The 128,402-nt window shown below is 51.0% G+C and overlaps 2 protein-coding genes across 2 annotated transcripts in view; both read left to right on the top strand.

The window, feature by feature from the left end:
* Nucleotides 1–7,081: 7,081 nt before the first annotated feature.
* Nucleotides 7,082–84,143, top strand: LOC135519876 (centrosomal protein of 192 kDa-like). The gene is given in 44 exon segments (XM_064945077.1): nt 7,082–7,138; nt 8,498–8,639; nt 10,439–10,554; nt 11,484–11,573; nt 17,023–17,175; nt 17,416–17,557; nt 18,525–18,817; nt 19,071–19,220; nt 20,628–20,883; nt 22,754–22,897; nt 28,423–28,712; nt 28,988–29,129; nt 31,274–31,638; nt 31,671–31,851; nt 31,975–33,072; nt 34,740–34,866; nt 34,983–35,157; nt 39,934–40,834; nt 41,003–41,151; nt 41,622–41,852; nt 42,834–42,959; nt 45,361–45,501; nt 45,586–45,649; nt 46,087–46,226; nt 46,407–46,499; nt 48,951–49,069; nt 49,745–49,930; nt 50,246–50,336; nt 50,607–50,786; nt 55,816–56,076; nt 56,192–56,313; nt 56,536–56,645; nt 59,119–59,284; nt 60,260–60,441; nt 60,611–60,737; nt 63,658–63,763; nt 65,011–65,230; nt 66,739–66,911; nt 69,420–69,539; nt 75,063–75,178; nt 76,488–76,915; nt 77,080–77,204; nt 77,313–77,371; nt 82,682–84,143. Coding segments are annotated over 44 exon segments (8,745 nt in total). The 5' UTR covers nt 7,082–7,126; the 3' UTR covers nt 82,815–84,143.
* Nucleotides 84,144–124,732: 40,589 nt separating this feature from the next.
* The window catches only part of LOC135519875 (uncharacterized), a 17,873-nt gene continuing 14,203 nt past the window's right edge, over nt 124,733–128,402 (top strand). Inside the window, exon 1 of the mRNA XM_064945076.1 lies at nt 124,733–125,339. Coding sequence (XP_064801148.1) covers nt 124,733–125,339 — 607 coding nt within the window. The remainder of the gene's footprint in view (nt 125,340–128,402) is intronic.

Raw genomic sequence — 128,402 nt, 5'->3', positions numbered from 1 at the left:
ATTATTAGTAGTGGTAGTAGTATTATTAGTGGTGGTGGTAGTAGTATTATTAGTGGTGGTGGTAGTAGTATTATTGGTGGTGGTAGTAGTATTATTATTAGTAGTGGTAGTAGTGGTAGTAGTATTATTAGTAGTGGCGGTGGTATTAGTAGTAGTGGCGGTGGTATTAGTAGTAGTGGCGGTAGTATTAGTAGTAGTGGCGGTAGTATTAGTAGTAGTGGCGGTGGTGGTGGTAGTAGTATTATTAGTAGCAGTGGTGGGCTGTCAGGGCCAGGATGGCCTAAACATCATCAGAATATATATATATTTTTTTAAATATATTTTCCCACAAATAGGTATTAAATGATTCCCCAGAGTAAGAGTTATACTCTTCATTTCATAGCTTTCCTCTTGGTTGCACTGCTTCCAGCCCCAGGTTAAGATTTGGAGGGCTGGTCTTTATGTTAGATCTTTTATCCAATCATATTCAGCCATCATGTGTTGCCAGGGGTCTAAAATCTGCCCTCAGGCCTTCAGAATCAACAGTGAGGGCGCTTGTAGCTTAAAGTGAATGGAAATTAAACTTTAGTGTCAACCAATCAGCTTTCGAGTTGGCTATTGTACGTCTGCTGGCTGGCTCCAGTGTTACACAGGAGCCAGCTAGCAGGCGTAGTGCCTGCACGTCTTTTGATTGGATTACCAATATTGAGAGGCAGGTCCTATGGGCAGGTATATGCAGAACCTCAGAACTAGGAAACTGAATTTGATAAACAAATTAATTTGCGTACTACTAAGCTGTTTTTTCAACCCACAATGGCGGATGGAGGAGAAGATATCGATTTGGTCGAGGATATAATTATAACGCCATTCTCAAGACGAACTTTTCAAGAAAAGTTAGACATTTTAAGGAGAGGTCGCCCGACGCTACAAAGCCAGTCACAGGTGGGAAAGGGGTTCGTTCGCCACTTTCAAAGTTCCAACTACGGGCGCTATCAATGGCTCACAGGCTCCGAGAAGCACTGCAAACTGTACTGCTGGGAATGCCTATTATTTGCAAGTGATCGATTTGGTGTTTGGAACCACACTGGCTTTGCAAACTTGAGTTGTCTAACCAAGGCAGTAACGAGACACCAAAGTACGTCTGGGCACTTACAAGCATTGGTGCTTTTGAAAACTTTTGGGGACACCCGAGTGGATCTACAGCTCAACGAACAAGCGCGCAGGGCAACGGAGCTGCACAATGAAAAGGTTAAGGGAAATATTGAAAAGACTCATTGATTGTGTCATGTTTTTGGGTAAACAGGAACTTTCATTTAGGGGACACGATGAAAGTCCTGACTCCACAAAGGGAGTGGAGTTTCTTTCTGAAAGCAACACAGATTTACAATACCACCTGTCCACTAACAGTGTTCATTGGGACGTCAGGCAAAATACAAAATGACCTAATTTATGCTATTGCTGAAGTGATGGGAGAAGAGCTCAAAATGGAGATTATAAAAGCTCCCTTTGTTGCTGTTATGGTGGACGAGACAACAGATGTGGGAAATGCAGCACAGCTCTCACTCGTCCTGCGTTATGTGACGGACACAGGAGTCAAGGTGCGATTTATCCGATTTGAAGATGTGGCATGCGAGCTGATGACATTGCCGCTCTTATTGTCCGTTTCTTGGAGGAAAATGAATGTTTTTATTTATTTATTTCACCTTTATTTAACCAGGTAGGCAAGTTGAGAACAAGTTCTCATTTACAATTGCGACCTGGCCAGGATAAAGCAAAGTAGTTCGACACATACAACGACACAGAGTTACACATGGAGCAAAACCAACATACAGTCAATAATACAGTATAAACAAGTCTATATACGATGTGAGCAAATGAGGTGAGATAAGGGAGGTAAAGGCAAAAAAGGCCTAATCATTCACTGTTATGCACATCGACTAAATGTAGTACTGACTCAAGGAGCCTCAAAGCTTAAAGAATGCAAGGTCTTCTTTGCCAACCTCAATGGCCTTGCAGCATTTTTCTCACAATCCCCTAAGCGCACGCAACTGCTGGATGACATCTGCAAGCGTCGTCTTCCTAAGGTTGCACCAACGAGGTGGCAATATACATCTGGATTGGTCAATGCAGTATTTTGAAAAGAGAGTTGCCCTAAAGGAGCTGTTTTACCACTTACTGGAACATCATGATGACCATGACGGGGATACTGTGCTTATGGCTGATGGATTTAATGCACGTTTGGAGGGTTTTGAGTTTTGTTTTTTGTTTGAAACATTCAGTGGGATTTTTAATTATTCAGATGTGCTTTTTGGAATTCTACAGAAACATACTTTGGATGTACAATTCTGCCTGACAAGGGTGAACGAGTTTGGTGACACAATTGAGCGAGAGAGGTGCAGGTTCAGTCAAATCTACGATGACACAGCGCGCATCTCAAGTTCACCCAGAGGCCCGGCACAAGGAGACCCTCGCACATACTACCAACAACTCTACAGCAATATTCTGGACAACATTCTTTGCCAGATACGAAACAGGTTTCAAGAAGGCGAAAAATTAATGTTTCTCTCCCTCCTGGACCCCCAGCACTTTCAGACCTAACGGAAAAAATTTCCGCAAACAGCCTTCTGCAGCTTAACAGAGAGTCACGGAACACTGTTCGACCTTTCCAAGCTAAAAACAGAACTAACTAATGTATGCTATGATGTATGCTTTTGAAGGGAAACGTCCCTCTGATCTCCTTGATTTCCTTAAGCAGAAAAATGTGAATGAGGACATGGAGCAGCTTTACACATTGGCATGTGTGACAGTGACCATCCCTGTGTCCACGGCTTCTGTCGAGCGGTCATTCTCGGCCTTAAAGTGAATCAAAACGTATTCCAGAAATGCTACTGGACAGACTCGGCTTTCAGCATTAGCCTCCATGTCGATAGAAAAGGACTTATTGGTGGAACTAAAATGCACAGATCGACTACAACAGAGTTATTGAAGTCTTCTTGAGGAAAGAAAGGAGGAAGGATTTTGTGTATGCCTACTCTTTGGTGAGTAGGCATACAATGCATTTTATTTTTTTTATTAAATGTGTATATATGTTTCGCATTTTATTTAGTTAATATTAAATAGGCTATTTGCCATTTTATTTTGTTAATATATAGGCTATGTTGCAAATTATTTATTTTCTTTCTTTTTATTTTCAGTGAATAGTTATGTCTTTATCATCACGGTGAAACTGCTTTGGGTGCGACAATGCGCTGTTTAGTGAACACATTGTATTTTTTTTGGGGGGAGGGGGACTTAGAGCTCAGAGTTTGTGGACCAGAAATGGATAGAAGAAGAATATTAATATAACTCTGTTGCACTCGACTATGTTCTTGCCTATTAGTTGAACTGTACTGTATTGTACTCTTCCCCTGCAATTCTCGGAATAAAAATGTCAATTTCAAGGTGACGCAACACCTGGTTATACTGCGTTTCTGTCTAAATGTATAGTGTCTAGAGCCATGGCATCATAATGATGGTAATAAGAGGTGGATTAATTCGGGTGGGACTGTGTAGGACCTCACTGAAGGCCCACGGCACGCTACTGATTAGTAGTAGGAGTAGAAGTGATAGTATTATTAGTATCATTAGTTTTATTAATTTATTTTATTTTACCTTTTATTTAACGAGGCAAGTCAGTTAAGAACAAATTCTAATTTCAATGACGGCCTAGGAACAGTGGGTTAACTGCCTGTTCAGGGGCAGAACAATAGATTTGTACCTTGTCAGCTCGGGGGTTTGAATTTGCAACCTTCCCAATGCTCTAACCACTAGGCTTCCCTGCCGCCCCATAGTGGTGGTGGTGGTGGTGGTATTATTAGTATTAGTGGTGGTAGTAGTATTATTAGTAGTGGTGGTAGTAGTGGTGGTAGTATTATTATTATTATTATTATTAGTAGTGGTAGTAGTATTAATAGTGGTAGTGGTGGTAGTATTATTAGTAGTGGTGGTAGTATTATTAGTAGTGGTGGTAGTAGTATTAGTAGTAGTATTATTGGTGGTGGTAGTAGTATTATTAGTAGTGGTGGTAGTAGTATTATTATTATTAGTAGTGGTAGTAGTATTAGTAGTAGTAGTAGTGGTGGTGGTGGTATTAGTAGTGGTGGTGGTAGTATTAGTGGTGGTGGTAGTAGTATTATTAGTGGTGGTGGTGGTAGTAGTATTATTAGTGGTGGTGGTGGTAGTAGTATTATTAGTAGTAGTAGTAGTGGTAGTAGTATTATTAGTAGTGGCGGTATTAGTAGTAGTAGTGGTAGTGGTAGTAGTGGTATTAGTATTGATGGTAGTATTATTGGTGATGGTGGTAGTATTATTGGTGGTAGTATTGGTGGTGGTGGTAGTAGTATTATTAGTGGTAGTAGTATTATTATTAGTAGTAGTGGTTGTAGTATTATTAGTAGTGGTGGTAGTATTATTAGTGGTGGTAGTAGTATTATTAGTGGTGGTAGTAGTATTATTAGTAGTAGTGGTAGTATTATTAGTGGTAGTAGTATTATTAGTGGTGGTAGTATTATTAGTGGTGGTGGTAGTATTATTGGTGGTGGTAGTATTATTGGTGGTGGTAGTATTATTGGTGGTGGTAGTATTATTGGTGGTGGTAGTATTATTGGTGGTGGTAGTATTATTGGTGGTGGTGGTAGTATTATTAGTGGTGGTAGTATTATTAGTAGTGGTGGTAGTAGTATTATTATTAGTAGTAGTAGTATTATTAGTAGTAGTGGTAGTAGTATTAGTAGTAGTAGTATTATTATTATTAGTAGTAGTAGTAGTGGTAGTAGTAGTATTATTATTAGTGGTGGTGGTGGTAGTAGTAGTGGTAGTAGTATTATTATTAGTAGTGGTGGTAGTATTAGTGGTGGTGGTAGTATTATTGGTGGTGGTAGTAGTAGTGGTGGTGGTAGTAGTGGTGGTGGTATTATTAGTAGTGGTGGTGGTATTATTAGTAGTGGTAGTAGTATTATTAGTAGTGGTAGTAGTATTATTAGTAGTGGTGGTGGTATTATTAGTAGTAGTGGTGGTAGTATTAGTAGTAGTGGTGGTAGTAGTATTATTAGTGGTGGGGGTAGTAGTATTATTGGTGGTGGTGGTAGTATTATTATTAGTGGTGGTGGTAGTATTATTATTAGTGGTGGTGGTAGTATTATTATTAGTGGTGGTGGTAGTATTATTAGTAGTGGTGGTGGTAGTATTATTAGTAGTGGTGGTGGTAGTAGTATTAGTGGTGGTGGTGGTAGTAGTATTAGTGGTGGTGGTGGTGGTAGTATTATTAGTGGTGGTGGTGGTAGTATTATTGGTGGTGGTGGTAGTATTATTGGTGGTGGTGATAGTATTATTAGTGGTGGTGGTGATAGTATTATTAGTGGTGGTGGTAGTATTGGTGGTAGTGGTAGTATTATTAGTGGTGGTGGTGGTAGTATTATTAGTGGTGGTGGTGGTAGTATTATTAGTGGTGGTGGTGGTAGTATTATTCGTGGTGGTAGTATTATTAGTGGTGGTGGTGGTAGTATTATTAGTGGTGGTGGTGGTAGTATTATTGGTGGTGGTGGTGGTAGTATTATTGGTGGTGGTGGTGGTAGTATTATTGGTGGTGGTAGTATTATTAGTGGTGGTAGTATTATTAGTGGTGGTAGTATTATTAGTGGTGGTGGTGGTGGTAGTATTATTAGTGGTGGTGGTGGTGGTGGTGGTAGTATTATTAGTGGTGGTGGTGGTGGTGGTAGTATTATTAGTGGTGGTGGTGGTGGTGGTAGTATTATTAGTGGTGGTGGTGGTGGTGGTAGTATTATTAGTGGTGGTGGTGGTGGTAGTAGTATTATTGGTGGTAGTAGTATTATTGGTGGTGGTAGTATTATTGGTGGTGGTGGTGGTGGTATTATGAGTGGTGGGGGTAGTATTATTATGAGTGGTGGGGGTAGTAGTATTATGAGTGGTGGGGGTAGTAGTATTAGTAGTAGTGGCGGTAGTATTATTGGTGGTGGTGGTAGTATTAGTAGTGGTGGTAGTAGTAGTAGTGGTGGTAGTAGTATTATTGGTAGTGGTATTAGTAGTGGTATTATTAGTAGTATTATTGGTGGTGGTGGTGGTAGTATTATTGGTGGTGGTAGTATTATTAGTGGTGGTGGTAGTATTATTGGTGGTGGTGGTAGTATTATTGGTGGTGGTGGTGGTATTATTAGTAGTGGTAGTGGTGGTATTATTATTGGTGGTGGTATTATTATTATTAGTAGTAGTAGTAGTAGTAGTAGTGGTGGTAGTATTAGTAGTAGTAGTGGTGGTAGTATTATTGGTGGTGGTATTATTATTAGTAGTAGTAGTAATGGTAGTATTGAGAGGTGAACCTGATGTACCAAGTGGTCTTGATTAACTCTGTCCTTCACTAGTTGATAGATCAGTGATGTCCGTCAGGCTGGTCTCTGTCCTTCACTAGTTGATAGATCAGTGATGTCCGTCAGGCTGGTCTCTGTCCTTCACTAGTTGATAGATCAGTGATGTCCGTCAGGCTGGTCTCTGTCCTTCACTAGTTGATAGATCAGTGATGTCCATCAGGCTGGTCTCTGTCCTTCACTAGTTGATAGATCAGTGATGTCCGTCAGGCTGGTCTCTGTCCTTCACTAGTTGATAGATCAGTGATGTCCGTCAGGCTGGTCTCTGTCCTTCACTAGTTGATAGATCAGTGATGTCCGTCAGGCTGGTCTCTGTCCTTCACTAGTTGATAGATCAGTGATGTCCATCAGGCTGGTCTCTGTCCTTCACTAGTTGATAGATCAGTGATGTCCATCAGGCTGGTCTCTGTCCTTCACTAGTTGATAGATCAGTGATGTCCATCAGGCTGGTCTCTGTCCTTCACTAGTTGATAGATCAGTGATGTCCGTCAGGCTGGTCTCTGTCCTTCACTAGTTGATAGATCAGTGATGTCCATCAGGCTGGTCTCTGTCCTTCACTAGTTGATAGATCAGTGGTGTCCATCAGGCTGGTCTCTGTCCTTCACTAGTTGATAGATCAGGCTGGTGTGCTATGTTAGCTAACAAACCAACTAACTGAATTTCTCATCTTCCTATCAGATCTCTCTACGGGGCGGCTGGCCTTCACCAACCTGGTTAATAGGGACTTTATGGATCTAAAGGTATCACACTCTCTATGTTGTCTCATGTGCTTTTAGAGTGGTCTCCTTGCCCCTGTCCAGACCTTTAGGGTCCAGTATGGGTGGTAGCCTCCCCCTGTCCAGGCCTTTATGGTCCAGTATGGGTGGTAGCCTCCCCTTTAGGGTCCAGTATGGGTGGTGGCCTCCCCTTTAGGGTCCAGTATGGGTGGTAGCCTCCCCTTTAGGGTCCAGTATGGGTGGTAGCCTCCCCCTGTTCAGTCCTTTCGGGTCCAGTATGGGTGGTAGCCTCCCCTTTAGGGTCCAGTATGGGTGGTAGCCTCCCCTTTAGGGTCCAGTATGGGTGGTAGCCTCCCCCTGTTCAGTCCTTTCGGGTCCAGTATGGGTGGTAGCCTCCCCCTGTTCAGTCCTTTAGGGTCCAGTATGGGTGGTAGCCTCCCCCTGTTCAGTCCTTTAGGGTCCAGTATGGGTGGTAGCCTCCCCTTTAGGGTCCAGTATGGGTGGTAGCCTCTCCTTTAGGGTCCAGTATGGGTGGTAGCCTCCCCCTGTTCAGTCCTTTCGGGTCCAGTATGGGTGGTAGCCTCCCCTTTAGGGTCCAGTATGGGTGGTAGCCTCCCCCTGTCCAGACCTTTAGGGTCCAGTATGGGTGGTGGCCTCCCCTTTAGGGTCCAGTATGGGTGGTAGCCTCCCCTTTAGGGTCCAGTATGGGTGGTAGCCTCCCCTTGTCCAGACCTTTAGGGTCCAGTATGGGCTGTAGCCTCCCCCTGTCCAGGCCTTTAGGGTCCAGTATGGGTGGTAGCCTCCCCTTTAGGGTCCAGTATGGGTGGTAGCCTCCCCCTGTCCAGGCCTTTAGGGTCCAGTATGGGTGGTAGCCTCCCCTTTAGGGTCCAGTATGGGTGGTAGCCTCCCCTTGTCCAGACCTTTAGGGTCCAGTATGGGTGGTGGCCTCCCCTTTAGGGTCCAGTATGGGTGGTAGCCTCCCCCTGTCCAGGCCTTTAGGGTCCAGTATGGGTGGTATCCTCCCCTTTAGGGTCCAGTATGGGTGGTAGCCTCCCCTTGTCCAGACCTTTAGGGTCCAGTATGGGTGGTGGCCTCCCCTTTAGGGTCCAGTATGGGTGGTAGCCTCACCCCGTCCAGACCTTTAGGGTCCAGTATGGGTGGTGGCCTCCCCTTTAGGGTCCAGTATGGGTGGTGGCCTCCCCTTTAGGGTCCACTATGGGTGGTGGCCTCCCCTTTAGGGTCCACTATGGGTGGTGGCCAGACCTTTGGGGTCCAGTATGGGTGGTAGCCTCCCCTTTGGGGTCCAGTATGGGTGGTAGCCTCCCCTTTGGGGTCCAGTACATGATACCAGAATGTAGTTGTAATTCTGTCTCTGTGATCCAGGTCCGATCCCTCCCAGGCACCGTGGACGACCAGAGTCTGGCCAGTGACGGAGCCGACAGCGACCGCTTCAGTGGGAGTGTCTCCAGCTTCCTGGCCAATGAGAAGCTCATGTCTGTGGACAGCATGAACAGTGATGTCACAGGTGAGGCCCCACCCCTTTCATAGCACAGCATGAGGCTTATTCAGGAAGATGCAGCGTTACTGACCATTCACATAGAAATGGATAGTGTAGAACAGACATGGGGGGTTTTGTTGTCAAAAGGAATAGGAAATTGGGCCAGCTCTATGCATTTCATTTCTATCTACAACGCTGTGAACGTTCACCTTTCTGAACACCTCTCTGGTGGGGGTTATAGCTGTGTATTGTGTCTGAACACCTCTCTGGTGGGGGTTATAGCTGTGTATTGTGTCTGAACACCTCTCTGGTGGGGGTTATAGCTGTGTATTGTGTCTGAACACCTCTCTGGTGGGGGTTATAGCTGTGTATTGTGTCTGAACACCTCTCTGGTGGGGGTTATAGCTGTGTATTGTGTCTGAACACCTCTCTGGTGGGGGTTATAGCTGTGTATTGTGTCTGAACACCTCTCTGGTGGGGGTTATAGCTGTGTATTGTGTCTGAACACCTCTCTGGTGGGGTTATAGCTGTGTATTGTGTCTGAACACCTCTCTGGTGGGGGTTAGAGCTGTGTATTGTGTCTGAACACCTCTCTGGTGGGGTTAGAGCTGTGTATTGTGTCTGAACACCTCTCTGGTGGGGGTTAGAGCTGTGTATTGTGTCTGAACACCTCTCTGGTGGGGGTTAGAGCTGTGTATTGTCTGAACACCTCTCTGGTGGGGGTTATAGCTGTGTATTGTCTGAACACCTCTCTGGTGGGGGTTATAGCTGTGTATTGTCTGAACACTTCTCTGGTGGGGGTTATAGCTGTGTATTGTGTCTGAACACCTCTCTGGTGGGGGTTATAGCTGTGTATTGTGTCTGAACACCTCTCTGGTGGGGGTTAGAGCTGTGTATTGTGTCTGAACACCTTTCTGGTGGGGGTTAGAGCTGTGTATTGTGTCTGAACACCTCTCTGGTGGGGGTTAGAGCTGTGTATTGTGTCTGAACACCTCTCTGGTGGGGGTTAGAGCTGTGTATTGTGTCTGAACACCTCTCTGGTGGGGGTTAGAGCTGTGTATTGTGTCTGAACACCTCTCTGGTGGGGGTTAGAGCTGTGTATTGTGTCTGAACACCTCTCTGGTGGGGGTTAGAGCTGTGTATTGTGTCTGAACACCTCTCTGGTGGGGTTAGAGCTGTGTGTTGTGTCTGAACACCTCTCTGGTGGGGGTTAGAGCTGTGTATTGTGTCTGAACACCTCTCTGGTGGGGGTTAGAGCTGTGTGTTGTGTCTGAACACCTCTCTGGTGGGGGTTAGAGCTGTGTGTTGTGTCTGAACACCTCTCTGGTGGGGGTTATAGCTGTGTATTGTCTGAACACCTCTCTGGTAGGGGTTATAGCTGTGTATTGTGTCTGAACACATCTCTGGTGGGGGTTAGAGCTGTGTGTTGTGTCTGAACACCTCTCTGGTGGGGGTTAGAGCTGTGTGTTGTCTGAACACCTCTCTGGTGGGGGTTATAGCTGTGTATTGTCTGAACACCTCTCTGGTGGGGGTTATAGCTGTGTATTGTGTCTGAACACCTCTCTGGTGGGGGTTATAGCTGTGTATTGTGTCTGAACACCTCTGGTGGGGGTTAGAGCTGTGTATTGTGTCTGAACACCTTTCTGGTGGGGGTTAGAGCTGTGTGTTGTGTCTGAACACCTCTCTGGTGGGGGTTATAGCTGTGTATTGTGTCTGAACACCTCTCTGGTGGGGGTTAGAGCTGTGTATTGTGTCTGAACACCTCTCTGGTGGGGGTTAGAGCTGTGTTTGTCGTTTTAATGATTATTGATCTGTTTGATCCCCAGATGACGATGTCGACGTGAACGACCTGCAGGATGAAGATCTGGACCTGTACTTAAACCATCTGGTGAACCCTGCCATGCAGAGAGGACGGGTGGAGGGACAAGAGATACCTGATGCTGTAAGGCAACCTCTCTCTCTTCCTGCTTTCTTCCCCTCTCCTCTCTCTCTTCCTGCTTTCTTCTCCTCTCTCTCTTCCTGCTTTCTTCCCCTCTCCTCTCTCTCTTCCTGCTTTCTTCCCCTCTCCTCTCTCTCTTCCTGCTTTCTTCCCCTCTCTCTCTTCCTGCTTTCTTCCCCTCTCTCTCTTCCTGCTTTCTTCTCCTCTCTCTCTTCCTGCTGTCTCTCCTCTCCTCTCTCTCTTCCTGCTTTCTTCTCCTCTCCTCTCTCTCTTCCTGCTTTCTCTCCTCTCTCTCTTCCTGCTTTCTTCTCCTCTCCTCTCTCTCTTCCTGCTTTCTTCCCCTCTCCTCTCTCTCTTCCTTCTTTCTTCTCCTCTCTCTCTTCCTGCTTTCTTCTCCTCTCTCTCTTCCTGCTTTCTTCTCCTCTCTCTCTTCCTGCTTTCTTCTCCTCTCTCTCTTCCTGCTTTCTTCTCCTCTCTCTCTTCCTGCTTTCTTCTCCTCTCTCTCTTCCTGCTTTCTTCTCCTCTCTCTCTTCCTGCTTTCTTCTCCTCTCTCTCTTCCTGCTTTCTTCTCCTCTCTCTCTTCCTGCTTTCTTCTCCTCTCTCTCTTCCTGCTTTCTTCTCCTCTCTCTCTTCCTGCTTTCTTCTCCTCTCTCTCTTCCTGCTTTCTTCTCCTCTCTCTCTTCCTGCTTTCTTCTCCTCTCTCTCTTCCTGCTTTCTTCTCCTCTCTCTCTTCCTGCTTTCTTCTCCTCTCTCTCTTCCTGCTTTCTTCGTCTCTCTCTCTTCCTGCTTTCTTCGTCTCTCCTCTCTCTCTCCCTGCTTTCTTCGTCTCTCCTCTCTCTCTCTTTCTGCTTTCTCCCCCTCTCGTCTCGACACATCTGTTATTTATATTTTATATTATATTTCATTAATAATAATATTGTATTGCTTTTCAGGACCAGCCAGCCAACCAAGACTATTCATCTCAGCCCGGTTCTACAGAACCACAGAAGAACAGATACCAGTTCCTGGATGACTATGATCAGGTGGATACAACTCCGGACGGGCGGGCAGTCGGGTGGGTAGTCAGTCGGGCGGGTAGTCGGGCGGGTAGTCGGACGGGCGGGCAGTCGGGCGGGCAGTCGGACGGGGCGGGTAGTCGGGCGGGCGGGCAGTCGGGCGGGCAGTCGGGCGGGTAGTCGGACGGGCGGGCAGTCGGGCGGGTAGTCGGGCGGGCGGGCAGTCGGGCGGACGGGCGGGTAGTCGGGCGGGCAGTCGGGCGGGCAGTCGGACGGGCGGGCGGGGCGGGTAGTCGGGCGGGCGGGTGGGCGGGCGGGTAGTCGGGCGGGCGGGCAGTCGGACGGGCGGGCAGTCGGGCGGGTAGTCGGACGGGCGGGCAGTCGGGAGGGTAGTCGGACGGGCGGGCAGTCGGACGGGCGGGCAGTCGGGCGGACGGTCGGGCGGGCAGGCGGGCGGGCGGGCAGGCAGTCGGGCGGGTGGGTGGGCAGGTAGTCGGGAGGGCGGGCGGGCAGTCGGGCATGCAGGCGGGCAGGTAGTCGGACGGGCAGGTAGTCGGACGGGTAGTCGGGCAGTCAGGCAGTCGGACGGACGGGCAGTCAGGCAGTCGGACGGGCGGGCAGTCGGGCAGACTGTGTCTCCCATTTAGCATTGACTAATCAGCCGGTTACAGACTTATTTTCAGCTGGTAATGTTTTCCACCTCATATTAACTGAGATACTTTTTTATAAAAGTTCGCTTGTCCGTCAAGCCCTCCCCCGTTAGAATGAACAATAAGAATCTCCTAGAGATCTGTCGCTAGGACAGGCGCCTGACCCATTGTCCCTCGTCCAGTTTGTGTGCGCCGTCGTCGTTTGCGGTCTCATTTCTTTCCACGTCATTTCCACGTCTCATGTCATGTGGTAACGATGAGTTGGAACCTCTTGGCGTCATTATAGGTTTTATTGGCACATTTATTTTATTTTCTCGAGTTTCTCGCAGCCAGCCATGCGGAGTAGTGGAGTATAGTAGGCTATTTACTGTGCTGTGATTGACAGTTGAGCAGCCAGTGTTGACTAGGTGTGCTGTGATTGACAGTTGAGCAGCCAGTGTTGACTAGGTGTGCTGTGATTGACAGTTGAGCAGCCAGTGTTGACTAGGTGTGCTGTGATTGACAGTTGAGCAGCCAGTGTTGACTAGGGGTGCTGTGATTGACAGCTGAACAGCCAGTGTTGACTAGGTGTGCTGTGATTGACAGTTGAGCAGCCAGTGTTGACTAGGTGTGCTGTGATTGACAGTTGAGCAGCCAGTGTTGACTAGGTGTGCTGTGATTGACAGGTGAGCAGCCAGTGTTGACTAGGTGTGCTGTGATTGACAGGTGAGCAGCCAGTGTTGACTAGGTGTGCTGTGATTGACAGTTGAGCAGCCAGTGTTGACTAGGTGTGCTGTGATTGACAGCTGGTTAAATGTCCACTGTGCCACATCTGGACAAGTAAACCAAAGGATTGTCTAGGGTTATTTTCCTGGGATGTCGGGGCTTGTCAGACAAGACCAAAGTCACTCACTTTATCCTCACTGTCAGTCTGTCTGGCTTCCCGAAATCACATCGCTGACAGGGCCGTTCATTTGGCTTCTCTAAAGTAAAACAGGGTGGTGTACCACAGGGCAGCTCTCTAGGTCCTCTACTCTTGTCCAAAGTCACTCACTTTATCCTCACTGTCAGTCAGTCTAGCTTCCCGCATCGCTGACAGCTGTTCATTTGGCTTTTTTTTGCTATTATCTGCAGATAAATGATAACATTTGATGTAGATTGTGAATCATCACTGCAGGACAGTAGGTAGTGGAGAGCCTTATTCTGGTCCCTGTATGGAGAGCCTTATTCTGGTCCCTGTATGGAGAGCCTTATTCTGGTCCCTGTATGGAGAGCCTTATTCTGGTCCCTGTGTGGAGAGCCTTATTCTGGTCCCTGTGTGGAGGGCCTTATTCTGGTCCCTGTATGGAGAGCCTTATTCTGGTCCCTGTATGGAGAGCCTTATTCTGGTCCCTGTATGGAGAGCCTTATTCTGGTCCCTGTATGGAGAGCCTTATTCTGGTCCCTGTATGGAGAGCCTTATTCTGGTCCCTGTATGGAGAGCCTTATTCTGGTCCCTGTGTGGAGAGCCTTATTCTGGTCCCTGTATGGAGAGCCTTATTCTGGTCCCTGTATGGAGAGCCTTATTCTGGTCCCTGTATGGAGAGCCTTATTCTGGTCCCTGTATGGAGAGCCTTATTCTGGTCCCTGTGTGGAGAGCCTTATTCTGGTCCCTGTATGGAGAGCCTTATTCTGGTCCCTGTGTGGAGAGCTTTATTCTGGTCCCTGTGTGGAGAGCCTTATTCTGGTCCCTGTGTGGAGAGCCTTATTCTGGTCCCTGTATGGAGAGCCTTATTCTGGTCCCTGTGTGGAGAGCCTTATTCTGGTCCCTGTGTGGAGAGCCTTATTCTGGTCCCTGTATGGAGAGCCTTATTCTGGTCCCTGTGTGGAGAGCCTTATTCTGGTCCCTGTGTGGAGAGCCTTATTCTGGTCCCTGTGTGGAGAGCCTTATTCTGGTCCCTGTATGGAGAGCCTTATTCTGGTCCCTGTATGGAGAGCCTTATTCTGGTCCCTGTGTGGAGAGCCTTATTCTGGTCCCTGTGTGGAGAGCCTTATTCTGGTCCCTGTATGGAGAGCCTTATTCTGGTCCCTGTATGGAGAGCCTTATTCTGGTCCCTGTATGGAGAGCCTTATTCTGGTCCCTGTATGGAGAGCCTTATTCTGGTCCCTGTATGGAGAGCCTTATTCTGGTCCCTGTGTGGAGAGCCTTATTCTGGTCCCTGTGTGGAGAGCCTTATTCTGGTCCCTGTATGGAGAGCCTTATTCTGGTCCCTGTGTGGAGAGCCTTATTCTGGTCCCTGTGTGGAGAGCCTTATTCTGGTCCCTGTATGGAGAGCCTTATTCTGGTCCCTGTATGGAGAGCCTTATTCTGGTCCCTGTATGGAGAGCCTTATTCTGGTCCCTGTGTGGAGAGCCTTATTCTGGTCCCTGTATGGAGAGCCTTATTCTGGTCCCTGTATGGAGAGCCTTATTCTGGTCCCTGTGTGGAGAGCCTTATTCTGGTCCCTGTGTGGAGAGCCTTATTCTGGTCCCTGTATGGAGAGCCTTATTCTGGTCCCTGTATGGAGAGCCTTATTCTGGTCCCTGTATGGAGAGCCTTATTCTGGTCCCTGTATGGAGAGCCTTATTCTGGTCCCTGTATGGAGAGCCTTATTCTGGTCCCTGTGTGGAGAGCCTTATTCTGGTCCCTGTGTGGAGAGCCTTATTCTGGTCCCTGTATGGAGAGCCTTATTCTGGTCCCTGTATGATCATTAGGGCCCTCACGGAATCCAGGCATTAAAACAGAATTCAACCATGAGTTGACCTTTAGTATGGAATTAACTACATGTATTGAAAATGTTTTAATTAGCCCACGTATAATTTTTTGATTTATTGAGATCCCCCGTTAGCCGACAAAGACACTAGCTAGTCTTACAGAGGTCTGACACACAACGACAGACGTGACAGACAAAATAATTTACTATTTACATACATGTAAAAACCTTAACATGTAGTGTGTTTATCCATCAGGTACATGTCAGTACATACAACATGTATTTCACATGGAGGAGAGGCGTCGCGTCATTTGTTTTGTGAAACCAGGTTTGCTGTTCACTTGCGATATAAGATGGGAGTTCCATGCACTCATGGCTCTGTATAATACTGTATGTTTCCTTGAATTTGTTCTGGACCTGGGGGCTGTGAAAAGACCCCTGGTGGCATGTCTGCTGGGGGGTATGTGTGTTTGTCAGATCTGTGTGTAAGTTGACTATGCTAACAATTTGGAATTTTCAACACATTAATGTTTATTATAAATACAAGAAGTGAATGTCACTTTCCTCAACTCTTAGCCAAGAGTACCAGTTTATTACTGGCCACCCATTCCAAAACAGATTAGCTTTTTGTTAAGGGTTTCAGTGACTTCATTAGCTGCATTGATGGTTGAATCATCAGCATGCTTTGTTTAATGCCAGTGGCAGGTCACTGGTAAAAATAGACAAGAGTAGAGGGCCTTGAGAGCTGCCCTGCGGTACACCACACTGTTTTACTTTAGAGAAGCTTCCATTAAAGAATGCCATATTGTGGATTCAGAGCTGGGGTTGAAAAGCGAAAACACAAGTTTCCCCCACCAACAGGTTATGGTCAATATCAAAGAAGATCGATTAAATGTTAGTTTTATTGTTCTTAATCCTGATCATATTTTCAAACTAACAATACACTGAATTCATGTTCAGTAATTTAAATTGTAAAGTCATGTCTTTCTGCACAATAGCATAAATGCTTCCAATCTGGGGGGTGAACTTGAAGTATTGAATAATTTAGTGTTTTGGATGGAATCAAGGCAGGAGGATTTCCCAGATTCCACAAATTACGACCACCTCTGGCTGGGCGGGGCCTGGTTGGCTACGCCTCTGGCTGGGCGGGGCCTTGTTGGCTACGCCTCTGGCTGGGCGGGGCCTGGTTGGCTACGCCTCTGGCTGGGCGGGGCCTGGTTGGCTACGCCTCTGGCTGGGCGGGGCCTGGTTGGCTGCGCCTCTGGCTGGGCGGGGCCTGGTTGGCTGCGCCTCTGGCTGGGCGGGGCCTGGTTGGCTGCGCCTCTGGCTCTGGCGGGGCCTGGTTGGCTGCGCCTCTGGCTCTGGCGGGGCCTGGTTGGCTGCGCCTCTGGCTCTGGCGGGGCCTGGTTGGCTGCGCCTCTGGCTCTGGCGGGGCCTGGTTGGCTGCGCCTCTGGCTCTGGCGGGGCCTGGTTGGCTGCGCCTCTGGCTCTGGCGGGGCCTGGTTGGCTGCGCCTCTGGCTCTGGCGGGGCCTGGTTGGCTGCGCCTCTGGCTCTGGCGGGGCCTGGTTGGCTGCGCCTCTGGCTCTGGCGGGGCCTGGTTGGCTGCGCCTCTGGCTCTGGCGGGGCCTGGTTGGCTGCGCCTCTGGCTCTGGCGGGGCCTGGTTGGCTGCGCTCTGGCTCTGGCGGGGCCTGGTTGGCTGCGCCTCTGGCTCTGGCGGGGCCGGGTTGGCTGCGCCTCTGGCTCTGGCGGGGCCTGGTTGGCTGCGCCTCTGGCTCTGGCGGGGCCTGGTTGGCTGCGCCTCTGGCTGGGCGGGGCCTGGTTGGCTGCGCCTCTGGCTCGGGGGCTCGGGGGGGGCTGGTTGGCTACGTCTCTGGCTCGGGGGTGAGGGGGGCCCTGGTTGGCTACGTCTTCTATTTGGTTGGCTATTCCTATGTAGTGGAAAACACTGGTATATTGAAACCTTATTAATGAAGACTAAGAGCAGCTCTGTCAGCCTATGGATCTTGTTCACAACTAGTATTCTTTATTCATCTTCCTGTACAAACTAAACAGTATATTAGTATTGTATTTCAGCCTGGTTTCACTAAGATTGGATTGTTTGTCCTGTCCTGAGGCTTTCCAGATGCCTGACGTACGGCTGGCTGCTACAGGGATGGACTCGTGTCCCGGCAGTGATGAGGAGGACACTGAGGAGGAGCTGGAGGCAGCTCGGAGACACACTTCTACCAGACACAGACTCCTGCTGTCCAGCACCTCCCGACAGCTGGTATGATAATGTCCCTGTCTGTTTCTCCATCTCACTGCTTCTGGTTGACCTTGGTGGTTTTCAGTAGAAAACACAAAGCACGAACAACGTTACTAAACACAATGTACGAATCATTTTCAATCGATCAGTATTTGATAAGTTGATGTTGGGTTTTCAAAATGTTTTCTCCCAAATAGTCCTACTGAACACAGCCCTGTTTTAGCCTGTCAGACCAGAGGTCATGATGTCTGTCTGGGTTAGGTGGGGGAGAGCTACCGTTCCAGCTTCAGACCTGGGCTGGAGGGAGGCAGCTCTGACGAAGAAGTTTTCTCTGGGCGTAACCCTCTACCTGGGCTAGAACACCGATACTCTGCGGAGGGCCAAGTCATCAACACTGTAACAGGTAACATGCACTGAACAAAAATAGAACGTGTTTCATGAGCTGAAATAAAAGATCCCAGGAATGTTCCATACTCACAAGAATACTATTTATCTCACAATAAGCTTATTTCACTCTAATTCTGTGCACAAATTTGTTTACAGCCCTGTTAGTGAGCATGTCTCCTTTGCCAAGATAATCCATCCAACTGACAGGTGTGACATATCAACAAAAATAACCATTATGTGACAATATTGAAACCTTAGCGGGTTTGTCAAAAAAAAAATTAAAGCATACACGTTTGTTTTATTAACAAGAAATAATGAGTATAAAGCAGAGGTCACAGACTATTTCCAAACTCAATCATTCAGGCTCGCTACAAAGAACTCGTTACAGGCCACAGTCAGCGCAGCAACCAAGATGACAAACTCATGAAAGTACAGTTGACGTGCAATTGAGCCTTATTTGCAACTATTTCTCGAATTGCACGCAGTCGCTTGTAATATTTACTGTTTCTAAGTCTAGTTTATCCCCTTAACGCTAATGCATGCTACTATTACTTATTATTATTATTATTAATGCAGTGGCCAAATGTAGCTAAGCAGTTGGTCTGTAGAATGATGTTTTCTTCCGTTTGTTTTGCGTGAGTTATTTGCTACAGGCGGGCGGGCGGGAGGGTAGCCCGGGCGGGCGGGCAGGAGGGCAGCCCGGGCAGGAGGGCAGCCCGGGCGGGCGGGCGGGCGGGCAGCCCGGTCAACTCTATGTGAAGGAGATGTCTCGCTGAATGAAGGGGGTCACACCAGATACTGACTGGTTTCCTGGTCCACGCCCCTACCTTTTATATTTTAAGGTGTCTGTGACCAACTGATTCATATCCGAGTGAAATCATTAGATTAGCGCCTAATGAATTGATTTAAACTGACTGATTTCCTTATATGAACGTGCTGACCTCTGAGTGGATGTTGGTGACCAGTCATCTGTCCTTCGCCAGGAGGAGGAGGAGACGGGAGCAGTGGGAGTGAGGAGGGAGGGAACGATGGCGTGTCCACTCTACCCCTGTCCTCCTCGGCCCAGACCACCTACGATGTGCTGCGGGGCCTGGGGATCCTGGGGGCCAGCGTGCCGGGAGAGAATGCCCAGGACCCTCACTCTCTACTGGGGCTGAGCCGGGGCAGCCTGATGGGTGACCGCGTGGGGCCGGTGGGGACTGGAGGGACCAGCGCTGGGCCCCAGAGGATGTCCCCTGTCAACTGGAGTATGGCCTTAGACCGACAGGAGGCGCTGGTGAGTCTTCTGTTGGCCCTTCTCCATTACAACAGACTGTACGTGGCAGGAGTTGTACCTAAGAGGCCAGGAGTTCCTCCAGGTCAGGTCACACTGTCAGGAAAAACTCCTGGCCGCCCACTACCCCGTGTCCTGTTCTATTTACCGGACTTAATACGGTCACCTGGACTGATCTTGTTACATACAACAGACACTTGGATAATCTTGTCACCTCCATTAATGTGTGTGTGTGGGGGGGGGTTTGGTTCTGCAGGATGCCATGGACAGTACAGAGTCTACGGTGGCAGGGGAGGGTCAGGGTTTCTTGGATTCTATATATCTGAGGACTGGTGCTGGACACTGGAGACCCCAGGACATGACCTCTCACCTCCAGACCACACAGAGCAGCTTCCACCTCTCTCAGGTAAACTGACAAACCAATACATTTAGGACATGCTGCCCCTCGGGGTTAAAGGACATGCTGCCCCTAGTGGTTAACCAATACATTTAGGACATGCTGCCCCTCTGGGTTAAAGGACATGCTGCCCCTAGTGGTTAACCAATACATTTAGGACATGCTGCCCCTCGGGGTTAAAGGACATGCTGCCCCTAGTGGTTAACCAATACATTTAGGACATGCTGCCCCTCCGGGTTAACCAGTACATTTAGGACATGCTGCCCCTCGGGGTTAACCAGTACATTTAGGACATGCTGCCCCTCGAGGTTAAAGGACATGCTGCCCCTCGGGGTTAACCAATACATTTAGGACATGCTGCCCCTCGGGGTTAACCAGTACATTTAGGACATGCTGCCCCTCGGGGTTAAAGGACATGCTGCCCCTCGGGGTTAACCAATACATTTAGGACATGCTGCCCCTCGGGTTTAACCAGTACATTTAGGACATGCTGCCCCTCGGGGTTAAAGGACATGCTGCCCCTAGTGGTTAACCAGTACATTTAGGACATGCTGCCCCTCGGGGTTAAAGGACATGCTGCCCCTCGGGGTTAAAGGACATGCTGCCCCTCGGGGTTAAAGGACATGCTGCCCCTAGTGGTTAACCAGTACATTTAGGACATGCTGCCCCTCGGGGTTAACCAATACATTTAGGACATGCTGCCCCTCGGGGTTAAAGGACATGCTGCCCCTCGGGGTTAACCAATACATTTAGGACATGCTGCCCCTTGGGGTTAAAGGACATGCTGCCCCTCGGGGTTAACCAATACATTTAGGACATGCTGCCCCTGGGGTTAAAGGACATGCTGCCCCTCGGGGTTAACCAGTACATTTAGGACATGCTGCCCCTTGGGGTTAAAGGACATGCTGCCCCTCGGGGTTAAAGGACATGCTGCCCCTCGGGGTTAACCAGTACATTTAGGACATGCTGCCCCTCGGGTTTAACCAATACATTTAGGACATGCTGCCCCTCGGGGTTAACCAATACATTTAGGACATGCTGCCCCTCGGGGTTAAAGGACATGCTGTCCCTCGGGGTTAAAGGACATGCTGCCCCTCGGGGTTAAAGGACATGCTGCCCCTTGGGGTTAACCAATACATTTAGGACATGCTAACCCTCGGGGTTAAAGGACATGCTGCCCCTCGGGGTTAAAGGACATGCTGCCCCTCGGGGTTAAAGGACATGCTGCCCCTCGGGGTTAAAGGACATGCTGCCCCTCGGGGTTAACCAATACATTTAGGACATGCTGCCCCTCGGGGTTAAAGGACATGCGGCCCCTCGGGGTTAAACATTTCAAGAATCCCAACATCTCCTAGTTAAATTAAGGTAAAGCTACACAATTGTACGATGTTAGTGAGTTTTCTCCTTCTGTACCAGGTGCTTCCTTCGCTTAGTGATGAAGAGGAGGATGGGAGAGGGAGGCCTGCTGCCCTGGGGCCAAGAGGAGGTCCATGTGGGGACTCCTCTGCAGCTCCTGGTCCTCCTGGCCTGTCAGACATGAGTCAGGGTGAGAAGGATCTCCTCTACATCTCTCTGGAAGCGAAGTACCTCTCTCAGAGCTTCCAGCAGGAGGACTCCTCTCACTCTGACAGCGACTGGAACCACTGCCCCGATAACCTGGACTTCCAACCGGGTAAGTCCCAAACGGCTCCCTGTGTAGTGGGGAGAGGCGGGCGGCCTGGTGGTTAGTGTGTTGTGCCTTTAACTAAAAGTTGCTGAATCTAATCCCAGAGCTGACAAGGTAAAAATCTGTTGTTCTGCCCCTGTACAAGGCAGTTAACCCACTGTTCCCCGGTAGGCCGTCATATGTAGGAATTTGTTCTTAACTGACTTGCCTAGTTAAATAAAAAATAGTCTGTCATTTTTTTCCATTCAGAGTATTGATCAGGTGTAGTGTTGGGTATTGCGCAATAGGTCTATCCTGCGCAATTTCCCACGGTAGCCTCAGTGTCCAATCAGAGGCAACGAAAACATGACCTCAATGCTTTCTCTGTTAAATGTAATGAGACACTGCTGGAAATCAGACCACTGATGATCACCGTCAGTTTCCCCCGGGTGGACCCCGTCAGTTTCCCCGGGTGGACCCCGTCAGTTTCCCCCCGGGTGGACCCCGTCAGTTTCCCCCCGGGTGGACCCCGTCAGTTTCCCCCGGGTGGACCCCGTCAGTTTCCCCCCCGGGTGGACCCCGTCAGTTTTTTTTCTGACCCTTGGGCTGTTGCTGCGTCACATGATCACAACAGCTGTTCGTCACTCCACTGTCATCCAGTTCCTTCCTGGATCAGATGATGTGAATATCAGTGTAAATAAACAGCTTAACACCAGGTTAGCATCCATCAGGCATTATGCATCATCATTGAAGAACCATGTTAACGACAGTGTAGATTTAGGTTTATCATATCAACGTGACTCTTTCGGCTGGAAGCACTTTATTTTGCGATCGTTTACATGTTGTGGATTTGTGTGCCCAGGAGAACTGTTTTCACCCTGTAACATAAGGAGACACTAAATGATACACTGCATTTCTGAGCTCTCTATTCAACAACTGTCTAACAACTGGACCCAGGATCCTTCCAGGGGTCATGTTTAATATCTGATTTAACTGATTAATATATGATGTAACTGGACCCAGGATCCTTCCAGGGGTCATGTTTAATATCTAAATTAACTGATTAATGCTTAATATTGATGTAACAACTTACACTGCTATAAATTCATGGACAGAAAAGGAATGTTTTGTGACCCAATTTTGGACCCATCCGTCAAGACACCAACCACGATAAAGGGTTAAACGGGTTTTAAATCAACGGGTGAATTTGATTGAATATTGCTATGATCCACCCTCATCTTAATGACTTGAAAACAATAGTCTGATTGTATTGTTAATGACTTAACAGCTGTACCAAGTTGTCCAGCTGTAGTAAATCCTCACTGGTACCCTGGTTTATAGAACAGGGTCTCCATCAGGTCTGTGTGGTTCATTGTCCTCCCTGTGTTTCTGTGTTCCAGCCTCTCACAGTGTGGTCTACCAGAACGAGGTCTGTGTGGTTCATTGTCCTCCCTGTGTTTCTGTGTTCCAGCCTCTCACAGTGTGGTCTACCAGAACGAGGTCTGTGTGGTTCATTGTCCTCCCTGTGTTTCTGTGTTCCAGCCTCTCACAGTGTGGTCTACCAGAACGAGGTCTGTGTGGTTCATTGTCCTCCCTGTGTTTCTGTGTTCCAGCCTCTCACAGTGTGGTCTACCAGAACGAGGTCTGTGTGGTTCATTGTCCTCCCTGTGTTTCTGTGTTCCAGCCTCTCACAGTGTGGTCTACCAGAACGAGGTCTGTGTGGTTCATTGTCCTCCCTGTGTTTCTGTGTTCCAGCCTCTCACAGTGTGGTCTACCAGAACGAGGTCTGTGTGGTTCATTGTCCTCCCTGTGTTTCTGTGTTCCAGCCTCTCACAGTGTGGTCTACCAGAACGAGGTCTGTGTGGTTCATTCTCCTCCCTGTGTTTCTGTGTTCCAGCCTCTCACAGTGTGGTCTACCAGAACGAGGAGGGGAAGTGGGTGACTGATCTGGCTTACTACTCGTCCTTTGAGAAGGAGGTGGATGGAAACCAGCTGCCGGAGGTAGCAGACCAGTTCCAGGCTGAGGACTTTGTTCCAGGCAGTAAGTAGAGGGGCTATTGTCAAACTGTCCTTTTAGCTGTACGTGGAAATAGGGATTTGTGTATTGTTATTTTGGTTCTAACTAGGGGTTGGTGTTCCACACCGTAACGTTGGTACCAAAGATCCATTATTAAAACAGCTTGTTTGTATCCTGAATGCTGATTGAACGAACAGCGTTCCAAACCGTGCTCTATTGGCCGTTAAGTTCCATCTGAAAATGATCACCGGGCCTCGTCAGAATATCATGGTGCTGTCCCAAATGATCACTGGGCCTCGTCAGAATATCATGTTGCTGTCCCAAATGATCTCTGGGCCTCGTCAGAATATCGTGTTGCTGTCCCAAATGATCACTGGGCCTCGTCAGAATATCATGTTGCTGTCCCAAATGATCTCTGGGCCTCGTCAGAATATCATGATGCTGGGCCTCGTCAGAATATCATGTTGCTGTCCCAAATGATCACTGGGCCTCGTCAGAATATCATGTTGCTGTCCCAAATGATCACTGGGCCTCGTCAGAATATCATGGTGCTGTCCCAAATGATCACTGGGCCTCGTCAGAATATCATGTTGCTGTCCCAAATGATCACTGGGCCTCGTCAGAATATCATGTTGCTGTCCCAAATGATCACTGGGCCTCGTCAGAATATCATGTTGCTGTCCCAATCATCTCAACTTGCACATTATTTCCTCTCTTCCAGCGTTTAGTTTGGTACAGCTGGGGTTTAATATCAGTTTAGCGTTTGGTTTGCTATTGCCGGGGGTCAGTATCAGCCAAGCATCTGCCTTTCTGACCTCGGAAACAATGTTTCACTTTGGAATTTAGCTCTCTTTAGTACCAGACATGAACGGTGCCCAGAATAACTTTTTTCTGAGTCAGGCGAAATCACGCATCAATGTCATCATCATGGACTTACCCAGTAAATGCCAATAGAAAACAAGCTCAGACGAATGCAGCTACTGTCCTGTCATTCCAGGTTCAATGTTTGACGTGACTGAGTCAGCTGAAAAATGTCTGGCTAGCAAGCGACCAGAACCTCATCCAGCCTGAACGAATGAACAGTCCTTTTTCATAGAAACTATGCTGAAATAATTAACGGCTGGGTTGGGTCTGTAGCAACGTGACCCAAATCACTAACAACCAGATTTTCTCTTCCTGTGAAATAATCCAAATAACATTTCAATGAAAAGATGTAATCGTTGTTTAATATGTTGGTAACAGTCTTATAGAAAGCGATGAGTCACCCGAGGCGGTGCTGTCTGGTAAATACAGTCCCTGGTAAATGGGTGGACTGGCGGTGCTGTCTGGTAAATATAGTCCCAGGTAAATGGGTTGACTGGCGGTGCTGTATGGTAAATACAGTCCCAGGTAAATGGGTTGACTGGCGGTGCTGTATGGTAAATACAGTCCCAGGTAAATGGGTGGACTGGCGGTGCTGTATGGTAAATACAGTCCCAGGTAAATGGGTTGACTGGCGGTGCTGTATGGTAAATACAGTCCCAGGTAAATGGGTTGACTGGCGGTGCTGTCTGGTAAATGCAGTCCCAGGTAAATGGGTTGACTGGCAGTGCTGTATGGTAAATACAGTCCCAGGTAAATGGGTTGACTGGCGGTGCTGTATGGTAAATACAGTCCCAGGTAAATGGGTTGACTGGCGGTGCTGTCTGGTAAATACAGTCCCAGGTAAATGGGTTGACTGGCGGTGCTGTATGGTAAATACAGTCCCAGGTAAATGGGTTGACTGGCGGTGCTGTCTGGTAAATACAGTCCCAGGTAAATGGGTTGACTGGCGGTGCTGTCTGGTAAATACAGTCCCAGGTAAATGGGTTGACTGGCGGTGCTGTCTGGTAAATATAGTCCCAGGTAAATGGGTTGACTGGCGGTGCTGTATGGTAAATACAGTCCCAGGTAAATGGGTTGACTGGCGGTGCTGTCTGGTAAATACAGTCCCAGGTAAATGGGTTGACTGGCGGTGCTGTCTGGTAAATACAGTCCCAGGTAAATGGGTTGACTGGCGGTGCTGTATGGTAAATGCAGTCCCAGGTAAATGGGTTGACTGGCGGTGCTGTCTGGCAAATACAGTCCCAGGTAAATGGGTGGACTGGCGGTGCTGTATGGTAAATGCAGTCCCAGGTAAATGGGTTGACTGGCGGTGCTGTCTGGTAAATACAGTCCCAGGTAAATGGGTTGACTGGCGGTGCTGTATGGTAAATACAGTCCCAGGTAAATGGGTTGACTGGCGGTGCTGTCTGGTAAATGCAGTCCCAGGTAAATGGGTGGACTGGCGGTGCTGTATGGTAAATGGGTGGACTGGCAGTGCTGTCTGGTAAATACAGTCCCAGGTAAATGGGTTGACTGGCGGTGCTGTATGGTAAATACAGTCCCAGGTAAATGGGTTGACTGGCGGTGCTGTATGGTAAATACAGTCCCAGGTAAATGGGTGGACTGGCAGTGCTGTATGGTAAATACAGTCCCAGGTAAATGGGTTGACTGGCGGTGCTGTCTGGTAAATACAGTCCCAGGTAAATGGGTGGACTGGCGGTGCTGTATGGTAAATGCAGTCCCAGGTAAATGGGTTGACTGGCGGTGCTGTCTGGTAAATACAGTCCCAGGTAAATGGGTTGACTGGCGGTGCTGTATGGTAAATACAGTCCCAGGTAAATGGGTTGACTGGCGGTGCTGTCTGGTAAATACAGTCCCAGGTAAATGGGTTGACTGGCGGTGCTGTATGGTAAATACAGTCCCAGGTAAATGGGTTGACTGGCGGTGCTGTCTGGTAAATACAGTCCCAGGTAAATGGGTTGACTGGCGGTGCTGTCTGGTAAATACAGTCCCAGGTAAATGGGTTGACTGGCGGTGCTGTCTGGTAAATACAGTCCCAGGTAAATGGGTTGACTGGCGGTGCTGTATGGTAAATACAGTCCCAGGTAAATGGGTTGACTGGCGGTGCTGTCTGGTAAATACAGTCCCAGGTAAATGGGTTGACTGGCGGTGCTGTATGGTAAATGCAGTCCCAGGTAAATGGGTTGACTGGCGGTGCTGTCTGGCAAATACAGTCCCAGGTAAATGGGTGGACTGGCGGTGCTGTATGGTAAATGCAGTCCCAGGTAAATGGGTTGACTGGCGGTGCTGTCTGGTAAATGCAGTCCCAGGTAAATGGGTTGACTGGCGGTGCTGTATGGTAAATACAGTCCCAGGTAAATGGGTTGACTGGCGGTGCTGTATGGTAAATGCAGTCCCAGGTAAATGGGTGGACTGGCAGTGCTGTATGGTAAATGCAGTCCCAGGTAAATGGGTGGACTGGCGGTGCTGTATGGTAAATGGGTGGACTGGCAGTGCTGTCTGGTAAATACAGTCCCAGGTAAATGGGTTGACTGGCGGTGCTGTATGGTAAATACAGTCCCAGGTAAATGGGTTGACTGGCGGTGCTGTATGGTAAATACAGTCCCAGGTAAATGGGTTGACTGGCGGTGCTGTATGGTAAATACAGTCCCAGGTAAATGGGTGGACTGGCAGTGCTGTATGGTAAATACAGTCCCAGGTAAATGGGTTGACTGGCGGTGCTGTCTGGTAAATACAGTCCCAGGTAAATGGGTGGACTGGCGGTGCTGTATGGTAAATGCAGTCCCAGGTAAATGGGTTGACTGGTGGTGCTGTATGGTAAATACAGTCCCAGGTAAATGGGTTGACTGGCGGTGCTGTATGGTAAATGCAGTCCCAGGTAAATGGGTTGACTGGCGGTGCTGTCTGGTAAATGCAGTCCCAGGTAAATGGGTTGACTGGTGGTGCTGTATGGTAAATACAGTCCCAGGTAAATGGGTTGACTGGCGGTGCTGTCTGGTAAATACAGTCCCAGGTAAATGGGTTGACTGGCGGTGCTGTATGGCAAATACAGTCCCAGGTAAATGGGTGGACTGGCAGTGCTGTCTGGTAAATACAGTCCCAGGTAAATGGGTTGACTGGCGGTGCTGTATGGTAAATGGGTTGACTGGCGGTGCTGTATGGTAAATGGGTTGACTGGCGGTGCTGTATGGTAAATGCAGTCCCTGGTAAATGGGTTGACTGGCGGTGCTGTCTGGTAAATGCAGTCCCAGGTAAATGGGTTGACTGGCAGTGCTGTCTGGTAAATACAGTCCCAGGTAAATGGGTGGACTGGCAGTGCTGTATGATAAATACAGTCCCAGGTAAATGGGTGGACTGGCAGTGCTGTATGGTAAATGCAGTCCCAGGTAAATGGGTGGACTGGCGGTGCTGTATGGTAAATGCAGTCCCTGGTAAATGGGTTGACTGGCGGTGCTGTATGGTAAATGCAGTCCCAGGTAAATGGGTTGACTGGCGGTGCTGTCTGGTAAATACAGTCCCAGGTAAATGGATGACTGGCGTTGCTGTATGGTAAATGCAGTCCCTGGTAAATGGGTTGACTGGCGGTGCTGTATGGTAAATGCAGTCCCAGGTAAATGGGTTGACTGGCGGTGCTGTATGGTAAATGCAGTCCCAGGTAAATGGGTTGACTGGCGGTGCTGTCTGGTAAATACAGTCCCAGGTAAATGGGTGGACTGGCGGTGCTGTATGGTAAATGCAGTCCCAGGTAAATGGGTTGACTGGCGGTGCTGTATGGTAAATACAGTCCCAGGTAAATGGGTGGACTGGCGGTGCTGTATGGTAAATACAGTCCCAGGTAAATGGGTGGACTGGCGGTGCTGTCTGGTAAATACAGTCCCAGGTAAATGGGTTGACTGGCGGTGCTGTCTGGTAAATGCAGTCCCAGGTAAATGGGTTGACTGGCGGTGCTGTCTGGTAAATACAGTCCCAGGTAAATGGGTTGACTGGCGGTGCTGAATGGTAAATACAGTCCCAGGTAAATGGGTGGACTGGCGGTGCTGTATGGTAAATACAGTCCCAGGTAAATGGGTTGACTGGCGGTGCTGAATGGTAAATACAGTCCCAGGTAAATGGGTTGACTGGCGGTGCTGTCTGGTAAATACAGTCCCAGGTAAATGGGTTGACTGGCGGTGCTGAATGGTAAATACAGTCCCAGGTAAATGGGTTGACTGGCGGTGCTGTATGGTAAATACAGTCCCAGGTAAATGGGTGGACTGGCGGTGCTGTATGGTAAATGCAGTCCCAGGTAAATGGGTTGACTGGCGGTGCTGTCTGGTAAATACAGTCCCAGGTAAATGGGTGGACTGGCGGTGCTGTCTGGTAAATACAGTCCCAGGTAAATGGGTTGACTGGCGGTGCTGTCTGGTAAATACAGTCCCAGGTAAATGGGTGGACTGGCGGTGCTGTATGGTAAATATAGTCCCAGGTAAATGGGTTGACTGGCCCTACGCTGTTGTGACGGGCCGAACCCCTTTACCAGGGACTGTATTCACCATACAGCACTGCCTCGCGTGCCTTATGGCTTCATTCAGTGTTGGGAAGAGTCCAGATCAGCAGTGTGCTGGAGTTGTCCTGTGTTGTGTTCCAGGTAACACCATAGACAGATCAGCAGTGTGCTGGAGTTGTCCTGTTTTATTGTGTTCCAGGTAACGCCATAGAGAAGATCATAGAAGACCAGAAGGAGTTTGAGAAGGAGAACCAGTTCATGCAAGAGGAGGTGATGGAGCCCGCCTCCACCAGTCCAGGTTTCCTATCTGACACGTCCTGGAGACTCCCAGCCAGCAGCCACATCCTGATGAGGGCCAGCCAGGTGTCCCAGGAGCTGGACAGAGGGAACCAGAGCTACCTCCGTCTGTCTCTAGGGACCTTCTTCCAGCAGCGCTCTGAGGCCCTGGGCTGTCTCGGGGACGACCGGGAGGACGATACAGTCAAACGGGTATGGGACTTGTTCAGTGTCCTGTTGACGCCGCTCTGCAGGCCGCTGCTCTGCAGGTCACTGCTCTACTCTTTCACTATTCACGTAGTCTCTTAGGGTTGGTGTCCTTTTAGTTCAGGAATACGAGGCTTCATCTCGGTCCGGGAAACCTGCCCGCGGTGCGTAGGGGACAGTAGGGAAGCCATGTTTGAGACTACCACTGAGGGTTTAAGCCTGTGATTTTTTTTTTCCCATCACCCTTCTGACTTGACCAGTTTGTTGTTTCTTCTCTCCAGCCGTCGTTTGGTTACGTCATCACCTCTCCAGAGAAGAGGGAACCGTTTCCTCTGATTCAACCGTCAGACTTCCTCTCTCAGGACAGCTCGGTCCACAACGACACCCGCACACACACTGACCACGACCGCACCATGAACACGGGTACGTACCGTCTGGACCTCCCAGACACTTATTCCTGATTCCCACTGTGAGGCCGGCCAGGCCAGCCGGTTAGACACTTATTCCTGATTCTCACTGTGAGGCCGACCAGGCAGTAGGACACTTATTCCTGATTCCCACTGTGAGGCCGGCCAGGCAGTAGGACACTTATTCCTGGTTCCCACTGTGAGGCCGACCAGGCCAGCCGGTTAGACACTTATTCCTGATTCTCACTGTGAGGCCGGCCAGGCAGTAGGACACTTATTCCTGAATCTCACTGTGAGGCCAGGCAGTAAGACACTTATTCCTGATTCCCACTGTGAGGCCGGCCAGGCAGTAAGACACTTGTTCCTGATTCTCACTGTGAGGCCGGCCAGCCGGTAAGACACTTATTCCTGATTCCCACTGTGAGGCCAGGCAGTAAGACACTTATTCCTGATTCCCACTGTGAGGCCGGCCAGGCAGTAGGACACTTATTCCTGATTCCCACTGTGAGGCCAGGCAGTAGGACACTTATTCCTGGTTCCCACTGTGAGGCCAGGCAGTAGGACACTTATTCCTGATTCCCACTGTGAGGCCAGGCAGTAGGACACTTATTCCTGATTCCCACTGTGAGGCCAGGCAGTAGGACACTTATTCCCGATTCCCACTGTGAGGCCGACCAGGCGGTAAGACACTTATTCCTGGTTCTCACTGTGAGGCCGACCAGGCAGTAAGACACTTATTCCTGATTCCCACTGTGAGGCCAGGCAGTAAGACACTTATTCCTGATTCCCACTGTGAGGCCGGCCAGGCCGGTAAGACACTTATTCCTGATTCCCACTGTGAGGCCGGCCAGGCGGTAAGACACTTATTCCTGGTTCCCACTGTGAGGCCGGCCAGGCCAGCCGGTAAGACACTTATTCCTGATTCCCTCTGTGAGACCGGCCAGGCCAGGCAGTAACACACTTATTCCTGATTCCCACTGTGAGGCTGGCCAGGCGGTAAGACACTTATTCCTGATTCTCACTGTGAGGCCAGGCAGTAAGACACTTATTCCTGATTCTCACTGTGAGGCCGACCAGGCAGTAAGACACTTATTCCTGATTCCCACTGTGAGGCCGACCAGGCAGTAAGACACTTATTCCTGATTCCCACTGTGAGGCCAGGCAGTAAGACACTTATTCCTGATTCCCACTGTGAGGCCGGCCAGGCAGTAAGACACTTATTCCTGATTCCCACTGTGAGGCCGGCCAGGCCGGTAAGACACTTATTCCTGATTCCCACTGTGAGGCCGGCCAGGCAGTAAGACACTTATTCCTGATTCCCACTGTGAGGCCGACCAGGCAGTAAGACACTTATTCCCGATTCCCACTGTGAGGCCGACCAGGCAGTAGGACACTTATTCCTGGTTCCCACTGTGAGGCCGGCCAGGCAGTAGGACACTTATTCCTGATTCTCACTGTGAGGCCAGCCGGTAGGACACTTATTCCTGATTCTCACTGTGAGGCCGACCAGGCAGTAAGACACTTATTCCTGATTCCCACTGTGAGGCCGACCAGGCAGTAAGACACTTATTCCTGATTCCCACTGTGAGGCCAGGCAGTAAGACACTTATTCCTGATTCCCACTGTGAGGCCGGCCAGGCAGTAAGACACTTATTCCTGATTCCCACTGTGAGGCCGGCCAGGCCGGTAAGACACTTATTCCTGATTCCCACTGTGAGGCCGGCCAGGCAGTAAGACACTTATTCCTGATTCCCACTGTGAGGCCGACCAGGCAGTAAGACACTTATTCCCGATTCCCACTGTGAGGCCGACCAGGCAGTAGGACACTTATTCCTGGTTCCCACTGTGAGGCCGGCCAGGCAGTAGGACACTTATTCCTGATTCTCACTGTGAGGCCAGCCGGTAGGACACTTATTCCTGATTCTCACTGTGAGGCCAGGCAGTAGGACACTTATTCCTGATTCCCACTGTGAGGCCAGGCAGTAGGACACTTATTCCCGTTTCCCACTGTGAGGCCGGCCAGGCCGGTACATTCTGACTTGGTTTGGCATCATTTTTCTTACTTGATCACAGTCATCTTTATTCCTCATTTTGAACTCATCAGTCATCATCAGAGTATCACGTATGGTGACTGATACTCCCAATGTGTTGTTTTTGTAGAGGACTTGGACAAGACTGTGGAGGCAGATCCAGACAGGGTGTCACCTACAGGAGATGACGAGCCAGAGCCTTGTGAATCAGACTCTTCCTCCCTCCCTGAGGCCCTGCTCTCCCCCAGCCAGACTCTTCCCTCAGCTTCCCCCCTCCCTGAGGCCCTGCTCTCCCCCAGCCAGACTCTTCCCTCAGCTTCCCCCCTCCCTGAGGCCCTGTTCTCCCCAAGCCAGACTCTTCCCTCACCCTCCCCCTCCCTGAGGCCCTGCTCTCCCCCAGCCAGACCCTTCCCTCACCCTCCCCCCTCCCTGAGGCCCTGCTCTCCCCAGCCAGACTCTTCCCTCAGCCTCCCCCTCCCTGAGGCCCTGCTCTCCCCCAGCCAGACTCTTCCCTCAGCCTCCCCGGCAGCCTGGGCCCCGGCACAGACCAGTCCAGCCTCATGTTGTCTATCAGCACCATTGCCTCGGCCATCGCTGATGCCTCCCTCTCCTCAGAGCCCTCCCAGCTGGCTGCCATGATCATGGAGCTGTCCAAGAGGAGTAGGGTACAGAGGCAACACCAGGAAGGTGTGCCGAGTCCACCGCCAGGTACCCCATGTTCATACTACATCTGACATGTTACTCTTTACTTCTGTGTGTCTGTTGTGTTTGTTGGAAGGTGATGTCACCAGGTCATGAATAATGTAAAGAAGGTTTGATTCTGTTTCCCAGCCGCTGTCCTGGAAGAGCAAACACTCAGCCCTAACCAGGTTCAACTGGACCAGCCCAGCCCTAACCAGGTTCAACTGGACCAGCCCAGCCCTAACCAGGTTCAACTGGACCAGAGAATCCTGCTGGAGACTCTACAGAGGAGCCAGTGTGCCGGGGACCTGCTGGAGACTCTACAGAGGAGCCAGTGTGCCGGGGACCTGAGTGCCTTCGACATTGAAAAGTACCTGAAGCAGACCGAGGTATTCACCAGCAGCGACAGTGACCAGTCAGGCTCCTCCCACTACACTGTTGACTTCCTCGGCTGGGCTGACAGCCTCAACTCCTCCCACAGGAAGTCCCAGGCTGCATCACTTGTTGTTACTGTGGAGAACGAGAGCTCGGGTTATCAACACCAGGCTACCGAATACCAGGCTAACACCAAGGGAGATATCTCCTCTGGAGTAGAGGCTAAGGCAGGTTTGACACAAGGTTACCCTGCTGCTATGACCCGTCCAGTCTCTGCTGGGCCACATCCAGGTTCTGGTCAGAGTGGAGTCGTCCCGGCGAACAAGACGGAGGCGAGGAGGAGTTCCATCCCCCGTCCCAGGGCCAGTTCCATTCCTACAGCCTCTGGTAACCCAGCGAGGAGGTCTGTGGGCTCTGGTCAGTTCTCCTCAACCACCATCTCCACAGCCAAACCAGCTGCTAACAGGAAGGCTGTAGGGAATAACAGTGAGCCCCAGCCTTCTGGTGTACTGAGCAGGAGCAACACAGAGAGTGGTGGGGCTGAACTAGGAGCAGTCCGTCCAACACCCAACACCCCAGCCCAGAAGGTAGAGGACCCCTCCGCATCTCCTGCCCCAGGCCCTAAGACCTCCCCTGGTCTGAGGAAGGGTCTGTCAGGGCCGCTGTCCCTCAGAGACATCACATCCCCCTCCCAGAGAACCAGGAGGAGCACAGTGAAGACCCACGCTACAGGGAGCAGTACAACCCAGCAGGAGAAACCCAGTGGCCTGGAGAAGAGTGTTGGAGAAGCTCCTCCCAACGCTGTGGCCAAACATGTTGGTTTTACTTCCTCGTGTCACAGCCCCCAGCCTGCTGCTGGACACCGGACGTACGGTCAGTTTCTGGTCCAATCAACAACCTTATTCAGCTCTTCAACTTATTTAAGAGAGGAATAAACATGTTTGTTAAGCTTAGCTTAGTTTCGATACCATTTTTCTCCTGGTCCCAATCCATCTGTTTTTTTAATGTTGACTATAGTTTATTTGAGGTGATTTCCTGGTCTTGTGTTCTGCAGATAATGATAAAGGAGGATTTAGTTAATTGGCTAAGGAGTGTATTAATGTCCTGGTCAGGTGTTGTTCTCTGGTTAGATTGTATTAATGTCCTGGTCAGGTGTTGTTCTCTGGTTAGATTGTATTAATGTCCTGGTCAGATTGTATTAATGTCCTGGTCAGGTGGTGTTCTCTGGTTAGATTGTATTAATGTCCTGGTCAGGTGGTGTTCTCTGGTTAGATTGTATTAATGTCCTGGTCAGGTGGTGTTCTCTGGTTAGATTGTATGTCCTGGTCAGGTGATGATAGTAATGTGTTGTATTAATGTCCTGGTCCGGTGATGATAGTAACGTGTTGTATTAATGTCCTGGTCAGGTGTTGATAGTAATGTGTTGTATTAATGTCCTGGTCAGGTGGTGTTCTCTGGTTAGATTGTATTAATGTCCTGGTCAGGTGTTGATAGTAATGTGTTGTATTAATGTCCTGGTCAGGTGGTGTTCTCTGGTTAGATTGTATTAATGTCCTGGTCAGGTGATGATAGTAACGTGTTGTATTAATGTCCTGGTCAGGTGATGATAGTAACGTGTTGTATTAATGTCCTGGTCAGGTGGTGTTCTCTGGTTAGATTGTATTAATGTCCTGGTCAGGTGATGATAGTAATGTGGTGTATTAATGTCCTGGTCAGGTGGTGTTCTCTGGTTAGATTGTATTAATGTCCTGGTCAGGTGATGTTCTCTGGTTAGATTGTATTAATGTCCTGGTCAGGTGATGATAGTAATGTGTTGTATTAATGTCCTGGTCAGGTGGTGTTCTCTGGTTAGATTGTATTAATGTCCTGGTCAGGTGATGATAGTAATGTGTTGTATTAATGTCCTGGTTAGATTGTATTAATGTCCTGGTCAGGTGATGTTCTCTGGTTAGATTGTATTAATGTCCTGGTCAGGTGATGATAGTAACGTGTTGTATTAATGTCCTGGTCAGGTGATCTCTGGTTAGATTGTATTAATGTCCTGGTCAGGAGGTGATCTCTGGTCAGATTGTATTAATGTCCTGGTCAGGTGATGTTCTCTGGTTAGATTGTATTAATGTCCTGGTCAGGTGTTGATAGTAATGTGTTGTATTAATGTCCTGGTCAGGTGATGATAGTAATGTGTTGTATTAATGTCCTGGTCAGGTGATGATAGTAATGTGTTGTATTAATGTCCTGGTCAGGTGATGTTCTCTGGTTAGATTGTATTAATGTCCTGGTCAGGTGTTGATAGTAATGTGTTGTATTAATGTCCTGGTCAGGTGATGATAGTAATGTGTTGTATTAATGTCCTGGTCAGGTGTTCTCTGGTTAGATTGTATTAATGTCCTGGTCAGGTGATGATAGTAATGTGTTGTATTAATGTCCTGGTCAGGTGATGATAGTAATGTGTTGTATTAATGTCCTGGTCAGGTGATGATAGTAATGTGTTGTATTAATGTCCTGGTCAGGTGATGATAGTAATGTGTTGTTCTCTGTAGATGTGTCTCCAGGTACTCCTGTGCATCATGCCGGAGGACCAGAGCAGAGCCAGTGCACCTTCAGACCCTCCACCTCTCCTCTCACCCACTCCTCCCCCTCACAGACCTCCTTCCCCAGCCAAGAAGGGTACACGGCTGCTTCAAGTCAATCAATTATTAAATCAATCCGATGTGTCAGGTTGTTGCCCTCTACTGTGTAACTCTACTTCCTAAATCTTCTCTTTCTTTCTGGTGCCCCAACAGGACTGTGTCGCCCCCCTCCCCCAGTGTAGGGGATAGGAGACGTCCCGGTGATCTCACTCCTCCCCGGTCTGAGTGGAGCTGTTCCAGTCCCAGCCTCAGCAGACTGACATACATCTCTCTGAATGACAGCACGGCGCTCAACACAACCGGCATCCCAACTCCTGACAGACACAAGGTATAGTCGGCAGGGACTGGACCTCGTACGGGCTTCTCTTTCAAATACTCCTTTCCATGTCTCAGTGAGAGTCCATCGGGCAGTTTACAAATGACCAAGAGATCAATCACACGTCGTCTGACCGAGGGCCGGAAGTGACCAGGAAGTGATCAGGAAGTGACCAGGACGGCTCCTGAAGCTCACCTCAGTATGACTTTAATTCCTGTCTTCCTGCTTTACAGTTCACAGGCAAAACCGTGAGGTCAATGGAGTCCATAGTGTTCGGTACTTAGCAAAAGGAAAATGTGTTTTCTACTTCTGTCTCCGGTGATAGCTGACGTGACATGGCTAGCCATCCCGACTTGGTTAACCCATGCCGTGAGGCTTAAGCTAACTTGGCGAGCCAGCTGGAACGCTTCTTCTGTCAACGCGCAGATCCCTTTGGCTGGAACGCTCCATCTGCCAACGCGCAGATCCCTTTGGCTAGAACGCTCCATCTGCCAACGCGCAGATCCCCATGGCTAGCCAGCTGGAACACTTCATCTGTCAACGCGCAGATCCCCATGGCTAGCCAGCTGGAACGCTCCATCTGCCAACGTGCAGATCCCTTTGGCTGGAACGCTCCATCTGCCAACGTGCAGATCCCCATGGCTAGCCAGCTGGAACGCTCCATCTGCCAACGTGCAGATCCCTTTGGCTGGAACGCTCCATCTGCCAACGTGCAGATCCCTTTGGCTGGAACGCTCCATCTGCCAACGTGCAGATCCCCATGGCTAGCCAGCTGGAACGCTTCATCTGCCAACGTGCAGATCCCCATGGCGAGCCAGCTGGAACGCTCCATCTGCCAACGTGCAGATCCCTTTGGCTGGAACGCTCCCATCTGTCAACGCGCAGATCCCCATGGCTAGCCAGCTGGAACGCTCCATCTGCCAACACGCAGATCCCCATGGCTAGCCAGCTGGAACACTTCATCTGTCAACGCTAGCTAGCTTATGGCAATAACTGGGGATAGTAATGTGGGGCGGCAGGGTAGCCTAGTGGTTAGAGCGTTGGACTAGTAACCGGAAGGCTGCAAGTTCAAACCCCCGAGCTGACAAGGTACAAATCTGTCGTACTGCCCCTGAACAGGCAGTAAACCCACTGTTCCGAGGCCGTCACTGAAAATAAGAATTTGTTCTTAACTGACTTGCCTACGCAAGTCCACGTTGCAAAGCTAGCTAGCTGGAAAGCAAGCTAGCCACTCCAACCACAGACTGTTATCCCGGCAAAGGGAAAATCGAGAGGCACCTCTATGCTCCTAAAACCCTGCCTGGCGTGCAGCGGCTCATTTCCATGCGCAGTGAGAGTCTCAACCCCGAAGTGCCCTCCGTACCACAGCTCATCCCCCGACTCTCCTTCAAGTAGCCGGGCCAGGAGGACACATTTCCAGTCGCCACCAAGCACTGTCCCCAAACCACCGTGTGTTAACACTGCCCATATCAACAACAAGTATCTGTTGCATCCAAGTGTCTTGGAGGGCTTAGTGAAAATACAACATGTCACCTCCCAGAAGGCCCTCTGGCTCCACTAACAGACCAGTGTCTTGGAGGACTCAGTGAAAATACAACATGTCACCTCCCAGAAGGCCCTCTGGCTCCACTAACAGACCGGTGTCTTGGAGGGCTCAGTGAAAATACAACATGTCACCTCCCAGAAGGCCCTCTGGCTCCACTAACAGACCGGTGTCCTTGGAGGACTCAGTGAATACAAAGGGAGACAACTTTCCCCCGCGGTTATCCAAGGTGAGCTTGTTACCTAACCCTGCCAAAGGGAGGTCCCTCCTGTCCACGACAAACCACTGGATTGATACTGCAGGCTGTTGTGTTATAATGGAAAGGGTTTACCCCAGAGGGCTTGATGGCTCATTCCACCAGAGGTGTGGGTACCTCATGCACACTGTCAAAGGCATCTGTTTGCGATTCAGTATTTTGGGCTTTCCCTCATACGGTCCTCTGTCAGACGACCGTGGCTTCGGAGTGCATGTCTATGATACGGAGGCTTCCTCTTTCCCACGGTGAGATATCGAAAACAACTTTTTGAAAGTGAACTGTTACTTGCGTAAGCTCGGTTCGCTGATGATGAGCGAGAGATTCTCACTGCGTTTCCCGGCTTGCAAGATGGAAAGGACTCTAGAGGCTTGAGAATGATCAGAGGACAGGTCTCCGACAGATGTTGTGTGATTTGGTGTCTTCGTTATTTGAGCGAATCCCACTGAGATGCAGTGCCTTCAGTGTTACAGCCTTCATTTATTTCACCTTTATTTAACCAGGTAGGCTAGTTGAGAACACCTTTATTTAACCAGGTAGGCTAGTTGAGAACACCTTTATTTAACCAGGTAGGCCAGTTGAGAACACCTTTATTTAACCAGGTAGGCTAGTTGAGAAAAAGTTCTCATTTGCAACTGCGACCTGTCCAAGATAAAGCATAGCAGTGTAAACAGACAACACAGAGTTACACATGGAGTAAACAATTAACAAGTCAATAACACAGTAGGAAAAAAGGGAGTCTATATACATTGTGTGCAAAAGGCATGAGGAGGTAGGTGAATAATTACAATTTTGCAGATTAACACGATAAGTGATCAGATGGTCATGTACAGGTAGAGATATTGGTGTGCAAAAGAGCAGAAAAGTAAATAAATAAAAACAGTATGGGGATGAGGTAGGTGAACATGGGTGGGCTATTTACCAGTAGACTATGTACAGCTGCAGCAATCGGTTAGCTGCTCAGATAGTTGATGTTTGAAGTTGGTGAGGGAGATAAGTCTCCAACTTCAGCGATTTTTGCAATTCGTTCCAGTCACAGGCAGCAGAGAACAGGAATGAAAGGCGGCCAAATGAGGTGTTGGCTTTAGGGATGATCAGTGAGATACACCTGCTAGAGCGCGTGCTACGGATGGGTGTTGCCATCGTGACCAGTGAACTGAGATAAGGCGGAGCTTTACCTAGCATGGACTTGTAGATGACCTGGAGCCGAATATGTAGCGAGGGCCAGCCGACTAGAGCATAAGTCGCAGTGGTGGGTGGTATAAGGTGCTTTAGTGACAAAACGGATGGCACTGTGGTAAACTGCATCCAGTTTGCTGAGTAGAGTGTTGGAAGCAATTTTGTAGATGACATTGCCGAAGTCGAGGATCGGTAGGATAGTCAGTTTTACTAGGGTGAGTATGTAGCGAGCGAATTTAGAATAGATTACATGCGATTTGTCTCTGTCCTACACACGATACCCATAATGTCAGGATTGTGATTTTTATTTTGTTTTACAAATTAATAAACGGTGAAAAGCTGACATGTCTTGAGTCTAAGTGTTCGACCATTTTGTTATGGCAAGTCCAGGTAAGTTCAGTCTTATTAATGTCCTTTCGTCACATAATAATTTCCATGGACTCACTCTGTGGGCAATAATGGTGTTTAACATTATTTTTGAATGACTACCTCATCTCTGTACCCCACACATACAATTATCTAAGGTCCCTCAGTCAAGCAGCGCATTTCAAACACAGATTCAACCACAAGACAAGGGAGGTTTTCCAATGCCTCGTAAAGAAGGGTACCTGTTGGTAGATGGGTCAAAATAAAAGAAATCTGACATTGAATAACCCTTTTGAGCATGGTGAAGTTAATAATTACACTTTGGGTGTATTGATACACCACCCAGTCACTAAAATGATACAGGCGTCCTTTTTAACTCAGTTGCCGGAGAGGAAGGAAACCACTCAGTGATTTCAATGGTTACTTCAAAACAGTTAGTTTAATTGCTGTGATAGGAGGAAAACTGAGGATGAATCAACATTGTAGTTACTCCACAATACTAACCTAATTCACATAGTGAAAAGGTCTGTATAGAAAACAAATGTTCCAAAACATGCATCCTGTTTGCAACAAGGCACTAAAGTAAAACTGCATAACAAATGTGGCGAAGCAATTAACTTTCTGTCCTGAATACAAAGTGTTATGTTTGGTTCAAATCCAATACAACACAACACTGAGTACCACTCTTCATAATTTTTAAGCATTGTGGTGACTGCGTCATGTTATGGGTATGCTTGTCATTGTTGAGGAGTTTTTTTTTAGGATAGAAAGAAACAGAATGGAGCTTATCACAGGCAAAATCCTAGAGGAAACCCTGGTTGTCTGCTTTCCACCAGACGCTGGGATTCACCGTTCAGCAGGACAATAACCAAAAACACAAGGCCAAATCTTGCTTACCAATAAGACTAGTGAATGTTTCTGAGTGGCCAAGTTTACACTTTTGACTTAATTCTGCTTAAAAATCTATGGCGAGACCTGAAAATAGTTGTCTAGCAATGATCAGCAACCCATATGACAGAACATGAAGAAGAATGGGCCAATGTTGCACAATCCAGGTGTGGAACGCTCTTAGATTTACCCAGAAAGACTCACAGCAGTAATCACTGTCCACATGTATTGACTCAGGGGGTTGAAGACTTGTCTAGGCAACATATATGAGTGATTCATTTTTACAGAAATGTTTTACAAATGTTCACGTTTTTCTTCCACTTTGACATTTTACAAAGTATTTTGTGGAAAAAGTCAAAGGGATGTGAATATTTTCTGACGGCGCTGAATCTCTCATTATCAGAGAACCGAGGTGAAGTAACCTTGAGTTTTGGGTGCTTGTCTTGATCGTTGTTGAATGACGGTCATCTGACTGGAAATCCTCAGCTATGTCATGTCGTGGAGTTACTACAAGAAGGAATAACCAACTGACTGCGTGATATCTCTCTTCCTTCCCCAGAGTCATGGCACCATGTCTCTGAGCACCACTATCATCAGGGCCAGTCCCACCCCGCCAGTAGAAGGGGCTGATACCCAGAGTCCTACAGGTCAAGAGCTACCTCCTCACCGCTCCACAGACGTCCTCTGCCCTCCTAGACAGTCCAATAACCCAGAGTCTCCTCACCACTCGAACGGTCCTCGTAGTGGCTCGGTAGACCTGCGGAGTGGTTCCGGTCTGGGCTTCACACGCAGCCAGAGTGAGTGTAACTATCACTGTGGGAACAATAGAGACTACAACCAGCAGAAACGCCACTCTGAACCCAACTCACACCACCTCACCACGTTGGATTCTGGCTACTCCAGCAACCTGAACATCCAGCAGCCCAGCGGTATGGGTGGCCAGGGGAACCAGCAGTGGTCTGGGGTCTCAGCCCAGGGGAGTGAGGTCTATCCTGGGGCCAGGACGGGCTTCGGCCTGCCTTCCTCCGAGGACCTGTGCTACATGCCCATCTCCAGCTTCAAGCCCCAGGGCTCCATGGTGGACTTGCCTCCAGGGGTCCCTAGCCTCCTGACGGGGCGCTCCCTCTTCAGTTCCCAGCTGGCACAGCAGAACCTGGGCTCGGATGGAGCTCTACACCCTGGTCTCCCTCTGCCTGCTCCCTACCACCACATGGCAGCAGCAGGGAACGGCCTGTATGGTCACGCTATGTCCTCACGGTTAGGACCCAACGTTGACCCCTCAGTCAGACACCTCCACAGCTCTGGGGGTCTGGGTGTCTCTGGGCCAGGTGGACCAGGAGGTCTGTACCACTGCTCTAACCCCCACCTCAAACCCTTGGACCCAGGACTGATGGAGGGGAACCCGTACAACCAACACTGTGTGGCCTCGTGGTCTGACGGCAGCCTTCCTGAACCCACAGGTAAGTCTTCAATCAGTTCTGGAATGTTCTCTTGAATCACTCGAGATAAGAGGGTGTGTTGCAGTAGGAAGAGTTCAAAACGGTTCATCTCACTCTTGAGTGATTTTTAAATACATGTCATTTTGTAAGCTTTAAGATAACCCTGGACCCCTCTCTCCAATCCTCCAGCCCAGGTCGTGATCCCTGAGGAGCTGCGGTTCCCCCATGCCTGCTGTGTGGGCATCTCCTCTCAGACCTCACTGGGCATCTTCAACCCCTCCGAGCGCTGGCAGCAGGTCTCCATCACCGTCACCAGTCTGGCCATCAACGGAGAGAAGGTGTCATTTTGTTTCTAATACATTTGTAAAGAGGACATTTGTAAAGAGAATTGTATGGTCTGAAATAGTGTCAACAAATGTGTATTTGTGAAAAAAAAACTGCTAGAGAATATTTTAAGCAAATTGAGAGCCAATAAATTGTCCCAGAAATGTAACCACTCCGAAGAACTAGGAACTCCTGTCGAACCATAATGACCATTTCCTGTCCCACCCAGGTTGATTCATTCCCGTACCAGAGGCTGATAGTGAAGAACTAGGAACTGCTGTCGAACCGTAATGACCATTTCCTGTCCCACCCAGGTTGATTCATTCCCGTACCAGAGGCTGATAGTGAAGAACTAGGAACTGCTGGCGAACCATAATGACCATTTCCTGTCCCACCCAGGTTGATTCATTCCCGTACCAGTGGCTGATAGTGAAGAACTAGGAACTGCTGTCGAACCGTAATGACCATTTCCTGTCCCACCCAGGTTGATTCATTCCCGTACCAGTGGCTGATAGTGAAGAACAAGACCATCATTGGCCCTAAGAGCACGGAGGAGCAGAAGGTGTTGTTCATCCCACCTCAGGCCGGGGTGTACCAAGCTGTCCTCAGCGTCTCCTCCTGGCCTGCCTCCGCTGAGGCCCAGGCTGTCGCCCGCGCCGAGGTGTTCGCCAAGAGGGTGGTCCTCGTCGCCATGGCAGAGAACCCTGCTCTGGAGGTAAGGGGGGTGTGGCTGATCAGTTGTTGGCTTGAATCCCAAGATCGACTAATATCCATCGTTAGTGAGCTTTGAGTCCATGTCAGGACAGGAAGGACACCTACTACGTGGGCATACTTCCTGTTTGGTTTGTTTTACTTCTTATATTTCAGTGTTTTGAAATAACAGTTGTGTAAAACCTCAAGGTGTCTGTTCCAATTGGTTGATATCAGTTATTTTGTTTCTCCACTGTAACACACTGTGTTCTGGGTGGTTTCTCCACTGTGTTCTGGGTGGTTTCTCCACTGTAACACACTGTGTTCTGGGTGGTTTCTCCACTGTGTTCTGGGTGGTTTCTCCACTGTGTTCTGGGTGGTTTCTCCACTGTAACACACTGTGTTCTGGGTGGTTTCTCCACTGTGTTCTGGGTGGTTTCTCCACTGTAACACACTGTGTTCTGGGTGGTTTCTCCACTGTGTTCTGGGTGGTTTCTCCACTGTGTTCTGGGTGGTTTCTCCACTGTAACACACTGTGTTCTGGGTGGTTTCTCCACTGTGTTCTGGGTGGTTTCTCCACTGTGTTCTGGGTGGTTTCTCCACTGTGTTCTGGGTGGTTTCTCCACTGTGTTCTGGGTGGTTTCTCCACTGTAACACACTGTGTTCTGGGTGGTTTCTCCACTGTGTTCTGGGTGGTTTCTCCACTGTGTTCTGGGTGGTTTCTCCACTGTGTCCCGGGTGGTTTCTCCACTGTGTCCCGGGTGGTTTCTCCACTGTGTCCCGGGTGGTTTCTCCACTGTGTCCCGGGTGGTTTCTCCACTGTGTCCCGGGTGGTTTCTCCACTGTGTTCTGGGTGGTTTCTCCACTGTGTTCTGGGTGGTTTCTCCACTGTGTTCTGGGTGGTTTCTCCACTGTAACACACTGTGTTCTGGGTGGTTTCTCCACTGTGTCCCGGGTGGTTTCTCCACTGTAACACACTGTGTCCTGGGTGGTTTCTCCTCTCCAGGTGGATGCGGGGAAGTGTGGCAGTCTGGACTTCGGAGACCTGGCGGGTGGCAGTGCCAAAGCTCTCCCTCTGAAGCTGCTGAACAGGACTCACGCCACCGTACCTATTAGACTGGTTATCAGTGCTGTAAGACAATGCACTACATCACCATGCAATACAGTACAATACATTACCGTGCAATACAGTACAATACATCACCGTGCAGTACATTACCGTGCCTATTAGACTGGTTATCAGTGCTGTAAGACAATATACTACATTACCGTGCAATACAGTACAATACAGTACCATGCAATACAGTACAATACATTACCGTACCTATTAGACTGGTTATCAGTGCTGTAAGACAATGCACTACATTACCATGCAATACAGTACAATACAATACAATACATTACTGTACATCACCATGCAATACAGTACAATACAACACACTACATTACCATGCAATACAGTACAATACATTACCGTGCCTATTAGACTGGTTATCAGTGCTGTAAGACAATGCACTACATTACCATGCAATACAGTACAATACAATACAATACATTACTGTACATCACCATGCAATACAGTACAATACAACACACTACATTACCATGCAATACAGTACAATACATTACCGTGCCTATTAGACTGGTTATCAGTGCTGTAAGACAATGCACTACATTACCATGCAATACAGTACAATACAGTACCATGCAATACAGTACAATACATTACCGTGCAATACAGTACAATACATTACCGTACAATACATCACCGTGCAATACAGTACAATACATCACCATGCAATACAGTACAATACATTACCGTACCTATTAGACTGGTTATCAGTGCTGTAAGACAATGCACTACATTACCATGCAATACAGTACAATACAGTACCATGCAATACAGTACAATACATTACCGTACCTATTAGACTGGTTATCAGTGCTGTAAGACAATGCACTACATTACCATGCAATACAGTACAATACAATACAATGCACTACATTACTGTACATCACCATGCAATACAGTACAATACATCACCATGCAATACAGTACAATACATTACCGTGCAATACATTACCGTGCAATACAGTACAATACATTACCGTACAATACATTACCGTGCAATACAGTACAATACATTACCGTGCAGTGCATTACCGTGCAGTGCATTACCGTGCAGTGCCGTGCAGTACAGTACAATGCAATGCAGTAATATGCAGTGCAGTGCAGCATCGGGACGATAACTGTTGTGTGAGTCAGTACTCTTCTGTCTGAGTTGTGCAGAACTTTGTCCTGCTGCCCTCAATTTCAACAGCCATGGTCCTCGATTGTCCCCTTGTGTGGCCATCCGTAATGCTCCCTAAAAAATGTACATTCCTTGCAGCCGAAGTGTCCGTTGTGCCCTTTGGATTAGTATAATTATAATTCCCTTCTCCCCGCTGCCAGTCGCCGTGCTCCGAAGCACCTCACTCACATGGCTCTGTCAGTCATCTCAATTCTTATTAGTCAATGTTCGTCATGTGATCAGGTCCTGCACTGCGCCCGTCCCGCCAAAGGAGTCGCTAGTGCGCGATGGGACAAAGACATCCCTGCCGGCCAAACCCCTCCCCTAACCCGGACGACGCTGTGCCGCCCCAGCCGGCTGCGGCAGAGCCTGGACTCTAACCCAGCATCTCTAGTGGCACAGCTGGCTCTGCCATGCAGTGCCTTAGACCACTCGAAGTAGGCTGCACGTGAAGACTGACTCGTCGAAGTAGGCTGCACGTGAAGACGGACTCGTCGAAGTAGGCTGCACGTGAAGACGGACTCGTCGAAGTAGTCTGCGCGTGAAGACGGACTCGTCGAAGTAGGCTACACGTGAAGACGGACTCGTCGAAGTAGGCTACACGTGAAGACGGACTCGTCGAAGTAGGCTGCACGTGAAGACGGACTCGTCGAAGTAGGCTGCACGTGAAGACGGACTCGTCGAAGTAGGCTGCACGTGAAGACGGACTCGTCGAAGTAGGCTGCACGTGAAGACGGACTCGTCGAAGTAGGCTGCACGTGAAGACGGACTCGTCGAAGTAGGCTGCACGTGAAGACGGACTCGTCGAAGTAGGCTGCACGTGAAGACGGACTCGTCGAAGTAGGCTGCACGTGAAGACGGACTCGTCGAAGTAGGCTACACGTGAAGACGGACTCGTCGAAGTAGGCTGCACGTGAAGACGGACTCGTCGAAGTAGGCTGCACGTGAAGACGGACTCGTCGAAGTAGGCTGCACGTGAAGACGGACTCGTCGAAGTAGGCTGCGCGTGCAGACGGACTCGTCGAAGTAGGCTGCGCGTGAACACGGACTCGTCGAAGTAGGCTCGGTATGCCAGGCTCAGTGTGCCAGGCTGTCGCCTGAGGCTCGGTATGCCTGGCTGTCGGGCACAACTTAAATGCCAAATGGTCTTGCTCCTAAAATCCAGAAATTCCAGGCCTAATGTCATCTTTCTGTACAAGCCCTCTTTGATAGATATCGTCTTTTGTGATTTCGTATTTCTAGAACGCCACGGCCTGGCGCTGCTTCACCTTCTCCAAGAGTCCCGTTGCCATGACAGCGGAGGGCTTGCTGCAGGCGGGGACTCTGACATCACTGGCCGCTCCGTCCGTCATGAACCACGTGATGCACGCCAGCTACGGAGAGGTGAGTAACCCTGGAGTGACCTAGTCTCACTGACTTGTGACTTCAATAGCTGAGTAGTTTGAGGGATGTTGTGTTGCATTTCAGAATCCAGAGAGCTTCATGGTTTGGGTCCACTTCCACGCTCCACAGAAGTACCAGTCCTGTTCAGGTATGACCCCTGTCCTGGCTCCATGAATATTAATACACGAAGATGCCAGTCAGCCACCAATCACAGCTGATGTTTGTCATGTGATGTCTAATGTCATACAGGTGGTCTAGGTCCAGCTGATGAGAACAGTGATGTCATTGTATCATACAGGTGGTCTATATCCAGCTGATGAGAACAGTGATGTCATACAGGTGGTCTAGGTCCAGCTGATGAGTTCAGTGATGTCATACAGGTGGTCTAGGTCCAGCTGATGAGAACAGTGATGTCATACAGGTGGTCTAGGTCCAGCTGATGAGTTCAGTGATGTCATACAGGTGGTCTAGGTCCAGCTGATGAGTTCAGTGATGTCATACAGGTGGTCTAGGTCCAGCTGATGAGTTCAGTGATGTCATACAGGTGGTCTAGGTCCAGCTGATGAGTACAGTGATGTCATACAGGTGGTCTAGGTCCAGCTGATGAGTACAGTGCGCGGGTGGACATCGAGGTGGACTGTCCAGGCCCCAGTCATGTGATCAGGAGCGTCCCTCTCAGAGCCAGGTCTGGAACAGCCAGAGTACACGCCCCTAAAGACCTGCAGGTAGGAACTGACCCGCAGCACTGCTGACATGAGACTAGTCTTTATATTCAGGGTTTAACTGGGAAACCAGTGTGTTGTATTGCCTTTATAACACATTCGTATTAGAGTTAGGGTTGACCTTTTGTGTGATGTTGACATTTGTCATTCTTTCCTCATATCATTTTTTTGGGGGAGGGGCAGAATGTTAACCTCTCGGCAGCATTGGGTCAGTCCAGCACGCAGACTCTGCCTCTGAAGAACGCAGGCAACATTGATGTTCAGCTGAAACTCAAGGTATTCTGTCCCTTTTACTTCCCTGTTTGATCTGTGGTTTGGATAAGCCTGGGGGGTGTGGTTTGGATAAGCCTGGGGGGTGTGGTTTGGATATGCCTGGGGGTGTGGTTTGGATATGCCTGGGGGTGTGGTTTGGATATGCCTGGGGGTGTGGTTTGGATACGCCTGGGGGTGTGTGGTTTGGATATGCCTGGGGGTGTGGTTTGGATACGCCTGGGGGTGTGGTTTGGATACGCCGGGGGGGGTGTGGTTTGGATAAGACTGCCGGGGGGGGTGTGGTTTGGATAAGCCTGCCTGGGGGATGGGGTGTGGTTTTGGATAAGCCTGCCTGGGGGATGGGGGGTGGTTTTGGATAAGCCTGCCTGGGGGATGGGGTGTGGTTTTGGATAAGCCTGCCTGGGGGATGGGGTGTGGTTTGGATAAGCCTGCCTGGGGGATGGGGTGTGGTTTGGATAAGCCTGCCTGGGGGATGGGGTGTGGTTTGGATAAGCCTGCCTGGGGGATGGGGTGTGGTTTGGATAAGCCTGCCGGGGGGATGGGGTGTGGTTTGGATAAGCCTGCCGGTGGGGGGTGTGGTTTTGGATAAGCCTGCCTGGGGGATGGGGTGTGGTTTTGGATAAGCCTGCCTGGGGGGTGTGGTTTTGGATAAGCCTGCCTGGGGGATGGGGTGTGGTTTTGGATAAGCCTGCCTGGGGGATGGGGTGTGGTTTTGGATAAGCCTGCCTGGGGGATGGGGTGTGGTTTTGGATAAGCCTGCCTGGGGGATGGGGTGTGGTTTTGGATAAGCCTGCCTGGGGGATGGGGTGTGGTTTTGGATAAGCCTGCCTGGGGGATGGGGTGTGGTTTTGGATAAGCCTGCCTGGGGGATGGGGTGTGGTTTTGGATAAGCCTGCCTGGGGGATGGGGTGTGGTTTTGGATAAGCCTGCCTGGGGGATGGGGTGTGGTTTTGGATAAGCCTGCCTGGGGGATGGGGTGTGGTTTTGGATAAGCCTGCCTGGGGGATGGGGTGTGGTTTGGATAAGCCTGCCTGGGGGATGGGGTGTGGTTTGGATAAGCCTGCCTGGGGGATGGGGTGTGGTTTTGGATAAGCCTGCCTGGGGGATGGGGTGTGGTTTTGGATAAGCCTGCCTGGGGGATGGGGTGTGGTTTTGGATAAGCCTGCCTGGGGGATGGGGTGTGGTTTTGGATAAGCCTGCCTGGGGGATGGGGTGTGGTTTTGGATAAGCCTGCCTGGGGGATGGGGTGTGGTTTTGGATAAGCCTGCCTGGGGGATGGGGTGTGGTTTTGGATAAGCCTGCCTGGGGGATGGGGTGTGGTTTTGGATAAGCCTGCCTGGGGGATGGGGTGTGGTTTTGGATAAGCCTGCCTGGGGGATGGGGTGTGGTTTTGGATAAGCCTGCCTGGGGGATGGGGTGTGGTTTTGGATAAGCCTGCCTGGGGGATGGGGTGTGGTTTTGGATAAGCCTGCCTGGGGGATGGGGTGTGGTTTGGATAAGCCTGCCTGGGGGATGGGGTGTGGTTTGGCTGACTATTGGTTGATATGACCTCCTGTGGGGTGCTGACTGTTGCTATGACCTCCTGGGTGGTGCTGACTGTTGCTATGACCTCCTGTGGGGTGCTGACTGTTGGTATGACCTCCTGTGGGGTGCTGACTGTTGGTATGACCTCCTGGGTGGTGCTGACTGTTGCTATGACCTCCTGGGTGGTGCTGACTGTTGCTATGACCTCCTGGGTGGTGCTGACTGTTGCTATGACCTCCTGGGTGGTGCTGACTGTTGGTATGACCTCCTGTGGGGTGCTGACTGTTGGTATGACCTCCTGTGGGGTGCTGACTGTTGGTATGACCTCCTGTGGGGTGCTGACTGTTGGTATGACCTCCTGGGTGGTGCTGACTGTTGGTATGACCTCCTGGGTGGTGCTGACTGTTGCTATGACCTCCTGGGTGGTGCTGACTGTTGCTATGACCTCCTGGGTGGTGCTGACTGTTGCTATGACCTCCTGGGTGGTGCTGACTGTTGCTATGACCTCCTGTGTGGTGCTGACTGTTGCTATGACCTCCTGTGTGGTGCTGACTGTTGCTATGACCTCCTGGGTGGTGCTGACTGTTGCTATGACCTCCTGGGTGGTGCTGACTGTTGCTATGACCTCCTGGGTGGTGCTGACTGTTGGTATGACCTCCTGGGTGGTGCTGACTGTTGGTATGACCTCCTGGGTGGTGCTGACTGTTGGTATGACCTCCTGTGGGGTGCTGACTGTTGGTATGACCTCCTGTGGGGTGCTGACTGTTGGTATGACCTCCTGTGTGGTGCTGACTGTTGGTATGACCTCCTGGGTGGTGCTGACTGTTGGTATGACCTCCTGTGTGGTGCTTGTCTACAGAACAGCGGTGGTGATGGCTGTTTCTCTGTGAGTCCTGTTGGTATGACCTCCTGTGTGGTGCTTGTCTACAGAACAGCGGTGGTGATGGCTGTTTCTCTGTGAGTCCTGTTGACCTGTGTCTGCGTGCCGGGGAGGAGCAAGGCATTGTGGTCTCGTTCACCTCTCAGGGCGGCAGGAAGAACCGAGAGAGGTACTTTTTATTATTATTTATTTTTTTACACACTTCAGTGTTGTGAACATCTAGCTTTGTGGAAAGCCTTCTACATTACTCAGTGCTCTGACCGTCTAGCCTTGTGGAAAGCCTTCTACATTACTCAGTGCTCTGACCGTCTAGCCTTGTAGAAAGCCTTCTACATTACTCAGTGCTCTGACCGTCTAGCCTTGTAGAAAGCCTTCTACATTACTCAGTGCTCTGACCGTCTAGCCTTGTGGAAAGCCTTCTACAATACTCAGTGCTCTGACCGTCTAGCCTTGTAGAAAGCCTTCTACATTACTCAGTGCGCTGAACATCTAGCCTTGTGGAAAACCTTCTACATTACTCAGTGTTGTGAACATCGAGCCTTGTAGAAAGCCTTCTACATTACTCAGTGCTCTGACCGTCTAGCCTTGTAGAAAGCCTTCTACATTACTCAGTGTTGTGAACATCTAGCCTTGTAGAAAGCCTTCTACATTACTCAGTGTTGTGAACATCTAGCCTTGTAGAAAGTCTTCTACATTACTCAGAGTTAGATTACACTCTGAAGTACATCTGTTGCTCTAGTATCCTTCTCCCGGCAGCTCAGACTTCTCCCTGGGTGGTTGTTCTGTGTCCTTGTGTTTTCATGATACTTCCTGTTCTGATGTTTCTCTGTGCTTGACCCTCCAGTGTTCTGACCATCCTGGTGCTGCCGTCTGGTCCTCAGTATGAGGTGGTTCTGAAGGGACAGGTGGTACCAGAGGAGGGGGTGAACCCTGCTGCCCCTGGTCCGGTCTCTGCCCTGGGCATGGTGCCCCCCATCCTCTCCAACAAGCAGTTTGTGGCCTGGGGGGGGGTCACGCTGGGCAGGGCTGTGTAAGGAACATTTTACGAGACTCTTCCATGTTAGTCATAATGATTCATCCATACATAGTTGGCGCAGCGGTCTAAGGCACTGCATCTCACTGCAAGAGGAGTCACTACAGTCCCTGGTTCAATTCCAGGCTGTATCATACCCGGCCGTGATTGGGAGTCCCATAGGGTGGCGCACAATTGGCCCAGCGTTGTCCGGGTTTGGCCGTCGTTGTAAATAAGAATTTGTTCTTAACTGTCTTGCCCTGTTAAATCAAGGTTCAGTATATTTTGGCGGTGTTGTGGTGGAGCTCTAAATGTGGTCTTCTACCTGTACAGACAACAGAAGCTGGTTCTTCGTAATAACTCCCCCAACACAACACATCACCTGCGTCTGCTGATCCGAGGACAAGACCACAGCTGTTTCCAGGTAAGAACCAAACCTCCTTGACTTGTCCAGCTCCATGTGTCCTTCAGCTACTCTTCAGATATCAATCACAACAGCTCTGTGTCAGACTGCTCCTTAACCCTCTCCAGCTACTCTTCAGATATCAATCACAACAGCTCTGTGTCAGACTGCTTGCCTGGAGACTCCTGTGGTGTTTGAAGCCATTAGAGTGAACAGTCATGTCTCTCTCTCCATCTGTGTCTCTCTCTGTCTCCTGTCTCTCTCTCTATAAATGTAATATATCTGTCCCAGCTCCAGAGTAGTTTTGGACAGGAGGAGAGGTTGACCCGACACAGAGAGCTGTCCATCCGGCCCAGGGAGGATGTTGTTGTCCACCTGCTGTTTGCCCCAACCCGGGTGGCCTGCACCCTGTCCAAGCTGGAGATCAAACAGTCTGGAGTACGACCCTCACAGCCTGGCATCAAGTTCACTGTGAGGCCCTCTCTATCCTAACCATCCTGGTTCACTGTGAGGCCCTCTCTACCCTAACCATCCTGGTTCACTGTGAGGCCCTCTCTACCCTAACCATCCTGGTTCACTGTGAGGCCCTCTCTACCCTAGCCATCCTGGGCCCTCTCTACCCTAACCATCCTGGTTCACTGTGAGGCCCTCTCTACCCTAACCATCCTGGTTCACTGTGAGGCCCTCTCTATCCTAACCATCCTGGTTCACTGTGAGGCCCTCTCTACCCTAACTATCCTGGTTCACTGTGAGGCCCTCTCTACCCTAACCATCCTGGTTCACTGTGAGGCCCTCTACCCTAACCATCCTGGTTCACTGTGAGGCCCTCTCTACCCTAACTATCCTGGTTCACTGTGAGGCCCTCTCTACCCTAGCCATCCTGGGCCCTCTCTACCCTAACCATCCTGGTTACCTGTGAGGTCCTCTCTACTCTAACCATCCTGGTTCACTGTGAGGCCCTCTCTACCCTAACCATCCTGGTTTACTGTGAGGCCCACTCTACCCTAACTATCCTGGTTTACTGTGAGGCCCTCTCTACCCTAACCATCCTGGTTTACTGTGAGGCCCTCTCTACCCTAACCATCCTGGTTACCTGTGAGGCCCTCTCTACCCTAACTATCCTGGTTCACTGTGAGGCCCTCTCTACCCTAGCCATCCTGGGCCCTCTCTACCCTAACCATCCTGGTTACCTGTGAGGCCCTCTCTACCCTAACTATCCTGGTTCACTGTGAGGCCCTCTCTACCCTAGCCATCCTGGGCCCTCTCTACCCTAACCATCCTGGTTTACTGTGAGGCCCTCTCTACCCTAACCATCCTGGTTTACTGTGAGGCCCTCTCTACCCTAGCCATCCTGGGCCCTTTCTACCCTAACCATCCTGGTTTACTGTGAGGCCCTTTCTACCCTAACCATCCTGGTTCACTGTGAGGCCCTCTCTACCCTAACCATCCTGGTTTACTGTGAGGCCCTCTCTACCCTAGCCATCCTGGTTCACTGTGAGGCCCTCTCTACCCTAACCATCCTGGTTCACTGTGAGGCCCTCTCTACCCTAACCATCCTGGTTCACTGTGAGGCCCTCTCTACCCTAACCATCCTGGTTCACTGTGAGGCCCTCTCTACCCTAACCATCCTGGTTCACTGTGAGGCCCTCTCTACCCTAACCATCCTGGTTCACTGTGAGGCCCTCTCTACCCTAACCATCCTGGTTCACTGTGAGGCCCTCTCTACCCTAGCCATCCTGGGCCCTCTCTACCCTAACCATCCTGGTTTACTGTGAGGCCCTCTCTACCCTAACCATCCTGGTTTACTGTGAGGCCCTCTCTACCCTAACCATCCTGGTTCACTGTGAGGCCCTCTCTACCCTAGCCATCCTGGGCCCTCTCTACCCTAACCATCCTGGTTCACTGTGAGGCCCTCTCTACCCTAACCATCCTGGTTCACTGTGAGGCCCTCTCTACCCTAACCATCCTGGTTCACTGTGAGGCCCTCTCTACCCTAACCATCCTGGTTCACTGTGAGGCCCTCTCTATCCTAACCATCCTGGTTCACTGTGAGGCCCTCTCTACCCTAACCATCCTGGTTCACTGTGAGGCCCTCTCTACCCTAGCCATCCTGGGCCCTCTCTACCCTAACCATCTTGGTTCACTGTGAGGTCCTCTCTACCCTAACCATCCTGGTTTACTGTGAGGCCCTCTCTACCCTAACCATCCTGGTTTACTGTGAGGCCCTCTCTACCCTAACCATCCTGGTTTACTGTGAGGCCCTCTCTACCCTAACCATCCTGGGCCCTCTCTACCCTAACCATCCTGGTTCACTGTGAGGCCCTCTCTACCCTAGCCATCTTGGTTCACTGTGAGGCCCTCTCTACCCTAACCATCCTGGTTCACTGTGAGGCCCTCTCTACCCTAACCATCCTGGTTCACTGTGTACCCTAACCATCCTGTAGACCAATGTTTCTTCATCCTGGGCCGTAGTTGTTGCCCTAACACTACACTCCTGATTCCACGAATCACAGGCTTGATGATGACGTGGTTATTTGAGTCCGGTGTGTAGTGCAAGGCCAACAACAGAAACGTGAATATCTACGGGTCCCAGGATCAAGCTACTTATTGAAGTGACCAGACTGGTTTTCAGTGGTGGTTTCTGATCTTAAAGGGACATTACACTTTTTAAAGTTTGTCTGTTTTCAGACTTCACAATGAGTCTGTGGTGATGTATGGGTAATGAGTCTGTGGTGATGTATGGGTAATGAGTCTGTGATGATGTATGGGTAATGAGTCTGTGGTGATGTATGGGTAATGAGTCTGTGATGATGTATGGGTAATGAGTCTGTGATGATGTATGGTTAATGAGTCTGTGGTGATGTATGGGTAATGAGTCTGTGGTGATCTATGGGTAATGAGTCTGTGGTGATGTATGGGTAATGAGTCTGTGATGATGTATGGGTAATGAGTCTGTGATGGTGTATGGGTTATGAGTCTGTGATGGTGTATGGGTTATGAGTCTGTGATGGTGTATGGGTTATGAGTCTGTGGTGATGTATGGGTTATGAGTCTGTGGTGATGTATGGGTTATGAGTCTGTGGTGATGTATGGGTTATGAGTCTGTGATGTATGAGTCTGTGATGATATATGGGTTATGAGTCTGTGGTGATGTATGGGTTATGAGTCTGTGGTGATGTATGGGTTATGAGTCTGTGGTGATGTATGGGTTATGAGTCTGTGGTGATGTATGGGTTATGAGTCTGTGGTGATGTATGGGTAATGAGTCTGTGGTGATGTATGGGTAATGAGTCTGTGGTGATGTATGGGTAATGAGTCTGTGATGATGTATGGGTTATGAGTCTGTGATGTATGAGTCTGTGATGATATATGGGTTATGAGTCTGTGGTGATGTATGGGTTATGAGTCTGTGATGGTGTATGGGTAATGAGTCTGTGATGATGTATGGGTTATGAGTCTGGTGATGTATGGGTAATGAGTCTGTGGTGATGTATGGGTTATGAGTCTGTGATGGTGTATGGGTAATGAGTCTGTGATGATGTATGGGTTATGAGTCTGGTGATGTATGGGTAATGAGTCTGTGGTGATGTATGGGTAATGAGTCTGTGATGGTGTATGGGTAATGAGTCTGTGATGGTGTATGGGTAATGAGTCTGTGATGGTGTATGGGTTATGAGTCTGTGATGTGTGGGTTATGAGTCTGTGATGATGTATGGGTTATGAGTCTGTGATGATGTATGAGTCTGTGATGATGTATGGGGTGATGTATGGGTTATGAGTCTGTGATGATGTATGGGTAATGAGTCTGTGATGATGTATGGGTTATGAGTCTGTGATGGTGTATGGGTAATGAGTCTGTGATGGTGTATGGGTTATGAGTCTGTGATGTGTGGGTTATGAGTCTGTGATGATGTATGGGTTATGAGTCTGTGATGATGTATGAGTCTGTGATGATGTATGGGGTGATGTATGGGTTATGAGTCTGTGATGATGTATGGGTAATGAGTCTGTGATGATGTATGGGTTATGAGTCTGTGATGATGTATGGGTAATGAGTCTGTGATGATGTATGGGTTATGAGTCTGTGATGATGTATGGGTTATGAGTCTGTGATGGTGTATGGGTAATGAGTCTGTGATGGTGTATGGGTAATGAGTCTGTGGTGATGTATGGGTTATGAGTCTGTGATGTATGGGTTATGAGTCTGTGATGTATGGGTAATGAGTCTGTGATGTATGGGTAATGAGTCTGTGATGTATGGGTAATGAGTCTGTGATGATGTATGGGTAATGAGTCTGTGATGTTGTGTGGGTTATGAGTCTGTGATGTGTGGGTTATGAGTCTGATGATGTGTGGGTTATGAGTCTGTGATGTATGGGTAATGAGTCTGTGATGATGTGTGGGTTATGAGTCTGTGATGTATGGGTTATGAGTCTGTGATGTATGAGTTATGAGTCTGTGATGTATGGGTTATGAGTCTGTGATGATGTATGGGTGATGTATGGGTAATGAGTCTGTGATGTATGGGTTATGAGTCTGTGATGTATGGGTTATGAGTCTGTGATGTATGGGTTATGAGTCTGTGATGTATGGGTTATGAGTCTGTGATGTATGGGTTATGAGTCTGTGATGTATGGGTTATGAGTCTGTGATGTATGGGTTATGAGTCTGTGATGTATGGGTAATGAGTCTGTGATGTATGGGTAATGAGTCTGTGATGATGTATGGGTAATGAGTCTGTGATGATGTATGGGTTATGAGTCTGTGATGTGTGGGTTATGAGTCTGTGTTGATGTATGGGTAATGAGTCTGTATGGGTAATGAGTCTGTGATGTATGGGTTATGAGTCTGTGGTGATGTATGGGTAATGAGTCTGTATGGGTAATGAGTCTGTGATGTATGAGTTATGAGTCTGTGGTGATGTATGGGTAATGAGTCTGTATGGGTAATGAGTCTGATGTATGGGTTATGAGTCTGTGGTGATGTATGGGTAATGAGTCTGTATGGGTAATGAGTCTGTGGTGATGTATGGGTAATGAGTCTGTGATGTATGGGTTATGAGTCTGTGATGTATGGGTTATGAGTCTGTGATGTATGGGTTATGAGTCTGTGATGTATGGGTTATGAGTCTGTGATGATGTATGGGTTATGAGTCTGTGATGATGTATGGGTTATGAGTCTGTGATGATGTATGGGTTATGAGTCTGTGGTTATGTATGGGTAATGAGTCTGTGATGTATGGGTTATGAGTCTGTGATGATGTATGGGTTATGAGTCTGTGATGATGTATGGGTTATGAGTCTGTGATGATGTATGGGTTATGAGGCTGTGATGTATGGGTCTGACGTGGGGGTTGTGTGAGTCTGACGTGGGGGTTGTGTGAGTCTGACGTGGGGGTTGTGTGAGTCTGACGTGGGGGTTGTGTGGCTCTGGCTATATGCATCACATCTTAATAAATAGAGATACACAAACAGCCCTCTGTCTCTCTCTCGCCCCCCAGATCCCCCTATCAGGCTATGGAGGGACCAGCAACATTATTCTGGAAGACCACAGGAAGCGTTCAGACGGCTACGCGGCTATGCTAATGGGGGTGGCAGCAGGCCAGGTCTCCAAGCTGTGTGTCTGTGTGAGAAACACTGGGTGCAGGGCTGCCTTCGTTAAGGCTGTTCCCTACTCTGACCTACACACACGCTCTGTCATGGCCTCCTCGGACATCAGCCTCTCTCCGTCTCAGTTCGTCCTGAAGGAGAGGACACAGGAGGTAGGTCACATGACTTGTTGTGGTCAGAAAGGAGGTTCTGGTTTGATCTGGACTACCTGACTGGAGAGATGTTTCTATCATTAATAGTTGGTGTGAACTGGTTCTCTTTCTCCAGGTGATCACGGTTCTGATGAAGGTGACCCAGAGAGAGCAGACTCTGTGTCAGTCAGCTAATGCCGTCCTGGCCACAGTCTGTCTCTTCTGTGGAGACGAGGTCTCACGACAACAGTTCAGGAGGTGAGGACCTGTCCCTCTGTTTCTCACATGAGCTGTCATTAACCTGACTTTTAAACATCCATCTTGTGAAGCAATAGCATTAAAGAGGCTTTGAGGAGGTTGATCCGGGCCGTCAGACAGAACCGTTTGGTCCACTACTGTCTGTTTCTGTTCTCCAGGCCCTCTAGTTTGATTTACAGCCCTGTAAGGAGACTGATTTCACCTCCGTCTCCCGTCCCCCAGGTTGCTGCAGTCGAAGCCTGATGCCGGCAGGAAGGTTCTGTCAGAGAACAGTTTGCTGAAAGAACTCCACTTCAACAAGAGGTTCCTGGGGGAGGAGCAGGTCCTGGAGGGTAAGGGTCATGGGTCCTTCTAGAACAGAGGTGGGGGGGAGGAGCAGGTCCTGGAGGGTAAGGGTCATGGGTCCTTCTAGAACAGAGGTGGGGGGGAGGAGCAGGTCCTGGAGGGTAAGGGTCATGGGTCCTTCTAGAACAGAGGTGGGGGGGGGAGGAGCAGGTCCTGGAGGGTAAGGGTCATGGGTCCTTCTAGAACAGAGGTGGGGGGAGGAGCAGGTCCTGGAGGGTAAGGGTCATGGGTCCTTCTAGAACAGAGGTGGGGGAGGAGCAGGTCCTGGAGGGTAAGGGTCATGGGTCCTTCTAGAACAGAGGTGGGGGAGGAGCAGGTCCTGGAGGGTAAGGGTCATGGGTCTTTCTAGAACAGAGGTGGGGGGAGGAGCAGGTCCTGGAGGGTAAGGGTCATGGGTCCTTCTAGAACAGAGGTGGGGGGAGGAGCAGGTCCTGGAGGGTAAGGGTCATGGGTCCTTCTAGAACAGAGGTGAGGGGGAGGAGCAGGTCCTGGAGGGTAAGGGTCATGGGTTCTTCTAGAACAGAGGTGGGGGGGAGGAGCAGGTCCTGGAGGGTAAGGGTCATGGGTCCTTCTAGAACAGAGGTGGGGGGGAGGAGCAGGTCCTGGAGGGTAAGGGTCATGGGTCCTTCTAGAACAGAGGTGGGATCATGTCGCTGAGGTCGGAGCTGGGAGCTGGCGGTGTCTGATGCGTGTGGGATTTGTTAGTGACATTTTGCGGTCAGAATTGTTTGGCGAGCTACTCGTAGGTGGTCTGTGAGTTACTGGTAGATCAACCTGTTGGAGACCCCTGTTCTGTCCGCCAGGGCCCCTGTTCTGTACACTCTAGTGCCCCTGTTCTGTACACGAGGGTACCAGTGAGGGTTTCCTACTCTGGACTACTTGTTATTCATAATTATCTGCAAAAACTTGTTTGTTGTTGAAATGTTTGTATGTATGTATGTGTGTGTGTGTGTGTGTTTCCAACTATTGTTTACAGACAGATTATTTCACTGTGTCACAATCCCAGTGGGTCAGAAGTTTACATACACTAAGTTGACAGCCTTTAAACAGCTTGGAAAATTCCAGAAAATTATGTCATGGCTTTAGAAGCTTCTGATAGGCTAATTAACATAATTTGAGTCAATTGGAGGTGCACCTGTGGATGTATTTCAAGGCCTAGCTTCAAACTCTGTGCCTCTTTGCTTGACATCATGGGAAAATCAAAAGAAATCAGCAAAGACCAGAATTTTTGGGGGGACCAACACAAGTCTGGTTCATCCTTGGGAGCAATTTCCAAAAGCCTGAAGGTACCACGATCATCTGTACAAACAATAGTAGAGATGAACGTACTTTGGTGCGAAAAGTGCAAATCGATCTCAGAACAACAGCAAAGGACCTTGTGAAGATGCTGGAGGAAATTGGTACAAAAGTATCTATATCCACAGTAAAACAAGTCCTAATACAACATAACCTGAAAGGCCGCTCAGCAAGGAAGAAGCCCCTGCTCCAAAACCACCATAAAAAGCCAGACTACAGTTTGCAACTGTACATGAGGACAAAGATCATACTTTGGGGAAATGTCCTCTGGTCTGATGAAACAAAAATAGAACTGTTTGGCCATAATGACCATCGATATGTTTTTGGAAAAAGTGGTGGGCTTGAGAGCCGAAGAACACCATCCCAACTGTGAAGCACGGGGGTGGCAGCATCATGTTGTGGGGGTGCTTTTCTGCAGGAGGGACTGGTTCACTTTACAAAATAGATGGCATCATGAGAAGTAAAATGTGTATTTATTGAAACAACAGCTCAAGACATGTCAGGAAGTTAAGCTTGGTCACAAATGGGTCTTCCAAATGGACAATGACCTCAAGCATACTTCCAAAGTTGTGGCAAAATGGCTTAAGGACAACAAAGTCAAGGTATTGGAGTGGCCATCACAAAGCCCTGACCTCAATCGGATAGAATATTTGTTGGCAGAACTGAAAAAGCGTGTGCGAGCAAGGAGACCTACAAACCTGACTCAGTCACCAGCTCTGTCAGGAGGAATGGGGCCTACAAACCTGACTCAGTTACACCAGCTCTGTCAGGAGGAATGGGCAAAAATCGCTCAACTTATTGTGGGAAGCTTGTGGAAAGCTACCTGAAACGTTTGACCGAAGTTAAATAATTGAAAGGCAATGCTACCAAATACTAATTGAGTGTATGTAAACTTCTGAACCACTGGGAATGTGATGAAAGAAATAAAAACTGAAATAAACCATTCTCTACTATTATTCTGACATTTCACATTCTTAAAATAGTGGTGATCCTAACTGACCTAAGACATATTTTTTTTGCTAGGATTAAATGTCAGGAATTATGGAAAAACTGAGTTTAAATGTATTTGGCTAAGGTGTATGTACACTTCTGACATCAACTGTGTGTGTGTGTTGACTTGACTCACTATGTTCAGCTCATGATTTCCCATGCTGTTGTCTCCAGCCTACGATCTGCCCCAGAGCCCCAACCAGGCCCAGTTGTTCTATGGGAACCTGAATAAGGTGGTGTTGTCAGTGCTGGGCAGCACAGAGACCTTGGACTCTGGAAGGACTGACCCCCATGTCCAGCCCCCCCAAGCTGTCACCAGGAGAGGCTCAGAGGCTGACAGGTACTGGGACTGAATGTCATACCTTTAGGAAAGAACGTAATCATACGAATGTTTTCATCTCATTTGGTTTCTAGAGTGTTTCTCTGCTTAGAACATACAGGCTGTTAATGGTTATGTAACGTTGTAGTGGTGTTAATGGTTATATAATGTTGTAGTGGTGGTGTTAATGGTTATATAATGTTGTAGTGGTGTTAGTGGTTATATAATGTTGTAGTAGTGGTGTTAATGGTTATGTAATGTTGTAGTGGTGGTGTTAATGGTTATATAACGTTGTAGTGGTGGTGTTAATGGTTATATAACGTTGTAGTGGTGGTGTTAATGGTTATATAATGTTGTAGTGGTGGTGTTAATGGTTATATAATGCAGTGGTGGTGTTAGTGGTTATATAATGTAGTGGTGGTGTTAATGGTTATATAACGTTGTAGTGGTGGTGTTAATGGTTATATAACGTTGTAGTGGTGGTGTTAACGGTTATATAATGTTGTATTGGTGGTGTTAATGGTTATATAACGTTGTAGTGGTGTTGTTAATGGTTATATAATGTTGTCTTATCATGTTGTAGTGGTGGTGTTAATGGTTATATAATGTTGTAGTGGTGGTGTTAATGGTTATATAATGTTGTAGTGGTGGTGTTAATGGTTATATAACGTAGTGGTGGTGTTAATGGTTATATAATGTTGTAGTGGTGGTGTTAATGGTTATATAACGTTGTAGTGGTGGTGTTAATGGTTATATAACGTTGTAGTGGTGGTGTTAATGGTTATATAACGTTGTAGTGGTGGTGTTAATGGTTATATAATGTTGTAGTGGTGGTGTTAATGGTTATATAACGTTGTAGTGGTGGTGTTAATGGTTATATAACGTTGTAGTGGTGGTGTTAACGGTTATATAATGTTGTATTGGTGGTGTTAATGGTTATATAACGTTGTAGTGGTGGTGTTAGTGGTTATATAATGTTGTTGTCTTATGTTGTAGTGGTTTTGGGAACTCAGACCGTCACATCAGCAACGTGTCTCTGGATGTACTGCCTGTGAAGGGTCCTCAAGGCCCCGCGTTACCCAGGACAGAGGCCTCTGGGACGGGGACAGAAGCAGGGGACCACAGGGACTCCTGGAGCCTCCAGCCTGAACAGCTGGTCCTCACCTCTCCCACTATCAGTCAGTATTATCATCTCACTGTTTAACTCTGTGCTCTTTGCAGTCTGAGCAAGTCTCTCAGGACAGAAACATTGACGCTCCAGATTTTCTGTTCATGAAATGTTTTTTGTTGTTGTAGTTTTTAATAGAATATAATGAAACCCTTTGGTTTATAATGTGTGTTGTCCAGACGGAGCCTCAAACACCAGACATGTCCTGATCCAGAACCACTCATCATCCAGAGAGCTGAGCTTTGAGTTGTCCTGGCCAGCCCACTGTCTCACTGTTACCCCTCAACATGGAGTTATAGAACCACAGTATGTACACACACACACACACACACACACACACACACACACACACACAGCTTTGAGTTGTCCTGGCCAGCCCACTGTCTCACTGTTACCCCTCAACATGGAGTTATAGAACCACAGTATGTACACACACACACACACAGCTTTGTGTTGTGCTGGCCAGCAGTAGGGGGCCTCGGACGGTGACCGGTACGCCTCAACGCGGCCTTCTAGATAGAACCGCGGTAGGGGGCCTCGGACGGTGGCCGGTACGCCTCAACGCGGCCTTCTAGATAGAACCGCGGTAGGGGGCCTCGGACGGTGACCGGTACGCCTCAACGCGGCCTTCTAGATAGAACCGCGGTAGGGGGCCTCGGACGGTGACTATAGTACTAGGGGTGTTTTACCAGGTGACTGTATCACTAGGGGTGTTTTACCAGGTGACTATAGTACTAGGGGTGTTTTACCAGGTGACTGTAGTACTAGGGGTGTTTTACCAGGTGACTGTAGTACTAGGGGTGTTTTACCAGGTGACTGTAGTACTAGGGGTGTTTTACCAGGTGACTGTATCACTAGGGGTGTTTTACCAGGTGACTATATTACTAGGGGTGTTTTACCAGGTGACTGTAGTACTAGGGGTGTTTTACCAGGTGACTGTATTACTAGGGGTGTTTTACCAGGTGACTGTAGTACTAGGGGTGTTTTACCAGGTGACTATATTACTAGGGGTGTTTTACCAGGTGACTGTAGTACTAGGGGTGTTTTACCAGGTGACTATATTACTAGGGGTGTTTTACCAGGTGACTGTAGTACTAGGGGTGTTTTACCAGGTGACTGTAGTACTAGGGGTGTTTTACCAGGTGACTGTATCACTAGGGGTGTTTTACCAGGTGACTGTAGTACTAGGGGTGTTTTACCAGGTGACTATAGTACTAGGGGTGTTTTACCAGGTGACTGTATCACTAGGGGTGTTTTACCAGGTGACTATAGTACTAGGGGTGTTTTACCAGGTGACTGTAGTACTAGGGGTGTTTTACCAGGTGACTGTAGTACTAGGGGTGTTTTACCAGGTGACTATATTACTAGGGGTGTTTTACCAGGTGACTGTATTACTAGGGGTGTTTTACCAGGTGACTGTAGTACTAGGGGTGTTTTACCAGGTGACTGTATCACTAGGGGTGTTTTACCAGGTGACTGTAGTACTAGGGGTGTTTTACCAGGTGACTGTAGTACTAGGGTTGTTTCACCAGGTGACTGTAGTACTAGGGGTGTTTTACCAGGTGACTGTATTACTAGGGGTGTTTTACCAGGTGACTGTAGTACTAGGGGTGTTTTACCAGGTGACTGTAGTACTAGGGGTGTTTTACCAGGTGACTGTAGTACTAGGGGTGTTTTACCAGGTGACTGTAGTACTAGGGGTGTTTTACCCGGTGACTATAGTACTAGGGGTGTTTTACCAGGTGACTGTAGTACTAGGGGTGTTTTACCAGGTGACTGTAGTACTAGGGGTGTTTTACCAGGTGACTAGTACTAGGGGTGTTTTACCCGGTGACTATAGTACTAGGGGTGTTTTACCAGGTGACTGTAGTACTAGGGGTGTTTTACCAGGTGACTATAGTACTAGGGGTGTTTTACCAGGTGACTGTATCACTAGGGGTGTTTTACCAGGTGACTGTAGTACTAGGGGTGTTTTACCAGGTGACTGTATTACTAGGGGTGTTTTACCAGGTGACTGTATTACTAGGGGTGTTTTACCCGGTGACTGTATCACTAGGGGTGTTTTACCAGGTGACTATAGTACTAGGGGTGTTTTACCAGGTGACTGTAGTACTAGGGGTGTTTTACCAGGTGACTTTAGTACTAGGGGTGTTTTACCAGGTGACTATATTACTAGGGGTGTTTTACCAGGTGACTGTAGTACTAGGGGTGTTTTACCAGGTGACTGTAGTACTAGGGGTGTTTTACCAGGTGACTGTAGTACTAGGGGTGTTTTACCAGGTGACTGTAGTACTAGGGGTGTTTTACCAGGTGACTATATTACTAGGGGTGTTTTACCAGGTGACTGTAGTACTAGGGGTGTTTTACCAGGTGACTGTAGTACTAGGGGTGTTTCACCAGGTGACTGTAGTACTAGGGGTGTTTTACCAGGTGACTGTAGTACTAGGGGTGTTTTACCAGGTGACTATAGTACTAGGGGTGTTTTACCAGGTGACTGTAGTACTAGGGGTGTTTTACCAGGTGACTGTATTACTAGGGGTGTTTTACCAGGTGACTGTATTACTAGGGGTGTTTTACCCGGTGACTCTAGTACTAGGGGTGTTTTACCAGGTGACTATAGTACTAGGGGTGTTTTACCAGGTGACTGTAGTACTAGGGGTGTTTTACCAGGTGACTGTAGTACTAGGGGTGTTTTACCAGGTGACTATAGTACTAGGGGTGTTTTACCAGGTGACTATAGTACTAGGGGTGTTTGACCAGGTGACTGTAGTACTAGGGGTGTTTTACCAGGTGACTATAGTACTAGGGGTGTTTTACCAGGTGACTATAGTACTAGGGGTGTTTTACCAGGTGACTGTAGTACTAGGGGTGTTTTACCAGGTGACTGTATCACTATGGGTGTTTTACCAGGTGACTGTAGTACTAGGGGTGTTTTACCAGGTGACTATAGTACTAGGGGTGTTTTACCAGGTGACTGTAGTACTAGGGGTGTTTTACCAGGTGACTGTAGTACTAGGGGTGTTTTACCAGGTGACTGTAGTACTAGGGGTGTTTCACCAGGTGACTGTAGTACTAGGGGTGTTTTACCAGGTGACTGTAGTACTAGGGGTGTTTTACCAGGTGACTATAGTACTAGGGGTGTTTTACCAGGTGACTATAGTACTAGGGGTGTTTTACCAGGTGACTATAGTACTCGGGGTGTTTCACCATAGTTTTTTGTTCCCAGGTGCCACCTCCAGATCCTCATCAGTCCTAATCCGTCCCTAGCAACCAGGACATCCATGTTTCCATGGAGTGGCCAAATCTATGTCCAGTGTGACGATCAACAGAAGGTAGTGATGATGTTGTGGGCCCCTCAATGTCTTGATATGATGTGGTGTGGCCCCTCAATATCTTGATGTGGTGGGGCCCCTCAATATCTTGATGTGGTGGGGCCCCTCAATGTCTTGATGTGGTGTGGCCCCTCAATATCTTGATGTGGTGGGGCCCCTCAATATCTTGATGTGGTGGGGCCCCTCAATATCTTGATGTGGTGGGGCCCCTCAATGTCTTGATGTGGTGGGGCCCCTCAATGTCTTGATGTGGTGGGGCCCCTCAATGTCTTGATGTGGTGGCCCCTCAATGTCTTGATGTGGTGGGGCCCTCAATGTCTTGATGTGGTGGCCCTCAATGTCTTGATGTGGTGGCCGCTCAATGTCTTGATGTGGTGGGGCCCCTCAATGTCTTGATGTGGTGGGGCCCCTCAATGTCTTGATGTGGTGGGGCCCCTCAATGTCTTGATGTGGTGGGGCCCCTCAATGTCTTGATGTGGTGGGGCCCCTCAATGTCTTGATGTGGTGGGGCCCCTCAATGTCTTGATGTGGTGGGGCCCCTCAATGTCTTGATGTGGTGGGGCCCCTCAATGTCTTGATGTGGTGGGGCCCCTCAATGTCTTGATGTGGTGGGGCCCTCAATGTCTTGATGTGGTGGGGCCCCTCAATGTCTTGATGTGGTGGGGCCCCTCAATGTCTTGATGTGGTGGGGCCCCTCAATGTCTTGATGTGGTGGGGCCCCTCAATGTCTTGATGTGGTGGGGCCCCTCAATGTCTTGATGTGGTGGGGCCCCTCAATGTCTTGATGTGGTGGGGCCCCTCAATGTCTTGATGTGGTGGGGCCCCTCAATGTCTTGATGTGGTGGGGCCCTCAATGTCTTGATGTGGTGGGGCCCTCAATGTCTTGATGTGGTGGGGCCCTCAATGTCTTGATGTGGTGGGGCCCTCAATGTCTTGATGTGGTGGGGCCCCTCAATGTCTTGATGTGGTGGCCCCTCAATGTCTTGATGTGGTGGCCCCTCAATGTCTTGATGTGGTGGGGCCCCTCAATGTCTTGATGTGGTGGGGCCCCTCAATGTCTTGATGTGGTGGGGCCCCTCAATGTCTTGATGTGGTGGGGCCCCTCAATGTCTTGATGTGGTGGGGCCCCTCAATGTCTTGATGTGGTGGGGCCCCTCAATGTCTTGATGTGGTGGGGCCCCTCAATGTCTTGATGTGGTGGGGCCCCTCAATGTCTTGATGTTATTTTCTGTCCTCCTGCTGTCCAGTTCATCAAAGTCCAGATCCGTCAGGACCTGGCTCTGGATGTATCAACGGCCCCAGCAGACCGGAGCCTAGCCCCCCTTCCTCCTCAGACTGCTAGCCCCATGCCCACCGCCATGCTGCCCCCTGCAGGCCAACCCCCCCTGACCAGGACAGCTCCAGCCACTGTAGAGATCAGTAACCGTACCATCGTGTTTCCTGCCACGCCCTCAGGAGAAACCTCAGGTAGGAGACGCCCTGACTCCCAGCGTTGCTCAACGTTGGGACACATCTATAATCTCTGACTCCCAGCGTTGCTCAGCGTTGGGACACATCTATAATCTCAGCGTTGGGACACATCTATAATCTCTGACTCCCAGCGTTACTCAGCATTGGGACACATCTATAATCTCAGCATTGGGACATATCTATAATCTCAGCATTGGGACATATCTATAATCTCTGACCTCCAGCATTACTCAGCGTTGGGACACATCTCAGCATTGGGACACATCTATAATCTCTGGCTCCCAGCGTTACTCAGCGTTGGGACATACCTATAATCTCACCATTGGGACACATCTATAATCTCAGTTTTGGGACACATCTATAATCTCAGCATTGGGACACATCTATAATCTCAGCATTGGGACACATCTATAATCTCTGGCTCCCAGTGTTACTCAGCATTGGGACATACCTATAATTTCAGCATTGGGACACATCTATAATCTCAGCATTGGGACACATCTATAATCTCAGCATTGGGACACATCTATAATCTCAGCATTGGGACACATCTATAATCTCAGCATTGGGACACATCTATAATCTCAGCATTGGGACACATCTATAATCTCGGCGTTGGGACACATCTATAATCTCGGCGTTGGGACATACCTATAATCTCGGCGTTGGGACATACCTATAATCTCGGCGTTGGGACATACCTATAATCTCGGCGTTGGGACATACCTATAATCTCGGCGTTGGGACATACCTATAATCTCAGCATTGGGACATACCTATAATCTCAGCATTGGGACACATCTATAATCTCAGCATTGGGACACATCTATAATCTCAGCATTGGGACATATCTATAATCTCAGCATTGGGACATATCTATAATCTCAGCGTTGGGACACATCTATAATCTCGGCGTTGGGACACATCTATAATCTCGGCGTTGGGACACACCTATAATCTCGGCGTTGGGACATACCTATAATCTCAGCATTGGGACATACCTATAATCTCAGCATTGGGACACATCTATAATCTCTGGCTCCCAGAGTTACTCAGCGTTGGGACATACCTATAATTTCAGCATTGGGACACATCTATAATCTCAGCGTTGGGACATATCTATAATCTCAGCGTTGGGACATATCTGTAATCTCAGCGTTGGGACATATCTGTAATCTCAGCGTTGGGACATATCTGTAATCTCAGCGTTGGGACATATTTATAATCTCAGCGTTGGGACACATCTATAATCTCAGCGTTGGGACACATCTATAATCTCAGCGTTGGGACACATCTATAATCTCAGCGTTGGGACACATCTATAATCTCAGCGTTGGGACACATCTATAACCTCAGCGTTGGGACACATCTATAACCTCTGGAGTTTGCAGTTGCCAGTCAATAGCCCTATTTCCCCTCTAGATAACACCAACATGCTGTGTATGTTCTTGAAGAATGTTCCTGTTTCCAGTGTTTTGATCTAAAGCTGTCCCTTCCTTCGCCAGAGTCCTCTGTGGAGGTGGAGAACAGAGGAGAGCAGGTGAGGTGGTACCTGTCTTCCTTCGCCCCTCCCTATGTGAAGGGGGTGGACGGCAGTGGGGATGTGTACCGGGCCACCTACACAGCCTTCAGGTGTCCCAGAGTCTCTGGCACCCTGGGAGCATACCACAAGATGCAGGTGATTACTCCATCTCTACCCCTACCTATGGCTTTATTAGGGTTACTGACCACCCAGCTTTACCCAGTCACACCCCTGGTCCCAGAACATGTCTTTATTAGGGTTACTGACCACCCAGCTTTACCCAGTCACACCCCTGGTCCCCAGAACATGTCTTTATTAGGGTTACTGACCAACCAGACCACCCTGGTCCCCCAGCTTTATTAGGGTTTGACCCAGCTTTACCCACACCCCTGGTCCCCAGAACATGTCTTTATTAGGGTTACTGACCACCCAGCTTTACCCAGTCACACCCCTGGTCCCCAGAACATGGCTTTATTAGGGTTACTGACCACCCAGCTTTACCCAGTCACACCCCTGGTCCCCAGAACATGGCTTTATTAGGGTTACTGACCACCCAGCTTTACCCAGTCACACCCTGGTCCCCAGAACATATCTTTATTAGGGTTACTGACCACCCAGCTTTACCCAGTCACACCCTGGTCCCCAGAACATGTCTTTATTAGGGTTACTGACCACCCAGCTTTACCCAGTCACACCCCTGGTCCCCAGAACATGTCTTTATTAGGGTTACTGACCCCCAGCTTTACCCAGTCACCCCCCTGGTCCCCAGAACATGTCTTTATTAGGGTTACTGACCACCCAGCTTTACCCAGTCACACCCCTGGTCCCCAGAACATGTCTTTATTAGGGTTACTGACCACCCAGCTTTACCCAGTCACACCCCTGGTCCCCAGAACATGTCTTTATTAGGGTTACTGACCACCCAGCTTTACCCAGTCACACCCCTGGTCCCCAGAACATATCTTTATTAGGGTTACTGACCAACCAGCTTTACCCAGTCACACCCCTGGTCCCCAGAACATGGCTTTATTAGGGGGGTTTTACCCAGTCACCCCTGGTCCCCAGAACATGTCTTTATTAGGGTTACTGACCACCCAGCTTTACCCAGTCACACCCTGGTCCCCAGAACATGTCTTTATTAGGGGACCCCCAGCTTTTACTGGTGAACCACTGACCACCCAGCTTTACCCAGTCACACCCCTGGTCCCCAGAACATATCTTTATTAGGGTTTGACCACCCTGACCACCCCTGGTCCCCAGAACAGCTTTATTAGGGGTTTGACCACCCAGTCAGTCACACCCCTGGTCCCCAGAACATGTCTTTATTAGGGTTACTGACCACCCAGCTTTACCCAGTCACACCCCTGGTCCCCAGAACATGTCTTTATTAGGGTTACTGACCACCCAGCTTTACCCAGTCACACCCTGGTCCCCAGAACATGTCTTTATTAGGGTTACTGACCACCCAGCTTTACCCAGTCACACCCCTGGTCCCCAGAACATGTCTTTATTAGGGGGTTACTGACCACCCCTGGTCCCCAGAACAGTCTTTATTAGGGTTACTGACCACCCAGCTTTACCCAGTCACACCCCTGGTCCCCAGAACATGTCTTTATTAGGGTTACTGACCACCCAGCTTTACCCAGTCACACCCCTGGTCCCCAGAACATGTCTTTATTAGGGTTACTGACCAGCTTTACCCAGTCACACCCCTGGTCCCCAGAACATGGCTTTATTAGGGTTACTGACCACCCAGCTTTACCCAGTCACACCCCTGGTCCCCAGAACATGTCTTTATTAGGGGGGTTACTGACCACCCAGCTTTACCCAGTCACACCCCTGGTCCCCAGAACATGTCTTTATTAGGGTTACTGACCACCCCTGGTCCCCAGAACATGTCTTTACCCAGCTTTACCCAGTCACCCCTGGTCCCCAGAACATGTCTTTATTAGGGGGGTTACAGTCACCCCTGGTCCCCAGAACATGTCTTTACCCAGTCACACCCCTGGTCCCCAGAACATGTCTTTATTAGGGTTACTGACCACCCAGCTTTACCCAGTCACACCCCTGGTCCCCAGAACATGTCTTTATTAGGGGGTTCCCCAGAACATGTCTGACCACCCAGCTTTACCCAGTCACACCCTGGTCCCCAGAACATATCTTTATTAGGGACCACCCAGCTTTACTGACCCCCCCAGAACATGTCAGGGTTACTTACCCAGTCACACCCCTGGTCCCCAGAACATGTCTTTATTAGGGTTACTGACCACCCAGCTTTACCCAGTCACACCCCTGGTCCCCAGAACATGTCTTTATTAGGGGGTTACTGACCACCCAGCTTTACCCAGTCACACCCTGGTCCCCAGTGACCACCCAGCTTTACCCACACTGGTCCCCAGAACCTGGTGACCACCCAGAACACCCCTGGTCCCCAGAACATCTTTATTAGGGTTACTGACCACCCAGCTTTACCCAGTCACACCCCTGGTCCCCAGAACATGTCTTTATTAGGGGGCTTTACTGACTGGTCACCCAGAACATATCTTTATTAGGGTTTGACCACCCAGTCACACCCCTGGTCCCCAGAACAATGTGTCTTTGGTCAATGGGATGTCCTGTAGGGCTTTGACCATGATGGTGTTGTTGATGTCTCCTCTCCTCCAGGTGCCCATCACCTTCCTGCCCAGGGACCGAGGGGACTATGCTCAGTTCTGGGACCTGGAGTGTCACCCAGTGGCCGAGCCTCAGCACAAGACCAGGATACGCTTCCAGCTCTGTGGCACTGTGGGTAGACTGATACAGGACATCACTATACTGCCAGGAGACTGTTATAGGACATCATTATACTGCCAGGAGACTGTTACAGGACATCATTATACTGCCAGGAGACTGTTATAGGACATCATTATACTGCCAAGAGACTGTTATAGGACATCACTATACTGCCAGGAGACTGTTATAGGACATCATTATACTGCCAGGAGACTGTTATAGGACATCATTATACTGCCAGGAGACTGTTATAGGACATCATTATACTGCCAGGAGACTGTTATAGGACATCATTATACTGCCAGGAGACTGTAGAGGTAGACTGTTATAGGACATCACTATACTGCCAGGAGACTGTTATAGGACATCACTATACTGCCAGGAGGCTGTTATAGGACATCATTATACTGCCAGGAGACTGTTACAGGACACCATTATACTGCCAGGAGACTGTTATAGGACATCACTATACTGCCAGGAGACTGTTATAGGACATCATTATACTGCCAGGAGACTGTTATAGGACATCATTATACTGCCAGGAGACTGTTATAGGACATCATTATACTGCCAGGAGACTGTTATAGGACATCATTATACTGCCAGGAGACTGTGAGGTAGACTGTTATAGGACATCACTATACTGCCAGGAGACTGTTATAGGACATCACTATACTGCCAGGAGACATCATTATACTGCCAGGAGACATCATTATACTGCCAGGAGACTGTTATAGGACATCATTATACTGCCAGGAGACTGTTATAGGACATCACTATACTGCCAGGAGACTGTTATAGGACATCACTATACTGCCAGGAGACTGATATAGGACATCATTATACTGCCAGGAGACTGTTATAGGACATCATTATACTGCCAGGAGACTGTAGAGGTAGACTGTTATAGGACATAACTATACTGCCAGGAGACTGTTATAGGACATCACTATACTGCCAGGAGACTGTTATAGGACATCATTATACTGCCAGGAGACATCATTATACTGCCAGGAGACTGTTATAGGACATCATTATACTGCCAGGAGACTGTTATAGGACATCATTATACTGCCAGGAGACTGTTATAGGACATCATTATACTGCCAGGAGACTGATATAGGACATCATTATACTGCCAGGAGACTGTTATAGGACATCATTATACTGCCAGGAGACTGATATAGGACATCACTATACTGCCAGGAGACTGTTATAGGACATCACTATACTGCCAGGAGACTGTTATAGGACATCACTATACTGCCAGGAGACTGATATAGGACATCATTATACTGCCAGGAGACTGATATAGGACATCACTATACTGCCAGGAGACTGTTATAGGACATCACTATACTGCCAGGAGACTGATATAGGACATCATTATACTGCCAGGAGACTGTTATAGGACATCATTATACTGCCAGGAGACTGTAGAGGTAGACTGTTATAGGACATAACTATACTGCCAGGAGACTGTTATAGGACATCACTATACTGCCAGGAGACTGTTACAGGACATCATTATACTGCCAAGAGACTGATATAGGACATCATTATACTGCCAGGAGACTGTTATAGGACATCATTATACTGCCAGGAGACTGTTATAGGACATCACTATACTGCCAGGAGACTGTTATAGGACATCACTATACTGCCAGGAGACTGTTACAGGACATCATTATACTGCCAAGAGACTGATATAGGACATCATTATACTGCCAGGAGACTGTTATAGGACATCATTATACTGCCAGGAGACTGTTATAGGACATCACTATACTGCCAGGAGACTGTTACAGGACATCACTATACTGCCAGGAGACTGTTATAGGACATCACTATACTGCCAGGAGACTGTTATAGGACATCACTATACTGCCAGGACACTGTTATAGGACATCATTATACTGCCAGGAGACTGTTACAGGACACCATTATACTGCCAGGAGACTGTTACAGGACACCATTATACTGCCAGGAGACTGTTATAGGACATCATTATACTGCCAGGAGACTGTTACAGGACACCATTATACTGCCAGGAGACTGTTATAGGACATCATTATACTGCCAGGAGACTGTTACAGGACATCACTATACTGCCAGGAGACTGTTATAGACCATCATTACACTGCCAGGAGACTGTTATAGGACATCATTATACTGCCAGGAGACTGTTACAGGACACCATTATACTGCCAGGAGACTGTTATAGGACATCATTCTACTGCCAGGAGACTGATATAGGACATCATTATACTGCCAGGAGACTGTTATAGGACATCACTATACTGCCAGGAGACTGATATAGGACATCACATTTACATTACATTTACATTTAAGTCATTTAGCAGACGCTCTTATCCAGAGCGACTTACAAATTGGTGAATTCACCTTCTGACATCCAGTGGAACAGCCACTTTACAATAGTGCATCTAAATCATTAAGGGGGGGGGTGAGAAGGATTACTTATCCTATCCTAGGTATTCCTTGAAGAGGTGGGGTTTCAGGTGTCTCCGGAAGGTGGTGATTGACTCCGCTGTCCTGGCGTCGTGAGGGAGTTTGTTCCACCATTGGGGGGCCAGAGCAGCGAACAGTTTTGACTGGGCTGAGCGGGAACTGTACTTCCTCAATGGTAGGGAGGCGAGCAGGCCAGAGGTGGATGAACGCAGTGCCCTTGCTTGGGTGTAGGGCCTGATCAGAGCCTGGAGGTACTGCGGTGCCGTTCCCCTCACAGCTCCGTGAGGCAAGCACCATGGTCTTGTAGCGGATGCGAGCTTCAACTGGAAGCCAGTGGAGAGCGGAGGAGCGGGGTGACGTGAGAGAACTTGGGAAGGTTGAACACCAGACGGGCTGCGGCGTTCTGGATGAGTTGTAGGGTTTAATGGCACAGGCAGGGAGCCCAGCCAGCAGCGAGTTGCAGTAATCCAGACGGGAGATGACAAGTGCCTGGATTAGGACCTGCGCCGCTTCCTGTGTGAGGCAGGGTCGTACTCTGCGGATGTTGTAGAGCATGAACCTACAGGAACGGGCCACCGCCATGATGTTGGTTGAGAACGACAGGGTGTTGTCCAGGATCACGCCAAGGTTCTTAGCGCTCTGGGAGGAGGACACAATGGAGTTGTCAACCGTGATGGCGAGATCATGGAACGGGCAGTCCTTCCCCGGGAGGAAGAGCAGCTCCGTCTTGCCGAGGTTCAGCTTGAGGTGGTGATCCGTCATCCACACTGATATGTCTGCCAGACATGCAGAGATGCGATTCGCCACCTGGTCATCAGAAGGGGGAAAGGAGAAGATTAATGTGTGTCGTCTGCATAGCAATGATAGGAGAGACCATGTGAGGTTATGACAGAGCCAAGTGACTTGGTGTATAGCGAGAATAGGAGAGGGCCTAGAACAGAGCCCTGGGGGACACCAGTGGTGAGAGCGCGTGGCGAGGAGACAGATTCTCGCCACGCCACCTGGTAGGAGCGACCTGTCAGGTAGGACGCAATCACTATACTGCCAGGAGACTGATATAGGACATCATTATACTGCCAGGAGACTGATATAGCACATCACTATACTGCCAGGAGACTGTTATAGGACATCACTATACTGCCAGGAGACTGATATAGGACATCATTATACTGCCAGGAGACTGTTATAGGACATCATTATACTGCCAGGAGACTGTTATAGGACATCATTATACTGCCAGGAGACTGTTATAGGACATCATTATACTGCCAGGAGACTGTTATAGGACATAACTATACTGCCAGGAGACTGTTATAGGACATCACTATACTGCCAGGAGACTGTTATAGGACATCACTATACTGCCAGGAGACTGTTACAGGACATCATTATACTGCCAAGAGACTGATATAGGACATCATTATACTGCCAAGAGACTGATATAGGACATCATTATACTGCCAAGAGACTGATATAGGACATCATTATACTGCCAAGAGACTGATATAGGACATCATTATACTGCCAGGAGACTGTTATAGGACATCATTATACTGCCAGGAGACTGTTATAGGACATCATTATACTGCCAGGAGACTGTTATAGGACATCATTATACTGCCAGGAGACTGTTATAGGACATCATTATACTGCCAGGAGACTGTTATAGGACATCATTATACTGCCAGGAGACTGTTATAGGACATCATTATACTGCCAGGAGACTGTTATAGGACATAACTATACTGCCAGGAGACTGTTATAGGACATCACTATACTGCCAGGAGACTGTTATAGGACATCACTATACTGCCAGGAGACTGTTACAGGACATCATTATACTGCCAAGAGACTGATATAGGACATCATTATACTGCCAAGAGACTGATATAGGACATCATTATACTGCCAAGAGACTGATATAGGACATCATTATACTGCCAAGAGACTGATATAGGACATCATTATACTGCCAAGAGACTGATATAGGACATCATTATACTGCCAGGAGACTGTTATAGGACATCATTATACTGCCAGGAGACTGTTATAGGACATCATTATACTGCCAGGAGACTGTTATAGGACATCATTATACTGCCAGGAGACTGTTATAGGACATCATTATACTGCCAGGAGACTGTTATAGGACATCATTATACTGCCAGGAGACTGTTATAGGACACCATTATACTGCCAGGAGACTGATATAGGACATCATTATACTGCCAGGAGACTGTTATAGGACATCATTATACTGCCAGGAGACTGTTACAGGACATCACTATACTGCCAGGAGGCTGTTACAGGACATCATTATACTGCCAGGAGACTGTTATAGGACATCACTATACTGCCAGGAGACTGTTATAGGACATCACTATACTGCCAGGAGACTGTTATAGGACATCACTATACTGCCAGGAGACTGTTATAGGACATCACTATACTGCCAGGAGACTGTTATAGGACACCACTATACTGCCAGGAGACTGTTACAGGACATCATTATACTGCCAGGAGACTGTTATAGGACATCACTATACTGCCAGGAGACTGTTATAGGACATCACTATACTGCCAGGAGACTGTTATAGGACATCACTATACTGCCAGGAGACTGTTACAGGACATCATTATACTGCCAGGAGACTGTTATAGGACATCATTATGGCGGTGGCGTGGAGGGTGACTGTGGCGTGGAGGGTGACTGTGGCGTGGAGGGTGACTGTGGCGTGGAGGGTGACTGTGGCGTGGAGGTTGACTGTGGCGTGGAGGTTGACTGTGGCGTGGAGGGTGACTGTGGCGTGGAGGGTGACTGTGGCGTGGAGGGTGACTGTGGCGTGGAGGGTGACTGTGGCGTGGAGGGTGACTGTGGCGTGGAGGGTAACGTGGAGGGTGACTGTGGCGTGGAGGGTAACGTGGAGGGTGACTGTGGCGTGGAGGGTAACGTGGAGGGTGACTGTGGCGTGGAGGGTAACGTGGAGGGTGACTGTGGCGTGGAGGGTAACGTGGAGGGTGACTGGCGTGGAGGGTGGCCATGATGATGATGGTGGTGTGTTTCAGGGTGTGAAGGTTGGTCCAGAGGTGGCTCCTCAGGAAGCAAACTGTTCTCTGGTGAAGACTGAAGCCTTTAAGACCAGGAGAAGACCTGACCCGGTTGCAGATGGGGGCATGACTGGGTAAGGACTGGCAGTCAGGTCTCACTAGTGATGACTGGGTAAGGACTGGCAGTCAGGTCTCACTAGTGATGACTGGGTAAGGACTGGCAGTCAGGTCTCACTAGTGATGACTGGGTAAGGACTGGCAGTCAGGTCTCACTAGTGATGACTGGGTAAGGACTGGCAGTCAGGTCTCACTAGTGATGACTGGGTAAGGACTGGCAGTCAGGTCTCACTAGTGATGACTGGGTAAGGACTGGCAGTCAGGTCTCACTAGTGATGACTGGGTAAGGACTGGCAGTCAGGTCTCACTAGTGATGACTGGGTAAGGACTGGCAGTCAGGTCTCACTAGTGATGACTGGGTAAGGACTGGCAGTCAGGTCTCACTAGTGATGACTGGGTAAGGACTGGCAGTCAGGTCTCACTAGTGATGACTGGGTCAAGGACTGGCAGTCAGGTCTCACTAGTGATGACTGGGTAAGGACTGGCAGTCAGGTCTCACTAGTGATGACTGGGTAAGGACTGGCAGTCAGGTCTCACTAGTGATGACTGGGTAAGGACTGGCAGTCAGGTCTCACTAGTGATGACTGAGGACTGGCAGTCAGGTCTCACTAGTGATGACTGGTCAGGTCGAACTAGGACTGGCAGTCAGGTCTCACTAGTGATGACTGGGTAAGGACTGGCAGTCAGGTCTCACTAGTGATGACTGGGTAAGGACTGGCAGTCAGGTCTCACTAGTGATGACTGGGAGGAAGGTGACTGGCAGTCAGGTCTCACTAGTGATGAGCTGGGTAAGGACTGGCAGTCAGGTCTCACTAGTGATGACTGGGTAAGGACTGGCAGTCAGGTCTCACTAGTGATGCCTGGCAGTTCAGGAAGCTCAGAGTGATGCCTGGCAGTCAGGTCTCGCTAGTGATGCCTGGCAGTCAGGTCTCAGGTGATGCCTGGCAGTCAGGTCTCATGGAGTGATGAAGGTTCTGGCAGTCAGGTCTCATGGAGTGATGAAGGCAGTCAGGTCTCGCTAGTGATGCCTGGCAGTCAGGTCTCGCTAGTGATGCCTGGCAGTCAGGTCTCGCTAGTGATGCCTGGCAGTCAGGTCTCGCTAGTGATGCCTGGCAGTCAGGTCTCACTACTAGTGATGCCTGGCAGTCAGGTCTCGCTAGTGATGAATAGAAAAACAAGGTCGATCCTCCACAGTCCAGAGCACAGTGGAGGATGAATCACAGAACAGGGAGCACTAGTTAGCCAGCTAGTTAGTCAGCTGGCTAACTAGCTGGAGGAGGAAGGTTCAGATATAGCTCAGATTTGTTCTGGAAGATAAATGGTCAGGAAGCTCAGAGCCCCATGGAGGAGGAAGGTTCAGGAAGCTCAGAGCCCCATGGAGGAGGAAGGTTCAGGTAGATGTTCAGGAAGCTCAGAGCCCCATGGAGGAGGAAGGTTCAGGAAGCTCAGAGCCCCATGGAGGAGGAAGGTTCAGGAAGCTCAGAGCCCCATGGAGGAGGAAGGTACAGGAAGCTCAGAGCCCCATGGAGGAGGAAGGTTCAGGAAGCTCAGAGCCCCATGGAGGAGGAAGGTTCAGGAAGCTCAGAGCCCCATGGAGGAGGAAGGTTCAGGAAGCTCAGAGCCCCATGGAGGAGGAAGGTTCAGGAAGCTCAGAGCCCCATGGAGGAGGAGGAGGAAGATGTTCAGGAAGCTCAGAGCCCCATGGAGGAGGAAGGTTCAGGAAGCTCAGAGCCCCATGGAGGAGGAAGGTTCAGGTAGATGTTCAGGAAGCTCTGTGTAGGGGGGAGCCCCATGGAGGAGGAAGGTTCAGGGCTCAGAGCCCCATGGAGGAGGAAGGTCCAGTCAGGAAGCTCCGAGCCCCATGGAGGAGGAAGGTTCAGGTCGATGTTAAATGTGTGGATGATGTTGTGTGTTCCAGTCAGGAGGGGGCTCTGTGTAGGGGTGTATACGCCCCCATGACCACTACTCATTCCCCCTACCAGGGTGGGGGAGACCAGCACACTGAAGGTCAACATGAGAAACAACTCCTTGGAAACGCATGTGGTGAGCAACACACACACAGAATAATTGCATGAACTGTGATTGATGTGATAACTACCCAGAATGCTTTGCATTGCATGGATTTGATGTTGAGCTTGTCTGATGTTGCAGCTGGTGTTCCTAACCCCTAAAGAGCCCTTCCACATCAAGCATTACAAATATTCCCTCAGGTGAGTCCACGCCGCTTGGTGACTGTCATTCCTCTTCTGTAATCAGTGTCCTGGTTAGCCTGGCCACAGAGCTAGACCATGACGGCACAACCAGGTCTGGGACCAGGCTATGATGTACTGAAAGGCTGTGATTGGTGCTGTTATGTGTAACTGTGGAAGCTCAGAGGGTGTGAGCATGTCACTGTGTTGGTCAGGCTCTGGGTCTAATGCTGTGGAAGCTCAGGACTGTGTTGGGGCTCTGGGTCTGAGTGTCTGGACAGCAGGCCACTGTGTTGGTCAGGCTCTGGACAGCAGGTCACTGTGTTGGTCAGGCTCTGGGTCTGAGAGCGTCTGGACAGCAGGTCACTGTGTTGGTCAGGCTCTGGACAGCAGGTCACTGTGTTGGTCTGGGCCTGAGAGTGTCTGGACAGCAGGCCACTGTGTTGGTCAGGCTCTGGACAGCAGGCCACTGTGTTGGTCAGGCTCTGGGTCTGAGAGTGTCTGGACAGCAGGCCACTGTGTTGGTCAGGCTCTGGGTCTGAGAGTGTCTGGACAGCAGGTCACTGTGTTGGTCTGGCTCTGGGCAGTGTCTGGGCAGGTCACTGTGTTGGTCAGGCTCTGGGTCTGAGAGCGTCTGGACAGCAGGTCACTGTGTTGGTCAGGCTCTGGGTCTGAGAGTGTCTGGACAGCAGGTCACTGTGTTGGTCAGGCTCTGGGTCTGAGAGCGTCTGGACAGCAGGTCACTGTGTTGGTCAGGCTCTGGGTCTGGACAGCAGGTCACTGTGTTGGTCAGTGTCTGGACAGCAGGTCACTGTGTTGGTCAGGCTCTGTCTGGTGGACAGCAGGCTCTGGGTCTGAACAGCAGGTCACTGTGTTGGTCAGGCTCTGGGTCTGAGAGCGTCTGGACAGGCTCTGGGACATGCCACTGTGTTGGTCAGACTCTGGGCCTGAGAGTGTCTGGACAGCAGGCCACTGTGTTGGTCAGGCTCTGGGTCTGAGAGCGTCTGGACAGCAGGTCACTGTGTTGGTCAGGCTCTGGGTCTGAGGGTTTGGACAGCAGGTCACTGTGTTGAGGTCAGGCTCTGGGTCTGAGAGCGTCTGGGAGAGCGTCTGGACAGCAGGCCACTGTGTTGGTCAGGCTCTGGGTCTGAGAGCGTCTGGACAGCAGCGTCTGGGCCACTGTGTCTGGTCAGGCTCTGGGTCTGAGAGCGTCTGGACAGCAGGCCACTGTGTTGGTCAGGATCTGGGCCTGAGAGTGTCTGGACAGCAGGTCACTGTGTTGGTCAGACTCTGGGTCTGAGAGTGTCTGGACAGCAGGTCACTGTGTTGGTCTGGGTCTGAGAGCGTCTGGACAGCAGGTCTGGACAGCAGGCCACTGTGTTGGTCAGGCTCTGGGTCAGAGAGCGTCTGGACAGCAGGCCACTGTGTTGGTCAGGCTCTGGGTCTGAGAGTGTCTGGACAGCAGGTCACTGTGTTGGTCAGGCTCTCTGGGTCTGGACAGCAGGTCAGAGTGTCTGGACAGCAGGTCACTGTGTTGGTCAGGCTCTGGGCCTGAGAGTGTCTGGACAGCAGGCCACTGTGTTGGTCAGGCTCTGGGCCTGAGAGCGTCTGGACAGCAGGTCACTGTGTTGGTCAGGCTCTGGGCCTGAGAGTGTCTGGACAGCAGGCCACTGTGTTGGTCACTGTGTCTGGACAGCAGGTCACTGTGTTGGTCAGGCTCTGGGCCTGAGAGTGTCTGGACAGCAGGTCACTGTGTTGGTCAGGCTCTGGGTCTGAGAGTGTCTGGACAGCAGGCTGTGTTGGTCACTGTGGACAGCAGGTCACTGTGGTCAGGCTCTGGGTCTGAGAGCGTCTGGACAGCAGGCCACTGTGTTGGTCAGGCTCTGGGTCTGAGAGCGTCTGGACAGCAGGTCACTGTGTTGGTCAGGCTCTGGGTCTGAGAGCGTCTGGACAGCAGGTCACTGTGTTGGTCAGGCTCTGGGTCTGAGAGCGTCTGGACAGCAGGTCACTGTGTTGGTCAGGCTCTGGGTCTGAGAGTGTCTGGACAGCAGGTCACTGTGTTGGTCAGGCTCTGGGTCTGAACAGCAGGTCACTGTGTTGGTCAGGCTCTGGGTCTGAGAGCGTCTGGACAGCATGCCACTGTGTTGGTCAGACTCTGGGCCTGAGAGTGTCTGGACAGCAGGCCACTGTGTTGGTCAGGCTCTGGGTCTGAGAGGTCTGGACAGCAGGTCACTGTGTTGGTCAGGCTCTGGGTCTGAGAGTGTCTGGACAGCAGGTCACTGTGTTGGTCAGGCTCTGGGTCTGAGAGCGTCTGGACAGCAGGTCACTGTGTTGGTCAGGCTCTGGGTCTGAGAGCGTCTGGACAGCAGGCCACTGTGTTGGTCAGGCTCTGGGTCTGAGAGCGTCTGGACAGCAGGCCACTGTGTTGGTCAGGCTCTGGGCCTGAGAGTGTCTGGACAGCAGGTCACTGTGTTGGTCAGGCTCTGGGCCTGAGAGCGTCTGGACAGCAGGTCACTGTGTTGGTCTGGCTCTGGGCCTGAGAGCGTCTGGACAGCAGGTCACTGTGTTGGTCTGGCTCTGGGTCTGAGAGTGTCTGGACAGCAGGTCACTGTGTTGGTCAGGCTCTGGGCCTGAGAGTGTCTGGACAGCAGGTCACTGGTCAGGCTCTGGGCCTGAGAGTGTCTGGACAGCAGGCCACTGTGTTGGTCAGGCTCTGGGTCAGAGGGTTTGGACAGCAGGCCACTGTGTTGGTCAGGCTCTGGGTGGCGAATGGCCACTTGTGTTGTCCTGACTCCTCATGGTGCATAGCGTGTCATTGGACAGCAGGCCACTGTGTTGGTCAGGCTCTGGGTGCTAGGGTTTGAGAATTTCCCCTTCTTCCCAGGCTCTGGGATTTGGTGTTCCTGGACAGCAGGTCACTGTGTTGGTCTGGCTCTGGGCCTGAGAGTGTCTGGACAGCAGGTCACTGTGTTGGTCAGGCTCTGGACAGCAGGTCACTGTGTTGGTCAGGCTCTGGGTCTGAGAGTGTCTGGACAGCAGGCCACTGTGTTGGTCAGACTCTGGGCCTGAGAGTGTCTGGACAGCAGGCCACTGTGTTGGTCAGACTCTGGGCCCGTGAGTGTCTGCAGGCCACTGTGTTGGTCAGACTCTGGGCCTGAGAGTGTCTGGACAGCAGGTCACTGTGTTGGTCAGACTCTGGGTCTGAGAGCGTCTGACAGCAGTCACTGTGTTGGTCTGCCTCTCAGCGTGGACAGCAGGCCACTGTGTTGTCAGGCTCTGGGTCGTGCGTCTGGACAGCAGGCCACTGTGTTGGTCTGGCTCTGGGTCTGAGAGTGTCTGGACAGCAGGTCACTGTGTTGGTCAGGCTCTGGGTCTGAGAGTTGTCTGGACAGCAGGTCACTGTGTTGGTCAGGCTCTGGTCCGAGTTGTCTGGACAGCAGGCCACTGTGTTGGTCAGGCTCTGGGCCTGAGAGCGTCTGGACAGCAGGCCACTGTGTTGGTCAGGTTGTCTGGATCTGAGTCCGTGTCTGGACAGCAGGTCACTGTGTTGGTCTGGCTCTGGGTCCGAGAGTGTCTGGACAGCAGGCCACTGTGTTGGTCAGGCTCTGGGTCTGAGAGTGTCTGGACAGCAGGTCACTGTGTTGGTCAGGCTCTGGGACTGAGAGTGTCTGGCCAGCAGCCACTGTGTTGGTCAGGCTCTGGGCCTGTTGTCTGCCTGGACAGCAGGCCACTGTGTTGGTCAGGCTCTGGGTCAGAGGGTTTGGACAGCAGGCCACTGTGTTGTCAGGCTCTGGGTCAGAGGGTTGTCTGACAGCAGGCCACTGTGTTGGTCAGGCTCTGGGTCTGAGAGTGTCTGACAGCAGTCCGTGTTGTCTGCCTCTCAGTCCGTGTTGTCTGGACAGCAGGTCACTGTGTTGGTCAGGCCTCTGGACAGCAGGTCACTGTGTTGTCAGGCTCTGGACAGCAGGCCACTGTGTTGGTCAGGCTCTGGACAGCAGGCCACTGTGTTGGTCAGGCTCTGGACAGCAGGCCAGTCCTGTGTTGGTCAGGCTCTGGGTCTGAGAGCTCTGGACAGCAGGTCCTGTGTTGGTCAGGCTCTCCGGGTCTGAGTCCGTGTTGTCTGCCTCTCAGCAGGTCATTGTGTTGATCAGGCTCTGGGCCTGAGAGGGTTTGGACAGCAGGTCACCGTGTTGTCTACTGAAGTAGGTGTGGTGGCGCTGGTGTAGGTGCTGTGTGGCGAATGGCTCCTTGCTGCATGTCCTGACTCCTCCCATGGTGCATAGCGTCTGTCATTCACACGTCATCGCCATGTGGAATTAACGTTTGTTGCTACATTTTTATCACAGAATTTCCTTCTTCCCAATGTGAGATTTGGTGCTTCCTGTACTGCACCTGTCAGGTGACACTGTTCTAACAACAATCACAGCTCAAAGTCTGCCTCCGTCCGTGTTGTCTGCCTCTCAGTCCGTGTTGTCTGCCCTCAGTCCGTGTTGTCTGCCTCTCAGTCCGTGTTGTCTGCCTCAGTCTGTGTTGTCTGCCTCTCAGTCTGCCTCTCTGTCTGTGTTGTCTGCCTCTCTGTCTGTATTGTCTGCCTCTCTGTCTGTATTGTCTGTATTGTCTGCCTCTCTGTCTGTATTGTCTGCCTCTCTGTCTGTATTGTCTGCCTCTCTGTCTGTATTGTCTGCCTCTCTGTCTGTATTGTCTGCCTCTCTGTCTGTGTGGTCTGCCTCTCTGTCTGTGTGGTCTGCCTCTCTGTCTGTGTGGTCTGCCTCTCTGTCTGTATTGTCTGCCTCTCTGTCTGCCCTCTGTCTGTGTTGTCTGCCTCTGTCTGCCTCTCTGTCTGTATTGTCTGCCTCTCTGTCTGTATTGTCTGCCTCTCTGTCTGTATGGTCTGCCTCTCTGTCTGTATGGTCTGCCTCTCTGTCTGTATGGTCTGCCGCTATCTCTGTCTGTCTGTATGGTCTGCCTCTCTGTCTGTGTTGTCTGCCTCTCTGTCTGTCTGTGTTGTCTGCCTCTCTGTCTGTCTGTGTTGTCTGCTCTCTGTCTGTCTGTGTTGTCTGCCTCTCTGTCTGTGTGTTGTCTGCCTCTCTTGTCTGCCTCTCTTGTCTGCCTCTCTTGTCTGCCTCTCTTGTCTGCCTCTCTTGTCTGCCTCTCTTGTCTGTCTCTCTGTCTGCCTCTCTGTCTGTCTGTGTTGTCTGCCTCTCTGTCTGCCTCTCTGTCTGCGTTGTCTGCCTCTCTGTCTGCCTCTCTGTCTGCCTCTCTGTCTGTGTTTCTAACCCGTACATACTTAGTCCATGTTTTGATTTCTTCCCGTTTCTCTCTGCCCTCCAGATCCCAACGCTACATCCACCTGCCAGTCCAGTTCAAGCCGGTTGTAACTGGCAACCACTCCAGCCTGCTGTTGGTTCAGACGGATACCAGTGGAAACATCGCTATCCAGCTGACTGGTGAGGCCCTGCCCTGACTGGCCAAGAGGACTGCTGGTCTGGGTCAGTGAGGACTGCTGGTCTGGGTCAGTGAGGACTGCTGGTCTGGGTCAGTGAGGACTGCTGGTCTGGGTCAGGGAGGACTGCTGGTCTGGGTCAGGGAGGACTGCTGGTCTGGGTCAGGGAGGACTGCTGGTCTGGGTCAGGGAGGACTGCTGGTCTGGGTCAGGGAGGACTGCTGGTCTGGGTCAGGGAGGACTGCTGCTCTGGGTCAGTGAGGACTGCTGGGTCACTGCATCTGTAGTGTGGCCCGTACTGGAGCACTGCTAAAGGTCATATGGAAGAATGAACTATGAAGCCATTGTCCAATATGGCACCCTAATCTCTAGATAGAGCACTGCTTCAGGCCCGGCAACGTCTCATTGGTTCCACTCCTGGCAACGTCTCATTGGTTCCACTCCTGGCAACGTCTCATTGGTTCCACTCCTGGCAACGTCTCATTGGTTCCACTCCTGGCAACGTCTCATTGGTTCCACTCCTGGCAACGTCTCATTGGTTCCACTCCTGGCAACGTCTCATTGGTTCCACTCCTGGCAACGTCCCAACGTCTCATTCATATATCCTATCCCCTGGGGGTCTGCATGGAGCTAGCAGACTACAGCTCTATATCCTATCCCCTGGGGGTCTGCATGGAGCTAGCAGACTACAGCTCTATATCCTATCCTCTGGGGGTCTGCATAGAGCAGACTGCAGCTCTATATCCTATCCCCTGGGGGTCTGCATGGAGCTAGCAGACTACAGCTCTATATCCTATCCTCTGGGGGTCTGCATAGAGCTAGCAGACTACAGCTCTATATCCTATCCTCTGGGGTCTGCATAGAGCTAGCAGACTACAGCTCTATATCCTATCCCCTGGGGGTCTGCATGGAGCTAGCAGACTACAGCTCTATATCCTATCCCCTGGGGGTCTGCATGGAGCAGACTACAGCTCTATATCCTATCCTCTGGGGGTCTGCATAGAGCTAGCAGACTACAGCTCTATATCCTATCCTCTGGGGGTCTGCGTAGAGCTAGCAGACTAGAAACATTTGACTGAATTTGATGCCCAGTACAACTTGAAGAGTTGGCATGGCTGGTGTCATGTGACAGGGTTTATATGGGGTTTTGGTCAGTGGACCTACTGATGAACTTTTCAGAGTAACCTCAGTGCTGGGCCAGGAGGAGGTTTTCCACCATCAACTCAATCATTGTTCCCTACTTTGGTTTTTTATTAGAAATGGCACACGCTTTTAAAAAAAAGCACATGGTTTATATTTTATGTTATTGTGATTTTAAATGAACTTGATAAAATAAAGATTTGTCAAACATTTTGCTCGCTTTTTATGTTTTTGCAATGTAAATGTTAAAAATAACTCGACAGAGATGCCTATTTCTATTTGATATGTATTCTGAGACTGTGTTTTAGCTAAAACTTCAGACAAAATGCAGAGACTCCTACATGTCTGGCAGTTAGAGACTCTTATCCAGAGCCACTTACAGAACCAAGTGCTTCTGATTGGTCCCTTACAGGACCAAGTGCTTCTGATTGGTCCCTTACAGGACCAAGTGCTTCTGATTGGTCCCTTACAGGACCAAGTGCTTCTGATTGGTCCCTTAAAGGACCAAGTGCTTCTGATTGGTCCCTTACAGGACCAAGTGCTTCTGATTGGTCCCTTACAGGACCAAGTGCTTCTGATTGGTCCCTTACAGGACCAAGTGCTTCTGATTGGTCCCTTACAGGACCAAGTGCTTCTGATTGGTCCCTTACAGGACCAAGTGCTTCTGATTGGTCCCTTACAGGACCAAGTGCTTCTGATTGGTCCCTTACAGGACCAAGTGCTTCTGATTGGTCCTTACAGGACCAAGTGCTTCTGATTGGTCCCTTACAGGACCAAGTGCTTCTGATTGGTCCCTTTCAGGACCAAGTGCTTCTGATTGGTCCCTTACAGGACCAAGTGCTTCCTGATTGGTCCCTTACAGGACCAAGTGCTTCTGATTGGTCCCTTTCAGGACCAAGTGCTTCTGATTGGTCCCTTTCAGGACCAAGTGCTTCTGATTGGTCCCTTTCAGGACCAAGTGCTTTTGATTGGTCCCTTTCAGGACCAAGTGCTTTTGATTGGTCCCTTTCAGGACCAAGTGCTTCTGATTGGTCCCTTTCAGACTATTTCTGTGAACTCATTGTGGTTCGCTTGTTTTTTTTGTTGCAGTCTGAACACTCCGAAGGAACACACACCCCTCGAACCCCCAAAGTGAACCCAACCGAGACCATCTCAAGAGGGGGTCTGAGTTTGGTTTGGTTGAATTCCGCGTTCAGGTTCCCTTTTTAGGACGATGTGAACACAAAGCTCCCCAGGTTCCCCCACCACACACTACTGCAGCACACTAAACTACGGCCGCACCCTCGCGGAAGACCAACGGCCGTGTTGATATTGATTAGCGGTTGTCAAGGATGTACAGAAATGTGTGGAGTTTTTGGTGCAGATGATGTTTGTAATTTGTGATCTATAGGAAGAGAGAGCTTCGTCAACCGTTTATTCCATTGTGGGGTTTGAATATTGTGAGAAGACATATTTGGTGAGAATCACACCACGGAGGTACGGCATCAGTCCCAGATCTTATTAAAGGGCCAGTAGCCCACATTGGGTGGACAATTTACAGTTATACTTCTGCTATCTATTCTGTTTCTATTAACATGTAAATGATATTATCTTCTGATTAGCTTTTTAGTTCAAAGAGGAGACAATCTATTAGCTTCCCAAATGTAAGTAGGTATTATAAACTCAGCCAGAAAAGAAACGTCCTCGCACTGTCAACTGCATTTATTTTCACCAAACTTAACGTGTAAATATTTGTATGAATATGAGATTCCACAACTGAAACATTAACTGAACAAGTTCCAGACATGTGACTAACAGAGATGGAATTGTTTTTATTTTATTTTATGTAACCAGGTCGGCTAGTTCTCATTTGCAACTGTGACCTGGCCAAGATAAAGCAAAGCAGTGTGAACAGACAACACAGAGTTACACATGGAGTAAACAATTAACAAGTCAATAACACAGTAGAATAATGTGAATAATGTGTCCCAGAACAAAGGGGGGGGGTCAAAATCAAAAGTAACAGTATCTCCTCCTCATGGACTGCACTGGATTGGCCAGTTCTTGCTGTGAGATGTTACCCTGCTCTTCCACCAAGGCACCTGCAAGTTCCCGGACATTTCTGGTGGGAATGGCCCTAGCCCTCACCCTCCGATCCAACAGGTCCCAGAGGTGCTCGCAGTTAACCCACTGTTCCCAGGCCGTCATTGAAAACAAGAATGTGTTCTTAACTGACTTGCCTGGTTAAATAAAGGTAAAATAAAAAATAAATGTGAATCCGACCATCACCCCTGCTGAGATAAAACCGCGACTCGTCCGTGAAGAGCACTTTTTGCCAGTCCTGTCTGGTCCAGCGGCTGTGGGTTTGTGCCCATAGGGGATGCCTGGGGAGGACCTGCCTTACAACAGGCCTACAAGCCCTGTCTCGCCTCTCTCAGCCTATTGCAGACAGTCTGAGCATTGATGGAGGGATTGTGCATTCCTGGTGTAACTCGGGCAGTTGTTGCCATCCTGTACCTCAAATCAAATGTATTTATAAAGCCCTTCTTACATCAGCTGATATCTCAAAGTGCTGTACAGAAACCCAGCCTAAAACCCCAAACAGCAAGCAATGCAGGTGTAGAAGCACCTGTCCCGCAGGTGTGATGTCCGGATGTACCGATCCTGTGCAGGTGTTGTTACACGTGGTCTGCCACTGAGAGGACGGTCAGCTGTCCGTCCTGTCTCCCTGTAGCGCTGTCTTAGACGTCTCACAGTACGGACATTGCAATGTATTGCCCTAGCCACATCTGCAGTCCTCATGCCTCCTTCCAGCATGCCCAAGGCACGTTCACACAGATGAGCAGGGCCCTGGGCATCTTTCTTTGGTGTATTTCAGAGTCAGTAGAAAGGCCTCTTTAGTGTCCTAAGTTTTCATAACTGTGACCTTAATTGCCTACCGTCTGTAAGCTGTTAGTGTCTGAAGACCGTTCCACAGCTTCATGTTCATTAATTATTTATGGTTCATTGAACAAGCATAGGAAAGTGTTATAACCCTTTACAATGTAGATCTATGAAGTTATTTGGATTTTTACGATTTATCTTTTGAAAGACAGGGTCCTGAAAAAGGGACGTTCCTTTTTGCTGAGTTTTTATATATAAAATGTAAGTAGGTATTATATCTAGCGGTCTGATGGAATGGCTCGTCCTGCACTTGGGGGAAACCCACAGTTCATTGGGTGAATGTTGGAAAAGAATCTGGGTTTCTAAACACAGGAATGTGAACGAGGACTCGGACCACAACATAGGTGAAGTGAACTGGCAAGAGTTGAGTCCTCATTCAAGGACAGTATGAACACAGAGAACAGGTATTTTGTAGACTTTAAAGAGGACGACGTGATTAAACCCACATACACTCACTTCACTCGAGGCTGTATCACAACTGACTGTGATTGGGAGTCCCATTGGGTGGCACACAATTGGCCCAGCGTCGTCCAGGTTTAGGCCGTCATTGTAAATAAGAAGAAAATAACAACAAATAAGAATTTGTTCTTAACTGACTTGCCTAAATAAAAAATGTAAATTAATAACTTGGCTGGCTGGTGCTAGCACATGCTGGAATGACGATTTGAGTTTTAAATGTCCTTATAATTCCACAGATTTACTCAGAAAACCAGGTTTTAGTCGGTGTATTTGAAACCTACTTAGATTTTGACATTAGGCTGATTTTAAGATATGCATAACTATTGCATCATCTGCCTCCTGCCATCCTCACACTCAACGTCAACAAAACTAAGGAGATGATTGTGGACTTCAGGAAACAGCAGAGGGAACACCCCTATCCACATCGATGGAACAGTAGTGGAGTAGTAAGTTTTAAGTTCCTCTGCGTACACATCACAGACAAACTGAATTGGTCCACCCACACAGACAGCATCGTGAAGAAGGCGCAGCAGCGCCTCTTCAACCTCAGGAGGCTGAAGAAATTCGGCTTGTCACCAAAAGCACTCACAAACTTCTACAGATGCACAATCGAGAGCATCCTGGCGGGCTGTATCACCGCCTGGTACGGCAACTGCGCCCGCCCTCAACCGTAAGGCTCTCCAGAGGGTAGTGAGGTCTGCACAACGTATCATCGGGGGCAAACTACCTGCCCTCCAGGACACCTACACCACCCGATGTTACAGGAAGGCCATAAAGATCATCAAGGACAACAACCACCCGAGCCACTGCCTGTTCACCCCGCTATCATCCAGAAGACGAGGTCAGTGCAGGTGCATCAAAGCTGGGACCGAGAGACTGAAAAACAGCTTCTATCTCAAGGCCACCAGACTGTTAAACAGCCACCACTAACATTGAGTGGCTGCTGCCAACACACTGACACTGACTCAACTCCAGCCACTTTAACAATGGGAATTGATGGGAAATTATGTAAAATATATCACTAGCCACTTTAAACAATGCTACCTTACCCTACATTATTCATCTCATATGTATACGTATATACTGTACTCTATCATCTACTGCATCCTTATGTAATACATGTATCACTAGCCACTTTAACTATGCCACTCTGTTTACATACTCATCTCATATGTATATACTGTACTCTACCATCTACTGTATCTTGCCTATGCTGCTCTGCACCATCACTCATTCATATCTTTATGTACATATTCTTTATCCCCTTACACTTGTGTATAAGACAGTAGTGGAATTGTTAGTTAGATTACTTGTTGGTTATTACTGCATTGTCGGAACTAGAAGCACAAGCATTTCGTTACACTCGCATTAACATCTGCTAACCATGTGTATGTGACAAATAAAATTTGATTTGATGTTAATCTAGGATCTAATTATTAGGGATGTATGATATATCGGTCAACGTATCGGGCGACATTAGCCATAAATGGCAACATCGGTATCGGCTGATGTCGAGCAATTTGAAAGAAATAGGTTTTGATATTTTTTACTTGTATTGGGGACGTAAATGGCAACAAAATAATAACTTGTTGGTCTGTGTGTGTAACCTTTATTTAACGAGGCAAGTCAGTTAAGAACAAATTATTATTTACAATGACGACGCTGGGCCAATTGTACGCCACCCTATGGGACTCCCAATCACGGCCCGATGTGACACAGCCTGGATTCGAACCAGGGACTGCAGTGACGCTTCTTGCACTGAGATGCGTGCCTTAGACTGCTGCGTCCGTGTTAACAATTTAACTGTACTAGAATGCTTAAGGCCGCAGAAATGTTAAATATCGGATTGCAGTATCGCTTTTTTTGTTGGCAAGCTAAATATTGGATATGGTATCAGACAAAAATGTCATACCGGTCCATCACGACTAATTATTACTGCGCATGTAAACGTACTCAAAGCAGCTACCGCTACTTCTCAGCAGGGGGCGCTACAGCTCCAGGTTCTCATCTTGGTGTGTTGTGTTCCTCTGATTTGGCTACATTTTCAGGTAAGACTGATGGCTGTATTTTACTGTAAAATGTGTAGTTTACGTTGCTTTGGGGATAAGTAGCTACCGTTTTTACTGTTAGGGTTTAAAGTTGCCCCTTTTTAATGATGTACTGTAGATAGCCAGCAAGCTAGATGGGTGGTGGTCTCACCACTGTTGGAAAGTTGGAAAGTGCGTCTCCAAGGATACTAGTGCACTAGATCTGATGCACTAGATCTGCTCAGCGCACTAGCAGCTGCGGAGGCTGCAGGGTCAATTAGGAGACGCCTTTTCTCTTCCTCGCTAACGGTTGGCCAGATTTAATCGACGTTTGTAAATATGTTTATAATTTATCCTGCTAATTGCCCGATGTGATTGATATGTAACCGGTGCTGCACCGCTGTAACTGCGTTGTGTGTGGTTGATTGAGACTATAGACGTGGACGTTGGAGATCAGGTAGTTTTAATCAAGCAGAACTCACTCTGCATCCAAAAGGAAATAAAACATTTGTAGAGCCACATATGTTCTGAGAATCGTCGCCTCTTTCTCTCTCAGTGCATCAAAATAAATTTTGAATACAAAAAATTAATACATGAACCTGGTGAAATTCACATACACGGGATAGCCTTTGTGGGATTGTTGAACTACTGTAGCAGGCCATTGGCCAGTATAGAGGGTGATAATATACAGCCAGCGAGCTCAGCGATCTCATGGAAATAGCAACGCTCCATTGAATACATCATTCCTCTGTTATCCAGCCAGCTGTCGAGCTCATAATTCACACCATCCATGTCTGTTGGTTCAGTTTGAAAATATAAATTCAATTTCTACGAAACCTAAATATATATTATTATTGATTGACCTTGTGAGTTGAGTACCTTTGTCATGTGACGTCTTACACTTGATGATGCGCGAAGTGTCTGATTCAACCATGAAGTTGTCGCGCTGTGTCCATCACCTCCCTTCACACATGAGGCCCACAGCTATTAAACAGGGTCGTGTTGAGGGAATGTTCCTTTCTATATGGACCCACCAGTCAGGAGCCCTGTCATTGGTACATCATTCTATATGGACTCACCAGTCAGGAGCCCTGTCATTGGTCCATCATTCTATATGGACTCACCAGTCAGGAGCCCTGTCATTGGTACATCATTCTATATGGACCCACCAGCCCTGTCATTGGTACATCATTCTATATGGACCCACCAGTCAGGAGCCCTGTCATTGGTACATCATTCTATATGGACCCACCAGTCAGGAGCCCTGTCATTGGTACATCATTCAGATTGGTACGTCTGGTTCAATAGACTCAATCATCCCGTCAGTTTTATCTCTGACTATAGCTGTGAACAGTACAGTTAATCACCAGTCTGCTCCTGTCGTCTGGTCAGCTGGACGGCTGCTGATATTTAACAGCCAGACCTACTGCCACGCCAGGCGGCACCGTGAGCAGCGCTGAGCCCTCTACGGGGAGAGGACAGGCTGTGTCCCAAATGGAACCCGGAACCATATTCCCTATATAGTGCACTACTTTAGACCAGAACCAAATGGAACCCTATTCCCTATATAGTGCACTACTTTAGACCAGGACCCAATGGAACCCTATTCCCTATATAGTGCATTACTTTTGACCTGTGCCCATAGGGCTGGTTCCATGTGGTATCAGACAGGGAACTCTGTCCAACACTGTTCAGGCAGAGCTCCGAGCCTTTGGCTGTCGTGATCATCTCAGACTGCTTCTCCCTGCCCCGCTCTGTAGCTAGCTGGGGGCACGACCAGCCCCGCTCCGTAGCTAGCTGGGGGCCACGACCAGCCCCCGCTCCGTAGCTAGCTGGGGGCCACGACCAGCCCCCGCTCTGTAGCTAGCTGGGGGCACGACCAGCCCCGCTCCGTAGCTAGCTGGGGGCACGACCAGCCCCGTTCCGTAGCTAGCAGGGGACCACGACCAGCCCCGCTCTGTAGCTAGCTGGGAGCCACGACCAGCCCCCGCTCTGTAGCTAGCTGGGGCCACGACCAGCCCCGCTCTGTAGCTAGCTGGGGCCACGACCAGCCCCCGCTCTGTAGCTAGCTGGGGGCCACGACCAGCCCCGCTCTGTAGCTAGCTGGGGCTACGACCAGCCCCGCTCCGTAGCTAGCTGGGGCCACGACCAGCCCCCGCTCCGTAGCTAGCTGGGGGCCACGACCAGCCCATTTACATTACATTACATTTAAGTCATTTAGCAGACGCTCTTATCCAGAGCGACTTACAAATTGGTGAATTCACCTTCTGACATCCAGTGGAACAGCCACTTTACAATAGTGCATCTAAATCATTAAGGGGGGGGTGAGAAGGATTACTTATCCTATCCTAGGTATTCCTTGAAGAGGTGGGGTTTCAGGTGTCTCCGGAAGGTGGTGATTGACTCCGCTGTCCTGGCGTCGTGAGGGAGTTTGTTCCACCATTGGGGGGCCAGAGCAGCGAACAGTTTTGACTGGGCTGAGCGGGAACTGTACTTCCTCAATGGTAGGGAGGCGAGCAGGCCAGAGGTGGATGAACGCAGTGCCCTTGCTTGGGTGTAGGGCCTGATCAGAGCCTGGAGGTACTGCAGCCCCCGCTCTGTAGCTAGCTGGGGGCCACGACCAGCCCCGCTCTGTAGCTAGCTGGGGGCCACGACCAGCCCCGCTCTGTAGCTAGCTGGGGGCCACGACCAGCCCCGCTCTGTAGCTAGCTGGGGGCCACGACCAGCCCGCTACCCCTCAGCCCAGTCTGCTCGACTACCCAGTCTACTAGACTATCCCACAGCCCAGTCTGCTAGACTATCCCTCAGCCCAGTCTGCTAGACTACCCCTCAGCCCAGTCTGCTAGACTATCCCACAGCCCAGTCTGCTAGACTACCCCACAGCCCAGTCTGCTAGACTACCCAGTCTGCTAGACTATCCCTCAGCCCAGTCTGCTAGACTATCCCACAGCCCAGTCTGCTAGACTATCCCTCAGCCCAGTCTGCTAGACTATCCCACAGCCCAGTCTGCTAGACTACCCCACAGCCCAGTCTGCTAGACTACCCCTCAGCCCCCCAGTCTGCTAGACTACCCAGTCTGCTAGACTATCCCACAGCCCAGTCTGCTAGACTATCCCTCAGCCCAGTCTGCTAGACTACCCCTCAGCCCCCCAGTCTGCTAGACTACCCAGTCTGCTAGACTACCCAGTCTGCTAGACTACCCCACAGCCCCCCAGTCTGCTAGACTACCCAGTCTGCTAGACTACCCCACAGCCCAGTCTGCTAGACTACCCCTCAGCCCCCCAGTCTGCTAGACTACCCAGTCTGCTAGACTATCCCACAGCCCAGTCTGCTAGACTATCCCACAGCCCAGTCTGCTAGACTACCCAGTCTGCTAGACTATCCCACAGCCCAGTCTGCTAGACTACCCCACAGCCCAGTCTGCTAGACTACCCCTCAGCCCCCAGTCTGCTAGACTACCCAGTCTGCTAGACTATCCCACAGCCCAGTCTGCTAGACTATCCCACAGCCCAGTCTGCTAGACTATCCCTCAGCCCAGTCTGCTAGACTACCCAGTCTGCTAGACTACCCAGTCTGCTAGACTACCCCACAGCCCCCCAGTCTGCTAGACTACCCAGTCTGCTAGACTACCCAGTCTGCTAGACTACCCAGTCTGCTAGACTACCCCACAGCCCCCCAGTCTGCTAGACTACCCAGTCTGCTAGACTACCCAGTCTGCTAGACTACCCAGTCTGCTAGACTACCCCACAGCCCCCCAGTCTGCTAGACTACCCAGTCTGCTAGACTACCCAGTCTGCTAGACTACCCCACAGCCCAGTCTGCTAGACTATCCCACAGCCCAGTCTGCTAGACTACCCAGTCTGCTAGACTACCCAGTCTGCTAGACTACCCCACAGCCCCCCAGTCTGCTAGACTACCCAGTCTGCTAGACTACCCCACAGCCCCCCAGTCTGCTAGACTACCCAGTCTGCTAGACTACCCAGTCTGCTAGACTACCCCACAGCCCAGTCTGCTAGACTATCCCACAGCCCAGTCTGCTAGACTACCCAGTCTGCTAGACTACCCAGTCTGCTAGACTACTCCCACAGCCCCCCAGTCTGCTAGACTACCCAGTCTGCTAGACTACCCAGTCTGCTAGACTACCCAGTCTGCTAGACTACCCCACAGCCCCCAGTCTGCTAGACTACCCAGTCTGCTAGACTACCCCACAGCCCAGTCTGCTAGACTATCCCACAGCCCAGTCTGCTAGACTACCCAGTCTGCTAGACTACCCAGTCTGCTAGACTACCCCACAGCCCCCCAGTCTGCTAGACTACCCAGTCTGCTAGACTACCCCACAGCCCCCCAGTCTGCTAGACTACCCAGTCTGCTAGACTACCCAGTCTGCTAGACTACCCCACAGCCCAGTCTGCTAGACTATCCCACAGCCCAGTCTGCTAGACTATCCCTCAGCCCAGTCTGCTAGACTACACAGTCTGCTAGACTACCCCACAGCCCCCAGTCTGCTAGACTACCCCACAGCCCCCCAGTCTGCTAGACTACCCCACAGCCCCCCAGTCTGCTAGACTACCCTACAGCCCCCCAGTCTGCTAGACTACCCTGTTCCCCTGTTTGTAAGCAGCTCCACATTCATTACCATTTTGAGTGCTGTTTTGTTCTCTCTGCTTTGGCAGATGAAATGTAGTGTGAACAGTCTCTCTTCTGCCTGGCTGTTACATCACCCTCCCCCCCCAGTACCAGGACCCTGCTTGGCTGACTGGGCTGTTACATCACCACCCCCATCCCCCCGTACCGGGACTCAGCTTGTACTGAACACAACAGTCAGCCATCTTCATCTGCATGAGACTACCTTGTCTATCACAAACCTTGTGTTATAGCTGAAGTCAACACGTTATGAAGGTTTAAATGTCGGTAATATCACCCTGACCGCATGTCACATAAACCTGACCACATGTCACATCACCCTGATCACATCACACTGACCACATGTCACATCACCCTGATCACATCACCCTGACCGCATGTCACATCACCCTGACCACATCAACCTGACCACATCACCCTGACCACATCGCCCTGACCACATCACCCTGACCACATCACCCTGACCATATGTCACATCACCCTGACCACATCACCCTGACCACATCACCCTGACCGCATGTCACATCACCCTGACCACATTACCCTGACCACATCACCTTGACCACATCACCCTGACCACATGTCATATCAACCTGACCACATTACAATGACCACATCACCCTGACCACATCACCCTGACCGCATGTCACATCACCCTGACCGCATCACCCTGACCGCATGTCACATCACCCTGACCACATGTCATATCACCCTGACCACATGTCACATCACCCTGACCACATCAACCTGACCGCATGTCACATCACCCTGACCACATCACCCTGACCGCATGTCACATCACCCTGATCACATCACCCTGACCACATCACCCTGACCACATCACCCTGACCACATGTCATATCAACCTCACCACAGTACCCTGACCACATCACCCTGACCGCATCACCCTGACCGCATCACCCTGACCGCATCAACCTGACCGCATCACCCTGACCACATCACCCTGACCACATCACCCTGACCACATCACCCTGACCACATGTCACATCACCCTGACCACATCACCCTGACCACATGTCACATCAACCTGATCACATCACCCTGACCACATCACCCTGACCACATCACCCTGACCACATGTCACATCAACCTGATCACATCACCCTGACCACATGTCACATCACCCTGACAGCATGTCACATCAACCTGACCACATCAACCTGACCACATCACCCTGACCACATCAACCTGACCGCATCAACCTGACCACATCACCCTGGTCACATCACCCTGACCACATCACCCTGACCACATCACCCTGACCACATCACCCTGGTCACATCACCCTGGTCACATCACCCTGACCGCATCAACCTGACCGCATGTCACATCACCCTGACCACATCACCCTGACCACATTACCCTGACCACATTACCCTGACCACATTACCCTGACCACATTACCCTGACCACATCACCCTGACCACATCACCCTGACCACATCACCCTGACCACATGTCACATCACCCTGATCACATCACCCTGACCACATCACCCTGACCACATGTCACATCACCCTGACCACATCACCCTGACCACATCACCCTGACCACATCACCCTGACCGCATGTCACATCAACCTGACCACATCACCCTGACCACATGTCACATCACCCTGACCACATCACCTTGACCACATCACCCTGACCACATGTCATATCAACCTGACCACATTACAATGACCACATCACCCTGACCGCATCAACCTGACCGCATCACCCTGACCACATCACCCTGACCACATGTCACATCACCCTGACCACATCACCCTGACCACATCACCCTGACCACATCACCCTGACCACATCACCCTGACCGCATCAACCTGACCGCATCACCCTGACCGCATGTCACATCACCCTGACCACATCACCCTGACCACATCACCCTGATCACATGTCACATCACCCTGACCACATCACCCAGATCACATGTCACATCACCCTGACCGCATGTCACATCAACCTGGTCACATCACCCTGACCACATCACCCTGACCACATCACCTTGACCACATCACCCTGACCACATGTCATATCAACCTGACCACATTACAATGACCACATCACCCTGACCACATCACCCTGACCGCATGTCACATCACCCTGACCACATCACCCTGACCACATCACCCTGACCGCATGTCACATCACCCTGACCACATGTCACATCACCCTGACCACATCAACCTGATCACATCACCCTGACCACATCACCCTGACCACATGTCACATCACCCTGACCACATCACCCTGACCACATCACCCTGACCACATCACCCTGACCACATCACCCTGACCACATGTCATATCAACCTCACCACAGTACCCTGACCACATGTCATATCAACCTGACCAAATTACCCTGACCACATCACCCTGACCACATCACCCTGACCGCATCACCCTGACCGCATCACCCTGACCGCATGTCACATCACCCTGACCGCATGTCACATCACCCTGACCGCATGTCACATCACCCTGACCAAATGTCACATCAACCTGACCAAATCACCCTGACCACATGTCACATCACCCTGACCACATCACCCTGACCACATGTCACATCACCCTGACCACATTACCCTGACCACATGTCATATCAACCTGACCACATCACCCTGACCGCATGTCACATCACCCTGACCACATCACCCTGACCGCATGTCACATCACCCTGACCGCATCAACCTGACCGCATCAACCTGACCGCATCACCCTGACCACATCACCCTGACCACATCACCCTGACCGCATCACCCTGACCACATCACCCTGACCACATCACCCTGACCACATGTCACATCACCCTGACCGCATCAACCTGACCACATCACCCTGACCACATCACCCTGACCACATCACCCTGACCGCATCACCCTGACCGCATCACCCTGACCGCATCAACCTGACCACATCACCCTGACCACATGTCACATCACCCTGACCACATCACCCTGACCACATCACCCTGACCGCATCACCCTGACCGCATCACCCTGACCGCATCAACCTGACCACATCACCCTGACCACATGTCACATCACCCTGACCACATCACCCTGACCGCATGTCACATCACCCTGACCACATCACCCTGACCACATCACCCTGACCACATCACCCTGACCACATCACCCTGACCACATCACCCTGACCACATCACCCTGACCACATCACCCTGACCACATCAACCTGACCACATCACCCTGACCACATCAACCTGACCACATCACCCTGACCACATCACCCTGACCACATCACCCTGACCACATCACCCTGACCACATCACCCTGACCACATCACCCTGACCACATCACCCTGACCGCATGTCACATCACCCTGACCGCATCAACCTGACCACATCACCCTGACCACATCACCCTGACCACATGTCACATCACCCTGACCACATCACCCTGACCGCATGTCACATCACCCTGACCGCATCAACCTGACCGCATCACCCTGACCACATCACCCTGACCGCATGTCACATCACCCTGACCACATCACCCTGACCACATGTCACATCACCCTGACCACATGTCACATCACCCTGACCACATCACCTGACCACATCACCCTGACCACATGTCACATCACCCTGACCACATCACCCTGACCACATGTCACATCACCCTGACCACATCACCCTGACCACATGTCACATCACCCTGACCACATCACCCTGACCACATGTCACATCACCCTGACCACATCACCCTGACCACATGTCACATCAACCTGATCACATCACCCTGACCACATCACCCTGACCACATCACCCTGACCACATGTCACATTACCCTGACCACATCACCTTGACCACATCACCCTGACCACATGTCATATCAACCTGACCACATTACAATGACCACATCACCCTGACCACATCACCCTGACCACATGTCATATCAACCTGACCGCATCACCCTGACCGCATCACCCTGACCACATCACCCTGACCACATCACCCTGACCACATGTCACATTACCCTGACCACATCACCTGACCACATCACCCTGACTGCATGTCACATCACCCTGACCACATCATCCTGACCACATGTCACATCACCCTGACCACATCACCCTGACCACATCACCCTGACCACATCAACCTGACCGCATCAACCTGACCACATCACCCTGACCACATCAACCTGACCGCATGTCACATCACCCTGACCACATCACCCTGACAGCATGTCACATCCCCTGACCACATCACCCTGACCACATCAACCTGACCACATCACCCTGACCACATGTCACATTACCCTGACCACATCACCTGACCACATCACCCTGACCACATGTCACATCAACCTGACCACATCACCCTGACCACATGTCACATCACCCTGACCACATCACCCTGACCGCATCACCCTGACCGCATCACCCTGACCGCATCACCCTGACCACATCACCCTGACCACATCAACCTGACCACATCAACCTGACCACATCACCCTGACCACATCACCCTGACCGCATGTCACATCACCCTGACCACATCACCCTGACAGCATGTCACATCCCCTGACCACATCAACCTGACCACATCACCCTGACCACATCACCCTGACCACATCACCCTGACCGCATCACCCTGACCACATCACCCTGACCACATCAACCTGACCGCATGTCACATCACCCTGATCGCATCACCCTGACAGCATGTCACATCCCCCTGACCACATCACCCTGACCACATCACCCTGACCACATCAACCTGACCACATCACCCTGACCACATGTCACATTACCCTGACCACATCACCTTGACCACATCACCCTGACTGCATGTCACATCACCCTGACCATATCATCCTGACTACATGTCACATCACCCTGACCACATCACCCTGACCGCATCACCCTGACCACATCACCCTGACCACATCACCTGACCGCATCAACCAGACCACATCACCCTGACCACATCAACCTGACTGCATGTCACATCACCCTGACCACATCACCCTGACAGCATGTCACATCCCCCTGACCACATCAACCTGACCACATCACCCTGACCACATCAACCTGACCACATCACCCTGACCACATCACCCTGACCACATGTCACATCAACCTGACCATATCACCCTGACCACATCAACCTGACCGCATGTCACATCACCCTGACCACATCACCCTGACAGCATGTCACATCCCCCTGACCACATCACCCTGACCACATCAACCTGACCACATCAACCTGACCACATGTCACATCACCCTGACCACATCACCCTGACCACATCACCCTGACCACATCACCCTGACCGCATCAACCTGACCGCATCAACCTGACCACATGTCACATCACCCTGACCACATCACCCTGACCGCATCACCCTGACCGCATCACCCTGACCGCATCAACCTGACCGCATCAACCTGACCACATCACCCTGACCACATCACCCTGACCACATGTCACATCACCCTGACCACATCACCCTGACAGCATGTCACATCCCCCTGACCACATCAACCTGACCACATCACCCTGACCACATCACCCTGACCACATCAACCTGACCACATCACCCTGACCACATGTCACATTACCCTGACCACATCATGACCACATCACCCTGACTGCATGTCACATCACCCTGACCACATAAACCTGACCACATCACCCTGACCACATGTCACATCACCCTGACCACATCACCCTGACCACATCACCCTGACCACATCACCCTGACCACATGTCACATCACCCTGACCACATCACCCTGACCACATCACCCTGACCACATCACCCTGACCGCATGTCACATCAACCTGACCACATCAACCTGACCACATCACCCTGACCACATCACCCTGACCACATGTCACATCACCCTGACCACATCACCCTGACCACATCACCCTGACCACATCACCCTGACCACATGTCACATCACCCTGACCACATCACCCTGACCACATCACCCTGACCACATCACCCTGACCGCATGTCACATCACCCTGACCACATCACCCTGACCACATCACCCTGACCACATCACCCTGACCACATGTCATATCAACCTGACCGCATCACCCTGACCACATCACCCTGACCACATCACCCTGACCACATGTCACATCACCCTGACCACATCACCCTGACCACATCACCCTGACCGCATGTCACATTACCCTGACCACATCACCTTGACCACATCACCCTGACCACATGTCATATCAACCTGACCACATTACAATGACCACATCACCTTGACCACATCACCCTGACCACATGTCATATCAACCTGACCGCATCACCCTGACCACATCACCCTGACCACATGTCACATCACCCTGACCACATCACCCTGACCACATCACCCTGACCGCATGTCACATCACCCTGACCACATCACCTTGACCACATCACCCTGACCGCATGTCACATCACCCTGACCACATCACCCTGACCACATGTCACATCACCCTGACCACATCACCCTGACCACATGTCACATCACCCTGACCACATCACCCTGACCACATGTCACATCACCCTGACCGCATCAACCTGACCGCATCACCCTGACCGCATGTCACATCACCCTGACCACATCACCCTGACCACATCACCCTGACCACATCACCCTGACCACATCACCCTGACCACATCACCCTGACCACATCACCCTGACCACATTACCCTGACCACATCACCCTGACCAAATTACCCTGACCACATCACCCTGACCACATCACCCTGACCACATTACCCTGACCACATCACCCTGACCGCATCACCCTGACCGCATCACCCTGACCGCATCAACCTGACCACATCACCCTGACCACATCACCCTGACCACATGTCACATCACCCTGACCACATCACCCTGACCGCATGTCACATCACCCTGACCGCATCAACCTGACCGCATCACCCTGACCACATGTCACATCACCCTGACCACATCACCCTGACCACATGTCACATCACCCTGACCACATGTCACATCACCCTGACCACATCACCCTGACCACATCACCCTGACCACATGTCACATCACCCTGACCACATCACCCTGACCACATGTCACATCACCCTGACCACATGTCACATCACCCTGACCACATCACCCTGACCACATCACCCTGACCACATCACCCTGACCACATGTCACATCACCCTGACCACATCACCTTGACCACATCACCCTGACCACATGTCATATCAACCTGACCACATTACAATGACCACATCACGCTGACCACATCACCCTGACCACATGTCATATCAACCTGACCGCATCACCCTGACCACATCACCCTGACCACATGTCACATTACCCTGACCACATCACCTTGACCACATCACCCTGACTGCATGTCACATCACCTTGACCACATCACCCTGACTGCATGTCACATCACCCTGACCACATCACCCTGACCACATCATCCTGACCACATCACCCTGACCACATCACCCTGACCACATCACCCTGACCACATGTCACATCACCTTGACCACATCACCCTGACCGCATGTCACATCACCCTGACCACATCACCCTGACCACATCACCCTGACCACATCACCCTGACCACATCACCCTGACCACATCACCCTGACCACATGTCACATCACCCTGACCACATCACCCTGACCACATCACCCTGACCACATGTCACATCACCCTGACCACATCATCCTGACCACATGTCACATCACCCTGACCACATCACCCTGACCACATGTCACATCACCCTGACCACATCACCCTGACCACATCACCCTGACCACATCACCTGACCTCATCACCCTGACCACATCACCCTGACCACATCACCCTGACCGCATGTCACATCACCCTGACCACATCACCCTGACAGCATGTCACATCAACCTGACCACATCACCCTGACCACATCAACCTGACCACATCACCCTGACCACATCAACCTGACCGCATGTCACATCACCCTGACCACATCACCCTGACCACATATACCTTACCACATGTCACATCACCCTGACCACATCACCCTGACCATGTCACATCACCCTGACCGCATGTCACATTGCCCTGACCACATCAACCTGACCACATCACCCTGACCACATCACCCTGACCACATGTCACATCACCCTGACCGCATGTCACATCAACCTGACCACATCACCCTGACCACATCACCTGACCGCATCAACCTGACCACATCAACCTGACCGCATGTCACATCATCCTGACCACATCAACCTGACCACATGTCACATCACCCTGACCACATCACCCTGACAGCATGTCACATCCCCCTGACCACATCAACCTGACCACATCACCCTGACCACATCAACCTGACCACATCACCCTGACCACATCACCCTGACCCATGTCACATCACCCTGACCACATCACCCTGACCACATGTCACATCACCCTGACCACATCACCCTGACCACATCACCCTGACCACATCACCCTGACACATCACCCTGCCACATCACCCTGACCACATCACCCTGACCACATCACCCTGACCACATGTCACATTACCCTGACCACATCACCTTGACCACATCACCCTGACCACATGTCATATCACCTGACCACATTACAATGACCACATCACCCTGACCACATCACCCTGACCACATGTCATATCCCTGACCGCATCACCCTGACCATGTCACCCTGACCACATCACCCTGACCACATGTCACATCACCCTGACCACATAAACCTGACCACATCTACCTGACCACATGTCACATCACCCTGACCACATCACCCTGACCACATCAACCTGACCACATCAACCTGACCACATGTCACATCATCCTGACCACATGTCACATCACCCTGACCACATCATCCTGACCACATCAACCTGACCACATCACCCTGACCCATCACCCTGACCACATCACCCTGACCACATCACCCTGACCGCATCACCCTGACCGCATCACCCTGACCGCATCAACCTGACCACATCAACCTGACCACATGTCACATCACCCTGACCACATCACCCTGACCAGCATGTCACATCACCCTGACCACATCACCCTGACCACATCACCCTGACCACATCAACCTGACCACATCCACCTGACCACATCAACCTGACCACATCACCCTGACCACATCAACCTGACCACATGTCACATCACCCTGACCACATCACCCTGACCACATGTCACATCACCCTGACCACATCACCCTGACCGCATGTCACATCACCCTGACCACATCAACCTGACCACATCACCCTGACCACATCACCCTGACCACATGTCACATCACCCTGGTCACATCACCCTGGTCACATCACCCTGACCACATCACCCTGGTCACATCACCCTGACCACATCACCCTGACCACATCACCCTGACCACATCACCCTGACCACATGTCACATCACCCTGACCACATCACCCTGACCACATGTTATATCACCCTGACCACATCACCCTGACCGCATCATCACCTGACCGCATCACCCTGACCACATCACCCTGACCGCATCACCCTGACCGCATCACCCTGACCACATCACCCTGACCACATCAACCTGACCACATGTCACATCACCCTGACCACATCACCCTGACCACATGTCACATCACCCTGACCACATCACCCTGACCACATCACCCTGACCACATGTCACATCACCCTGACCACATCACCCTGACCACATGTCACATCACCCTGACCACATCACCCTGACCACATGTCACATCACCCTGACCACATCACCCTGACCACATGTCACATCACCCTGACCACATCACCCTGACCACATCACCCTGACCACATCACCCTGACCGCATGTCACATCAACCTGACCACATCACCCTGACCACATGTCACATCACCCTGACCACATCACCTGACCACATCATCAACCTGACCACATCAATGACCACATCACCCTGACCACATGTCACATCGCCCTGACCACATCAACCTGACCATATCAACCTGACCACATCACCCTGACCACATCACCCTGACCACATGTCACATCACCCTGACCACATCACCCTGACCACATGTCACATCACCCTGACCACATGTCACATCACCCTGACCACATCACCCTGACCACATCACCCTGACCACATGTCACATCACCCTGACCACATCACCCTGACATGTCACATCACCCTGACCACATGTCACATCACCCTGACCACATCACCCTGACCACATCACCCTGACCACATCACCCTGACCGCATGTCACATCACCCTGACCACATCACCCTGACCTCATCACCCTGACCGCATCACCCTGACCACATCACCCTGACCACATCACCCTGACCACATGTCACATCACCCTGACCACATAAACCTGACCACATCAACCTGACCACATGTCACATCACCCTGACCACATCACCCTGACCACATCACCCTGACCACATGTCACATCACCCTGACCACATCACCCTGACCACATCACCCTGACCGCATGTCACATCACCCTGACCACATCACCCTGACCACATCACCCTGACCTCATCACCCTGACCCATGTCACATCACCCTGACCACATCACCTTGACAATGTCACATCACCCTTACCACATCACCCTGACCACATGTCACATCAACCTGACCACATCTCCCTGACCGCATGTCACATCACCCTGACCGCATCACCCTGACCACATGTCACATCAACCTGACCGCATCACCCTGACCACATCACCCTGACCACATCACCCTGACCACATGTCACATCACCCTGACCATCACCTTGACCACATCACCCTGACCGCATGTCACATCACCCTGACCACATCACCCTGACCACATGTCACATCACCCTGACCACATCACCCTGACCGCATGTCACATCACCCTGACCACATCAACCTGACCACATCACCCTGACCACATCACCCTGACCACATCACCCTGACCACATGTCACATCACCCTGACCACATCACCCTGACCACATCACCCTGACCGCATGTCACATCACCCTGACCACATCACCCTGACCACATGTCACATCACCCTGACCACATCACCCTGACCGCATGTCACATCACCCTGACCACATCACCCTGACCACATGTCACATCACCCTGACCACATCACCCTGACCACATCACCCTGACCACATGTCACATCACCCTGACCACATCACCCTGACCACATGTCACATCACCCTGACCACATCACCCTGACCACATGTCACATCACCCTGACCACATCACCCTGACCACATCACCCTGACCACATCACCCTGACCGCATGTCACATCACCCTGACCACATCACCCTGACCACATGTCACATCACCCTGACCACATCACCCTGACCACATCACCCTGACCACATGTCACATCACCCTGACCACATCACCCTGACCACATCACCCTGATCACATCACCCTGACCGCATCACCCTGACCGCATCACCCTGACCACATCACCCTGACCACATCACCCTGACCACATGTCACATCACCCTGACCACATCACCCTGACCGCATCACCCTGACCGCATCACCCTGACCGCATCACCCTGACCGCATCACCCTGACCACATCACCCTGACCACATCACCCTGACCACATCACCCTGACCACATCACCCTGACCACATCACCCTGACCACATCACCCTGACCACATCACCCTGACCACATGTCACATCACCCTGACCACATCACCCTGACCACATGTCACATCACCCTGACCACATCACCCTGACCACATGTCACATCACCCTGACCACATCACCCTGACCACATCACCCTGACCACATCACCCTGACCACATGTCACATCAACCTGACCACATCACCCTGACCACATGTCACATCACCCTGACCACATCACCCTGACCACATCACCCTGACCACATGTCATATCACCCTGACCACATTCAATGACCACATCACCCTGACCGCATGTCACATCACCTGACCGCATCACCCTGACCACATCACCCTGACCACATCACCCTGACCACATTACCCTGACCACACCCTGACCACATCACCCTGACCACATCAACCTGACCACATCACCCTGACCACATGTCACATCACCCTGACCACATGTCACATCACCCTGACCACATCACCCTGACCACATCACCCTGACCACATGTCACATCACCCTGACCACATCACCCTGACCACATCAACCTGACCACATCACCCTGACCACATGTCACATCACCCTGACCACATCACCCTGACCACATGTCACATCACCCTGACCACATCACCCTGACCACATCACCCTGACCACATGTCACATCAACCTGATCACATCACCCTGACCACATCACCCTGACCACATGTCACATCACCCTGATCACATCACCCTGACCACATCACCCTGACCACATGTCACATCACCCTGACCACATCACCCTGACCACATCACCCTGACCACATCACCCTGACCACATCACCCTGACCACATCACCCTGACCAGCATCACCCTGACCGCATGTCACATCACCCTGACCACATGTCACATCACCCTGACCACATCAACCTGACCACATCACCCTGACCACATCACCCTGACCACATCACCCTGACCGCATGTCACATCACCTGACCACATCACCCTGACCACATGTCACATTACCCTGACCACATCACCCTGACCACATGTCACATCAACCTGACCACATACAATGACCACATCACCCTGACCACATCACCCTGACCGCATGTCACATCACCCTGACCGCATCACCCTGACCACATCACCCTGACCGCATGTCACATCACCCTGACCCATGTCATCACCCTGACCGCATCATCACCTGACCACATCACCCAGATCACATGTCACATCACCCTGACCGCATGTCACATCAACCTGGTCACATCACCCTGACCACATGTCACATCACCCTGACCGCATGTCACATCACCCTGACCACATCACCCTGACCACATCACCCTGACCACATGTCACATCACCCTGACCACATCACCCTGACCACATGTCACATCACCCTGACCACATCACCCTGACCACATCACCCTGACCACATCACCCTGACCGCATCACCCTGACCGCATCACCCTGACCACATCACCCTGACCACATGTCACATCACCCTGACCGCATGTCACATCACCCTGACCATCACCCTGACCACATGTCACATCACCCTGACCACATCACCCTGACCACATGTCACATCACCCTGACCACATCACCCTGACCACATGTCATCAACCTGACCACATCACCCTGACCACATCACCCTGACCACATCACCCTGACCACATCACCCTGACCACGTCACATCACCCTGACCACATCACCCTGACCGCATGTCACATCACCCTGACCGCATCAACCTGACCGCATCACCCTGACCGCATCACCCTGACCGCATGTCACATCACCCTGACCGCATCACCCTGACCGCATCACCCTGACCATGTCACATCACCCTGACCACATCACCCTGACCACATGTCACATCACCCTGACCGCATCACCCTGACCGCATCACCCTGACCGCATGTCACATCACCCTGACCACATCACCCTGACCACATCACCCTGACCGCATCACCCTGACCACATCACCCTGACACATCACCCTGACACATCACCCTGACCACATCACCCTGACCACATCACCCTGACCACATCACCCTGACCACATCAACCTGACCACATCACCCTGACCACATCACCCTGACCACATCACCCTGACCACATCACCCTGACCACATGTCACATCACCCTGACCACATCAACCTGACCACATCACCCTGACCACATCACCCTGACCACATGTCACATCACCCTGACCACATCACCCTGACCACATCACCCTGACCGCATCACCTGACCGCATCACCCTGACCACATGTCATAACCCTGACCGCATCACCCTGACCGCATGTCACATCACCCTGACCACATGTCACATCACCCTGACCACATCACCCTGACCACATCACCCTGACCACATGTCACATCACCCTGACCACATCACCCTGACCACATCACCCTGACCACATGTCACATCACCCTGACCACATCACCCTGACCACATCACCCTGACCACATGTCACATCACCCTGACCACATCACCCTGACCACATCACCCTGACCATCATGTCACATCAACCTGACCACATTACAATGACCACATCACCCTGACCACATCACCCTGACCACATGTCACATCACCCTGACCGCATCACCCTGACCGCATCACCCTGACCGCATGTCACATCACCCTGACCACATCACTCTGACCACATCACCCTGACCATGTCACATCACCCTGACCACATCACCCTGACCACATGTCACATCACCCTGACCACATCACCCTGACCACATCACCCTGACCGCATCAACCTGACCACATCACCCTGACCACATCACCCTGACCGCATGTCACATCACCCTGACCACATCACCCTGACAGCATGTCACATCCCCCTGACCACATCACCTGACCACATCACCCTGACCACATCAACCTGACCACATCACCCTGACCACATCAACCTGACCACATCACCCTGACCACATCAACCTGACCGCATGTCACATCACCCTGACCACATCACCCTGACCACATCACATCACCCTGACCGCATCACCCTGACCGCATGTCACATCACCCTGACCGCATGTCACATTGCCCTGACCACATCAACCTGACCACATCACATCACCCTGACATGTCACATCACCCTGACCGCATGTCACATCAACCTGGTCACATCACCCTGACCACATCAACCTGACCACATCAACCTGACCACATCACCCTGACCGCATGTCACATCACCCTGACCACATCACCCTGACAGCATGTCACATCCCCCTGACCACATCAACCTGACCACATCACATCCTGACCACATCAACCTGACCACATCACCCTGACCACATCAACCTGACCACATCACCCTGACCACATCAACCTGACCATTACCATGACCACATTACCCTGACCACATCAACCTGACCACATCACCCTGATCACATCAACCTGACCACATCACCCTGACCACATCACCCTGACCACATCACCCTGACCACATCACCCTGACCACATCACCCTGACCACATCACCCTGACCGCATGTCACATCACCCTGACCGCATCAACCTGACCACATCACCCTGACCACATCACCCTGACCGCATGTCACATCACCCTGACCACATCACCCTGACCACATGTCACATCACCCTGACCACATCACCCTGACCACATCACCCTGACCACATCACCCTGACCACATCACCCTGACCACATCACCCTGACCACATCACCCTGACCACATCACCCTGACCACATCACCCTGACCACATCACCCTGACCACATCACATCACCCTGACCACATCACCCTGACCACATCACCCTGACCACATCACCCTGACCACATCACCCTGACCACATCACCCTGACCGCATGTCACATCACCCTGACCACATCACCCTGACCACATCACCCTGACCACATGTCACATCACCCTGACCACATCACCCTGACCGCATGTCACATCACCCTGACCGCATCAACCTGACCGCATCACCCTGACCACATCACCCTGACCGCATGTCACATCACCCTGACCACATCACCCTGACCACATGTCACATCACCCTGACCACATCACCCTGACCACATCACCCTGACCACATGTCACATCACCCTGACCACATCACCCTGACATGTCACATCACCCTGACCACATCACCCTGACATGTCACATCACCCTGACCACATCACCCTGACCACATCACCCTGACCACATCACCCTGACCACATGTCACCCTGACCACATCACCTGACCACATCACCCTGACCACATGTCATCAACCTGACCACATTACAATGACCACATCACCCTGACCACATCACCCTGACCACATGTCATATCCCTGACCGCATCACCCTGACCACATCACCCTGACCACATGTCACATCACCCTGACCACATCACCTTGACCACATCACCCTGACTGCATGTCACATCACCCTGACCACATCACCCTGACCGCATGTCACATCACCCTGACCACATCACCCTGACCACATCAACCTGACCACATCACCCTGACCACATGTCACATTACCCTGACCACATCACCTTGACCACATCACCCTGACTGCATGTCACATCACCCTGACCACATCACCCTGACCACATGTCACATCACCCTGACCACATCACCTGACCACATCACCCTGACCACATGTCACATCACCCTGACCACATCACCCTGACCGCATGTCACATCACCCTGACCACATCACCCTGACCACATGTCACATCACCCTGACCACATCACCCTGACCACATGTCACATCACCCTGACCACATCACCCTGACCACATGTCATCAACCTGACCGCATCACCCTGACCACATCACCCTGACCCTGACCACATCACCCTGACCACATGTCACATTACCCTGACCACATCACCCTGACCGCATCACCCTGACCGCATGTCACATCACCCTGACCACATCACCCTGACCACATGTCACATCACCCTGACCACATCACCCTGTCACATCACCCTGACCACATCACCCTGACCGCATGTCACATCACCCTGACCACATCACCCTGACCACATGTCACATCACCCTGACCACATCACCCTGACCACATCACCCTGACCACATGTCACATCAACCTGACCATCATTACAATGACCACATCACCCTGACCACATCACCCTGACCACATGTCACATCACCCTGACCGCATCACCCTGACCACATCACCCTGACCATGTCACATCACCCTGACCACATCACCCTGACATCACCCTGACCACATCACCCTGACCACATCACCCTGACCACATCACCCTGACCACATCAACCTGACCACATCACCCTGACCACATCACCCTGACCACATGTCACATCACCCTGACCACATCACCCTGACCACATGTCACATCACCCTGACCTCATCACCCTGACCATGTCACATCACCCTGACCACATCACTCTGACCACATCACCCTGACAATGTCACATCACCCTTACCACATCACCCTGACCACATGTCACATCAACCTGACCACATCTCCCTGACCGCATGTCACATCACCCTGACCACATGTCACATCACCCTGACCGCATGCCACATCACCCTGACCACATCACCCTGACCACATCAACCTGACCACATCACCCTGACCACATGTCACATCACCCTGACCACATGTCACATCACCCTGACCACATGTCACATAACCCTGACAGGCATGTCACATCACCCTGACCACATGTCACATCACCCTGACCACATGTCACATCACCCTGACCACATGTCACATCACCCTGACCACATCACCCTGACCACATCACCCTGACCGCATGTCACATCACCCTGACCACATCACCCTGACCACATCACCCTGACCACATCACCCTGACCACATCACCCTGACCGCATCACCCTGACCGCATCACCCTGACCGCATCACCCTGACCACATGTCACATCACCCTGACCACATCACCCTGACCACATCACCCTGACCACATCACCCTGACCACATCACCCTGACCACATCACCCTGACCGCATGTCACATCACCCTGACCGCATGTCACATCACATCACCCTGACCACATCAACCTGACCGCATCACCCTGACCGCATGTCACATCACCCTGACCGCATCACCCTGACCGCATCACCTGACCGCATGTCACATCACCCTGACCACATCAACCTGACCATCATGTCACATCACCCTGACCACATCAACCTGACCGCATCAACCTGACCACATCACCCTGACCACATCACCCTGACCGCATGTCACATCACCCTGACCACATCACCCTGACCACATCACCCTGACCACATGTCACATCACCCTGACCACATGTCACATCACCCTGACCACATGTCACATCACCCTGACCACATGTCACATCACCCTGACCACATCACCCTGACCACATCACCCTGACCACATGTCACATCACCCTGACCACATCACCCTGACCACATCACCCTGACCGCATGTCACATCACCCTGACCACATCACCCTGACCACATCACCCTGACCCATCACCCTGACCACATCACCCTGACCGCATGTCACATCACCCTGACTGCATCACCCTGACATGTCACATCACCCTGACCACATGTCACATCACCCTGACCACATGTCACATCACCCTGACCGCATGTCACATCACCCTGACCACATGTCACATCACCCTGACCACATCACCCTGACCACATCACCCTGACCACATGTCACATCACCCTGACCACATCAACCTGACCACATGTCACATCACCCTGACCACATCACCCTGACCACATCACCCTGACCACATCACCCTGACCGCATCACCCTGACCGCATCACCCTGACCGCATCAACCTGACCACATGTCACATCACCCTGACCACATCACCCTGACCGCATGTCACATCACCCTGACCACATCACCCTGACCACATCACCCTGACCACATGTCACATCACCCTGACATCACCATCATCACCCTGACCACATGTCACATCACCCTGACCACATCACATCACCCTGACCACATGTCACATCACCCTGGTCACATCACCTGACCACATCACCCTGACCACATCACCCTGACCGCATGTCACATCACCCTGACCGCATGTCACATCAACCTGACCACATCACCCTGACCACATGTCACATCACCCTGACCACATGCTCACATCAACCTGACCACATCACCCTGACCACATCAACCTGACCACATCATCACCCTGACCACATCACCCTGACCACATGTCACACCCTGACCACATCACCCTGACCACATCACCCTGACCACATGTCACATCAACCTGACCACATCACCCTGACCACATGTCACATCACCCTGACCACATCACCCTGACCACATGTCACATCACCCTGACCACATCACCCTGACCACATCACCCTGACCGCATGTCACATCAACCTGACCACATCACCCTGACCACATGTCACATCACCCTGACCACATCACCCTGACCACATCACCCTGACCGCATGTCACATCAACCTGACCACATTACAATGACCACATCACCCTGACCACATCACCCTGACCACATGTCACATCACCTGACCACATCACCTGACCACATCACCCTGACCACATGTCACATCACCCTGACCACATCACCCTGACCACATCAACCTGACCATCATGACCACATCACCCTGACCACATCACCCTGACCGCATGTCATCATCATCACCCTGACCACATCACCCTGACCGCATGTCACATCACCCTGACCACATCACCCTGACATGTCACATCACCCTGACCACATCACCCTGACCGCATCACCCTGACCGCATGTCACATCACCCTGACCACATCACTCTGACCACATCACCCTGACCATATCACTCTGACCACATCACCCTGACCATGTCACATCACCCTGACCGCATCACCCTGACCTCATCACCCTGACCATGTCACATCACCCTGACCACATCACTCTGACCACATCACCCTGACAATGTCACATCACCCTTACCACATCACCCTGACCACATCTCCCTGACCGCATGTCACATCACCCTGTCACATCACCCTGACCGCATGCATCAACCTGACCCATGTCACATCACCCTGACCACATCAACCTGACCACATGTCACATCACCCTGACCACATCAGCCTGACCACATCACCCTGACCACATGTCACATCACCCTGACCACATCACCCTGACCACATGTCACATCACCCTGACCACATCACCCTGACCACATCACCCTGACCACATCAGCCTGACCACATGTCGCATCACCCTGACCACATCACCCTGACCACATCAGCCTGACCACATGTCACATCACCCTGACCACATCACCCTGACCACATGTCACATCACCCTGACCACATGCGTATTCTAATGCAAATTCATATGTGACATCACACTTCAAATCAAATTAATTTAAATAGCCCTTCTTACATCAGCTCAGTGCTGTGCAGAAACTCGCCTAAAACCCTAAACAAGCAATGCAGGTGTAGAAGCACGGTGGCTAGGAAAAAACTCCCTAGAAAGGCCAGAACCTAGGAAGAAACCTAGAGAGGAACCAGGCTATGAGGGGTGGCCAGTCCTCTTCTGGCTGTGCCGGGTGGAGATTATAAACCTAGAGAGGAACCAGGCTATGAGGGGTGGAGATTATAAACCTAGAGAGGAACCAGGCTATGAGGGGTGGAGATTATAAACCTAGAGAGGAACCAGGCTATGAGGGGTGGCCAGTCCTCTTCTGGCTGTGCCAGGTGGAGATTATAACAGAACATGGCCAAGATGTTCAGCATGGTCAAATAATAATCACAGTAGTTGTAGAGGGTGAAGCAGGTCAGCGCCTCAGGTGTAAATGTCAGTTGGCTTTTCATACTTTTCAGAGTATCTCTACCGCTCCTGCTGTCTCTAGAGAGTTGAAAACAGCAGGTCTGGGACAGGTAGCACGTCCGGTGAACAGGTCAGGGTTCCATAGCTGCAGGCAGAACAGTTTAAACTGGAGCAGCAGCACGGCCAGGTGGACTGGGGACAGCCAGGAGTCATCATGCCAGGTAGTTCTGAGGCATGGTCAGAGGGCCCAGGTCCTCTGAGAAAGAGGGAATTAGGGAGAGCATACTTAAATTCACACAGGACACCGGATAAGACAGGAGAAGTACTCCAGATATAACAAACTGACCCTAGCCCCCCAACACATAAACTACTGCAGCATAAATACTGGAGGTTGAGACAGGAGGGGTCAGGAGACACTGTGTGTAGGTTTGACCCTGAAGACCACCCTGGTGCTGAACTTTCCCTTTTACATGTAAATGGTGGACATCTTGACGCAAATGGGAACAGCAGGCTTGGATAAGGAGAGATTGAACGTCCGTTTAACTCTCCAGCCAGCTCTGAGGACGCGGCTTGGGATGCCGTCTGAACCACAGCTGGGAAATATTTTTTGTTTTGTTGAAGCCGACTTTGTTTGTTTCACACCTGAAATGAGACAAGTGAACGTGTTTCTTCCTGTCTGCCAAGCCGCCACATCCCCTCATCTCTCCTGGTTTTGTAAAAACATCATACCCTCAGGCCCGACAGATGCTGGCTAGCAGAGTCTTGCCCTCTGCCAATTAGCACTGTGGCACGTCCCGGGGTGCGAGCCGAGAGGCTGTGCGTCTCTGCTAGAGGGGAGAGGCTGTGCGTCTCTGCTAGAGGGGAGAGGCTGTGCGTCTCTGCTAGAGGGGAGAGGCTGTGCGTCTCTGCTAGAGGGGAGGGCTGTAGAGGGGAGAGGTCTCTGCTAGAGGGGAGAGGCTGTGCGTCTCTGCTAGAGGGGAGAGGCTGTGCGTCTCTGCTAGAGGGGAGAGGCTGTGCGTCTCTGCTAGAGGGGAGAGGCTGTGCGTCTCTGCTAGAGGGGAGAGGCTGTGCGTCTCTGCTAGAGGGGAGAGGCTGTGCGTCTCTGCTAGAGGGGAGAGGCTGTGCGTCTCTGCTAATACAGGACCTTGTCTCAGCCTGGGGTGCGTCATCTGACAGAGTTGCAAGGCAACAGGAGAGGCTGTGCGTCTCTGCTAGATGGAGCAGGCCAGCGCTGCTGGGGAGAAGGCTGTGCGCTCTGCCAGAGGGACCGAGGCTGTGCGCCTCTGCCAGAGGGGAGAGGCTGGCGGCTCTGCAAGGAGAAGGAGAGGCTGCTGCATCTCTGGCAGAGGGGAGAGGCTGAGGCGTCTCTGCAGCAGGGGGTCACCGAGGCCCTCAAGCCAGACAGGGATAATACAGGACCTTGTCTCAGCCTGGTCAATGACCTGCCATGTGACATGTTGCCAACAAGTGACTGTATTGTGGTGTGTGGGCACCTGGCACAGGAGAAGCTCCAGCGCCTGTCTGTCTGAAGGTTCTGTCTTGGTTCTGTAGCAGTGGTACCATTAGCCAGGATCACCCTTCAACTATATAAGCAAGGCAACAGGAAACATGTCGTCACCCACGTATGATGCAGAGCCTGGGCCAATCTGTGGCAATATATAAATACCTGATGTATGTAGCAGGCCAGCGTCACCGAGGCTGGCTGGCAGCAGGAGAAGGTCACCGAGGCTGGCTGGCTGGCAGCAGGGAGAAGGTCACAGAGGCTGGCTGGCTGGCAGCAGGAGAAGGTCACAGAGGCTGGCTGGCTGGCAGCAGGAGAAGGTCGCAGGCTGGCTGGCTGGCAGCAGGAGAAGGTCACGAGGCTGGCTGGCTGGCAGCAGGAGAAGGTCACCGAGGCTGGCTGGCTGGCAGCAGGAGAAGGTCACCGAGGCTGGCTGGCTGGCAGCAGGAGAAGGTCACCGAGGCTGGCTGGCAGCAGGAGAAGGTCACAGAGGCTGGCTGGCTGGCAGCAGGAGAAGGTCACAGAGGCTGGCTGGCAGCAGGAGAAGGTCACAGAGGCTGGCTGGCTGGCAGCAGGAGAAGGTCGCAGAGGCTGGCTGGCTGGCTGGCAGCAGGAGAAGGTCACCGAGGCTGGCTGGCTGGCAGCAGGAGAAGGTCACCCGAGGCTGGCTGGCTGCAGGAAGGTCTGGCTGGCAGCAGGAGAAGGTCACAGAGGCTGACTGGCTGGCAGCAGGAGAAGGTCACAGAGGCTGGCTGGCTGGCAGCAGGAGAAGGTCACAAAGGCTGGCTGGCAGCAGGAGAAGGTCGCAGAGGCTGGCTGGCTGGCAGAAGGAGGTCACAGAGGCTGGCTGGCTGGCAGCAGGAGAAGGTCTTGGAGGCTGGCTTGCAGCAGGAGAAGGTCACAGAGGCTGGAGAAGGAGGAGTCTGGCTGGCAGCAGGAGAAGGTCGCCGAGGCTGGCTGGCAGCAGGAGAAGGTCACGGAGGTCGTCCGAGGCTGGCTGGCTGGCAGCAGGAGAAGGTCACCGAGGCTGGCTGGCAGCAGGAGAAGGTCACCGAGGCTGGCTGGCTGGCAGCAGGAGAAGGTCACCGAGGCTGGCTGGCAGCCAGGAGAAGGAGGCTGGCCTGCAGCAGGAGAAGGTCACCGAGGCTGGCTGGCAGCAGGAGAAGGTCTCCGAGGCTGGCTGGCAGCAGGAGAAGGCTGGCTGGCAGCAGGAGAAGGCTGGCTGGCTGGCAGGCAGCAGGAGAAGGTCGCCGAGGCTGGCTGGCAGCCTGGCATGCTCCAGAATTGCCCCACAGCACCACCAGGACAGAAAGGAAGTACCATCTTGGAGCCAGGCAGACCCACCTGGGCTGGGCTCAGATCAGAGTAAACATGAGGATGAGGTGGGTTCACCTGGAGGTCTGATTGGGAGGTCTGGGGCTGTCAGGCTGCCTTCTGATTGGACCTGGAGGTCTGGTGCTGTCTGATTGGACCTGGAGGTCTGCTGTCTGATTGGACCTGGAGGTCTGGGGCTGTCAGGCTGCCTTCTGATTGGACCTGGAGGTCTGGGACTGTCAGGCTGCCTTCTGATTGGACCTGGAGGTCTGGGACTGTCAGGCTGCCTTCTGATTGGACCTGGAGGTCTGGGGCTGTCAGGCTGCCTTCTGATTGGACCTGGAGGTCTGGTGCTGTCAGGCTGCCTTCTGATTGGACCTGGAGGTCTGGGGCTGTCATGCTGCCTGTTGTACTGTAGCCCAGGGCTGAGCCTTAAGGATCAATTGGATGGAAGGAGGAGGTTTGGCCAGAGACTGACTGACTGGGGCATATGGCTGCTATATGGTCTCAGGGAGGACTCGGGCTGGCTGACACTTCTCCCCTCTCCTGGCCAGGCTCCTCAGCACAGGGACAGATGGAGTCTCTGCTCAGACAACCAGCCTTGTACTGGGCTCTAATCCTGAGGTCTGGCGAGGCCCAAAACGCTGGCCCCTGCTAAGTTACATCTCTCCCAGAAGACCAATGGTTGGATTCTCTGGGGTTTGAAACTGTGTGGGAGAACATGATGTGTCGTCCATGATTCAGGGCCTTGGGCTGGGCAGGCAAAGCTGCTCTCTGACCTGTCGTGTGGTCTGAAGCAGGTCCTGGCTGCCCTGTGCTGGCTTTGAGGAGTCAGAGCAGGACACTGTTCCACTCTGCAGCTGGCCCTGTGCTGGTTATGTGGAGTCATGAGCAGGACACTGATCCACTCTGCAGCTGGCCCTGTGCTGGCTTTGCATGGAGTGGAGCAGAGCAGGACACTGTTCCACTCTGCAGCTGGCCCTGTGCTGGTTATGTGGAGTCAGAGCAGGACACTGTTCCACTCTGCAGCTGGCCCTGTGCTGGTTATGTGGAGTCAGAGCAGGACACTGTTCCACTCTGCAGCTGGCCCTGTGCTGGTTATGTGGAGTCAGAGCAGGACACTGTTCCACTCTGCAGCTGGCCCTGTGCTGGTTATGCGGAGTCAGAGCAGGACACTGTTCCACTCTGCAGCTGGCCCTGTGCTGGTTATGTGGAGTCAGAGCAGGACACTGTTCCACTCTGCAGCTGGCCCTGTGCTGGTTATGTGGAGTCAGAGCAGGACACTGTTCCACTCTGCAGCTGGCCCTGTGCTGGTTATGTGGAGTCAGAGCAGGACACTGTTCCACTCTGCAGCTGGTTATGTGGAGTCAGAGCAGGACACTGTTCCACTCTGCAGCTGGTTATGTGGAGTCAGAGCAGGACACTGTTCCACTCTGCAGCTGGCCCTGTTCTGGTTATGTAGAGTCAGAGCAGGACACTGTTCCACTCTGCAGCTGGCCCTGTGCTGGTTATGTGGAGTCAGAGCAGGACACTGTTCCACTCTGCAGCTGGCACTGTGCTGGTTATGTGGAGTCAGAGCAGGACACTGTTCCACTCTGCAGCTGGCCCTGTGCTGGTTATGTGGAGTCAGAGCAGGACACTGTTCCACTCTGCAGCTGGCCCTGTGCTGGTTATGTGGAGTCAGAGCAGGACACTGTTCCACTCTGCAGCTGGCCCTGTGCTGGTTATGTGGAGTCAGAGCAGGACACTGTTCCACTCTGCAGCTGGCCCTGTGCTGGTTATGTGGAGTCAGAGCAGGACACTGTTCCACTCTGCAGCTGGCCCTGTGCTGGTTATGTGGAGTCAGAGCAGGACACTGTTCCACTCTGCAGCTGGCCCTGTGCTGGTTATGTGGAGTCAGAGCAGGACACTGTTCCACTCTGCAGCTGGCCCTGTGCTGGTTATGAGGAGTCAGAGCAGGACACTGTTCCACTCTGCAGCTGGCCCTGTGCTGGTTATGTGGAGTCAGAGAAGGACACTGTTCCACTCTGCAGCTGGTTGCTACGGAGTCAGAGCAGGACACTGTTCCACTCTGCAGCTGGCCCTGTGCTGGTTATGTGGAGTCAGAGCATGACACTGTTCCACTCTGCAGCTGGCCCTGTGCTGGTTATGTGGAGTCAGGTCTGGGACACTGTTCCACTCTGCAGCTGGCCCTGTGCTGGTTATGTGGAGTCAGAGCAGGACACTGTTCCACTCTGCAGCTGGCCCTGTGCTGGTTATGTGGAGTCAGAGCAGGACACTGTTCCACTCTGCAGCTGGCCCTGTGCTGGTTATGTGGAGTCAGAGCATGACACTGTTCCACTCTGCAGCTGGCCCTGTGCTGGTTATGTGGAGTCAGAGCAGGACACTGTTCCACTCTGCAGCTGGCCCTGTGCTGGAGGTGTGGAGTCAGAGCAGGACACTGTTCCACTCTGCAGCTGGCCCTGTGCTGGTTATGTGGAGTCAGAGCAGGACACTGTTCCACTCTGCAGCTGGCCCTGTGCTGGTTATGTGGAGTCAGAGCAGGACACTGTTCCACTCTGCAGCTGGCCCTGTGCTGGTTATGTGGAGTCAGAGCAGGACACTGTTCCACTCTGCAGCTGGCCCTGTGCTGGTTATGTGGAGTCAGAGCAGGACACTGTTCCACTCTGCAGCTGGCCCTGTGCTGGTTATGTGGAGTCAGAGCAGGACAATGTTCCACTCTGCAGCTGGCCCTGTGCTGGTTATGTGGAGTCAGAGCAGGTCACTGTTCCACTCTGCAGCTGGTTATGTGGAGTCAGAGCAGGACACTGTTCCACTCTGCAGCTGGCCCTGTGCTGGTTATGTGGAGTCAGAGCATGACACTGTTCCACTCTGCAGCTGGCCCTGTGCTGGTTATGTGGAGTCAGATGGACACTGTTCCACTCTGCAGCTGGCACTGTGCTGGTTATGTGGAGTCAGAGCAGGACACTGTTCCACTCTGCAGCTGGCCCTGTGCTGGTTATCCCTGTGGAGTCAGAGCAGGACACTGTTCCAGTCTGCAGCTGGCACTGTGCTGGTTATGTGGAGTCAGAGCAGGACACTGTTCCACTCTGCAGCTGGCCCTGTGCTGGTTATGTGGAGTCACAGCAGGACACTGTTCCACTCTGCAGCTGGCCCTGTGCTGGTTATGTGGAGTCAGAGCAGGACACTGTTCCACTCTGCAGCTGGCCCTGTGCTGGTTATGTGGAGTCAGAGCAGGACACTGTTCCACTCTGCAGCTGGCCCTGTGCTGGTTATGTGGAGTCAGAGCAGGACACTGTTCCACTCTGCAGCTGGCCCTGTGCTGGTTATGTGGAGTCAGAGCAGGACACTGTTCCACTCTGCAGCTGGCCCTGTGCTGGTTATGTGGAGTCAGAGCAGGACACTGTTCCACTCTGCAGCTGGCCCTGTGCTGGTTATGTGGAGTCAGAGCAGGACACTGTTCCACTCTGCAGCTGGCCCTGTGCTGGTTATGTGGAGTCAGAGCAGGACACTGTTCCACTCTGCAGCTGGCCCTGTGCTGGTTATGTGGAGTCAGAGCAGGACAATGTTCCACTCTGCAGCTGGCCCTGTGCTGGTTATGTGGAGTCAGAGCAGGTCACTGTTCCTCTCTGCAGCTGTGGAGTCAGAGCAGGACACTGTTCCACTCTGCAGCTGGCCCTGTGCTGGTTATGTGGAGTCAGAGCAGGACACTGTTCCACTCTGCAGCTGGCCCTGTGCTGGTTATGTGGAGTCAGAGCAGGACACTGTTCCACTCTGCAGCTGGCCCTGTGCTGGTTATGTGGAGTCAGAGCAGGATACTGTTCCACTCTGCAGCTGGCCCTGTGCTGGTTATGTGGAGTCAGAGCAGGACACTGTTCCACTCTGCAGCTGGCCCTGTGCTGGTTATGTGGAGTCAGAGCAGGACACTGTTCCACTCTGCAGCTGGCCCTGTGCTGGTTATGTGGAGTCAGAGCAGGACACTGTTCCACTCTGCAGCTGGCCCTGTGCTGGTTATGTGGAGTCAGAGCAGGACACTGTTCCACTCTGCAGCTGGCCCTGTGCTGGTTATGTGGAGTCAGAGCAGGACACTGTTCCACTCTGCAGCTGGCCCTGTGCTGGTTATGTGGAGTCAGAGCAGGACAATGTTCCACTCTGCAGCTGGCCCTGTGCTGGTTATGTGGAGTCAGAGCAGGTCACTGTTCCACTCTGCAGCTGGTTATGTGGAGTCAGAGCAGGACACTGTTCCACTCTGCAGCTGGCCCTGTGCTGGTTATGTGGAGTCAGAGCAGGACACTGTTCCACTCTGCAGCTGGCCCTGTGCTGGTTATGTGGAGTCAGAGCAGGACACTGTTCCACTCTGCAGCTGGCCCTGTGCTGGTTATGTGGAGTCAGAGCAGGATACTGTTCCACTCTGCAGCTGGCCCTGTGCTGGTTATGTGGAGTCAGAGCAGGACACTGTTCCACTCTGCAGCTGGCCCTGTGCTGGTTATGTGGAGTCAGAGCAGGACACTGTTCCACTCTGCAGCTGGCCCTGTGCTGGTTATGTGGAGTCAGAGCAGGACACTGTTCCACTCTGCAGCTGGCCCTGTGCTGGTTATGTGGAGTCAGAGCAGGACACTGTTCCACTCTGCAGCTGGCCCTGTGCTGGTTATGTGGAGTCAGAGCAGGATACTGTTCCACTCTGCAGCTGGCCCTGTGCTGGTTATGTGGAGTCAGAGCAGGACACTGTTCCACTCTGCAGCTGGCCCTGTGCTGGTTATGTGGAGTCAGAGCAGGACACTGTTCCACTCTGCAGCTGGCCCTGTGCTGGTTATGTGGAGTCAGAGCAGGATACTGTTCCACTCTGCAGCTGGCCCTGTGCTGGTTATGTGGAGTCAGAGCAGGACACTGTTCCACTCTGCAGCTGGCCCTGTGCTGGTTATGTGGAGTCAGAGCAGGACACTGTTCCACTCTGCAGCTGGCCCTGTGCTGGTTATGTGGAGTGCTGTTCCAGTTATGCTGGTTATGGAGTCAGAGCAGGACACTGTTCCACTCTGCAGCTGGCCCTGTGCTGGTTATGTGGAGTCAGAGCAGGACACTGTTCCACTCTGCAGCTGGCCCTGTGCTGGTTATGTGGAGTCAGAGCAGGTCACTGTTCCACTCTGCAGCTGGGTGCTGGATTATCCTGGAGTCAGAGCAGGTCACTGTTCCACTCTGCAGCTGGCCCTGTGCTGGTTATGTGGAGTCAGAGCAGGACACTGTTCCACTCTGCAGCTGGCCCTGTGCTGGTTATGTGGAGTCAGAGCAGGACACTGTTCCACTCTGCAGCTGGCCCTGTGCTGGTTATGTGGAGTCAGAGCAGGACACTGTTCCACTCTGCAGCTGGCCCTGTGCTGGTTATGTGGAGTCAGAGCAGGACACTGTTCCACTCTGCAGCTGGCCCTGTGCTGGTTATGTGGAGTCAGAGCAGGACACTGTTCCACTCTGCAGCTGGCCCTGTGCTGGTTATGTGGAGTCAGAGCAGGACACTGTTCCACTCTGCAGCTGGCCCTGTGCTGGTTATGTGGAGTCAGAGCAGGACACTGTTCCACTCTGTCAGCTGGCCCTGTGCTGGTTATGTGGAGTCAGACAGGACACTGTTCCACTCTGCAGCTGGCCCTGTGCTGGTTATGTGGAGTCAGAGCAGGACACTGTTCCACTCTGCAGCTGGCCCTGTGCTGGTTATGTGGAGTCAGAGCAGGACACTGTTCCACTCTGCAGCTGGCCCTGTGCTGGTTATGTGGAGTCAGAGGGATCCTGTTCCACTCTGCAGCTGGCACATGTGCTGGTTATGTGGAGTCAGAGCAGGACAATGTTCCACTCTGCAGCTGGCCCTGTGCTGGTCACTGTTCCACTCTGCTGGAACCAGAGCAGGTCACTGTTCCACCTGCAGCTCCTGTCTGGATTATGTGGAGTCAGAGCAGGACACTGTTCCACTCTGCAGCTGGCCCTGTGCTGGTTATGTGGAGTCAGATCAGGACACTGTTCCAGTCTGCAGCTGGCCCTGTGCTGGAACCATGTGGAGTCAGAGCAGGACACTGTTCCACTCTGCAGCTGGCCCTGTGCTGGTTATGTGGAGTCAGAGCAGGACACTGTTCCACTCTGCAGCTGGCCCTGTGCTGGCTATGAGGGTGGAGTCAGAGCAGGACACTGTTCCACTCTGCAGCTGGCCCTGTGCTGGTTATGTGGAGTCAGAGCATCCTGTTCCACTCTGCAGCTGGCCCTGTGCTGGTTATGTGGAGTCAGAGCAGGACACTGTTCCACTCTGCAGCTGGCCCTGTGCTGGTTATGTGGAGTCAGAGCAGGACACTGTTCCACTCTGCAGCTGGCCCTGTGCTGGTTATGTGGAGTCAGAGCAGGACACTGTCTCCACTCTGCAGCTGGCCCTGTGCTGGTTATGTGGAGTCAGAGCAGGACACTGTTCCACTCTGCAGCTGGCCCTGTGCTGGTTATGTGGAGTCAGAGCAGGACACTGTTCCACTCTGCAGCTGGCCCTGTGCTGGTTATGTGGAGTCAGAGCAGGACACTGTTCCACTCTGCAGCTGGCCCTGTGCTGGTTATGTGGAGTCAGAGCAGGACACTGTTCCACTCTGCAGCTGGCCCTGTGCTGGTTATGTGGAGTCAGAGCAGGACACTGTTCCACTCTGCAGCTGGCCCTGTGCTGGTTATGTGGAGTCAGAGCAGGACCTGTTCCACTCTGCAGCTGGCCCTGTGCTGGTTATGTGGAGTCAGAGCAGGTTCACTCTGCAGTGGCCCTGTCTGCAGTCAGAGCAGGTCCTGGTTATGTGGAGTCAGAGCAGGACACTGTTCCACTCTGCAGCTGGCCCTGTGCTGGTTATGTGGAGTCAGAGCAGGACACTGTTCCACTCTGCAGCTGGCCCTGTGCTGGTTATGTGGAGTCAGAGCATGACACTGTTCCACTCTGCAGCTGGCCCTGTGCTGGTTATGTGGAGTCAGAGCAGGACACTGTTCCACTCTGCAGCTGGCACTGTGCTGGTTATGTGGAGTCAGAGCAGGACACTGTTCCACTCTGCAGCTGGCCCTGTGCTGGTTATGTGGAGTCAGATCAGGACACTGTTCCACTCTGCACATCCTGTGCTGGTTATGTGGAGTCAGAGCAGGACACTGTTCCACTCTGCAGCTGGCCCTGTGCTGGTTATGTGGAGTCAGAGCAGGACACTGTTCCACTCTGCAGCTGGCCCTGTGCTGGTTATATGGAGTCAGAGCAAGACACTGTTCCACTCTGCAGCTGCAGTGAGTCCTGTCTCAGGCTGGTGAGGTGTCCCCCACTCTCAGGAGCTGTATTAGACAGGCAGACAGGCAACGACGGTTACCCTGCTGCTCTGCTCATTGATTGAGTTGGAAGGTGAGCTCAGACATCCAGTCTCACACTCCACCATCGCCATGGGAGACGCTAGGCAGAAATGAACAAACAGCCGTGGGGTGGGAGGAGAGGCAGGGGCTGTGAAACTCACTTCAATGTGAGTCTCCGGTGGAAGGTCTGTCTCCCTCCTCACATAGAACAATGATGCAGTCTGTCTCCAGTCACATCCTGTCTGTCTCCAGTCACATCCTGTCTGTCTCCAGTCACATCCTGCCTGTCTACAGTCACATCCTGCCTGTCTCCAGTCACATCCTGTCTGTCTACAGTCACATCCTGCCTGTCTACAGTCACACCCTGCCTGTCTACAGTCACATCCTGTCTGTCTACAGTCACACCCTGCCTGTCTACAGTCACATCCTGCCTGTCTACAGTCACATCCCGCCTGTCTACAGTCACACCCCGCCTGTCTACAGTCACATCCTGTCTGTCTACAGTCACACCCTGCCTGTCTACAGTCACATCCTGTCTGTCTACAGTCACACCCTGCCTGTCTACAGTCACATCCTGTCTGTCTACAGTCACATCCTGCCTGTCTACAGCCACATCCTGCCTGTCTACAGTCACACCCTGCCTGTCTACAGTCACATCCTGCCTGTCTACAGTCACATCCTGTCTGTCTATAGTCACATCCTGCCTGTCTACAGCCACATCCTGCCTGTCTACAGCCACATCCTGCCTGTCTACAGCCACATCCTGCCTGTCTACAGCCACATCCTGCCTGTCTACAGCCACATCCTGCCTGTCTACAGTCACATCGTGCCTGTCTATCATTCAGTGTTTCTGTCTACAGTCACATCCTGCCTGTCTGAGAACCAATCAGTGTGTCTGTCTACAGTCACATCCTGTCTGTCTACAGTCACATCCTGCCACCCTGCTCCCACCCGTCCAGGACATTTTAGTTTTACATTTGTCATTTTGAATTCAATCTATCATTTATAAAGTCCTTTTTACATCAGCCGATGTCACAAAGTGCTATACAGAATCCCAGCCTCAAACCCCAAACAGCAAAGCAGCTGTAGAAGCACAGTGGCTAGGAAACAGTCCTGAGAAAGGCAGGAATCTAGGAAGAAACCGAGCGAGGAACCAGGCTATGAGGGGTGGAGATTATAAACCTAGAGAGGAACCAGGCTATGAGGGGTGGAGATTATAAACCTAGAGAGGAACCAGGCTCTGAGGGGTGGAGATTATAAACCTAGAGAGGAACCAGGCTCTGAGGGGTGGAGATTATAAACCTAGAGAGGAACCAGGCTCTGAGGGGTGGAGATTATAAACCTAGAGAGGAACCAGGCTATGAGGGGTGGAGATTATAAACCTAGAGAGGAACCAGGCTCTGAGGGGTGGAGATTATAAACCTAGAGAGGAACCAGGCTATGAGGGGTGGAGATTATAAACCTAGAGAGGAACCAGGCTATGAGGGGTGGAGATTATAAACCTAGAGAGGAACCAGGCTATGAGGGGTGGAGATTATAAACCTAGAGAGGAACCAGGCTCTGAGGGGTGGAGATTATAAACCTAGAGAGGAACCAGGCTATGAGGGGTGGAGATTATAAACCTAGAGAGGAACCAGGCTATGAGGGGTGGAGATTATAAACCTAGAGAGGAACCAGGCTATGAGGGGTGGAGATTATAAACCTAGAGAGGAACCAGGCTCTGAGGGGTGGAGATTATAAACCTAGAGAGGAACCAGGCTATGAGGGGTGGAGATTATAAACCTAGAGAGGAACCAGGCTATGAGGGGTGGAGATTATAAACCTAGAGAGGAACCAGGCTATGAGGGGTGGAGATTATAAACCTAGAGAGGAACCAGGCTCTGAGGGGTGGAGATTATAAACCTAGAGAGGAACCAGGCTCTGAGGGGTGGAGATTATAAACCTAGAGAGGAACCAGGCTATGAGGGGTGGAGATTATAAACCTAGAGAGGAACCAGGCTCTGAGGGTGGAGATTATAAACCTAGAGAGGAACCAGGCTATGAGGGGTGGAGATTATAAACCTAGAGAGGAACCAGGCTATGAGGGGTGGAGATTATAAACCTAGAGAGGAACCAGGCTCTGAGGGGTGGAGATTATAAACCTAGAGAGGAACCAGGCTCTGAGGGGTGGAGATTATAAACCTAGAGAGGAACCAGGCTATGAGGGGTGGAGATTATAAACCTAGAGAGGAACCAGGCTCCGAGGGGTGGAGATTATAAACCTAGAGAGGAACCAGGCTCTGAGGGGTGGAGATTATAAACCTAGAGAGGAACCAGGCTCCGAGGGGTGGAGATTATAAACCTAGAGAGGAACCAGGCTATGAGGGGTGGAGATTATAAACCTAGAGAGGAACCAGGCTATGAGGGGTGGAGATTATAAACCTAGAGAGGAACCAGGCTCTGAGGGGTGGAGATTATAAACCTAGAGAGGAACCAGGCTCTGAGGGGTGGAGATTATAAACCTAGAGAGGAACCAGGCTATGAGGGGTGGAGATTATAAACCTAGAGAGGAACCAGGCTCTGAGGGGTGGAGATTATAAACCTAGAGAGGAACCAGGCTATGAGGGGTGGAGATTATAAACCTAGAGAGGAACCAGGCTCCGAGGGGTGGAGATTATAAACCTAGAGAGGAACCAGGCTCCGAGGGGTGGAGATTATAAACCTAGAGAGGAACCAGGCTATGAGGGGTGGAGATTATAAACCTAGAGAGGAACCAGGCTCCGAGGGGTGGAGATTATAAACCTAGCGAGGAACCAGGCTATGAGGGGTGGAGATTATAAACCTAGAGAGGAACCAGGCTCTGAGGGGTGGAGATTATAAACCTAGAGAGGAACCAGGCTCTGAGGGGTGGAGATTATAAACCTAGAGAGGAACCAGGGTCTGAGGGGTGGAGATTATAAACCTAGAGAGGAACCAGGCTCCGAGGGGTGGAGATTATAAACCTAGAGAGGAACCAGGCTCCGAGGGTGGAGATTATAAACCTAGAGAGGAACCAGGCTATGAGGGGTGGAGATTATAAACCTAGAGAGGAACCAGGCTCTGAGGGGTGGAGATTATAAACCAGAAAAGAACCAGGCTCTGAGGGGTGGAGATTATAAACCCAGAGAGGAACCAGGCTCTGAGGGGTGGAGATTATAAACCTAGAGAGGAACCAGGCTCTGAGGGGTGGAGATTATAAACCTAGCGAGGAACCAGGCTATGAGGGGTGGAGATTATAAACCTAGAGAGGAACCAGGCTATGTGGGGTGGAGATTATAAACCTAGAGAGGAACCAGGCTCTGAGGGGTGGAGATTATAAACCTAGAGAGGAACCAGGCTATGAGGGGTGGAGATTATAAACCTAGAGAGGAACCAGGCTCTGAGGGGTGGAGATTATAAACCTAGAGAGGAACCAGGCTCTGAGGGGTGGAGATTATAAACCTAGAGAGGAACCAAGCTATGAGGGGTGGGCCAGTCCTCTTCTGGCTGTGCCGGGTGGAGATTATAAACCTAGAGAGGAACCAGGCTCTGAGGCGTTGAGATTATAAACCCAGAGAAGAACCAGGCTCTGAGGGGTGGAGATTATAAACCTAGAGAGGAACCAGGCTCTGAGGGGTGGAGATTATAAACCTAGAGAGGAACCAGGCTATGAGGGGTGGAGATTATGAACCTAGAGAGGAACCAGGCTATGTGGGGTGGCCAGTCCTCTTCTGGCTGTGCCGGGTGGAGATTATAAACCTAGAGAGGAACCAGGCTCTGAGGGGTGGAGATTATAAACCTAGAGAGGAACCAGGCTATGAGGGGTGGAGATTATAAACCTAGAGAGGAACCAGGCTATGAGGGGTGGAGATTATAAACCTAGA

This window comes from Oncorhynchus masou, chromosome 29 (assembly GCF_036934945.1).
Source record: "Oncorhynchus masou masou isolate Uvic2021 chromosome 29, UVic_Omas_1.1, whole genome shotgun sequence".
In the NCBI taxonomy this organism is placed as follows: Eukaryota; Metazoa; Chordata; class Actinopteri; order Salmoniformes; family Salmonidae; genus Oncorhynchus; species Oncorhynchus masou.
The sequence above is the reverse complement of the archived record's forward strand: the minus strand, read 5'-3'. Positions and strand labels throughout refer to the sequence as shown.